Source organism: Monodelphis domestica, chromosome 2 (assembly GCF_027887165.1).
Source record: "Monodelphis domestica isolate mMonDom1 chromosome 2, mMonDom1.pri, whole genome shotgun sequence".
NCBI classification, from domain to species: Eukaryota; Metazoa; Chordata; class Mammalia; order Didelphimorphia; family Didelphidae; genus Monodelphis; species Monodelphis domestica.
The window spans coordinates 293,311,565-293,455,743 of record NC_077228.1 but is presented as its reverse complement, the minus strand read 5'-3'; the positions used below and the strand labels follow the sequence as shown (position 1 = coordinate 293,455,743).

General features: G+C 36.8%; 1 protein-coding gene, 1 long non-coding RNA gene and 1 pseudogene across 2 annotated transcripts; 2 read left to right on the top strand and 1 right to left on the bottom strand.

The window, feature by feature from the left end:
* Window positions 1–31,915: 31,915 nt before the first annotated feature.
* OPN5 (opsin 5) lies at window positions 31,916–79,158 on the bottom strand. The gene is made up of 6 exons (XM_007484056.3): window positions 78,928–79,158; window positions 72,728–72,847; window positions 63,035–63,205; window positions 58,148–58,482; window positions 47,373–47,614; window positions 31,916–33,129 (listed from the first exon to the last, which is right to left on the bottom strand). Exons 1-6 carry the CDS (start codon window positions 79,055–79,057, stop codon window positions 33,066–33,068), a joined length of 1,062 nt encoding a protein of 353 aa, XP_007484118.2. The 5' UTR covers window positions 79,058–79,158; the 3' UTR covers window positions 31,916–33,065.
* On the top strand, window positions 71,181–104,231 carry LOC103105079 (uncharacterized). Its single transcript, XR_462565.2, has 3 exons — window positions 71,181–71,402; window positions 72,950–73,054; window positions 103,467–104,231. It is a non-coding gene; the product is annotated as an uncharacterized LOC103105079 (long non-coding RNA).
* Window positions 104,232–111,728: 7,497 nt separating this feature from the next.
* LOC100618646 (V-type proton ATPase subunit C 1-like) lies at window positions 111,729–118,248 on the top strand (annotated as a pseudogene).
* The last annotated feature ends 25,931 nt before the right edge of the window (window positions 118,249–144,179 follow it).

Below are 144,179 nucleotides of genomic sequence, written 5' to 3'. Positions count from 1 at the left end.
TAGCCCTTACCATTCTTCTGCCTTGGAGCCAATACATAGTATTGATTCTAAGACAGAAGGTAAGGGTTTTTTTTAAGTTATTAAAGAGATCCCAGATAGGAAGAATGCACTATTTTCCAAAGCAACCAATTATACTTTGGATCAGTTCCAATAGTTAAGTTTTCCTCTATATTAAGCCAAAATCCAAGACCCAAAGAACATTTAGTGAGGGGAAGCCTAATACTTCCTAAATAAATCTACTGTAATTTTGGTTAGCTTTACTAGGTAAGAAGTTTTTCCTTACCTCCAGGCTAAATTACCTCCTTGCAACTTCTACCTATTGCTTCCATTTCTGTCCTCTGAGGCCAAACAGTAATTCTAATCTATCTTTCATATTACTGGCCTTCAAATATATGATGATAACTATCTCTTTGTTAAGCTAAATGTCCCCTCTTCTTTCAGGCAATCTTCGCATGGTGCTAGGGGAGGGCCTGACTTATGATGGCAACCTATTCGTTAGAATGAAATAAGACACTTGAAGTTCATTCTACAGTTACTAAAAAGGGTTTTACTTGACCATAGCATAGAAAATACATTCAACAATGATACTTCAGCACTTAACTTTAGCAGATTCAGCCTCCTTCCTCTCCACATAGAAACCATCTAGTTAGTAAGGCAGAATATAGTGATTTGAAGGGTCTTGGAATTTCAACCAAGTCTAAAGGGCCCCAAATCCATTTGAATGTTTTTAAGTGACCAGGAAACCGTGTCAATACAGTCAAAACTAGCAAAAGATGCATCAAAAGAGACACAGTTTAAATCTGAGTACTGAAAAAATCCAGTGAAAGTAATTTTAATTTCAGAGAAACCTGACAATCATATTATTTGGAAAAAGTCTTTCACCATACAATTACCCTCAGCTAAATATGGTGCCACTTGAAATTTAGTTTCAAACTGAAATTACTCTCTTCAAAGTTATTAATGATTCTCTAGTTAGCAATCCAATGGCTTTTCTCAATATTCATTCTCCTTGATACTTAGTGTCTCTCTCTCTCTCTCTCTCTCTCTCTCTATCTCTCTCTCTCTCTCTCTCTCTCTCTCTCTCTCTCTCTCTCTCTCTCTCTCTCTCTCTCTCTCTCTCTCCCACACATGCACACACCTTATCTAGATTTCCAGGACACTGATTTTTTTCTTATTGTCCTCCTATCTAACTACTCCCTCTCTTGTCTCCTTTGATCCTCTTCCAGATCACAGCCTCTAACCATAAGTATCTCCCAGAGTTCTGTCCTGGGTCTTCTTCTCTACTGCCCTTGGTGATCTATCTCATCAGCACCAGTGAATTTAGTTAACATCTTTATCTTGATGAGTTTAAGTTCTACCTATCCTACTTCAAACTTTCTCCTGACCTCCTATCTCACATCTCCAACTGCCTTTTGGATACCTAGAATTACATATCCCATAGAGCTAAAGATTTTATAAAATATTTTTACTAAAATTTAGATAAAAATCATGGTCCTGCCAAACACTATGAAATAGCTTTCCTTTCTATTAATAGATGGGTAAAGAAATGAATGGCATGGAGAAGATGGTGAAGAAACCATGAGTGGCAAAGTCATTAGTGTCTGCCTTAGACTCAGAATGCTATGGAGTCTACCTTCCCAGGATTGTTGGGAAGATCAAATGAGCTAGTATCTATAGAGTACTTGTGTTTGTCATAGTGCTTAGTACATAGTAATCATTAAATGAATGTTTGTTTCCTTGCTTACAAAGGATGAGCCAAAATCCTAAAGAAATACTTTTAGAAGGACAGACTCTGGTACCCAAGCAAATACAGATGGAAGACAGACATCTGGACCACCAGCCAAGTGGGTAGGAAAGAGGGAGGAAGTCTTCTAGAGGATCATTTCTTCTGATATCATTTGTAGGGTTCTTTTTTTAGGGTCTTTTTCTTGTGGGGCAGTGAGAGACCGCAAAGCATTGAGCCCAGAAACAGGCAGGAACAGGGATGGAAAACACAGTACTACATATAGCATAGTATATTAACATAGGAGTTAAAAGTTGAACTTAACATGTAAAATAACATGGCATAATTATTATAACATAATAAATATGATATATGTAATATAATGTGACATAATGTCATATTATGTAATATACAATTATTATATAATAGCAAAATAAACATAACCATGTATACTAATGTAGGTTTAAAAATTAAAAAGAGAATCATCTGTATAGCATTCAGGACTATCCAGGGTTTCAATCATCCATGGTAGGTCCTGGAAGTATCATCCATAGACATAGGCCTCTACTGTATTTACTATCAATAGGTAAACACCATTGTATGAATTCAACCCACAAAATGTTGACAAAATCAAATGGCGACATCATGTGAATTTGCTTTTGGAAACTAAAGAAAGGTTATCTTTAAATATCCTGGACTTAGTGATCAATGTAGATGATGCAAGGAAATAATATCAACTATGCAATACATCACAGCAACTTGGAAAAATTAAATACCTAGTAGTACTCAAATCATGGTGGGGGGCTAGAATTACCATTAGAAGCTTCTTATCTTTCTCATTTGGTCCTTACAACAACCCTGGAAGGGAGGTGCTATTATCCCCATTTTACTGGCAGACAGAGATTAAGCAATTTGTCCTGGATTACAGAGCTAGTGAGAATCTGAGGTTGGATTTGAACTCTGATCTTCTCGATTCCAGAGCTAGTGCTCTATCCACAGTACCATCTAGCTGCTTCAAGACATACTCTAAGAATATCTGGTAATCTTCTTCCTCCTTTTTGGAGTGGAAGTATTCATCTTAATTTCCTCATCTCTGAAAAGGGGAAAATAACAATTCAACAGATATTGTTAATCCATGTATAGTCATTGTGAGTCTCAAAAGGAATAATATGTAAAATGCTTGTAATAATAAACTAACATGTAAATATGAGTTATCATCATTTTAAAAATCCTTATTGATTTTTTCAATCACTTTCATTTACCAAAATAGTCTTCTCCCTTTCCCCAATCAGAGAGTCATCTCTTATCACAAAGAATAAAAAAAAGTAGAGCAACATGACAAACCAAACCATAAACCTTATCTGACATGATATGTAATGTTGTACTCCCATAATCGACCACTCCTGAAAATAAGGAAGAGAGATGGGTTTTTGTACCTCTTCTTCAAGGCCACATTCAATCAACATAATTGCGGAATTGCATTTTTTCCATTTTGAAAAATTATTATATTATTATCATTATTACAACATTTCTAGAAATTTTAAATTTGGCCTGTATGAGATTAAAATGTAATTGAGAAAGATGTAAGAAAATAAATAAAAATTTAATACAACATAAAAAAAGATGATCTGACATTCCCACCTCTTGGAGGACTTTTCAAAGGCTTTAGTATAGTCAAGAAACTGAAGTTTTTCTGGAACTCTCTTTCTCTGGATTTCAATTTGAATTTAGTTTTTTGTTCTTCTGCCTCTTTGAAAACCAGCCTTTACTTCTGGTAATGCTTGGTTTACATGTTGCTGAAACCTAGATGGAAGACTCTTAAGCCTAACCTTGAGTGCAATTGTTTGGTAATTTGAACATTCTTTGGCATCACTCTTCTTTGGTAGTAAGACATAAAAATGATCTTTTCCAATTCAGTGACCACTGTTGAGTTTTCCAAATTTTCTGGCATATTGTATACAACATTTTAGCAGCAGCATCTTTTAGTGTGTTTTTTTTTTACAGCTCAACTGGGATTGTCACCCCCAGTAATGTCTTGCTCTAGATCAGTATACCATCATGATTATGAATGATGTTAAGATCTTTCTTGCACAGTTTTTTCTACATATTCTTGCCACCTCTTCTTAATCTCTTTTTACTTCAATTAAGTCCCTGCCATGTTTGGCTTTTATTTTAGCCATTTTTCTCTGAAACATTCCACTGATATCTCTAATTTTCTTGAAGAGATCATTTGTCTTTCTCATTCTATAATTTTCTTCTATTTCTTTGCATTGCTCATTTAAGAAAACCCCTGCTGTTCTCTGGAATTCTGCATTCAGTTGTATATAGCTTTCCCCTTCTCCTTTACCTTCTGCTTTTTTTTTCTCAGCTATTTGTAAAACCTCATCAAACATTCATTTTTTTGCTGTTGCTCTTCTTTTTCTTTGGAATATTTTTTGTTGTATCCTTCTATACCATACTGCAAACTTCTGTCCATAAATTTTTAGGCACTTTACCAGGTCTAATCCCTTGAATCTATTCATCAATTCCACTTCATATTGCATATGTATTCATAAAATATAGGTATGACCTAAATAACATCCCTTATATTCATACCTCTATGGTCTGATGGTTTACCCTACTTTCTTCAATATAAGTCTGAATTCTGCAAAAGAAAGCTCATGATCTGAGCCACAATCAGTTCTGGGTTTTGTTTTAACTGGCTATATAGAGCTTTTCCACCTTTGACTACAAATTATATAAGCAATCTGATTTCACTATTGACCATCTGGAGATGTTATCTTGACAAAACTCTATGAGTCTCTGCCCTGCTTCATTTTATACCCTAAAGCCAAACTTGCTTGTTATTCCAATTATCTTTTGATTTCCTATTTTAGTATTCTAATCCCCTATGATGAATGTGATGTCTTTTTTTTGAGTTATTTATAGAAAATGTTGTTGGTGTCCATACTTTGGCCTCTTTGGCATCAGGGAGTGGAGCATAGATAGACTTGTATTACTGTGGCATTGAACAGTTTGCCTAGGATTCAAGCAGTTATCATTCTGTCATTTTCAAGATTATACCCCAATAAAACTTTTCCCATCCTTTTATTGACTATGAGAGCTATTTTATGTCTTCTAAGGGGTTCTTGTCCATGATAGAATATGTATTGATCACCTTGCACTCCTCAACTGAACTTGATAATTTAACCACATTGTTAAAAATACTGTGCTAAGTACTAGGGTCGGAGAAAAAAATAAAGCTATCCCTTGTAAGCTGTGTGAGACCAGGACGGTGTTTTGTCTTTTTTGTATTTCCAGAGCTTAGCACAGTGTTTGGCACATATAATAAATAGGTATTGTCTAAACTAATTGACAGTCTAATGGGCGCAGTGATGCAACATATATAAATTAATTACAAGAAAAAATTGAAAGTACTGACAATGTGGAGCATTCAATTATCTACCTGAGCTATCTTGTCATCTGTTTTATAGCTGTCACTCTTCCTCTTCTCCCAAACTGGAGAAGCACCCACACTGGTGGACCTCCATAAATCATGATTCCACTCTGTGGGAGGATTAGTCTGCTCATATTTGGAACTTCTATCCTGTCTGGTTGGTGAATGAGTGAGTACATACCCACCAGATCTCTGGCTATCTCCATCCAGTCTTCGATCAGAATAGGCTTCACCATCTATTCAGTAGCTGAACCCTGTCTTCTTGTCATTTTCCCTGCCCCTATGCCTATTTCTTCTTTCCCTCTTGCCTCTAGACCCCTTAACAGAATCAATTATGCCCTTAATTCTGGAAAGGATATGACAATGGCTCAAATCCTCATCCATGATTCCCCAGGTCAAAACTCTTCTCCTGAGCCATTCCTCCCTTATATATGTTAGAATGCAAATTCCTTGAGGTCAAGAATGCTCTGTAGTGCATATAGTAATGCCTTACATACAATATGTGTGCAATTTTTTCCATTTGTTTAGATAAGGCTTCAGATTGGAGATGGCACCTGAGCTGAGCCTTGAAGGAAAACAAAGGTTTTGAGAGATGAGATTTTAAGATATGAGAAGGGAATGCATTATGGGCTTTTACAAATCAACAGAGGTAGGATATGAAGCATTGAGTTCAGAGAACTGCATATTATTCATTGTTGGAACAGAGTTTATAAAGGACCTCAGCACCAGATTATTAGAGGATCTTAAATGCCAGGCTACACCAGTTCTGATTTTATCTCCTAGACAATGGGAAACCAATGGGGAAGGAAAACAGGAGAAGAACAAGTTGTTTTAATTATTATACACCATTTATACACCATTATACACCATCACTAAGTGCTAGGCATTATGCAGAGTGCTTTATAATATCTCATTTGATCCTCACAAGAACCCTTCAAGGTGTCGTTCTTATTCCCATTTTATAATTAAGAAGACTGAGGCAAACAAAGGCTAAATGACTTGCATAACACAGCTAGTATCTGAGGCTGGATTTGAACTCCCATCTTCCTGAATCTAAACCCGGAGCTTTATCCACTGTGCCACCTTGCACTAAATGTTTTTGATCAGGGAAGTGACATCAGAATAGCTGGCATTTATGTGATGTTTAAAAAGTTTTTAAAGACCTTCTCCATCTGTTGTGTCATTGAATCTCACAGCAACTCAGTGAGTTGTTTCACGCCCCTAAGTTTCCAGCTTTTCAGGAAATGGAAGTGCATTTTCTCATCTCTTTTTCAAGGACAAGTTTGGTCATCATGACACACACCATCCAAGTGAGTTTTGTTGTTCTTTCCATTTACATATTGGTATTCATTGTGCATAATGTTTTCATACTTCTGCTTATTTCATTTATCATAAGTTCATATAAGTATTCCCATTGTACAATGCCCTGCTAAAAAGAAAGTAGGGGAGCAATGTGAGTTGGCATGGGGGTTCATCAAAAAGGCTTCGTACCAGACTGACTTCATTTCCTGTCTGCTAGAAGTTACTGTACCATTGTTTTCCTTGCTTTTTAAATGGGAAGGACATAATGAATCATTATCACAAAAAGATAAAATTTAATTCTAATTTAGTAACATCTGTAGTAATAAATACCATAGATAGACCAAAATACTTTTATTTCAGGAAAGCATTTGGCAAAGTTTCTTCCCATTTTCTAGTGGACAAAATGGATAGAAATAAGCAAGCTATGTTAGAGTAATTATGAGATAGATTCAGAATGAGGAGGATTAAAAATTTAATTAATTATTCATATCAAACCAGAGTTTCGGGAAACTAGTGAAGTGCCATTGGACTTGGCTCTTGATGCTGTACTGTTTAATGTTTTTATCAATAGCTTGAATGAAAACAGCTGTCACACATCAGATTTATGGATGATAGAAGCTAGGAAAGATAGCTAACATATTCAGTGGATGATAGAATCAGGATCCAAAAAGAGTTCAACAGACAAGAATGCTTATCTCAAACCCAATTAGAAGTCCTACATTGAATTTAAAAGATGATTGGAAGAGGGAACGAAGACTAAGGCTTTTAGTGAATTGTAGGCTTGAGAGGAGTCAATAATGTGGCCTGGCAGCCAATAAAAAAGGTAGTGTAATCTTGATACTTACTTTATTTTAGAAGCAGAGTATACTGAATAAGGAATGTAATAGTACTACTATACTCCACCTACCTGCCTGGATCAAATTAAAACAACCATGCTCAGTTATGGGCACTAAACTTTAGGAAGGACATTGACAAGCTATACATACAACAAGGATAACCAAGATGCTGAAGAAACTCAAAAATTATGCCACTAAAAGATTGCTCTCTCTGCCTCTCCATCTGTCTCTTTCCATTTCTCTCCGTCTTATTCTGTCTCTCTCTCTCTATCTCTTTCATTCTCTCTCTCTACCTTTTTCATTTTGTTTCTGTCTCTCTCCATCTGTCTCTATCTCTGTTTCTGCCATTCTCTGTCTGTCTCTCCATCTGACTCTCACTCTGACTCTCTTTCCATGTATCTCTCTATTTCTCTTAATCTTGTCTCTTTCAGCCTCTCACTCCATCTGTCTCATTCTCACTTTTTGTCTCTCTCCATCTATTTCTCTCACTCTGTCTCTATCTCTCACTCTGAATCTATCTCTTTCTCACTCTGTCTCTGCTTCTGTCTCTTTCTGTGTATGTCTCTCTTATTCTGTCTCTGTCTCTCTTGTCTCTGTATTTCCATGTCTCAGACTGTCTTTGTCCTCTCTTTCCATCTGTTTCTATTTCTACATACCTTTTTCTATTTCTTACACTGTTTTGCTCTCTCTCTCTGTCTCTCTCTGTGTCTCTCTCTGTGTCTCTCTCTCTCTCTCTCTCTCTCTCTCTCTCTCTCTCTCTTCTCTCTCTCTCTCTCTCTCTCTCTCTCTCCTCCCCCACCTCTATCCCTTCATTTCTTTTTTTATATCCTTTCTGCATCCCTCACTCTATATATTTTATCTTAACTTGCTATTCTACATTTGAAATATATTTTTAATGATGTTTTTATTTGTTGAATTGCTTGTGTTCCTATGCCTAATTTAAAACTAGATGAGTGGAGTATATCATATTTTTCTCTAAAGAAAACTAATCAAGTTGCTTTTTACTTATGTGTACCCTGAAGGAAGTTTTGTTCTGTGGATCAGTAGTTACAGCAAAAAGTTCCCCACCTCTAAGCTATAAGTTCTAAGTTATCAACAGAGGCTTCTCTTGTTACCAAATTATATTCCCTCTTCAGGAAAAAAAATACTAAGACATACAAAATGGAGAAATTAATAATGTTCGTGGTTGGGTTGTTTATCTACTTCTTTTAGAAAGGGTGCTTAGGGAAGGCTTGTGGGTTTGCCCAGCTGACACCAGACATTTGTGTACTGGAGGCAAGGTTTAAAAAATGTGGCCCTGTTGTGCATTTTCTAAAGGCAATGATAAAGAGTCCTTTGTTATACATTTCTATGCCTTGTGCCCTAGGCAACTGCCTGCATTGCCCACCCTTAGTCCCACTTATGCCTGTTTGTTTCTCTTTTGCCACTAAAAATAAATTGTATAAATAACAGCTATATACCATGTTGCTAGGCAAGCCCCCAGTGCTGCCACATGCTTAAAAATATACTCAACACTGAGCATTTTACCTAAGCCCTTTGATTCTAGAAGCTCCATTTAAATCATTTTAATGGGAAAACAGAAAACTGTTGATTTGTGCCAGTTTATTAATAAGGGGTAGCCCAACTCTTATTCTTCCATTTGTAACACTCCATGTGCTGGGACTTTGGGTCTGATGGGAGCATGCCTGAACAAAATCCAAATGACTCACAATGTCAGTATTATATATTCACTTTATTCCAAAGTACACTTGGATAACATAGCTGTGACTTCACACAGAAAAGAGGAAAAGTCTTTTGATATACAGAAAGGAATGGACAAAGAAGAATTAATCATTTTTTAAAATTCCAAGCACAGTAAGCAAATATGTCCCTACATGCTGCCATATTACATATGCAATTGATTATGAGCAAGAAACTGAAAGTATCTTCTATACATTCTCATGGGAAATACAGAGAAGCACATGATGCAAGCTAAGTTGACTGAATATATTCCCAGTTATCTGATAATTCAACTCTCTAAATATCTGCAGACAGTAATAGATGGTTTCCCAGGACATTCCCAGCATTATGAAGACATCAAAATGCTCAAAGAAGATTTTAATAAATCACAGATATAAGTCTTTTGTTGTGTCCTGGGCAATTGGGGTCAAGACACATTCAGGTTTATTTCCTTAGCTTCTTTATTCATTCATCCATTCACCTTAAAACATCTGTTCTAAATTGTATGAGAACTAATACACATATTACAAGTTGACACCAGTATTTTAATAACAAAGTTTCAACAGAGAGAAGTTAGTTAATATACAGAGCATGTAATATTTTTACAATTAAAAATAGAAATTACACACCAAGAAATTATTTCAGGTCTCCATGATCTAGAATTTTTACCAAACACCTCCCTTGATGCTGCATCTTAGGGTGAATGGCAGGGACCACAGGTTCTCAGAGGCCCTAGCTGGTCCTATCACATGGCAAAGGCTCCTGGTAGAAACCCTGTGATAAGTCCATTATCCGAGGATCAGTCTATCTAAGCTCATCATGGAAGGGTTTGCCAGCAAGTGATCAATTTCTTGAGTTACAACAACTCACAAAGAAGAATTATCTAAATCAGTAGTAGGAGTACTCACATTGATAAAATTATAAAATTTCTAAATACCAGAGTAGACAAGAGAATAGAAGCTACCAGACATTTCTAACTACTGAAGTTGCAATAAGAAGGTGCAAAGTATCTGGGTAGCAAATATTTTAATTTGTTCTCCTTGCTATTTCTCTTGCAACCACCAGCACTATGATGATCCCCACCAGGGATTCATGTGGACATCACCTACTTTCCATCTGTTAGGTTTTATGGATATAGCAAAAATGCCTTCTAGATGTAATATCCATCACCCACAACTTCCCATCTATTTAGGTGCTGCCTACAACTATTAGACATAACACAACATGGATGCTATTATCAACCCAGGAGTCAGTGGAAACCCAACATTTATTTCTGCATGCACATGACAACTACTAAAAAATCTATCAGAGATACTATTCACTTTCTCACAGAGCATCAACTTTTAAATTTATTCTAGATTACTCAATATATAAAATCATAGACTCAGGGTTGGAAGAGATCTTCAGAGACCATCTAGTCTAACCTCCCAACACATACTCTTCTTTTTATAGATGAGAAAACAGAGACCTAGGAATATTAAGTAATTGTCCCAAGTTTCTACAGTTAATTTGTGTCAGAGAAAGGATTTGAACCCAGGTCTTCTGATTCCAAAGCCAGTTCTCTTTGCCTCAAAAAAGCTGAATGTGAAATTAAGAAAACAATTAGTAAGTTCCAAGTGTGATATTGAATCCAACAATCAAACCCAATCAAACAATTATTTGTATCAACCTGTTGGACTTATAACCAGGATAGTTTATTGCCCCCAGAAGAACTTATGGTCTACTAACCTTTTATAAGAAATGTTCATTTCAACAACAGAAACAAAGAACTAAGCATATACAGTTATCCCGTCTACATCATGACTTTCCCCAATGTGATTTCACTGTATTGTGGATCAGTATAAGAAATTAAATGGAAATTTGGGGGGAGTTTTGTGGAACCTGTAGACAACATGTAAAGGCCATCAGATGGCACAGGAAAAGTTTAGAAACTCAGAAATTCATATTAATTGGAAATTTACATTAAGATTCTATAAACACCTATAAAAGAAAAAGAAAAAATCAGACTTCTTCTCTGGTATGAATAGAAAGCCAAAAAAAATTTTATGTGGATTTTCAGATCATGGGCAGTGAAACAAAACCCTTTGATGTGGAGGAGATAACTTTACATTTTAAAAAAAGCATAAAAAATTACCCCTTCTAATCGAGCTCATGTTCTTTTAAGAAGTATGGAGTCTAAATATAGATTTGTTTCATCTAATAATAGTCTATGTTTATAAATCACTTTGCATTTTTTTCTTCATTTTGACCCTTACAACATCCCCATGAGGAAGCTTGGGAAAGCATTAAGATTCACATTTGACAAATGAGGAAAAGGAGTATTATAAATGTTAAGTAATTTGCCCAGGGTCACAGAATTAGTCAGTGGTGATTAAGCCTCAAATCTTGGAATTCTGGATTCCATTATTCCATGCTTTCTCCAGTAAAATGGCCATGACCCCCACTTCCCCAACAAAGGAGTGGTCACATAAAAACCTGTGGATAGGAAGGGAATTCATTTCTTCAGAACTGAGTCAAATATTCAGACTATTGCTCTGGCATTATTCCCTGTTGAAGGGACTTGGTTCACTTTTTGCCTGGGGGAAAATCATATTCTCTCTCTCTCTCTCTCTCTCTCTCTCTCTCTCTCTCTCTCTCTCTCTCTCTCTCTCTCTCTCTGTCTCTCTCTCTCTCTCTCTCCCTCTCTTCCTTTCTCCCCTTCTCTCTTTCCCTCCCTCCTTCTCCCTTTCCCTCTCCCATTCCCTAGATGGCCAGCAAAAAGAATGAGGATAATTGGAAAAAAGAAGGTAATTCTCCCCAGGGATATAAAGTAAAAAGTTTTCCCTTAATAACAGTGCCTCTCTCAGTTGATATTAAGCATTTTCAATACATTCTGTATCTTGATGTATATCATTGTTTTCATGTTGTCTCTCCAATTAGACTGTGAGTTCCTTGAAAGCAGGGCCTGATTTTTTTTTACCTTTCCTTGTGACCCCAACACTTAGTACAGTGCCTGGCATACAGTAAATGCTTAATAAATGCTTGTTGACTTGACTTGAGACCCTCCAGTCATTACCCCATAGAATATAAAATATGTATGGCAGGAATATGTTACTGAATAAGTGTTCAGTATGGCACCATGCTTCTAAAATATCTGCCTGTGCCACCGAGGTCTGACTAAGAATGGATTCCATAAGAAAAAAGCTTTATTTTCTTAATGGCTCAGAAAGTATTACATTCAATATCATATTTAAGTTATTTATTGAAAAACTGGAGGTTCATTTGATTCAGGTTTGGAGCTTGAAAGAATCATGGAAAACAGCTAGTCCAACTCTATTTTTTGATAGAGAAGGAAAACGAGAAGAAGGGAAATAACTTGGCTAAGGTCTCTAAGATACTAAGTAAACGTTGCCTTTTTAAAACGATTTATAAGATCTCCAACATCTGTTCCATAGATGTAAAACAGTCATTGGCTCCATCTAACAACAAATTACTTTCTCTGTGACTTAGAGTCAAGAATAAAGGGAATGGGGATGATGAGTTCTTTATAGTTTGGGATTATATTCCATGCACTAGGGTACCTTCTTAGCCAGGAAACTTTCTCATCTTTATTTCACTTGAAATTCTTTCTACACCAGCCTATGACCCTGTTTAATGGTATCCTAGATCTGGAGCCACTTGTTTTACAGATGAGGAGATTCAGGCCAAGAAAGGTTAATTGAGTGTTCTAATAAGGTCTTTGTTTGGATAAACATGTGGCTATAATACCACAGTCAAAGCAGGCTGTTCAAGTTGTCGTGGGTCAAAATGGCAGCCTATTCAACCTAAAGTATAGAAAGGTGTGACCTCTTTTATCAATACCAGAATAGTATCAGGAGCACTAGATTTAGAGTTAAAAGGCCTGGTTTTGAATCTTAATTCTTCTATTTGCCATCTAAGTGACTCTTTCCCCCACCATCTCCTACACCCTCTAACTAAATCACTTTACCTGTCAGCCTTAAAATACTCACCTAGGAAATAATGATTTGAGCTAAATTAATGGTAAGGCCTCTTATATTTTAAAATCCATAGTTCTATATCTTGAGACTCTTTGGAAAGTATCAAAGTCTGCCTTTGGGAAGTCATTCATAGCTTAAAGTACATTTTCCTTGATAGTCCCTTTGTCAGTCCCAATAACAATTCCAAAACTAATCTGATGAGTTCTTTTTCTTTGGTTATAAATAGAATTTTCCTTGTGTTTGTTTGGGTGCTTTGTATGTGTGTGTGTGTTTTGCTTTTTTTTTACAACTTTAGGAAAAAAATCCCTTCATTGATGCTAATTGGCATCTCTTCTGAACCATAAAATCCTAGACAGTTGCTCAGGGCACTAAGAAGTTAAAAGATTTGCTCATGTTCACACATCTATTAATCAAAAACAAGAGTTAAACCAAAGTCTTCCTGACAAGGGCAGCCCTCTATGCACTACACTATTTGTTGACAGTCCTTTCAGTCATGTCTGAGCCTTCTTAAGCACTTGTACTCATGTATTAGTTATAGTGTATTATAGCCCTTTCAGTTCCTGTGAAGAGTTTTCTGAGAAATATATCATTTTCTTGTTGTTTAATGGTTTCAGTCATGTCTGACTCTTTGTGACCCCATTTGGAGTTTTCTCATCAAAGATACTGAAGTAGTTTTCCATTTCCTTCTTCACCTCATTTTACAAATGAAGAAACTGAGGCAAACAGGGTTAAGTGACTTGACAGAGTTGCCCAGCTAGTAAGTGTCTAAGGTCAGATTTGAACTCAGGGAGAGGAGGTCCAGCACTCTATCCACTGCACCACCTATACTCTACTGTCCCTCTGACAAGAAAATTAGCAAATAAACTAAGTGAGTAAACAGAATAGTGAAAACAACACTAAGGTGAGAATCAAGAGTGCTGTATTTTATATCCTTTATAGTATATATATAGTATCTTACAGTTATAATGTTCTCTTCCATATAACTTCACCAAAAGGTGCAGCAGTTGCCCAAAAGGGTAGTCATAGACTATTCCAGAACCACCAACTTATACTAACATTGTGTATTGTGCCTTCTAATATATCTTTGGATTACCTGTAACTACAATAATAGGATATTTTCCCTATCTATCACTTCCTTTTCCTTCTTAGGCTTTCAAATTGTAGGATTTTTTTCTTATTTTTAGAGATTACTATCCCTAAAAAGAATCATCATTTACTGGGAGAGTTGGTCATCTTCTCTTGTAGATGATAAACTAACAAATTTCTATGAGGATAAATGAAACTGGGCAATATACATTGCAGGGAAGAAAGGAGGGAAGGGGAAGAGGAAAAAATAAAAAATAAAGTAAGGAAGGATGGAAGAAAGAAAGAAAGAAAGAAAGAAAGACAGAAAGAAAGAAAGAAAGAAAGAAAGAAAGAAAGAAAGAAAGAAAGAAAGAAAGAAAGAAAGAAAGAAAGAAAGAAAGAAAGAAAGAAAGAAAGAAAGAGAGAGAGAAGAGAGAAAGAGAGAAAGAGAGAGAGAGAGAGAGAGAGAGAGAGAGAGAGAGAGAGAGAGAGAAAGAGAGAGGGAGGGAGGGAGGGAGGGAAGAGAGGGAGGGAGGGAGGGAGGGAGGAAGGAAGGGAGGAAGGAAGGAAGGAAGGAAGGAAGGAAGGAAGGAAGGAAGGAAGGAAGGAAGGAAGGAAGGAAGGAAGGAAGGAAGGGAACGAGGGAAGGAAAGAAGGAAGGAGGGAAGGAGAGAAAGAGAGAGAGAAAGATTAAGAACTTATTGATATTTTCCAAATCAAGGTCATATGAATTTTGAAATGGCAACTTCTTTGAGAAGATAGTCACAGGGGAAGTGGTGAAAACTATATTGGAAAAAAAGTTCAAGTTCAGTATATTATCTCTGTTCTGATTTGTTCATGATTTCTCCTTTTATGTCTAGGTCATATATCCACCTTGATCTTACCTTAGTAAAAGGTGTAAGATTAAGAATTGATCAATACAAGCAAGACATTTTTATATGTACATCTATCTTTTTGACAGATCTTGCCTTCTCTAGTGTGGGGAGATGAGGGAGGGACATGCCTAGAACTTTCATATAACAAATTAATTAACTAATTAATTTAAAAGGTAAGGTAATGTGAAAGGATAAAAACAGATCAATTGCACAGAATCAAAATGTCATGAATCTTTAGAGTTCTAAAGGACTTCAGTGGAAATATACTTATTTATTTAAACCTATACTTTAAAAAAAAAGACTCCTTTTTACAAGATACCTGAGAAGAGATCATCCAACATGTGATCAAAGACATCTAATCATAGATAGCCTGTTCTATTTTTGGAGAGGGGTAATTATTGGGAATTGTTTTTATCCTTTCTTTAAACCAAAAGTTGTCTCTGTAACACCCCCACATCATTCCTATTCTTTAACTATGGGATCAAATAGAACAAGTCAAATTCCTTTTCTATATGACAACCCTTTGAAAACTGAAAGATACCTATTATGTCCAGAGGCAGCAAGATAGCACAATGGATAGCATGCTAGGTTTGGAATGAAGAAGGCATGCCTTCAAATCTGACCTCAGACACTTCCTAGCTATATGACTAGTCAAATTGCTCAGCCTCTGTCTTAGTTTTTTCATCTGAAAAATGGGGATAATAATAACACCTACCTCTCAGGATTTCTGTATCAAGTGAGCTAATGCTTGTAAAGTGTTCTACAGAATTTAAAATTATATATATATATATATATGTAGAAATATATATATATAAGGTTACCTATTATTATTGGGCCCCTTGGGTCCCTCAGTCTTCTTGTCTCCAGATTAAATATTTAGATTAAATATTAAATATTCTTCAACTAGTCTTGCATGGCATTAACATAAAGTCTTCCACCACCCAAGATACCTTCCTCTGAACACCATGAATATTTTCTTGGGAAATGAATCAGAATGAACAAATGTCAAACAACATAGTAAAAAAAAAAAGTTGAAATTGGCATTACCTAAAGGGACTATAGATAAAGCAATCATTTGATCAAGTTGTCTATGCACAGTATGATACAGAGAAAGAGAATTCTAATTTTTGGAGTTGGAAAAGCTGGGACCAAGTCCTATCTGTCACAGAATACCTATCCCCCAATCAGATTGTACTGGAGAACTTGAGTCAGACTTTCAGTGATCCCAAACTACTTTCTGCAGCAAACATTCATCTCTTTGAAAGGAGTATTCTCCCATGAATGTAGTGCAGCTATAGATCATTGAGTACAATGATCTTAGAAAAACTAAACTTACAAACAATCCAAAGGATAACAGAAAAATGTCCAATGGGAAATAAGTTGGTAACTGCATGGCACCAATGGCAACTTACATATAATAAATAGTACAGAAGATATTGTCAAGGAAGAATGTGACAAGAAAGGGAGATGGATAAGTCATGTGATAAAAATAACAGATAATGTTTAAGCCAAGTGTTATATGGCACCCTTGAGTTATTGAAAAATAAAAATGCCTTGAAGAGACTGAGTAAATTTTCTTTTGAAGATTTACAGGAAAACAGAGATAAGAAGCATAGCTAATAAGAAATTTGGGAATGGGAGGTGATGGGTTTAAATCTGACTTCAGATGTTTCCTAGCTGCATGCCCCTGGGCAAATCACTTAACCTCAATTTCCTAGTCCTTACCACTCTTCTCCCTTGGAACCAATTCACAGTATTGATTCAAAGACAGAAGATAAGGTTTTTTTTTTAAATTATGGAGTGGAAATTTGCCTAGGTTAATGGAAAGTGTCCACTAAAATTAAAGTGGGGGCCTTTGCGTGTATTGGTATAAAGTATATAACTCTCCTGGTTGAAACCTTTGTTGCTGAGGCAATTTTAATCTCTGACAGTCTTTTTGCACATTGCTTTTCCTCACTCACTGATAGGCTTTGCATCATTTATCATGTCTTTAATCTCCCTTTCCCTCACCAATACTGTTTTCTTTACACCAGTGACCCCAGTTCAGTACAATTCAACCCAATTCAACAAACCTTTATGAAGCACCTACCATGTGCTTGACATTATACAAACACTTTCTACATCACAGAAATAGATACAATATCTATTGGAAGAGCCCAGAATCCAAACAGAAGACACATGCACAATATCCTCTCTCGTTCCCCTCTGTTGTTAGTTTGCTGTGCATCTATGGACAGCTCTCCAAACTGTGTCTCCAGCAGTGAAATATAGATACAGTATCTCATTACCACAAGAGTTATTAGAAACTGAGTTGATCTGAAGTTTTAAGTAAAACAGAGTTCCTTAGGAACCTAGAAGGGATGTTAGTGTCATTTGGTTTTTGCTGCTGCCACTGTTGTTGTCTTTTAATGGCTAATCAGAGCCTAAGGAAACCAAAACATAATAAGCAATTACACCTTTGGACACCTCAACTGCAGCAGTACATGCTATTTATCCCTCGGAAGATGAAATCACCCACTTAGGTGGCAGTGCTGAAAATTATTTGATTCTCTTGTCTTAGCATCACTGCGCTCTGATATTTAGCTGATATTTAGTGTGCAACCCACCATTTCCCCTTTGGTTTTTCCTCAGGCTCATTGCTCTTTGAATGGCTCTCCCTCTACTCATCTGTGCATTGTTTATTTCTCTTCCCTAGACAAGCTGTTGGCTTCTCTTCCACAGAGCAGAGCCATATATCCTTGGACCTCATTGACCAATCAAATTTTTCCCAGTTTATACAAGCTGCATTTCTCCTCCAGGCCAATTACATTAAAAAAAAAAAAACATTCATTAAATACCTACTATTCATAATTCCTACTACTATTCATAGTTCCTAGGACTTCAAAATTTCAGACTAGAGCTTATCTCATAGAGCCTCCTCATTTTGCAAAGGAGAAAACATGACCTTTACAGAAAAGTAAAGTGATTTGCCCAATATATTTCAGAGAACAAGTAGCAGAATCAAGACTTGAACTCAGGACCCTGGACTCCAAGCCAGTATTCTTGCCCCTATCCCCTGAGTTATAATGACTTCTCCCACTTAAATGGAGCCTGGCCCCTGGATCATGTGGCTTGAATATGCTCTTTACTCTAATATAACAATGAGCAAAGTAAATAATAACCTCACAGCACCACACTCTTCATCTCCTAAATTCTACTCTTTGCTGTGGCATTTTCTTAATCAATTGCAATTTGTATTAACTCAGGCCCCTATTAGTTAGCCCAGACATCTACATGACTAAAACCTATTGAATTACTCCCTTATAATTACTGTAGGTGGAATAAGGCTATTAAATGTGTTTGCTTTGATCTGTTTTAATGAAGTGGCATTGTTTGTTATTAGAGGCCACTCATCCAAAAACTGTATTCACTTTACAATTGCTCTGGGGGTGCTAGCAAGCAACAAATAGTCAATGAAAGTGAGTCATATTTTAGTTGGCCTTACTAAAGCTTAAGCAACAGTAACATTTGAATTTTGGTTGTTAGACCTGCTTGTCATTCTCTATCCATGACATTCTACCTCTTTTTCCATGTTTGAACACAGATTACAAAAGCTTCTGAGAACCCCCAGCTTCAATCAGGGCTCGACTGATTGCTACCTCTAATCTCTCTAGTTATCAGGCCCTCCTTACTCATTGGCAGTCCTTTTTCAGTTGTGTCCAATTCTTTGTGATCCCATTTGATCACAGAAAGTGGAGCGGTTGCTAACTCCTTCTCCAACTCATTTTATAGATGAAGAAACTGAAGCAAACTGTAGTAAATGACTTGCTCAGGGTCACACAGCTAATAAGTGTCTAAGCCTAGATTTGAACTCAAGGATAATTCTATCCACCATGCCACCTAGATGCCCCTTCCTTACTCATAGTACTTTACATTTATTTCATACATTTAAAATTTTTATTTATCTGTACACAGTAGTTTCCCCACCTCAGTAGATTATAAACTCTGAAAATAGAGATCATTTTGCTTTTGTCTTCATATTCTCCATTGCCATGAGAGGCAATGTGATATATAGTAAGCACAAAGTTGACTTCAAAGGTAGGAAGACCTAGGTTTAAGTTTCATCTCTGGAATATTCTGGCTATATGACTCTGGACAAGTCTTCTGTCTTCTCAACAATCTAAGATATTCTCTAAGTTTATAAATTGCAGATAATATGCTGACCTTCATTGGCAGGATGTATCTTCCTCTTCCATGTATGCCTTATGTCAATAAAATCACAAATCTACAGGTATTTGTTGAATGAATCAATCATTGGGCAAAGCTGCTGCCTCTGTGAACTATTCAAGGTGGATGGAGGGCAGCAGATCCATGGAGACCAACTGGATTGCTGACCCTTTGTTCCTCCTTTGCTTTTACAAGGTTTTAGACAAGTACTGTATTTGTGGAACTGCCTACTCTGGATTTGCCTCTTTTTGTCTATATGTGAACAACCAAACTTGCCATAATTTTACAGGTTAAAGATTTCTTATTGCCTTCATCAAAGAAGTCTTTGAGCTATTTATTTATTTGTGTATAATCTTGAGGAAGTCTTTTCTTCTAAAAAGCTTTCTCTATGCCTATAAAATAAGGAGCCTGGCCTCAGGGAAGCTTACTTTCCCTCTCAAAACTAAATTTATGATTCTATACTCCTATGACAAGTTTCCTTAAAGCTACTGGATAATGCATGTGTATATTACTGAAACTTTCCATGATGGGTGTGAAAAGATCATCAATATGAGAAAGAAGAATAGACCAAACAGTTTTACACTCAGGCGAGTGTGTTACCTAGACTTGACTAATTTTCTGTGACTCAAATATGCCTTGAAGGTAAAGCATTGGGGCAAATCAAACAGAAAGGCAGTCATTAAAAATAGCTTTCATTGTCATGTGTAATCTGATTTCAAATTCAGCTAGACAAACAGCTGCTTCACATCTCCTCTTCCTCTCTCCAAGAAGCTGGGTTGGCCCCAGGATGACAAAAGAGAGGACAGAATTAGGTCCAAAGGACTGCAGATCTCAGGTAAAAAAGGAGGAGAATTGAGAGGAGAATGTTATTCCCTGGTCTGAAGAATCAAGAGGCTTAGTTCTATTTTTCTCTTGACTTCCTTTTCCTTCCTCTCTACAATATTCCCCAGACACATTTGAGAGTTCTCAAATGTCAGTCCCAGAAATGACTCAGCCACCTTATGGTCTTCTGTCTGAAGATAAATGTTATTAGGCTGCCCATTCCTAAGTTGTTGCCCCACAGGACCATCCAGCTTGGCACGCCCACATCAAAGAAGGTGCTGTGCTCTATGAGTAAAGCATAATTGCAGTAGCTCAAAAGAAATGTGAGATGTTCAAATTTAGAGGCATCTCCATTCCAAATGTCCATATGGTCTATTTGTACCCAGCCTGTGGTAGAGCCTTCCTAGCACAGATTGGTCTGATCAGTCACAGTGGGAACCTGTACACTGACCCCAACATCATGATGTCATTTTGGTTTCTTTGAGTACAAAGAACAACAACAAATGTTTATATTAACCTAGATTCACCAGGAGTCTATGGGAATCTCAGAAACCAAAGTATATTTGAGTGTAATACTGATATCAATTCCCCTAAACCTAAGACTAACCCTGGAACTATTAAGAGTTAACTCTGTAGTCACAAGGAAGCCAAATAATTTCTCTGGACCTCAGTTTCTCTGTCAAACAGGAACATGAATTTATAGGATTATTGTGAAATGCAAATGGGATCAGAGGAATTTAGAGCTAGATGGAATTTAGCTATCATGAAGCCCAACCTTCTCATAAATTAACAACTGAAAGTTATACAAGTCTTTAAAGTACATGAAAATATACCCTTACCAAATGTTGTGAAATGGGTAGTATGAGCACTATTATTCTACAGTTAAGGAAATAGAAGTGAAGTGGCTTGCCTGGGGTCACAACAGCTAACAAAGGCAAAACCAAGATCTTAATTCATCATTTCTGACTCTAAATTCAATACTCTTTCCAGGAAATCATGCTATGAATCCTGCCTCTGACACTATTTGTGAGACCTTGGGCAATTCATTCCATTTGGGGGAGTTTCAGGTCTTCATTTGTAAAATGAATAGATTAGACTAGATTGCAGTGAGGTTTCATTTAACTCAGTCTGTGATACTATTTCTTCTCTAGGTGACATATGAAAAATTTTTTAAAATACAAGCACTCACAAATATAGACTACTAAGTATTATTATGATACCTAGGTGTGTGTTTGTAAATATAAATATAAACATATTTATAGACAGAGTATATTGTACATATCTAAACTTTATACTTTTCTACATCTTGGATCTGTGCTTCCTTCCTACACTACGAGAAACCAGTAGTATGCCAGTAACTACCCAATGTCTGACTCATCAAAAATAGTTATGAATGGAAAAGTCCAGAACCATAAGCTCAAACTCTAAATCCAGTACTTTCTACTAGAATATATAACCCTGGGATAAAAACCCATAATAAAAAATCTACTGAGATTTATACATACTTATTTCAGTGCTAAAATGGATCCCTGATCCCTTTGATCTAGATGTTTCCTCCAATGGTAAATACCACTATCCATCCACTCATGTCTTTCAAACTGTATTTTATCCCTGTTATGCATAGACAAAATTAGATTCTGTTTATGGTATTAATCTGAAAATGAGGTTCTCAATATATCCAAAGAAACTAGGATATAGAATGTCAAGTATTTGTATAACTGAGAAAAGAGGGGGGTTAGTACATAATGTCTGGAGACAAACTAAAGAAACCTTATGAAACCTTTTCTCCCATTACACCTTTCCAATAAAACTAATAATGAGATAATATTTGATAGTTGAATTTTCAGCAACTTTCCTTTCCTTCCCCCTGCTTGCCCTGCTAATGAGCAGTGAAATGACTCAGAGATAGACAGAACCATAGAATCTTAAATCTAGGGCTAGAAGGACATCATCAGCCATTTAGTTCAACCACTCTATTTTACAGATGAGAAAATTGAGGTGAAAAACAGTTCACTGTCTTGTCCAAGGCTATCCAGGAAACATTAATTAATGCTTATTAATTAATGTGGGATTAATTAAGGATCCCTTGACAACAGAGAGGAAATTGAACCAAGCATTCAGTTGTCTTCATGTAACTATAGATGATTCTTAATAATTATGCCATGATACATATTTGAAGGATTGCCTCACATTTTTCTATTTTATTGTTACTGTATTGTGGGAGTTCCAAAGTTTCTAGATACCAGGGAATCCAGAGAAGCTAGAGGTTCTATTGGCCTATAACTCATTTCACATGTTCAAATGACCAATTCATTACATGAAAAGTATTGCCTCTTCTAATGACAAGGAAACCACCAGGCACCTATCACTTCGAGCTTTCTAGACCACTTCTCCCTAACTGTTATTTTGTTCTTCACTGCCATTATTTTAAACATATCTCATTATTTTTAATCATATCCAATTAAAGACACTTATATATTCATATCATGTATTTAATAGCTGAAACTCACTTTGGGGGCATTCATAAAATGCTGTTATCACTTATTTAACCTTTAGAAAGTTCGCAGATCTCTAACTTTGCCTGCCTCTAAGATTTGCGTTCATGCATTAGTCATTTCCCAACTGGGTCATTTTAACAGCCTCTTGGCAAGCCCATCTCATTCATCTATTATGTGTTTACAATCTATTCAAAATTTACAAGCTACTTGGGTTTTTTCCATCCTCCAAAGATCCTGTTTTACTTCTCTGTTCTGCCAGTCTCATTGACTTTACTATTTACCTGAGAATAACTTTTGGAACTTTCCTAAGGCTACTTCTCCTTTATTTCCCCTGCAGAGCAAAAGTAAGCATTGTTAGAAAATACAGGGGGCAGTGTGAGAGAATGGAAAGGCCACCTAGCCAAGCATTGTAGAATTCTTGGTTTTAGTCCCAATTTGGTCATTACCTAAGTCATTTCCATGTGTGGACCTTGACTCCTTCACCTATAAAACAAGAAAGTTAGATTTTATAATCTTAGAATCCTTCCTCTGCTAATGCCTCTATGTTGGAGGCAAAGAGAATCCTTGAGAATTCTTGTAAATCAATGATTCCAATTAATGAATACTTAATTCATGTTGCTCCAGTCAGTGTCCTGCTTAACCTCATAAAACCTCTAAGTGAATAAATTCTCTTGAGACTGAAGGCTTCAAAGAGTGGGAACAAAGAAACTTCAATTCCAATAATCAGGCAGTTTCTGCTGAGTTGAGATCAATGTGACTTATACTTAAGGAGAAATTTGAGTTTATATCACCATAAGGTGTAGTCTTCTGCCCCTTCCTTAACCAGCCATCTTAATGGAATAGAAAAGAGCATTTGGACTTGAAATCAGAAGGACAGGTATGCAGAGTCTGTCTCCAACAATTTGTTGATTGACCATGGGCAAGTCAGCTTGCCCATGACCTTCAGTTTCTGCGTCTGTAAAATGGAATTGAAAATTCTTTCATTGTCTACATTTCTGGGTTTTAGTAAAGAAAATGTTTTGTGTCTTAAAGTGCTATAAAAATATGAACTATTTTTAAATTTTGTTTTTAAAATAAAATTATTAATGACATCCACAAAGTCTACTTCTCCACCGGTCTACTATTATAATAGTAAAAACTTAGCTTGTCTCCAGCACTTTAAGGTCAGCAAAACCCTTTACTTATATGATCTCATTCAATTCTCACAATAATCTTGTGATATAGGAGTTATTTTTTCCATTTTACAGATGAAGAAACTGAGACAGAAATGGATTAAGCACATGATTTAACATATGATATAAAGACTTGCCTCTCTATTGAGTGGAGTTAAACTCTGGTCTTTTTAATGCTAAGTACAGTTCTCTATATACTTTACTCTCTAGTTGCCCCATTATAATTGTATTCCTGTCCTAACATCATCAATAGTAATACATTTCATTTTGAGGTCCTATTTATAATCTCTGGGCCTACTCTTCTTGTAATTTGATGCGACATCTTCCTCATCAAATCCAGTTCTCTTTCCATCGGATCATGAATTTAGATTCAAGTCAATTTACCAAACACGTTTAAGACCTTATTTGACTGTAGTAAAGGTCACAGTTATCAGGGTTTATCTTAATTTCATAGAATAATAACTTTATAGAATTAAAGAATCCATGAATATAGAATCTTAGAGTTGGAGAGTTGGAAAGAACTTAAGAATTCATTTAAATTAGTCTATTCTTTTTTGCAAAAGATAAAATCAAGATGAAGCTATACAGTTTCAAAATTGGAGTGTACCATAGTTGTTTAACTAGTCTAACCCTTTCATTTAATGCATTAGAGAATTGAGGTCCAGGGAGGTAAAACACCTTGTGTAAGATCATACAGCTAGTTATTATCAATAATTTATTGTTAATTTATTAGAAATGGGAATGAATAAATAATAAAGCATTAAAAAAAGCCCTTACCTTCCATCTTATAATCAATCTTAAGTAATGGTTCCAAGGCAGAAGGGCAGTAAAGGTTAGGCAATGGAGGTTAAATGACAATTAGGAAGTATCTGACGCCACATTTGAATCTGAGACCTCCTGTCTCAGACCTGATTCTCAATTCACTGAGCCACCTTGCTACCCCAATAATAAAGCATTATTAAGTATTTACTGTGTTCCACACAAAGTAGAAATAAATACATATACAAAAAGACACCCCATTCCCTTATGAGCTTTCATTTTATAAGGAAAGACAATACATGGTTCAGAAATGGCATGAGCCTAGCTATAGGGAAAAGAAGTAACAGCTCAGTCCAGGATCCCAAGGACAGAGCTACAGTATCCAATGTCCTTGTAGGAGAGGGATGAGGAGGATAGCCAGAATATAGCATTGTTGGGCAATGTCAGGGAAATCTCCTAACCCAAGTTCAAAACTCTTTCCACTAATCCTCTAATGCCTCTAAGTGACATGTCTGTGATATTTCTCTCATAAGAGCTCATTAAATTATGCAGCAGCTAGGGGGCAGATATTGGGGTGTCTATGTGGTTGTGATGCCACCCATTTTCTCTAACTAAATTCACATATTTTTTCACTTGAAAACATATAAATAAACTGCCCACATTTGGTCTCTTACTTGTAAACAAGAGATATAACATTTTAGAATAATGGATCTGGCAAAGGCTGTCAGGACCAGCCAGTCCAATCTCTTAATTTTCCATATAAGGAGTTTGAGGCTGAGAAATTAAAGGGGGTTGAAGTTTCCTAGCTACCAAATGACAGAAATATAACTAGAACCTGGGACTACTGACTTTTAGTCTGATTTTTTTTCCATTGTTCTACACTGTCTCTATTGGGAAATCTAATAAACATGGTCTTATCAAAGTCAGTAATCACCTAAGCAAAATAGATGTCGATAAGTCCACTGTCTTGGGATGACATTGAGATGTACTTTACATGTATCCTACTGTCCTGTGTTGACTAGCAGCCAAAAAAATCTAACTTATGCATAGGCTAGGTATAGAAATTATGCAAAATAACTTAAAGAAATGGCCTCTAACAGATTTAATTGGAAGCAAAGTGGATATACTCCCTTAAGATAGAAAGAAAATTCTAGAACAAAGCATCATATTTTAAATGCATAAATTAAATAATGAAGTGCCTGGAGGTGGTGCTAACTGAACTGAATGGGCAAGTTAAGTTGGTTTAGCTATTTAGTGCAAGTTCCACACATACACCACATCTCTCCACTCCTGCCTCCTTTTCTATAGCTATGAATTTGTGCCATGGTCCATAACCTTCAAGAAAGAGGAACAATAAAATAATAGAATTTTTCAAATGAGATAATGTATTTAATAATATACTTTACAAATGCAAAGAACCATGTAAATATAACCTATAGTTAATAAAATTAAAAGGGTGGTCTCCCAAGCACCTAACATGATGCCCTCTTCTTTGTTTTGTTTTGTTTTGTTTTTTATTGTTATTTTTTTGTTTTTTGTTTTGGTTCATTGAGGTATGGACATCTGAGAATGGAAGCTTTTTTCGCTTGTACAAGTCAACAACTTATGCAACTCACCTCTTAGAACATTAACTGTGGCACTGAGAGGTAAAGTCACTTACCCAAGTTCACACAATTAATATAAAGGTAGGACCTGAACCTAAGTTTTCCTGTCTCTAAATCTGGTCCTTTCTCTTCTATCTACTATCTACATGCTGCTTTAGCAGTCAGTAGGTGCATATAAATATTTGTCAAATTCAATTGAATTTAGAGATCACCTCGTCACTAGATGTGAGAATTATAAAGGACTTTAGAGATGGCCTAGAACAACCTTACTCTAGCAGTAGAACAAAATGAGTCCCAGACAAATTGAACTGACTGGGATTGTTTGAGAACTGAGAGTGAAGTTCAGTTTTCAGACCATCTATTGCAGTTCTTGTAAGATCCTATGAAAGTTTTATTCTGTATGAAACAAGTTTTCCATTTTTCAATAATCTAGAAGACTATAATTTCACTCAAATGAAAGGAAATTGGTCTCCAAAGCTCATGAATCAAGAAATCAATTAGCTTCTCATATTTTCTAGATTGCCCAAACCAGCTACTAGGAACCTCTTGATCTGAGGCAGACATATATCAATCTGGAATCATTAGCCAAATGTAGACTTTCTTGCATACTTTGTATATTTCTCAATGACTCTACTGATTGATGGAGCTCACTAATGGCTCTTTGGATGAAATGATCTGATTCAATAAGCCAAAGGTAGCCATCAATATGACCCTAGAAATCTACTACCATCATGACACCTGCCCCATGTTGTCTTTATGTGCTCTGGCATGACCAGAACTTTAATTAAATATGTGTATTATTGTGCTTATTTCTTGGCACCATGTCTTAAAGAGAGGCACTGGAAAATTGGAATATGTCTAGCTGGAAGATGACCAAGATGGTGATAGAATGGACTGATGCCAAGTCACAATGAAATGGCCAAAAGAGTTGGAAATATTTATATAAAAGGAAAAGAGACCATCATTTGAAGGAATGTCATGTTGAAGATGGAATAAAAATAGTCTGATCCCAAAGGTCAGGACTAGGAAAAAAATATAGGCAGGAAGATTTTGGTTAGATATAAAGAATAACATGCTGGAAGTGGAATAGACTGCCTTGAAACTTAATGATAATGACAGCTTACATTTCTCCAAAGCTGTAATATTTATAATCTTTTTTTAAAAAATAGCCCTATGAGGCAAGTATTTTTCATGGGATGATCTAAAAACAGAAGGGACCCCAGAAACTATCAAAGTTCAGCCTTCTCATTTTACAGAAGAGGAAACTGAGGCCCAAGGAATTGAATTGACTTGCCCAAGGTCACACAAGTAGCCAGAAGCAGATGAACCAGATCCTCTAATTCCAAAGATCTATTGCTCTTTCCAATATACCATTTCTCATATCCATTTAACCAATCAAAACCCTGATGCTCAGAGATGTAAAGTGATTGCTCAAAGTCAGAAATGTCAGAGACAGGACTTGAAAATAAGCCTTCTCTTTTGAAATCCTATATTCTCTCTTTGATGGCTGACTGAGAGAATAAGGTTCATAACTTTGTGTAACTTTGCCTCACTTCAAACCAATTTATACAAAAGTCAAGATACCACTCTCATGATGTCACTGGTACTCTTCAAAAATGAAGGATAAACAGCAACAATATTCTCCCTCCCACCCGGTTTTTATGATTAATGGGGAAAGAAAAGGAAAGGGGAAGGGAATAAACATTGATGAGAAACACTATGTGCCAGCCACCATGCTAAGAGTTATATAAATATTATTTCATTTGATCATTGAACCCAAATGCTACACAACCTCATTTGCCTTTGGAGGCTCTATAAAGCTAAAAAAACAAGATTTGTATCAGTGAACTGGCCAGGACAATTCCTTTAAGGGAGCTTCCCCTCTTCCCTAACAATTCCAGCAAAATCACAATTTAATTCATGTCTATTTCTTTCTTCACAACAGACATCGCTTACTTGGAAGTTTCACAAAGTTGACTGCTCCATTATTTATCTGCTACATGTCTTATCTAAACAAGCCCTTTTCACTTTGGAAGTATGTTTTGATCAGTTGCTTTTGTTATTTGAGGGTCATAGCATCACAGATTTGGAATTGCAAGGGACCTCAGAGGCCAAACAGTCCAAATTATAGATGAGAAAAATAAGGCTTAGGGAAGATAAATGACTTTTCCAAATTCGTACATCCGAACTCAGGTTCTCTAACTCTAGAGCAAGGGTATTATATTTTCTTCTTCTGCAGTGGAAGTGTCTGGTTAACTGGAATGAGATAAAATAAGCTTTGACCAAACAAAACTTGCTAATAGAATAAGAACTTCTGAAATTATCATCAAGAGGTTTATTCCTGGATGATTTTCCATCAGGATCTTAAAATATCTTTTTTCCCCACTACCTTCCACACTTAAAGAAGTTAGACTGAGAGTATCCTTCAAAGCAAACAAACTATCCCTTCAATAATAGTAATAGTTAACATCTGTAGATTCTAAGGTTGCCAAGTGGTTTACATCAATTATCTCATTTGATAATAATAGCTAAGAGCTAGGTGCTATTATTAATCCTATTTTATAGAGGAGGAAATTGTGCCTGGTTAAGTGATTTGCCCAGGTGACCCAATTTGCAAGTATCTGAGGTTGAATTCAATTTAATGTCTTCCTTATTCCTCAATACAGCACTCTCCCTTCTATACCAACTAACTGTCCACACATCTGAACACATGATGCTCAAGCTTATCATTTAACAGATAGCAGGACTCTCCCCAACTCTTAAAAAACCTGCACTCAATTTCTGGCCAGACTCTATCTATGATCAAATTAGACCCACATACTCAGGCTAAAGCTAAAGATCTGAAGAGTTAGATTCAGTCAAGAAAAGCACAGTCTGAAAGTGTGGCATCTGGGTAAGAGAAATAGGAAAGCATTTGGATGCCTTCTGGGAACCATCATTTCTCCAAAGACAAAATTGAATCATCCTTTCCAGCTGGTAAAGTAGGTACCTTCATCATTCATTCTATTTAAGGACCTGGAAAAAATGTCTTTATTTTGTTGAGTTCCATGTAACATGGCTTGACCTGGGAGAGGAAGAGGTTCCCATCCAGGACTCTGAGTCACCAGGAAAGGTCTCCATTTTCTAGCCAAGATAAAGTTCAAGTAAAGAAGCAAAGGTATATAACAGTAGTCAGCATTTTATGGTACTTCTAAAGTTTGCAAAAATTTATAAATATTATCCCATTTGATGCTCACAACAACTCTATAAAGTAGGTGCTATTATTATTATTACCTTATTTACAGATGAGGAAATGGACATAACTTAAATATCTAGGTTAACACAACTAAGTAAGTGCCAAAGGCAACATTTGAATTCAGGTCTTCCTGACTGCAAATCCAGCGTTCTAATTACTACACCCATTCAGTTATGAACAGGAGGGAGAGCTTCCAGTTGTTCCAGACAACTACCAGTTGTCCCTGGAGTACATCTTCAGGGTATTAAAAGGTTGTTATTAAATACTGAGGGCTTCTTCCACTTACTCCATATTTATTCCTATAGTTAATATTGCCCTCAAAGATGGACTTCCCCTCATTCAAAGATAATGGATTCAAATAGGACAGATCTGAGACCAATTTGAGATTTATAACTTTGTAGGTTTCTCCACCTATCCTCACTAATTCAGGTCTTCCACTTCACCTTTGTCACTGCAAGTAAAGCAGAAATAAAATTCTGTAAAGTGATAAAATTTTTACTTGAACATCTATCACTTCAAACCACAGAACTCAACTGAAGAAAGCTCAGAAGACAATATCAAATCAAATCTGCCCTTGGAGTCGCAGTTTGCTTGGTGTTAATAGTTTTTGTTTTCATTGAAAATCATTAGTGTTAAATGATAAACTGTGTTAATTAATAGTCATGTTAAATGCAACCAAAAAGCTCTCCAAGGAAACTAAGACCATAAACTGCTGAATATGTAAAAATGATTTCTCTTTTTTTCTCCTCTCTCTCACCAGAGTCATACTTCACACCTCCCATGGCCAAATGCATTCCTCACTTTCACAATTTTTATTCAAATATTTCTGCATGGCAAGTCCCAGCATGAAGCTGATGCCTAAGAACTTCAAGGTGACTTAGAGGCAAAGCCAGAGGTTTTGTGTGATTGGCTTAGGCTTGTTTAAACACTGCTGGCATCTTCCTCTGACAACAAGAAAATACTTACACACACTTGCCTTTTTTGTATATTTTAAAGGAGAAAAAAAAGCAATTTTTTGGACAAGCCTTATATCAAGGTTTACCTGCCAATAGCTGCGGCTCCTCATCTGTCCACACACTTTCAACTTTAGTCAAGTGTTTCTCATTGCTTGTTCCTACCTGCAGGGACCAAAGAAGCTGGAATTGGCTCCAGACATGCACCAAATAGAAGCCTGGGATTCTGGGATGATGAACTGATGATATTTTTGATCCTGGACTGTTTCCAGGATTGCTGGCTTTCTCCTATCAACTCCTATACAATCTCTGGCTCTTGACTACCTGCTTTGGTTTTTGACCCCTCTTTGACTTTGATTCTTGCCTGTGTAGATGTCCTTCTGTTCTTCTCTTGTACCCATCTGGCTCTACTTGAATAAATCCAATTCAGTTTTATTCTGCTAACACCTAACAAGCATCTGCTATGTCCTAGGCATTGAGAATACTTAGATGAAATCAGAAATGGCCCCTTCCCTCAAGGAGTTTACAATCTATTCAATTTACAGGCAATTTACAGCTGTCCCTAGGAGTGCCATTGCTTTCTCTCAGAAGGACTAGAATCCTGACCTGGACCTGCTGCCTGGTCTCTTGTACTTTCTCCCTCTTCAACTTGCCCTAGCTACTAAAATCACATGGTTTCCTTGAAACTGGAATGCATTGAACTCCTCTGGCACTAGTCCCTCTCCCTGATCATTGATCCCTAAAGCACCTACCCTGATGCCTTGTCTATTTTGCTGTATTAGAATACTGCAAAGGACTCATTGGCAAGGATTAATATTCCTTTCTATGCTACCTTTCATTTAGTTCAGTAGAATTCTTCACTTTAAATATTGTTCATCAAAAAACAATGCTCTCCCTTTTCCCATACTCATGGCCCTCTCCCAGGACTGATCTGCTCTATTTAACCTGGTCTGTTTTTATGACCTGAGCTAGTTTACCCCTACTTAGGCAGCCTGGTAGCTTTCCTCTTCCCCTAAGGGTTCACCATCTTGGTACTAGATTTAGCAAAGACATCTGATTGGCTTTAGTGCCACAACATCTCACAATTCTTAAAGTCAGACAATTCACAGTCTTTGCCTCTGCAGTAGCAAGTATTAAAGGTAAACATGCCCAGGTGAATTCCATGAGTGGAAGAATAGCATTATTAAACAGAAAATAAAAGTTGAATTCTAGGTTCTCTCAGAGCTTTAAGCATTTACATAAGTGCTTTTAAGGGGATTTTTGTTTGTTTCCAAATGCCACATTCTAGTTAAAGATTTTGCTCTTGAGTTTAACCAAAAGAAATTAGTTTGGGTGTCAAGAAGAGGTGGAGGGACACATTCCACCTACATCAGCTTCTGTGCAATTTCAGTGCTAAAGTATTAACTTTTAGCCTAATCTATACTGAAATTTTAGGATTCAGAGCAGGAAGGTACCATGAGACTCATCTAATTTAAATATTTCATTTTGCAAAGAAAGAAAATGAGCAAGATTCAAACTTCTATCTCCTGACTCTTGACCTTTCTATCTCCCTGTATCCTTTCTTGAAATGTTTTTTTCTATTCCTTGTGTTTCTAGCATTCCCATTCTACCCATTTTTTAAAATCTTTTTTTCTTCTTTTTTTATACCAAGTCCAATACATCCTTTTCTCTTTGATTCCTATTTTTCATCTTACCAAGTAGTCCACTGGAATACAATTGGGGTGACAAGAAGGGTAATTGATCCTAATAATTACAATGTTTATTTTGTTCATCTAACCCAAGGTACAGCTTGTGTTACCTGTTGTTTTCATTTCAAAATAAGAAGAGGAAACAGAGACAGAGACAAAGAAAAACAGAGTGATAGTTAGGCAGAGAGAAAGACAGGGAGGACAATAATACCTACAATGATGGCAGGTAGGATTTAATGAGAAAAATCCACTAGATTGAAAATAACTTCAGTAAGGATTGTCCTTGTCATCAGATTCTGGGATGAAAAAGTCTCCAATGGCAAAGTTAAGACAGAACTCATTTTCCTTGAGAACTACTGAATGCTTTAAAGAATAATTGCCACTTGACTATAGTCCTCCCTATTGGCATGAATAAAGTATTAGCTTTTAATGGATTTTAAAAGTATGTAGAGAATGCAAAGATGAATGCTCCAAATATTTCATCCCATAGGCACTTTCTTACCTCCCACTACATAAATAAATAAGATACCAAAAACTGTAAATATGAGTCTAACCTAGATCCCCTGTGGCCTAATACTATGTAATTGATATTTTCTTTAAAATAGTACAACTTAAACTAAGCTTATTAATTGAGATTCTCCTGAGAATCAGGGAGGGGGGAATCTGGGAACATTGATATTTACCCATGTTTGGGAAATGCAAAAAGAAGAGATCTGTGAGGACTGGGTCCCTCCATGGTATCACAAAAATGTGATTCTCAGTGGTTGAGGCTACCTAAAGAAGTTTTAGGGCACAACTTTCTCATGGAAAAGCTGTATATCAGCAATGAGCATTGAACTAGCCTCTAACATCCCTTCAAGTTTTAGATCCTACCACCCTTTGATCTTAAAGTGTGAGGGAAAGGAAATATAAAGAAAAAGGCCAAGACAGTAAGTGATTGTCCTAAAATTATAACCCATCACAAAGTTCCATGATTCTTATCACCATACTCCATTGAAGCATACCAGCACCCTACGATTTGAGGAACCACTGAGCTATATAAGAACTTGTGTTCTTATGCAGAACATGAGATAAAAAAGAAATACTTAAAGACAAAGAAAAATCTGTTCACAACTGAAAATATTTGTGATAATGGATCAAAGAAGTAAATGAATGTCCATAGGGATACTTTTTCATGTTGTGTGTACATCCATCTTCATACCTCTTGATGGGTTTCAGACACCGCTGATGATTTCCTAATGGTAGCCACAGTATGCCTCCTGTAATGGGGGAGAAAAATGAAGTGGTCTCTCATGAAATAGCTTAACATGAAAACTCTCACATTGGAATAGATAGCCATGCAGTATGAAAATTAATCAATAAATCAATAAACACTTATTAAGCACCTACTATTTGCTAGGCACTATGCGGTATATATAACCTGAGGTTTTAAAGACAAAAACTAAAAAAGTCTCTGCTCCCACAGAGTTCTCATTCTAATATAATAGTTATAATAAAGCCTACAAATATAGGTAAGCCCTTAGACAAGCCTCATGAAAGACAGGTAGTTGTTACTGCTGGGATGTGAATATCATAGAATTTCTGGGATTGGAAGGATCCTCAGAGGCCATTTAATCCATCTCATAACTGAATAAAAATCTCTAGTGCAATATACCTGGCCAGTTGACACCCAGTCTATTTTTGTGTAATAATGTATAATAAATTACAATGATACCTTTTAGTCACCAGTCAATCATCCACTTCTACTTCAGAAAGGTTAAGAACTAAGCTGTGGTTATTGTATTAATGAAAAATAACAGTAACAATTATGGTTAATTATTAATGCTATTATATGTGATCTTGTGCAGTATTTTCCCCTCACTTTTTACTCACAGATCATTTTCCTACTGGACACTGTCTCCTCTATGTTTTCAAGATCCTACTCTCTCCTGGTTCTCTTTTATCTGATCACTTTACTGTTGACTTCATCCATTTCATGACCAATAACAATGGATCCTTTTCTCTTCTATCTTTATATTATCTTATTTAGTAATTTGGTCAGCTCCTATGAATCAATTATCATTGTGCATATAGTCCCTAGATCTTTATGTCCCAGTCTCTGTCCTGAATTCCAGATTTACAACAGCAGCAGCCTTTTGTTAATCTTGAACTGAATGTCCTATAGGCATTTCAAACTTAACACGTCCAAAAACAGAATTCTTTTGCTCCAAACTCTAACCTCTTTTAAAATTTGCTATTATTGCCATCCTCCTAATTACTCTGACTCATAATCTTGTGTCATCCTCATCCTTCTCATCCACTTTGCAATTCCAATCATTGCCACATCTTATCATTTCTGCCTTCACATCTGTGTGAATGTGTTCTTTCCTGGCCCCTTCCTACCTCTCCAGTCTTCTAAAACTTTATTCCCTGCCAGAAATTCTGCATTCTAGATACACTAACCTACCTTCTGATTCTCAAATGTGATGCTCCATTCTCCTCTCCCTCTTTCCATTGGCTATTCTTTTTTTTAATTGAAAAAATTTATTTAATTAATTAATTTTGAATATTTTCCATGGTTACATGATTCCTATTCTTTCCCTCCTCTCCCCAAATCCCTCTCTTATAGCCAACAAACAATTCCACTGGGTTTTATGTGTGTCATTGATCAGAACCTATTTCCATATTATTGATAATTGCACTTCCACTGGCTATCCTTTTTGCCTAGAATGTTCTCCTTCTTTATTCCCACTTCATAGTTTCCACGGCTTCCATCAAGATAGCTTAAATTCCACATTGTAATGAAGGCTTTTCCTACCTCAGTCTGCCATTGGGTAATGCCACATATTGCCCTTCCCATTAGAATTCCTCTTTTTTTTTGGGGGGGGGCGGGGTATTTATAGCACTTTACAGTATGCCTGCTATGTTTTTGTTGAGTCATTTAAGTCATGTCCAATTCTTTATGTTCTCATTTGGGGTTTTCCTGGCAAAAACACAGGAATACTTTGCCATTTCCTTCTCCAGCCCATTTTACAGATGAGGAAATTGAAGCAAGCAAGGTTAAGTGACTTGGCCAGGGTCACACAATTAGTAAGTGTCTCAACCTGCATTTGAACTCCAGAAGATGAGGCTTCCTGACTCCAGGCCTCTTGCTCTAATGACTGTTCCATCTAACTGCTTCTGGCATGTTAAACTCTTAATAAATGATGATTTGCTGATTTATTGACCCTTCATTTTACATCTCTTGTATGTATGGAACAATTGTTTCACACTGGTCAAAAATATGACTATTTGAATCCACACATTTGTCAGGGATACGTGGTGATACATCATTCTCCTTGGATACCAAGTCCAAGGGGCTTCTATCAATCTTTAAAGTGGTCATTGATGACCTTCTGCTTTCCCAGTGGAACAGGTAATCTGATGCTCCTGCTCCTTCTTTGGGCAGTCTCAGAAGCTTAGAATATCTGCTTGAGAGAATGAAGTTAATGAATGAGGGGCCTGTGCCCCTAGCAGCTCCTTCCTCTTTTACATTTCCCAAACTTGGAAAGATGTCAGTGATCCCAACTTTTGCAGTCTTTCAGGAAAATCTCATTTTATAAACTTCATACACATTTTATTGCTTTTTAAAAAACCCATTAATTACATAGTTCCAGGGTTAGTCTCAGAATTCACTTAGCAATGATTTAACACCTATTAAGCACCTACTATCCTACTATATAATTGGTGCTGAAGCAGGTACAAAGATAAAATCAGAGAGGGGCTTTGCCTTATTCAGGGGACCATCTTATTGACCCATTTTACATGTTAAATTGTTATTGGATGGGCAGTTGAGTGGCTTAGTGGATTGAGAGTCAGGTCTAGAGATGGGAGGTACTGGATTCAAATCCTCAGACATTTCCTAGCTGTGTGACCCAGGGCAAGTCACTTAACCTCCATTGTCCAGCCCTTCCTACTCTTCTGCCTTAGAACCAGTGCACAGCATTGATTCTAATTGGAAGATAAGTGTTTAAAAAAATCTTTATTAGAGTTCAAAGTACTTACCAAAATGCTTTCTGATTTTAATAAAATAAAGATAAAAAACATAAAACTGTGGCAAAAAAGATAACAAATTATGCTTCATGCTTTGGCTCCTGTTCTTCCTTCCGAAATATCCTTCTGTCTTAATTTACTGGATTAAATTACTGGATTCCAGGAATAATGGTCGGCATTGAGAATACTAGGACAAAATGTAGTAATCTCCACCCTCAAAAAATCGACAGTTTCACATGAAGATATGTATACATATATGTAAATACATCTTTACATAATACATGCAAGAAAATTTGGAGAGAAAGGCACTTAAAACTGAGGGATGAGGTTCAGCTATGGAACCAGCCAATAAAAAGGAAGGGATATCAGGTATGAAGAACAGTAAAAGGGTCATTTTAACTAGATATGTATGTATATGCTATATTAAAAGCTACTTTTACATGTAAAGAGGAGAAAATTAATAATAGCAGCTTAAATTTCCCCTTACAAGGAATGAAGCTGTCAAAGGAGAATGCATATACAAGTTATGGTATATGATTATAATGAAATATGACTATGTTATAGGAAATGATAAATAGAATGATTTAAAAAAAAAAACCTGGACTTACACGAACTGATGCAAAGTGAAGAGAACAGAACCAGAGAACATTAGACCCAGTGAACAGCTGTGAAGAACTTAGCTATTCTCAGCAATGCAATGATCCAAGAGAATTCCAAATGAAATGATGAAACATGTCATCCACCGACAGAGAAAGAACTGATAGAGTGTGAATGCAAATCAAAGCAAATTCTTTTTCACTTTTTTATTTTTTACTTGAAGCCAACCAATAAGTGTGGTGTCTACAGATAATGGAGGAAAGAGTATTCAATAAAAGCTACAGGATCAATAGTGTCAAAGGTAGTGGGAAAGTCAGAGAAGATGAAGAGGGAGAAAGTCATTGGATTTAACAATAAGGAGATCATAGGTGTCCTTTGAGAGAGGATTTTCAGCAAAAGCCAAATTAAAAGGGATTCAGGAGAGAATGAGTTGCAAGTTAGTACAGGGAGGTGATAATGATGGCTGGTTCGAGAAGTTTAGCAGTGAAGGAGAAAAAAGAAATCAAGCAAAAACTGGAAAGGGAAGAAACATTAAGACTTTTTTTTTTTTAAAAAAGGACAGTAGAAACTAAAATGAGTCTGTTAATAGATGCGAAAGAGCCAAATGGAAAGGAAAGACTGGAGAAGCACAAGAGACAGAGTTATTGTTGAAGCAGGGAAAACAAGATCACAGAAATATAGAGGTATAGTGTCTCCTTCACCCAAATTGCCCTGTAATGGACAGCTAGGTGGCAAAGTAGTTACAGTTCAGGTTTTAATGTTGGGAAGACCTGGGTTCAGGTCCCAGACATTTACTGTTATGTGTGACTCTAGTTAAGTCATTTGAACTTTCTGTGCTTTGGTTTCCTCATAGGTAAAATGGGAGTAATAAAGCTAGCATCTACCATCTACCTCATAGGACTGATAAGGTTGTTCTGAGGTTGTTCTAATGAGTAAAATATGTAAAGCAATTTGCAAACATTAAAGTGGTATAGAAATACTATTGTTATTATTAATGTGAATAAGTATCACACACACCCTTTTGTGTGTGTGTGTGTGTGTGTGTGTGTGTGTGTGTGTGTGTGCGATTTTATTTGTCTCTCCAGGAGAATAAAAGCTCCTTGAGGTCAGGGGAAATTTTTATTTTTGCCTCTTTAGTTCCTGGCACACAATAATTACTTGGTAAATGCCTAGTGTTTGATTAATTCATTAGTTGGCAGAAGAATTAGCCTTGGTGAGAAATAGAAAAACTTCTCCCAATGGCAGGAAGAGGCACAGAGTGAGTAATGATGCTAAAAGGTATAGAGGAGAAGGGAGAATACTGATCTCACTGCTTTTGTTGTTCAGTCACTTTGAACTCTTATAACACTTTTTGGAATTTAGAGTGATTTACCACTTCCTTCTCCAACTCATTTTACAGCTGAGGAAACTGAGGCAAAAAATGTTAAGTGACTTGTCCAAGGACACACTGCTAGAAAGTGGCTGAGGTCCAATTTGAATTAAAGTCTTCCTGATTCCTGACCCAATGCTTTATCCAATGAGCCACCTAGCCACCTTCTTTCCTCTTTTTACCTATCTAAAATCTAAAATAGCATTGTCATTTCTTATCAAACTACCCTAATTGTCTCTTCTACACTATCCACTGTACCATCTAACTGTCCTGTTTTCTCAATGAAGTAGAAGGATGATGGAGGGGACTCTTTAGAGTACTTATAGATCATAGGATCACAGATTCAGAGCTGGAACAGGTCCAAGACTTTATGTAATCCAGTCCTTTCATTTTATAGATGAGGAAACTGAGGTTGGTCAAGGTCACACTGTTAGGAAATAAGAGACAGGATCTGAACCAAAGTATTATAATACCAAATCTAGGAATTTTACCCAAAAAAGGAAATAAAATTAAGCCACTGTCAAGAATAGGGGAAGGAATTGATATGGGTCTAGTGGTAGGATTGTTGAACAGTGAGGAACCCTCTAAGTATATACCATAAATATATAGTAAGCAAAATATGGATACCATTTCATTATGCCCTCTTGGCCACTAAGAAAATTAAGTCTCGGTGAAGTTCATGCAACTTGTCTAAGGCTCTACAGGCATTAAGAGATAGAATCAAAGTTCAAGTCGTCTAACTATGCCCACTCTCCTGAGCTACTTCAAAAAACAATACAATTTTTATAGTAGCTAACTGGAGTGTATACTAGCCATCAAATTGGTAGTGTTAGAGAAAATGAAGAAAGTAGTTTCCCATTACTGTTAGGCTCCAGTCAGTTCTAAAAAGACCAGACTACAACTCAGTCCTGCCCTCCCATCAAATACTAACTATTTAAAGGTCTTCTGAGACTTCACCAGAAGATGAACACATGACAGAGCTAAAGAAAACAGAGCCAGAGCCTTCTGTTCCCTCCACTAAGTCTATCTTATCTTAATAAATCAAAAACCAAAGCAGTCAGGGGATAGTTAACAGAACTGCTTGGGTAAAAAGTCACCCGGACTAGCCTAGACAAGTAAGTGCTGTAGAAAGAAGCTAGGAAGATATGAATTCAAATCCAGCCTCAAGAACTTACTAGCTTTGTGACCCTGGGCAAGTCACTTAACCCATATTTACCTCATCTGCAAAATGGGGGCACATTGGAGATGTAAATGAAATGGCACACCAATCCAGTATCTTTACCAAGAAAACCCCAAAAAGTCATATACATAAGGTTGGATGTGGCTGAATGACTGAATAACAACAAAGACAAGTGAGTAGTCCAACGAAGAAGAAAACCACCATGTTTCCACCAGTATGGGGGGCTGGAATAGCTCTATGGTGGCTGCTCAAGAAAGAAAAAAAAAAAGATTTATGAGGACCCAAGTTATCTGGGATCAGAAATTCAAGGTTACTCCTCCTTTCTCCACTCTCCCCCAAAAAACCAACATCACCTAGAACAAGCATGAACAAATGCAGATGAGCTTGATTTAATGCTGTTCAGTAAGTAGTAAGCTATGCACTTCTATCTGTAGGACATTTTGCAAATGTTAGAATACTGAGGACATTGCCTAGTCCACAGTAGGTGTTTTAAAAAGGCTTGTTTACTTAGAGGCAGAAGACAAAAATGGATAGAGTCCTGGATTTAGGTGACTTTGAAAGATCTAGGTTCCAATCCTGTCTCAAATATTTATTAGCTAACTGATTGTAGACAAATAATTTAACCTCTAAGAGTCTCATTTTATTAATCTCTTATAAAAGAGGAAGAGTAGGGTAGCTCAGTGGATTGAAAGCCAAGCCTAGAGATGGGAGATCCTAGGTTCAAATATGGCCTCAGACATTTCCCAGCTGTATGACCCTGAGGAAGTCACTTAACCTCCGTTGCCAACCATAACCATTCGTCTCTCTTGGCACCAATATACAGTACTTTTTCTAAAAGTGAAGTAAAGGTTAAAAAGTGAGAGAGGCGGAGTCAAGATGGCAGCGTAGAAGCAGCAAAAGTTCAGACCTCTGAATACCCTTCTTTATCAATTACAAACTAAATGCTCCTAGGGGACTGAAAATCAAAACTAACAAGAAGTCAAAGCCAAGGAGCCCTTCTGCTGGACTCAATTCAAAAGGTATGCCCCCCAAAAGCCGGAATTCAAGAACACTTCGGTTTAAGGGGAAGGGAGAAGGAAGGTCCTAGGACCCCTCCACCCCAACTAAAGCACTAAGCCTCCAGCAGAAGCAGAAACCTCTGGGCAGGCGAAGGCGCTGGTTTGGACGGTGTATATTGTAGGCAGGGCTGTGCCAGGCTCAGAGCATAGAACATAGGTGGTGGGGAAGGAGCTGGAGAGGGAATGCAGAGTGGGCAACCTGGTCACAGCGGTGGAGATCCTCCATATTGCTCCAGCCTTCCAGGAGGTCTTGGCCTCAGAGTACATCCAGCCCAACCCAGCTGAACTTAATCCCATCAAAAGTCTTCAGAGGTCAAGGAAGCCCAGGCTCCAACATCACTCCCTCACAGTCTGCTGGACTTTAATCCAATCAATAGCCTCCAGAGGACAGGGAAGCTCAAACTCCAACACTCCTCCCCCACAGACTGTACCTAGAGATATCCTGGCAAAGCTCCAAGAGGGGAGTCTGTCAGAAAAATCCAAAACCAAAAAAAGGAGAAAGAGAACAGACAAATATGGGGAGCAAAGAAGGGATAATTATGAGCAAACAACAGAAAAAGACAAAAAGAAATTACAATTGACAGCTTCTATACAGGCAATGAACAAAGAGCAAATGGAACAGAAGAGGAGGGATCATCAAGCAATAAATCAGAAATCCCACCAAATTGGATACAGGCTTTGGAAAAACTCAAAATGCAATTCAAAACACAATTAAGAGAGGCTGAAGACAATTGGGAAAAGAAATTAAAAACTAAGATAAGTCATCTGGAAACAGAAAATAGTGTCTTGAAAGCCAAAATTAACCAGCTTGAAAATGAGGCAAAGGAGGTGAAAGATGAGGCAAAGAAGATGAAAGATGAGGCAAAGGAGATGAGAGATGAGGTAAAGAGAATGAAAGATGATTTCCAAAGAAAATCAGACCAGAAGGAGAAGGATGACCAAAAATCCAGGGATGAAATCCAGTCTTTAAGAACCAGAATACAACAACTAGATAAGTGACCTCACAAGGCAGCAGGACACTATAAAACAAAACCAAAAGTATGAAAAAATTGAAGAAAATATGAAGAATCTCATTCACAAAACAGAAGATTTAGAAAATCATTCCAGGAGAGACAATTTAAGAATCATTGGTCTACCAGAAGACCATGACAAAAGAAAAAGCCTAGACATAATAGTAGAGGAAATTATCCAAGAAAACTGCCCTGATATTCTAGAACAAGAAGGAAAAGTGGAGATTGACAGAATCCACAGATTACCTCCTGTACTTAATCTCCAACTGACAACACCCAGGAATATTATAGTCAAATTCAAGAATGCACTAGAACAAAGAAAAAATATTATAAGCTGCCAAGAAGAAGTCATTCAGATACCATGGAACCACAGGGAGGATAACACAGGATCTGGCTGCATCTACACTGAAGGACCAAAAGGCATGGAATATGATACTCTGGAAAGCAAGGTAACTAGGTCTACAACCAAGAATCAACTACCCAGCAAAACTGACTATGTTGTTACAGGGGAAAGTATGGTCATTCAACAAAATAGAAGAATTCCAAGAATTTGTAAAGAAAAGATCACACCTGAACAGAAAATTTGATGCCCAAGTGCAGAACTCAAGAGAATCATCAAAATGTAATTTAAAAAGAGGGAAAAAAAAACTTTTTTTAAAAGAGACTTAAGGAAGTTAAAATGACATGTATCCCTATAAGAAAAGAGGTCATTGGTAACTCTTAAAACTTGTTATCACCTGGGCAGCTAGAATAATTACACTTAGAGGAAACAATGGCAAACTGTATAGGATGAAATGACAAGACATAAATAGGTATATAGATATATATATATGCATGAATACATATACAAGTGTGTATATATATATATATATATATATATATACAACTAGAGCTAAAAAAGAGATTAATACTAAAAGAAATAGGAAAAGAAACAAGAGGGGGAAAATTTATATGTCACAAAGAAGCTTAGGGTGGGAGGGGAAGAACATCAATACATTGGAAGGGTAAGGAGGTTGGAGATAAGAAATACTCAACTCTTAAATGCATTGAAATTGACCCAAAGAGGGACGAACAATCTAATCCATTGGGGCAGAGAATAGATTTGCGCCCTATAGGGGAGTAGAAGGGTAACAAATGGACTGGTGGGGAGGGAAGCAGTACAAGGGAGGGAGAGGGTAGGGAGGGTAGTTTTAAAAAGACTGCAAAGAAAATAAGGGGGGAAATAAGAAGGGATGGGGTAGAAAAGGAAGTAAAATAAGGGTGGGAACTAGGGGGACTGATTAAAAACAAACATTGGGGTAGAAGGAAATAATGAAAGAAGAAAAGGCAGGACCAGAAGTAGAAATCAAAATGCTGGGAAATATACTGGTAATCATACACTGGTAATCATAACTCTGAATATGAATTGAATGAACTCATCCATAAAACGCAAGTAAATAGCAGAGTGGATTAGAATCCAAAACCCTACCATATGCTGTCTACAAGAAACACACATGAGGAAGGTAGATACACATAGGGTGAAAGTAAGAGGTTGGAGCCAAATCTATTGGGCATCAACTGTAAAAGGAAGGCAGGAGTCACAATCATGATATCTGACAAAGCCAAAGTAAAAATAAATCTAGTTAAAAGAGATAGGGAAGGTAATTACATCCTGATAAAAGGCAGTATAGACAATGAGGAAAATATCAGTACTCAACATGTATGCACCAAATGGCATAGCATCCAGATTTCTAAAGGAGAAACTTGTGGAGCTCAAGGATGAAGTAGATAGAAAAACTATACTAGTGGGAGACCTGAACCTTCCTCTATCCAAACTAGATAAATCAAACCAAAAAATAAATAAGAAAGAGGTAAGAGAAGTGAATGAAATCTTGGAAAAATTAGAGTTAGTAGATATATGGAGAAAAATAAATAGGGACAAAAAGGAATACACCTTTTCAGTAACAAATGGTACATTCACAAAAATTGACCATGTATTGGGGCATAAAAACATTACAAACAAGTGCAAAGGAGCAGGTTATTATTATATATTATTATAATATATAATAATATATTATTATAAATGCAACTTTCTCAGATCACAATGCAATGAAAATAATAATTAGTAAGGGTACATGGAGAGGTAAATAAAAAATTAAATGGAAACTAAACAATATGATTCTCCAAAATCAATTAAAGAACAAATCATAGAAAGAATAATTTAATTGAAGAAAATGACAATGATGAGACATTCTTTCAAAACCTATGGGATGCAGCCAAAGCAGTACTCAGGGGGAAATATATATCCTTGAGTTCATATATTAACAAATTAGGGAGGGCAGAGGTCAATGATTTGGGCATGCAAATTAAAAAAACTAGAAAGTGAACAAATTAAAAATCTTCTGATGAAGTAGTCTTCATCAGAATTAGAGATCCTAAAATCAAAGGAGAAATTAATAAAATTAATAAAATTGAAAGTCAAAGAACTATTGATTTAATAAATAAGACTAGAAGCTGGCACTTTGAAAAAAACAAATAAAATAGACAAAGTACTGGTCAGTCTAATTTAAAAAAGAGAAGAAGAAAACCAAATTTACAAATTAATGAAGAGGAAATTAAGGCAATCATTAAAAACTCTTATGCCCAATTATATGGCAACAAATATGGCAATCTAGATGATATGGATGAATACTTACAAAAATATAAATTGCCTAGACTAACAGAGGAAGAAATAGATTACCTAAACAACCCCATATCAGAAAAAGAAATTGAACAAACCATCAAAGAATTCCCTAAGAAAAAATCCCCAGGTCCAAATGGATTCACAAATGAATTGTATCAAACATTCAAAGAACAGCTAACCCCAATACTATACAAACTATTTGACAGAATAAGCAAAGAAGGAGTTCTACCAAATTTTTTTACAACACAAATATGGTACTGATTCCAAAGTCAGGCAGATCAAAAACAGAGAAAGAAAACTATAGACCAATCTCCTTAATGAATATAGATGCAAAAATCTTAAATAGGATACTAGCAAAAAGACTCCAGCAAGTCTTCACAAGGGTTATTCACTATGACAAGGTAGGATTCATACCAGGAATGCAAGGATGGTTCGATATTAGGAAAACCATCCACATAATTGACCATATTAACAAGCAAACTGACAAAAATCACATGATTATCTCAATAGATGCAGAAAAGGCCTTTGATAAAATATAACACCCATTCCTATTGAAAACACTAGAAAGTATAGGAATACAAGGGTCTTTCCTAAAAATATTAAACAGTATATATCTAAAGCCATCAGCAAACATCATCTGCAATGGGGAAAAACTCAAAGCCTTCCCAATAAGATCAGGAGTAAAACAAGGATGCTCATTATCACCTCTATTATTTAACATTGTACTAGAACACTAGCAGTAGCAATTAGATAAGAAAAAGAAATTGAAGGTACTAAACTTGGCAATGAGGAGACCATGCTATCACTCTTTGCAGATGATATGATAGTCTACTTAAAGAATCCTAGAATCAACCAAAAAGCTAGTTGAAATAATCAACAACTTTAGCAAAGTTGCAGGATACAAAATAAACCCGCATAAGTCATCAGCATTTCTATATATCTTCGACCCATTTCAGCAGCAAGAATTAGAAAGAAATTCCATTCAAAATCACCCTAGGCAATATAAAATACTTAGGAATCTATCTGGCAAGGCAAACACAGGAACTATATGAACACAACTACAAAACACTCTCCACACAATTAAAACTAGATCTAAACAACTGGAAAAACATTGATTGTTCATGGGTAAGACAAGCTAACATAATAAAAATTACAACCCTGCCCAAATTAATTTACTTATTTAGTACCATACCCATTGAACTACCAAAAAAACACTTTTTTACTGAATTAGAAAAACCCCTAACAAAGTTCATTTGGAAGAACAAAAGATCAAAGATATCCAGGGAAATCATGAAAAAAAAAATACAACGGAAGGAGAACTTGCAGTCCCAGATCTCAAACTATACTATAAAGCAGTGGTCACCAAAATATTTGGTACTGGCTAAGAGACAGAAAGGAGGATCAGTGGAATAGACTTGGGGTAAATGACCTAAGCAAGACAGTCTATGATAAGCCCAAAGATCCTAGTTTTGGGGACCAAAACCCACTATTTGATTAAAAACTGCTGGGAAAATTAGAAGACAGAATGAAAGAGATTTGGTTTGGATCAACATCTCACACCCTACACCATGGTAAACTCAGAATGGGTAAATGACCTGAATATAAAGAAGGAAAGTATAAGCAAAATAGGCGAACATAGAATAGTATACTTGTCAGATATTTGGAAAGGAAAGACTTTAAAACCAAGCAAGAGCTAGAAAAAAAATCACAAAATATAAAATCAATAATTTTGATTACATCAAATTAAAAAGGTTTTGTACCAACAAAACTAATGCATCCTAAATTAGAAGGGAAGCAACAAATTGGGAAACGATCTTCATTAAAAAAACAAAGGTCTAATTACTCAAATTTATAGAGCTAAACCAATTGTACAAAATATCAAGCCGTTCTCCAATTGATAAATGGACAAGAGACATGAATAGGCAATTTTTAGTTAAAGAAATCAAAACTGTTAATAAGCACATGAAAAAGTGTTCTAAATCTCTTATAATCAGAGAAATGCAAATCAAAATAACTCTGAGGTATCACCTCACACCTAGCAGGCTAACATGACAGGAAAGAAAGTAATGAATGCTGATGGGTATGTGGCAAAGTCAGGATATTAATCCATTGCTGGTAGAGTTGTGAATTGATCCAACCATTCTGGAGGACAATTTGGAACTATACCCAAAGGGCGCTAAAAGACTGTCTGCCCTTTGATCCAGCCATAGCACTGCCGGGTTTGTACCCCAAAGAGATAATAAGGAAAAAGACTTGTACAAAAATATTTATAGTTGAGCTGTTTGTGGTGGCAAAAAAATTGGAAAATGAGGGGATGCCCTTCAATTGGGGAATGGCTGAACAAATTGTGGTATATGTTGGTGATGGAATACTATTTTGCTCAAAGGAATAATAAAGTGGAGGAATTCCATGGGAACTGAAACAACTTCCAGGAATTGATGCAGAATGAGAGTAGCAGAACCAGGAAAACATTGTACACAGAGACTGATACACTGTGGTACAATCGAATGTAATTGACTTCCATTAGTGGCAATGCAGTGATCCTGAACAACCCCGGGGGATGGGGGGAATCTATGAGAAAGAGCACTATCCACATTCAGAGGAAAAACAATGGGAGTAGAAACACAGAAGAAAAACAACTACTTGAATACATGGGATGAGGGGTTATAGCTGGGGATGTAGACTCTAAATGAACATCCTAGTGCAAACATCAAAAACATGGAAATGGGCTCTGATCAAGGACACAAGTAATACCCAGTGAAAATGCCAGTCGGCTGTGGAAAGGGTGGGTGGAGGGGAGGAAGGGGAATAATGTGATCATTGTAACCAAGGAAATGTTCTAAATTGACTAAATAAACTAATTCAAATGGAAAAAAAAGATAAAAAAAGAAAGAGAGAATAGTAACTTCTTCTGCCTCAGATTATTATGTACTTCAAAGAAAATAATGGATAAAGCATTGTAAATGCCTTAGAGAACCATATAAAAATGAAAGCTATTATTTTTTTCAGTAACTAGGTAGTACAGTGGATAGAGCACTGGGCCCAAAGTCAGGAAGACTCATATTTCTGAATTCAAATCTAGCCTCAGGAACTTACTGGCTATGAAACCCTGGACAAGTCACATAACCATGTTTGCCTCAGTTTCCTCAACTGTAAGATGAGCTGGAGAAGGAAATGACAAACCACTGCAGGATCTTTTCCATGAAAACCCCAAGTGGGGTCAGCAAGAGTTGGGCCATCCTGAAATGACTGAATAACAGCAATCATTATCTCTTTTGTGCCTCACAGTTACTTTGTCAAATTTGTAAGATAGATAATATCTCTCCATTTTACAAATGAAGAAACCAAATCTCAGAAAAAATGGTCAATCTCACTCTGCTTCTCAGTGGCAAAGCCGGGATTAAAAGGCAGGTCTTCTAGTCCCCAGTTCAATATCTTATTCACTATACATATAGAACACACTATCCTTTTTAGTTTTCAGCTTGGCTTTGTCACTCCACCAAAAGACACCAGCCCTGAATGATCTAATCCTATCTATTGGTTTCTGAACAAAAATTATTATCTTTGACTCAAGAGAATATAATGTAAACATTGTCAGTGCTTTATAAAAATTACCTGTAAGTCCTCAAAGATTCCTTCTTGGCTGCTTTCTGCCCACCAGATTGGCAACAGGCAAATTTGCAGTCAATGACCTGGTAAATAATCGGGTTGTACATAGCTGCTGACTTTGCAAGCAAGGTTGGCACCACTGAAAACTGAACTGGGATGGAATCAGGCTGTCCAAAAGCTGACCACACTGACACCACAGCATAGGGGATCCAGGCAATAAGGAACCCTGCACAGATCAACATTGCCACCTGGTGAGAAAAGATAACAAATGAGAAAATCAGTTGGCAGATGTGTAGAACTGTATGAAGGACAAGAACCCAAAATATGCAGAACTATAAAGTGAAAACAAAAAACAGTCACCATGTACAACCTGACAGGTCCACCTAATACCTTCTTCCCAACCCTCCATATAATTGGGCTTTATTATGCATATACCTATATAGGGCATTAGCCTTTAATATTTCATAACAGCAAAGACTTAGAGTTGGAAGGAATATCTTAAGCCATGAAGAAATTTAAACCTAGAGACATGAAAAGATTTGCCAAGGTAACATATAGTAAATAGCAGAGCCCAGATTGAAAACCATGTCATTAGATCATAGCTTTGTAGCCAGAAGGAACTTCAATGGCCATCTGGTCCAATATTTTCATTTTACAAAGGAGGAAACTGAGACCCAAGGAGGTTAAGTGGTTTATCTCCAAGACAGGTAGTATCAGAGACCAGTTTTGAAGTCAGTAATCTTTCCCCTATACCCTGCTACCATATTCTTTAAGGATCCATGATTGTGTAATTAAGAGTAGAGGGCAGAAATCGTATGAAATTTTTCTACAGCTTATAGATAATCTTAAAGTATTCTTGAAGGTAGAATACTGATTGCCCTGACACCCAGATCATTTATTAAATTTATTTTTATTTTATTATATATAAACATTTATCAAATACTTACAAAGTATCAGATACTCTTCTAAGTGATAGGAATACAAAGAAAAGCAAACATATGATAAAAGAACTCTCTACATATAGTTACATTTATACTCCATAAAGCAAGTAGGTGGCACAGTAGAGAAAGTGCTGGGATTGGAGGCAGGAAGACCTGAGTTCAAATCTAGTTTCAGGCAAGTACTAGCTTTGTAGCACTGGGCAAGCTATTTCACCTTGTTCATCTCAGTTTCCTTATCTATCAAAAGAACTGGAGAAGGAAATGGCAAATCACTCCAGTATCTTTGCTAAGACCCCAAATGGGGTCATGAAGAGTTAGACATGACTGGAAACAAATAAACGTAACAACCAACCTCCATACTCTTTTAGTTTGATAAGATACATTAGAACCTACATCCCACTATCATAGCCTTTGAAAATTCAAAGTTACCTACAAGGGGTAACTAGATGGCTCAGAGATTAGAGAACCAGACCTGGAGATGGGAGAGCCTATAATCAAATATGGTCTCAGACATTTCCTAGTTGTGTGACCCTAGGTAAGTCACTTAACCCTAATTCACTAGCCTTTACTGCTCTTCCACCTTGCAACTGATTTTTAGTATTGATTCTGTGAGAAGGTTTTATTTTGTTTTGTTTCATTTTGTTTTTTAATAAAATTAATTTTTTTAAAAGTTACCCCCATGATACCATTTGGTGGGAGTTAGCCAAGATATTCTTAAATCTTTATCCTAATTGCCATAAGTTTCTGCCTTGGCCATTTTGCATTCATTTAAGGACATGAATCCACCTAGAGTCTAAAATAAACTGATATGTGCTCAATTTGGGGGAAAAGAAACCATGCCAAAGAGCTCACGTCTGCCTGAGTCTGTCCTGATTACTCAGCCCACATCCACTTAAAACCTACTTGGGGGATTTGTTCACCTTGATGAAACTCAGTGACCCAGATTTGTCATCAGGGAAAACTTTGCCCTCATTGAAATTTTAATATGAATCTTCTTCAGGGATACATGTTAATTGGTGATTGTATCATAGAATTTAGAGCTGAAATGAGGGAGTTGGACTCCATGGCCTCTGAACCCTTTCCAGCTCTTTCACAATATCTCAAATTTAGATTTGGAAGAGACCTTGGAGGCCACTGAGCTGAATCCTCGATTTTATAGATGAGAAAACCAAGGCCCAGAAAGGTTAAAATACTTTCCCAGATTCACCCAAGTCATAATACCTGAGGCAGAATTTAAAATGAGGTCTTCCTCACTCTAAGCCCAGCACTCTGTCCACTGTGCCACCAAAATGCCTCAACAGTCACTTACTTTCAGAGATGAAGGTATGAAAGTAGGCTGTTCAAGGTCACACAGGTGGTGGGGTAGTAGAGCTGAGAATCAAATTTAAGTCTTCTTACTCTAAAACCAATGTAAATTCTCCTTTCTGAAGCTGCTTTAAAATTAAGGGCTAGGGAATTTAAGGAACTTGGCCAGGGTCTCAGAGTATTCCACATAGAGCCAGTCATTACTGCCCCACATTCTAGCACCCTTAATGTACATATATGCTTCACCAAGAATTAAAACAAGCCTAATAATCACATGCAAATTTCCTGCTGGGCTTTGCTTGCCATCTTTCTCCAGAGACCCTTTGGACTGAAATTTTACTCTGTTTGATCTGGGATGATTTTTTTTCATTTTGTTTTCATATAGAATGGTTGCCTAAAGGCCCTACAGTGAACGCCTTTTTTCAAAATTCTCAAATAAATAATAAATATATAAATAAACATTGCTTTAGCAGATGTCTGGGGGCTTAACATTACTCTCATCCATTCTCCATTGGTGACTCATGTGCTGATTTCACAATATCTCAAAAGCCATTTTCTATGCCATGTACTTGTACACTCTTGCCAAAGTCATTGACAGAAAATACTTGGAAAACAATATTTCCTACATTTTATGTATTTTTTCTTTTATGGGAGTTCACATTGGAGTTCAAGAATTACTTAAAACATTTGTACTATCTGCCCCAGCTTTGGAAAAGACACAATTAGAGAGATAACTATACTACGGATCCCAGATAGAACCAATGAAGTAATTCTGAGATATACTCTTCCTTCCAGACTTAGATAAAAGCCAATAATACAAAGCATATTTGATTGACTATAATGTGACTCTGAGAGAAAGAGAAGGATAAAAGATGGTGGTCAAACCATATTGAATATGAGAACATGTATGTGAACACACACATACACACATTTTCTTGTTCATACATGAAGGGGTAGCTAGGTGATGTCATGGATAGAGTGCCCAGCCTGGAGTCAGGAAGACTCTTCTTGAGTTTAAATCTGGCCTCAGATACTTATCAACTGTGTTGCCCTAAGTAAGTTATTTAACCATTTACCTCAGTTTCTTCATCTGTAAAATGAGCTGGAGAAGGAAATGGCAAGCCACTATAGTATCTTTGCCAAGAAAATCCCAAATGAGGTCACAAAAAAGTTGAACATGACTAAAAATAGCCCAACAACATATACATGCACACATAAATATACACATACATGTATCTATGTACCTATTCATATGTTGTATTGTATAGACATATAAATGCATGTATGTGCTTATAAAATATGTATTTGTATATGTGTAAATGTATATACTGTTGAATTTGGAGTCTAAAAAGACATGAGTATGAATCCTATCTCTGACCCTTACTAGTTAAGTGACCTTGGGCCAGTCACTTCTATAATGCATGTCAGCCAAAGATAATCAATTGACTTTTCCACACTCTTTCAAAAGGGAAAAATTAGTTACTGAGATACTGAGACAATGGGTCATATATTTAGAACTGAGAGTGATCTCAGAAATCATCTGTTCTTGAATGCAAAGCAGAAACAGTGCTTAGCAAGGAGTGTATGTGGATTATTACATTAAGACAAAGGAATGACCCTAATGATGTCCATTTTAGATACTCTACATCTGGAAAATACAGATTAGGGACCAAGAATGTCCTGGGAGTATTTGAAGGATCAAAGTGAAAGGAATTTCAGTGAGCCCAATCCCTCATTTTACAGATAAGGAAACTGAGGTCTAGGGAGAAGTGACTTCACAAATGTCATACCAGATAAGATCATTGACCTATAGCAGGAAGGGATCTTAAGAGTCCAAGAGAAATTAAGTGACTTCTCCATCTGTAAAAGGAAAATTTTGGTTCTCTTTGTCTATTCTAGTTTACACTTGTAAAAAGGGAATCCTTTATTCTCTTTGCCTAGTTGGAGTTAACACTTTGTTTAATAACTTAAGTACCCTTACTTAGTACCTCACTAGATTGTGAAAACAGGATTAACCCTCCTTTGTTTTCCTTTTGATTGAATCAACAAAAGCTTGAACTAGGTGGAGGAGCTTGCAAACCACTTAAGAGAATTCACATGCTCAGAAACTCAATCAGCCAGGAATCTGTGAACCCTTTTGATGAGAATTTACCCCTCAAGAAGGTGAGAAGTCAATCTCACAGACACTGCTCACCAGTGTCTGGGCAATTTGGAAACTGTGATTGGCCCCTGTGAAGAGGGGAAAGGACAAGAAGCCACCATAAAAGAGCCTGAATTTCTGGGGCTGGGGGAGTGAACTTCAAGAAGGAGGTCAGCTTCAAGAAGAAAGTTGTTAAACTGCAGATGGAAGATTTAAACCCCAGACCTCTGATTCCAACTCTGTCTATCCAGGTGTTTATTTGCCCTGGAAATGGTCCAAGTGGAGAATGTTGATTTTACTTTAAAAAATAATACAATAATAATAATAAAAGTCTCTTTGGCAGTTAAATTTTAGTTGCAGTTTTCTTTACACTGAAATAGCAAAAACAGGTTAAAACGATAGCTGAATAGCTGAAGAGAGGATGCAAATCAGGTCAGGCCTCTCCATGCATCTGTGTTTTTCAGTTTAGGTCAAGAATGAGCACAAAATAACCCCAATGGGCAGGAATTGGCTTAAGGCACAGGAGCTCCATCTTAAATATCTAGGACAGTGTTCCCCACCATGTTACAGGGGAACCCTGGCCATCCGTTGCAGTCCAATGAAGGCCCCCAGGCTCTGGCCAGGCTCTGAACAGAAGAGACCAGATAATAAGCAGAGGGGAGAGCAAGGCATAGTGCCAAGAAATATTTAACAGGGCCAACCCAAAGTAGTCATATACACATATGGCTCTGTTCCAATCACCTGCTATAAATAGCATTTAGGGGGAGAACTCATTAGAGGAGAAAGCATGACTATGATGTTCAAACCTTGAATAACCACAAAGGGGAGGAACAAAATCAAGAAAACAAAATAAAACCTTCTGTAGGTAATGAATGTAGAGTGTCTGTGTGGAATGGAATTTTTATTCTTTACAGCACCAGAAGATCATGGAAGCCAGAAGCTAAGAATCAAAGGGTCACAAAGTATCTAAAACCCAACAATGAGAAGGAAAATGGCTTTCCACAGAAGCCATGGTACTAGGGCATGAGCACTGCTTTGGTATTCCAAGGACCTGGGTTACAATGTTGTTTTCTTTGTAGAACATAAACTTGTTGAGGCCAGGGTCTGTTTCACTTAGGTCTTTGTGGCTCCAGTGTCTAGCATGGTGTTGGGTACATAGAAGAGCTTTATTAAATGGTTTTTGATTATGCAATCTTGGGTTTGTCATTTCTGATCCCTGGGCCTCAATTTCTTCAATGAAGTGAATGAAATGGCCTTTAGGGTCACTTCCATCTCTTCGTCAATGATCCTAAGGTAGACGTAAGATCCTCTAAGAACCTGGCCAGCACTGACAGTTGATTCAAAATCCTCACTTACATAGGGGAAGCCCAGTCTGAATTTGTAAAGAAAAAGAGTTTTAATATTTCTGAGTTTGGAAAGTAACAAGAATGAAGTAGAACAAATACTTTCTAGTAGTCCTTTGGTACTTCATGTATCCATAACAATTGTACATAGTGTATCCATTGCCTTAGGAAGCATATGAAATAGTGACAAAGGGCTGCCCTCAACTTCAGAGAAGGTTGGGTTCAAATACCTTCCCTAACACATACTGCCTTCAAAACCCAGGGCAAGGCACCATGCTTCTGTGTATGTGTCTGTATAGAGTTATAGAGTTGCATCTCTATGGAGAGACAGACAGACAGAAAGAAAGAAAGAAAAAAGATAGAGAGAGAGATAGAGGGAGGGAGAGAAACACAGAGAGAGAGAGAGACAGATGGAGAGAGAGGGAGAGGGAGAATACAATATACACATATATATGAAGTTAGTGTATACATACATGTATACACATATGCATATAGATATAGATATGTAAAAGTATACTAAGTATGTGTATGTATTTCAATATTGTTTAGACAGGTCCAACTCTCTGTGACCCCATTTGGGTTTTCTTGGCAAAGATACTGCTATTTCCTTCTCCAGCTCATTTTGCAGATGAGGAAACTGAGGCCAGCTGGGTTAAACTATTTTGCCAGGGTCACACAGCTAGTAAGTATCTGACATTGGATATGAACTCAGGTCTTCCTGACTCCAGGCCTGGTGCTGTATCCACTGTGCCAATTTAGCAGCTGTGTGTATCTATCTATCTATCTATCTATCTATCTATCTATCTATCTATCTATCTATCTATCTATCTAGAATAAGTATATATCTATGAAATTAGTATATATAAATACATAAAATCTTTAAACACACACATATATGAGATCAGAAGAACTCAGGACAATGTGTTATCCTGATTCCCAATCAGGATACCAACTGCCTCATTTTTTGTCCTATACCTGATTTTATTAGTATAAGAAATTCTTTATATATGTAGCTATAAATATAGATGCAAATCCATTGTATACCTTTAAAGACCTTAAAGGTTTTATGGAATCATTTGTACTCTTAGGTAGTCAAATATTCTCCCAGTCAAACTTGTGTACACTATTAATTTGTTTAGCAAACCATTTTTTTCTATGTATAGTCAAAGATCAAATTCAGCCTAGTTTCTGTCTAAATCATCTCAGCTTTCTAATTAGTGGTATCTGAATTAATGAGGTTTAACTCTACTATCCTGGACAGATGCCCAGAAAAGGGCTGTTGTTTAAGGTAACCAACCATAAAAGAGCTGGTTTGGATAGTGTGCTCTTTGCCTTCATCAGCCCAAATTACAAGATCCTTCAAGGAAGCAACAGTGAAGGATCTTGGCTAAAAGAATATAGGATTTTTTGCTGGGAAGAACCTTAAGTATCATCAAGTGAAAGTGTACCACCATCATTTCACAGAGAGGAAAGAAAACAAAGGCTAGAGACATGGGATGACCTACTAAAGGACCCACCGCTAATAAGCTGGAGGCTCAGGAACCAAACCCTGGTGTTATGATTCCTAAACTTGCCACTACATAACTCTAATGCCTAATGACCCTTTCCTGGGCACTATTAAGGATGAAATGAATCTGGAGAACCATGGCATTAACTGTTTAAAAATCATGCTTTGTCAAAATTATTTAAAATACAAAGAAGGAGAAAAGTTAAGAATTTAATGCCAGGAAGACAAGTCCAAATAGACACCTGCAGAAGCTGAAACACTTAGTGTAAAATGGGGAATGCTAAAGGCAACATTATTTGGAATCGATAAGATGGAGTCATCATTGCCAAGGCCTGTTTTTTGTTATTGGGAAGAGCTTCTCTGCAGGTTTACTCCAACTCAGAGAATCCCCCTGTGGCTTCATATTTCTCTTTCTCTCTGCTTTACTATGAGGGCAAGAATAATCCAAAAAGGATGAATGGAATAAATTTGCCAACCTGAGGACTTTGTATGCAGTTTGGAGCCTGAATTTCCCCTTGAAAAAACAAGATTAGCAAGATGCAGGTGGAGATCAGGTCTTAATGGTGGTTGTAGTAAGCACAATCAAATGCTTCAGACACATGAATCAGAGCAAAGTGGCTGAAGAATGATGCCAAGTCATGACAGAGCATGGAAACACCAAAGTGAAGCAGCCCAATACGAAGGAGCTTAGTTTCATTCAGAATTAATAACTTGAAGGCTTCTGGCCCTAAGAAAAGGAAAGATCTAACATAATTTTATCTTCATCTTAGCACAGGTAGGGTAAATTAAGGTTATTTAATGATGAAAAATAATGGCAGTTGAATCACTGAAGTAGTACATTTAAGTGTCTGTAGGAAAGGGATAAAGCAACTAGATGGCACAATGGATAGAGTGCTAAACCTGAAATCAGGAAGAATCATCTTCCTGAGTTCAAATCAGACCTCAGACACTTACTGGGTGATCCTGGGCAAGTCACTCTTATGCCTCAGTTTCCTCACCTGGCAAGGGAACTGGAGAAGGAAATAGCAAACTACTCTAATACCTTTGTCAAGAAAACCTAAATGGGATCACAAAGAGTGGTTAACTGAAGGACAGGGATGGGGAATAGACCTGTAAGAAAGAACTCCAAGATAAGGAAATCCCTTCTACCAATGCATTTGGGTACATTCACTGCAATTTGTAGTTTTATTATTGAGTTGGCTTGAGCACTGAGAGATTTAGTGCCTCATCCAGAGTCACACGACAAATTTGTGTCAGAGACAGGACTTCTTAATATCAAGGGCAGCCCTTCATCCACAATGCCACATTCATTTTCTCTTATCCAGTGTATCAGGACTCTGATATAGCACTAAAATTGTTTGTTCATTTTGAAAGATTTAAGAATGTTTATCAATGTAAGGAAAAACCATGAATTCAGAGATCTAAAGATGAAACATGCTACCTATCCCCTGAGGTGGTGAACTTAAAAATACAGAATGGTAGATATATATGTGTTGTTTTGACATGGCTAATATGGGAATTTGTTTTACTGGACTATACATGTTTTTCATGAGGATTTGCTTTTTATTATTATTATCCAGTCAGGAGAGAAAGATAATAAATTCCTAGACAAAAAGATGATAGACAACTAGATACATAGTAGATATGCAGACAGATAAATAGATAGTTTTTTAAAAAAATCAAAAAAGATAATGCAAACAAAGATAATGCACACTACTGTATTAAAAGCAATAGATCTCTTTGCATTGTTTAACAAATAGTAAATATTGAAACTTTATGGAAATTTAAATATTAAATACTTATTTGCTTCACTTTATTATTCAAATATCAGTCATTAGAAATCAATAAGTGCATTCTGTTATTTTTAAAGAAGAAATATTTTATGAGAGAGAAAGAAACAGAAACAGACAGAGACAGAGAATCCAGTCAATATGGCATAGCAAAAAGCTCTCTGGACAAGTCAGGAAGCCTTGGATTCAAATTCTGGCCCAAATATTTACAAGTTGTGTGGTCTTTTAAAAGTCCCGTAACTTCTTTGAGCCTCAGTTTATTCATCTGTGAAATGGGGATAATATCTGTAGCACCTATCACATGCTTATTCTGATGATCAAAAGGTTCATTGCAAAGTATAATTGCTATCTTTTTGCCAGTAATCAGCATAACCTAGCTGAAGCCCAAGAATCTAGATATAAGGAATTTAAAGGTATTGTGCCTAGGAGGAAATAATCATCCTCAAAAGAATTTCAAGACTACAGGACCACAGCATGACAGAACTGATAGAAACCTTAGAGATCATTGAATCTAACACCATCATTTTATGCTAGCTAACCTCATAAACCAAAACTGAGGGTGACAGTAAACTAGTTAAAAGAACTGGGGATATTTAGCTGCAAGAAAAGATGGAGGTTAGAAATTGAGGGGAAAGAGGAGATATGTGCCTTCAAGTATTTGAAGACTCATCATGGGGAAGATTATATCTGGTTCTAAGGAAGCAGGACCAAGACCAACAAGTAAAAGTTCAAGCATTCATATTTTGCTCAATATAATTAGAAATGTCTAAAATCACATTGAGTTTCTAAAGGAGCAATATTTATATATTTAGAAGAGAAAGACAGACAGACAGACAGACAGACAGACAGAGACAATCATAGTGAAAAAAACAGTGGATTTGGAGTCAGATGACCTGAGCACATAGCCTGTCTCTAACAATTACTACCTGTACAACCTTGTGCAAATCACGAAACCTCTCCTTTCAGTTTCTTCATCTGTAAAATGAAGGGGTTGGACTAAATGATCTTTGAGTTCCCTTCCTGTTCTAAACCTATGATCCAATTAAAGGGGTTAAATTCAATCATGTTGAAGGTTTAGTCTTAGTAATATAGTGGATTGAGCATTGATCATGGAGCCAGAAAGATCTGAATTTAAACATGATCTCAGACACTTATTAGCTATGTGACTCTGGGCAATTCACTTAATCTCTGTTTGCCTCAGTTTTCTCAAATGTAGAAAGGGATAATAGCACCTATTTTACAGAGCTGTTTTGAGGATTTAATGAGATATTTATAAAAAGTGCTTAAAACAATGACAATGTCTGATACAAAGTAGGCACTATATAAATGATTATTCCCTTCCCTTCCATCTTGATGATTCTGTATTCAAATTGAGTACAATAGAGATGTGTAGAGAAATGTAAATTAAATGGTAACAAAACAATGTGACAGAGGAGAGTCAAGCATCTTCACCACTTTTTTACAATCAATATTAGGTATTGGTTCTAATGCAGAAGAATTATAAAGACTAGGAAAGTGGAGTTGGGTGACTTACCCAGGGTCACACAACTAGGAAGTATTTGTAGTCAGATTTTAATCCAGGACCTCCCATCGCCAGATCTGGCTCTCTATCCACTGAGCCACCTCCTTGCCCCTTTTCAATCTATTTTTGCTGCTTCCCTGCCCCTTCTTTTTCCTCACTCCTTTCTCTTTTATGTCCCAACTAAGTTTTTAGAGCCAGAAATATATATTTCCTTCAATATATCACTCCAGTACCTTAGTCAGTTTCATTTCCAGCACATGACTGCTCTGGATCCGGCTGTCAAAATGGGCCACTTCTTTGGTAGAGGACTTGACCTTAGCAATGATCTTCACATAGGAGAACACAATCACAGCAGTTGGGAGTAAGAGACAGAAGAAGAGGATGTTCAGGATGAAAGTTTGTCCCGTCACAGAGGCCTGAGCTAGCCACCAGTCAAGTGTGCAGGATGTTCCAAAGGGCTCAGGGGCATAGTTCCCCAGACCTGCCAAGGGCATGGTTGCCCAGAAGGTCGCATAGGCCCAGATGATTACCAGACAGATGTAGGCATGGTGTCTCTTCAGCCAAGTCCCTGGGTGGGAGGGGAAAAAAAAACATTACCTAGAAGCTCTGAGAATCAGCCTTACGTATAAGGAGCCACCTATTTCCGGAGCATGGGAGACTCCCTGCAAAGGTTTTCCGAACACCCCCATTGGGGCATCCTCCCCAGGAGGTACCCTATACTCTTTAGATTTCCCAGCTCTCTCCCTCAAATACAACTTATCCAGGGGCCCCTCTCAGCTAGCTTATCCTATAAAAATAATCTCATATATAAATTCACTGGCAATAGCTCTAAATAAGATATTAAGGGCTAATGACACTCAATACAATACCTTTTCCAGAGATCTATTTTAATAAGGGTTTCTAAAAGACATAAAGCTTTAATACAAAAGAATGGCTCCCTAACAGTGGAATTTCATGTACCCAGGGGATTCACCATGGTGCCACAGAAAGCACACTGAATTAGGAGTCAAGAGACGTGGCTTCAAATCCCACCTCTGCCACTGATGGATTGTATTGACTGACCTCCAATAAGTAGCCTCTCTAGACCTCAATCTCTTCAGAAAATGAGGGGGTTAAACTAGAGTTTCTAACAGAGGAACCTTATAGGGGCTCCTCAAATTTTCTACTCCACTAGGCACCCAAATGCGCTCAAAGACAAATTCATATCAGGCGAGGAAAAAAGAATAAATCATACCTTGTATTTATTGAACACCTTTCTTCCAAAAAGCTTTTTCACCTTCTTATCTCATTTGACCTCAATGTCCTTGTCAGGAAATGTGTATGTATGTACAGGAGGAGATGATGATGATTACTATATGTTATAGCACTAAAACAATTGTCTCTGTGTGGCAACTGGCAGTGCAGCCTCCTTGTTTTTATTAGCATAATCATCTCTCTCTGATAGCAGTCATGAGAGAGCCAGAGCATCTTAAAGGGAAGCTCAGAAAGCACTGCAAATGGAATTCTCTGTAAATATCCCTCTGTTCACTTGGGAAACGAAGAGCAATGTCCTTTGGAGCTAACTTCCATTAACCAAAATAGAATCCCCCAAAAGGTTACATCCTGCCATCCTAAAAGAGCAACAATGATACTCAAGGGAACACTCTTAGGAGTTCAAGTTCACTGCCTCAGAATAAGGAGAAGCTTCAGCTATACCTTTAAACAGGAAAAATGCTACTATGAGCCACACACACACACACTCACACACACACTCACACAAAAACACATCCCTTAGTTGTACGGTCAAGAAAGTGGAATTCTGGATATTTTATCTGTCTAGTCTAAAGTATCAGAAACTAAACACAAAGATAAATTTCAAAGAAGCTTGATGTATTCATCCTCAGACTCAGAGGTTCCTTTCTCTCATTCCTTATATCCAATCATCCAATTTGATCTAGCCATTGTATTGCCATAATATTACCAGACTGGAAGCTCCATGCCACATTTCAGCTAAACTGTGTATCTCCCTTAGGGTCTAACAGAGGATTCTGCAGGGTGGATATGTAATAAATATTTTTTTAATTAAAATAAATTGGTTTTCTCAATCTATCTTCTCTATTCCCATAGCTAAAACTAATTGAAGTCTTCATTATTTCTTACCTAGATTATTCTAAAAGCCTTCTGACTGGTACTCCTGCCACCAGTCTCACTTCTCCCTCCACTTTATCTAGCACAATACTGCCAAATGTAGGACTCTGATTACAACTTCCCCTGCTCTGATGTCTCTGTCTGCCAAATGAAGGATAAACTCTATTAACTGGCATTCAAGTATTTCCATGTTCTACCTACAACCTACCTTTGCAATCTTCTTTCATGCTTTCCTTCACATACTCTGTGATTCAGCACTCAATCGTCTCCCCCAATGGGCTACTTTCCCATCCCACAAATCTCTTCCTAGCAGCTAAAAGTCATCTAGATTTGGAAGTGGATTTGGAGTCAGAAAGATCTGAGTTCAAATCCAATCCAGATATGTAGTAGCTATGTGAGCCTCAGCAAGTCACTTAATCCTTTTTGCTTCAGTTTCCCCATCTAAAATGAGGGGATTAGGCTTCATGGTTTCTAAAGTTCTCTCCAGTTCTAGAACTATGATCCTATCACCCCCCCCCCAAGAACCCAAACTCTCATGTCATTTATTCCACAAAACTTTACCTGATTCTTGGCTCCTCCAACCCCACCTAGAAGTAACCTCCAGCCTGAAATTTCTAACAGCACTCTATAGACCCTCTCTTTTGTACCTACAGTCTAATTTACATTATAGTTAATGTCCATGTCTTATGTTCTCTAATTTAACTATAAACTCCTTTAAGCTGGACCTAGGTCTTATTTCTCTGGGTAACCCCAGCACCTAGCATGGGGCCTTGCATATATCATATAATGAGTGTTTGTTAAATTGATTTGAATTCTGAAAGAATAGGAAAAGAACTTGCACATTTCGCTCCACTCTGGTACCTTGTCTAGTGACTAGAGTCTATATTGCATTTACACAATTGTTGCCATTTTAAAATCTTCATTTATCAAACTGAATCACACTGTGAGTTGGATCAAAGGTTTTAAAATTCACAATCTAGGAACAGAGTGGTGTGCAGTTCACTCTCAATTATCCACCCTAGTGGAAGGGAGCATTGGCACAGATCATCCAAAACAGATAATTAAAAAAAAACATATATAAGTGACTTTGTGAGGTGTTTTGTACTTACATTTGGATATCGTGTAAAGTTGTCATATACAGGAGGGAGTAGATTTGTTCTGTGATGCTCCAGAGGGAACTAGGACCAATGGGTGGAAGTTACAGGGAGGCAGATTTTGGCTCAACAATAGAAATTACCGTTTAACAACAATGGAACCAGGCTGCCTCGTGAGGTAGTAAGTTTCCCATCACGGGAGGCATTCAAACAGGATCGCTGGATGTCCTGCGATCGGGGATGCTATAAAAAGGAATCCTGTCTTGGATAGGCAGTTGGACCAATTAACCTCTGTGATCCCTTCCACTCTTAAGATTCTATGATTCTGTGATGCTATGAGTGCTTCAGATGTTCTGGGATGTCCAAACAACTTCAAACAAAACAGTGAAGCCAGACTATAAAGAAAACTGCAAAACTAGCCAGTGTCCATACCATTCCTTTGCTCAGTGCCTCCCCTCTTCCCAGCTGTTTTCTGGGAATCAATAGCATCATCCCTTAGACTGAGGCAAAGCCACAGCCTAAAGCAGAATCTTTAGAGAAGAGAGAAGCTAATGTTTAGAGTCCCCTAAACTTGTTTGGTCATACCTTCCCTGGGAAATAGAAGGTATTGTTTTGGCCTAAAAGCCTTCCTTCTCTTCCAGAGTAAACAAGAGCCTGTTTACATCCATAGAATTATTAATTGCCCAAATTTTGACACTAACTATAAAATTTGAAAGCAATGTCCCTCCATTCAAACTGAAATGACCCAAAACAATGATCACTGATCAGTAAATGATTGTCAACCAATTGTATTTGACATCTTGGCTCATGTTAGATCTATTAACAACTCCAAAAATGCTTGAGGGGATAGGGTTGCAGGAATGATCAAACAAGTAATCTAGTGCTCATTAAAACACTGTGATGAAATCATAGGTCCAAATTCCACCCCTTGCAGATTAATGTAAAAAGATAAGATTCTATCACATTAAGATAGACAAAACTAACAACCCATTTTTCTCCCTTGTCTAAGGTCTCAAAGCTTTAGCTGATGGTTAAAGGCTAAAATTAATTGACAAGTGAATCAAAGATTAGTCTTGCTAAATATCACTGTAAACATTGTACTTACCCTGAGCATTCCATGAATACCTAAACTTTAGCCTTTGGGGTTAATTAAACTTGAGCCTAAATGCTTAAACTTAAACCAGCTGCTCCTCTGATTCCCCAAGTCCTCAGAGTCCAAAGAGGAAAAACCATTTACTCAAATATTTTCAGCATAGTGAAGGGTTAACTTGAAAAAAAGTTTATAAATCCCTGAAAACTTTTATCAATGTTATCATTTTTTTCCCTACTGATTCAATATCTACAACCCCCAACCCATTCCACTCTGATGAGGGGGGAAAATATTTTGACTAAAATATTTTATTCATGACTCCACATAGACTTGGCCTGGGATACAGAGGGGTTCAAAAATCTGTAGCCTGTTTCCTTGACAAGGTCTTCCATTTTGGAGTCCCCTTGGACTCAACGATGGAGTGAACCTGATCCTAAGGGGTGAATTAAGGCCACTTTAAATTATAGTTACATTTTTCTCTAAAGTGGATGGACTGAGGATCTATTATGTAAGGATTCCAATCATTGATTGTGCTCCTTCCCTTCACATAAGGAAGAACTGAAGATGCAACCTGTATGAAGAAAAATGAAATACTTTCTCCAGGATGGAGGTCAAGTACTAAAAAGGATTTTGAGATAATGTTAAAAAAAATAAAAAAACCCGGACTATGTTGGGCTATGGGAATCTATGTGGGATTACACAGATGCCATTTCAAGGTCTATGTATCTGACTTTATCCTCCCAAACCAATCTTCAGCCCTGCCTATCAAGAAAGGAGAATGACACTTCTTCAGGAGCCTTCCAACTTACCGTAAGACAAGTGGCAGATTTTCAAGTATCTGTCCAGGCTGACAGCAGTCATGGTGATAAGGCTCCCACAGCCAAAGAAAAAACCGGCCCATCCGTACCAGCGGCAGCCAACCCAGCCAAACACCCAGCGGTGAGAGAAGCAAGAAATGATTGTGAAAGGCTTGCCTACAACTAGAAAAGAAAAAAAAGCAGTTTACCATGGGAAATGTTGGTGTCAAAGCAATCATTTACTCCTCCCTTGGCAGCATCCCCTTCCCCATTTTTGTTAGATTTTTTAGAAGAGAGATAACTTCAGGAACAAAAACTAAGCAGTATTGTAGTCGGCACTATGCACTTGAGTTAGATTATGATCTTATTCACTACCCATATGAATTTGAACATTTTCACTGAACGTTAATTCCTTCTTCTGTAAAAGGAGAGGATTGGAAATAAGGCGTCTTTCCAACCTTAAGTCCCATAATTCTAATTCTTGTCTTGCAAATGGCTTACAATCATCTTCAATCATGTTCCTTTCTAAGTGACTGGGAGAACAAGGGCAACATCTTGGAAAATATAGTAAGATTTAAATATGTGAACAAAATTTCATAGAATCAGAATTCATTCAGGTCTGAATTTCTCCTCTCTAACCCATTAAATATGTTGACCTTATGGGGTAGAGATAAAAGAGAAGAGTGAAAGAAGGGGTCTAGAGAAGCTGCTCTTTGCTTCCATAGGCATCAGGGACAAGAGACTGATATTTTTTTTTAATTCATAGATATTAGAAATACTGTATAGCATAGTGGATGGAGAGACAGACTTAAGAGTGTGATCTCAATTGAAATCTCATCACTGACATATACTGGATAGGTAACCCAGGAAAAAGCCACTAAATAACAAGCAACCTTCTAAGAGTAGAAATTGCCAAGAAAGGTACTAATCTGCATTGATAGAGAGTTCTCTAAATATATGAAATTACAGGTCTAGCCCCTGCCTCCATATACATTTTAGAGCTAGAAGGATAGTAAGGACATAAACTATTCCAGTCTCTTGTCTTCAGGCAATTAGAATATTCCCATCCATGTTTTAGGCAATTAAAAGCAAGAGAGATCAAATTACACAGTAAGCAGTGGCAAAGGGAGAATGGAAACTCAGAGCTCCTAACTCCTGTTACAATATTTTTTTTCCACCTTTTTATGTCTGTTTTTCAAACTTGAGTTTGTGTGAACATCCAGATAACTAGGCTATGGAGTTGCAAAGGTGGCCTGGGCCAATAGTTTCCATCAATGGTATCATGATAAAAATTCTTTAATGACACTGTAAGCAGTAAATAGTTTCAGAATATTAGAAGAATTGTGTAAATTTATCTTGGGACAATACATCTTTTGACAGTTATTGAATAATTTACACATCAAAAAAAACAACAACAACAAACGAAAAATTGTGAACAACTCACTGTTGAGACAAAATACCGAAGAATGTTTTTCTTCAAGGTTATATCTTTCTCCTCTTCTTCAGATGCTCCAGACACAAATAATCTCTGTGTAAAATCCTAAAACTGAGCACTTGCTCTGCAGTGTGCAGGGGCCATGGCCAACAAAGAGGCATAATACATAGTTGCATTTGCGGTGATCTCCAAGCCTACTGCATACCTAATAATACCCTTGCCCTGTCTTTGTAATTGCCTTCCCAGTCAATGATTTTGATACAAATTGTGACACTGGATTAGATAAAGATCCCCCAGCAGTCTAGGATGAGCAGTGCCCTACAGATACCTGGTGGGATGCACCACTGTTGCTTATATTCTCACCCACCAAAACTCTCTTCTCACAAGAAAATTTGATCCATTTATTCTGGCTAAGCTGATTAATGATCCCCTCTTTACTCAGAGGATCTGGTTTGAAATTATGTCTCTGATATTTACTTCCCATAATGGCCTAAGAAAATCACCCTCTAAGGACTTCAATCACTCAGTCAGTAACTAAGCCTTTAGTAAGTACCTACTGTATCCCAGGATGTATTACACATGGGGAATACAAAGAAAGAAAAAAGACAATTTCCTCATCTGAAAAATAAGGATATTGAACTAGATAAAGGCAGCCAGGTGGAACAGTGGTCAGAGCAGCGGGTCTGGAATCAGGAATATCTGAGGTAGGGCTATCACTGGGAACTAGATTTAAACCCTGACTTTTCCATTTGATAAAAATGTATTTTATTTTGCTATGCTCATATCTCCATGAAATAAAGGAAAGCAATTTCAGTAAGTGCTAGACTCAAGCTCTTTGCCTCTGTCCTTGGACCTTGGGGACTCATTATTTATTTATCAGAGCTCTATATTTTTCTCTGACTCTCTAGAAAGCATGTTTCTGCTTAGATTCATCCAGGCTTTCCTGTTCAGTCACTGTATTAAATTTAGTGGCCTACTCCCTCCCTAAAGGGAACATAGATATTGGAAGGGAAAAAATGGTTTTATATAATCTGCTTGTCTAAAGAAGTTGCTTTAGCTGATTAGATGGATAGCGCCTAGAGATAGGAGACTTGGGTACAAATTCAGAGCCTATTATTAAGAATCATGTGACCTGGGCAAGTGACTCATCTTTATTGGGCCTCAGCTTCCTCATTTGTAAAATGGGCATAATATTTGTATGCCTACCTTACAACATATGGTGGAATATGATTAATATGGAATTATATTTTATATAACACATGTAAAAATTGCTTACATATTCAGGAAAGAAGGAAGAGAGGGAAACAATTTCCAAATGTTTAGAAAATGTTAGAAACTCCAAATGTTAGAAAATGAATCTTTAAACTTAAAAAAAAAAATCCAACTGGTAAAAGAGAAAAAATTACTAAATAAAATTAATAAAATTATTTTTAAATTTATAAAATAGTTGTAGAGGAAAAGACTACATTAGTGTGTTATTGTTGTAATAGAAATGTCCCATAACTTAGACTGAAAAACTACTAAATTTTGCGGGTGAATGAACTGAGGCAAGGAGAGGTAACAGAGTAACTATTATCTGAGAGTACCCTCCCTAAACCAATTATGTTGTCCTCTGTGTGCAAAATTCACAGCTACTGATTCCCCATCCATACAGCAAGTTGATTTTTTTCAGTCTTGAATATGAATTCCTACTAATTCATCTGAACTCTTCTTCATTAGCTTTCCAGTGTGCTCAATACAAAAGACTTGCAGGATGCCTCACTGGAGATTGGGGGTACTGCCTATGGCTTCATCTGCACCACATCGTGGCCAAACGAGCTAATAGGAGTGTTGCCAATTAATCAGTAAACACTTACTAGGTTCCTGCTTTGTGCCAGGAATTATGCTATGCTCTGGACACAAAACCAAAAATAAAACAGTTCCTGCCTTCAAGGAGCCTACCTTCTATTAGAAAACAACATATACATTAGCAAGTAAATACAAACAATTTTAATGCAAAGTAAAAATCAGGCAATTTCAGGAGAGAAGATACCAGCAGCTGGAATCAGGAAAGGTCTCATGTAGAAACTGATGCTTTGAAAAAACAAGGGATTTTAAGATGTGGTGGTAAGGAGGGGGAATATTGGGGGGAAGGACAAGGGAGAACAGTCTTCATTAACAGCAATACTAATCCCCATTTGGAGAAATTTGGCTAAACTTTGTAGCTCCTCCAGTGCCTAGGAGTGTTCTGCACATGGTAGCTGATTAATATATGTTATTTGAATTGAATTAAATTGACAGAGGCAACCAAACACCTATTGAACAGTGACAGCTGAAATTTCTTGTTATGTTAAAAAGAATGAATTAGAACTGAAAAGTAACTAGCTCCATGGTCAGTGAGGAAGCAATCTGAAAGATGGTCATGTTATTTATTGCTGCAGCACTCTCTTTAGTCAACATTCTTCTCAATATTTTCCCAAACTAGGGCTTATAAGGAGAAGACCTGGAATGCTCCAATACATCAAGGACTTGTCATTTCACTACAATGGGTACTCTTTCTGTTAATATTATCTTTAAGTATCAGTAAATGGATGGACTGAAACAAAAATAAGTATAATTAATTTGGAGGAACAAAAGGTCTAAAATATTAAGGGAAACAATGAAGAAAAGAAGCAATTGAAAGGAAATAGCACTTCTAGATCTCAGGTTATTTTATAAAGCAGTAATCATAAAACAATATTTTATTGTGGTTAAGAAAGAGAGAAGCAGACCAATGTAAGAGACAAGATATGTAAGAATATAATAATAGCTAAGTTATATAACCCGATGTTCAACAAACCCATATATATAAAGTATTCGGGAAAGAATTCCCTATTTGGTGAGAATTGATGGGGGAACTAGAAGACAATTTGGGCAGAAATTAAGTTTAGATGGATGTCTTTAAATGTATTGTATAATAAACTAAAAATGGATATTCAAAATTGAAAAATAAATCTCACACTATGAAAAAAATTAGAAGAAAATGAAAGTATATACCATTCACAGCTTTGGCTAGAGGGATAGTGCTTAACAAAACAAGGAATAGAAGTGATCAGAAAAAAAACCATAAAAGATCATTTCAATTAAATAAAATTGAAAGCTAATACACAAAAAAATCCATGCAGCTAGGATAAACTAATGAATGGGTGGGGAAAGTTAATATTGCCAATAAGAATCTGACAGTAAAAATATAGAGAGAAGAAATGCAAATATTTAAGACCAAGAATCATTTTCCACTGGATAAGTTCACAAAGTTTATGAACAAATTATTCTCAAAAAAAGTGAAAACCATTAAGGAGCATATGAAAGATTGCTCAAAATGATGAAGAAAAAAATAATAACCCTAAAGTTTCACCTCATACACAGCAGATTGGGGGAAATGGCAATAGATGTTTATGTTAGAGGAATTTGAAAATTGGTCCATTCATTATGGAAATAATTTTGAATATATGCTTAAAAGTAACTAAGTTCCATTTCCATTAACCAAGAAATCCTACTGATATATAAAGATATATATATATATTATATGTATACACATGCATCAAGAGGTAAAGATAGAATGGTTTCTATATATAGAAAGATATTCAGAGGAGCAACCTTTTTTTTTTTTGCAGTAGCAAAGAATTAAAAACAAAAAATGCTCATGAATTGGGGAATGCCTGAACAAATTATGGGACCTGAATGTAATGAAATATTACTGTGTGTAAAAACTGATTTGATGAATTCTGAGGAGCATAGGAAGGCTTGCATCACAAACTGATATACAGTGAAGTGAGTATAACCAAGAAAAAATATACCAGTGACTACAGCCTTGAAAATGGAAAGAAGAAAAAAAAACTGAACACTGTAATTAAAATGACCAATTTTGGCTCTGGAGAAGAGATGAGAAAATCCATCTCCTTTCCTTCATTGCAGAAGTTGGGGACCATAGATCTGAAACATTGCATAGACTGCCAGGCTATATTGATGTGCTGGTTAATTTTATTGAACTGCTATTTTTCCTTTCTTTTCAATTCTTCATTATAAGGGATAGATTGCTGCATATAGAAAGAAATATGTTTGGGGGGAAAGGTTGTTAAAATTTATTGTTCTGTCATTTTTCAGTGATATCTGACTTTTCATGACTACATTTAGGGTTTTCTTGGTTAAGATACTGTAATGGTCTGCCATTTCCTTCTCCAGCTCATTTTATAGATGAGGAAATTGAGGCAAAAACAGAATTAGTGAATTTCCCAGAGTCACACAAATAGTATCAAAGGCTCAATTTGAACTCAAGGAGATGAGTTTTTCTGACTTCAGCCCTGACACTCTATCCATTGCACTACCTTGGTGACCATATATGTGTGCATTTTAATTTTCTTTTAATTGAGAGAGAAAATATATAAACATATTTAGAGAGAATATATTTTTCTATAAACATATTTAGACAATATATTTATATATATATAGAGAGAGACAATATATTTTTCTATATATACATATATATATATGCATATATATATATATATATATACACATTGTACATTGTCAGTAGTAGATATTTGATATAGCTAGTAGTCTTTAAGAATTGCTGTGGCCACAAATTTCATTACCCTGAGAACAACCTAGTGATCAGGTTCAGCAAACTGAGGACCACAAACATACACTATATTACCAGACTCAATATTGAAGCAAAGTGCTCAAATCTTCCCTAGCTTGCCCTCCCCTGGCCCAGCTTAAGAACCCAGAACCACCTGCACATCAAGATGTGGAATCAGGATAAGACTGAATCTATCACACCTCTTCACAAGTGGTGTACATGTCCTTGGAGGCTGACAGTCTAAAGGGGACAAGTAAAAGGACTGTGTAGCTGCCGATTTATAAATGTGTGCTGAGGAAAAACGTGAAGTGGAGAATAGGCTAGGTAAGCCTGAGAACTCTGTCATTGAGAAGGGAAACGGTTTTTTGTGAGTCATTACCAAGCTAATGAAGCAGATGCTTGTCTAAATCTGGAGCAAGTTCTCTTAGGTGAAGCCATTTTCAATGAATCAGATCAACTAGGGGCCCATTTTTTAGTTAGGCTTCATCTAATTCTTAGGAGCCCATAATTATTCACTAGTGAAAGATAGCTGATGTGACAGGTTTTGGTTACAGACAATAACCTCCACATTCAGTGTGAAATAAAAGGTTTCACATCTTTTCTGCCACTTATGGCTTCCCCTCTGGAATTGGCTGTTAGTTAATGGAACTATTTACTTACATGTTGTCTACCCCCATTAGACTGTGAGCTCCTGGAGAACAAGGATGGTTTTTGTCTTCCTTTGTAGCCTTAAGGTTTAGCACAAACCTGACACGTGGTTAGGAATTAACGTGTTTTGAGTAGCATTTAGAGGAATCATAGGATCATGGAAGTAGAACTAGAAAGAATCTCAAATATTAGACAAATATGTTGTCTGACCCTCTCGTTTAACAAATGAGGAAACTGAGGACGAAAGGTTAAACAGCTTAACAAGGTCACACGTGTAATACGTAGCAGAGGAGGGATTTGAATCCAAGTACTATAATTGCAAATCCAGTTCTTGCTCAACTAAACCGCATCGCCTCCCAATAGAGGTCGGCATTGATAGGGGTCATTCATGCTACAACACCGCCACCGTGTGGTCATTCATAGTAATAGCAAGCCTGCAGTCAAATGATTCCCTTTACTTTGCCAGGGAATATTTTCACAGCTGAGAACACAGCTTTTGATTCTTTTCCTGTGTTTCCGTAATTCCCAGAAGGACTAATGTGATTTACATCCACCCACTGAGGGAGGACTACACAAAGAATTCTGGGCAGCCAAGTTCTCAATAAGAGTTCAACTAATCTACTGTTGAGCAATAAATAGACTCAATAGGGACGTTTTGATCCTATTCTTAAGAGATTGGCAGTCAAAAAAGCAGAGAGAAGGAAGAAAAGCTGATACCACAAAGCATCATTAAAGGGTGTCTTTAGTCAGGGAAAGAATGATTAAAAATTTTCCGACAGTACTGGGTGTTCATGTCTCCTGTTCAATGAGTAGACAGAAATGAACATAACCAGAATGATTTGATAGTAAATGAAACTGGCTCAGAGATAAGCCAGTGAGTGTATGAAGCAGGATTCAAATTCAAATCTTCTCAACTCCAAATCCAGAATGTTAATCTTAGAATGGCAGAGCCAAATGGATTGACCCTTAGATATCATTAATTATTATTTTTAAATGTATTTTGTTATTATTTTTATAATTACAAATATTAATTAATATTTCATTTTCTACAGGAAGAAAATGAGATCCAAAGAAGTGACTCAATATGACAGAACTATCCCAATGCATACTCAAAGATTGGACAGTTTTGGAGCTTATGGTTATGCATTAGTCCTTCCTCTCTTGTCCTTGTTATCTCTCTATGCACATACATTTCAGATGAGAATTTTGCATTATTGGGATAATTATGTATATTATAGGAATTAGGGGTGAATTATTTACTGATTTTGTTTATATGTTATTTATGAGTTTCCATTATAAATATATATGTACATATACATCACCAGCTGGACAAAGAGAATATCTTAGAGCAAACCTCCTTAACCTAGATTTCAAGCTGGTCACTAAACTCAAATGAGAAAAAAAAATCATATTTACTTACCTTTTGTTTCCTTTGTAATCTGATATTTTATTCATTTAAAATCATTATTCTGAGAAAGGGTTGATGAACCATTATCTTAGGACTTGGGTTAAAATCCCCACTCCTATCTTGTTTTTTCTCCAATTGTTTTGTCATGCTTATGACTTCACTCTCCTTTGCCTAGGCCAGTGATGGTGAACCTTTTAGAGACTCAGTGCTCCAACTGCCACATATGAGCCCCCACCATCTTACCCCAGAGAGGAGAGGGAGAAATTCTCCCATTGGGCTGCTGGGCAGAGGGGTGAGTCATGTGAGAAATGTCCTCAGGCACACATGAAGAGGGGGAAGGGAGCAGACCCCCTCCAGCTCATGCACCATAGATTAATCAACACAGATCTAAACTATTCCAGCAGTTATCTGACCACCTGCCCTTCCTGAACTTTCTCCCTTCAATTGACCCTTCTCATAGTAGCCAAAGTCATCTACCTAATGAACATCTAACCAAGTTACCCCTCTGCCCAAAAGTGTTCAGGGTTAAGTCTGATTTGGGGTTTGTGCCTATGTCTCTTATATTTGAATGCTTCCCTTGCTTTCCCAAAATAATCAGTACCATGGAGACCTAGATAAATATAAATAAAGCATGTTATTCTACTCAGCTAAGAGAAATAAAGGGGATTGAGGGTAGCAGGAAGTGAAGTGGCATGTAATAAATGACAAATAAATGATAGCGACAGTAAGAGCTCCAAGTTGAGTGGAAAGGATAATCTGATTTTATGCTTATTTTGTATCCCCTACAATGCCTAGAATAGTGCTGATCATGCAATGGGAGCTTAACTTATGGAATTTGGCATGAGACCCTGTTATTCTGGAAAATGTGATTAATTTGGATATATAGAACTTGGATTCAAATGCCAATTCTGCTACTTACTGTTTGACCTATGTGACCTTGGCCAAGTCACTTAATTCTAAACCTCCATTTGAAGATGAATCTCAGTTTATACATCTCATTTCTTAGCTGGCTATATTACTTTTGGATTTCTTTGATCTTTACCATACCCCCCCATCCCTTTTCAGCCTTTTATGTATTGTCCCCTCCTCCCTCCTCATTAGATTGTGAGCTCTTTGAGGGTAGGAACTCTTACTTCTTTTCATATTTGTTTCACCAACAATAGCACAGTGCCTAGTATATAGTAGGCTCTTAATAAATGTCTATTGACTATCGACTTAACCTACCACAGCTTCAATTCTGTCATCTACAGATTGAGGGAGCAGGATTAGATGACTTCTAAATCAATAATGCTAGAGTGGTTCTTACTCTCCTGCACACATCTTATATTGTTATGTGGCCAGTTTGTCGTGGATTTCTTGGGTGCTCATTTTATACTTGTTTCTAAATTAATATAAAATTATTGGGATACAAGGAAAAGAAGGTGTCACATATGTCATTTTTTCCTGACTCCAAACCCCAGCAGATACCTTTCTCTCTCTTTCTTAACCAGGCAGTTCCCTTTAACTTCAAGGGAGGATTTTTTTTTTTATGGACAAAACTAAAGCAAGAGTGTAGGCTCAATGGTCAATAGGAATTTTGAAAAGCAATAAGAAGAAATTATATTATTGCTGTGTTACCTGAAATCCCCAGATCACAGACTGCTAAATTAACTGTCATTATTTCAGCAGGTCTCAGCTTCTTCTTCCTCTTTGAAGACATATAAATCACATAGCCATTTCCCAAGGTGGATAACACACCTAGAGGAAGAATACAAAGTCAAAGAATTGAATGTCCAAGACAGCAGGGAATTAGAACCACTGAAAAGTCAAACCAAGTCATGAAAACATTCTTTATTTCAGGTCTATACAACACAGTGATAGTGAAGAAGTCAGCTTGTTAAAGGTGCCTCCAACTGAATGATGACAGGAACAGGGACAGGATACAAGGAGCTTGTTTGTTTCAAGGTTTGCAAAGTGCTTTACATATATTAACTCTTTATTAACTTAATATCATTTAGTACTCAAGTTCACAACCACCCAGTGATGTAGGTGCTGTTATTGTCCCCATTTCAGATTCAGTTTTCTTGCCCACAGTAACATATATTTAGCATCTGAAATCCAGGGGGTCCTGACTCCTAATCTAGCATACCAGCTGCTATACCATAATGCCTCTCTCAGCAGTGAATGAGAAATGTGTTCAGCTAGGCTACATGACCAATGACATAGGAATGGATATATTTGCATCACTATGATGAACAAGGGAAAGCAGCGGGGTCCAGGCTACCTTCTGGAGGGCAGAAAGCCAATGGGATTCAATCTGAAGTCACATATACTCCTCAGTCTCCTTCCTGAGATCATTATCTATATCCTGTCCCCTATCTGTGAGTGTATCTCAAGACTCTACCTCAAGCCCTCCTCTCCACACAGTCTGTCAGGGACCTCCTTAGTTTCAGTTTAATTATCATGTCTAGGCTGTTGAGTCTGAGATCTACCTAATCCTAAGGGAAATGCGCTGATTTTGTTATGGGAGAAACAGAAATTTCTGTTTTGTCTTAACATATTCTCCACCACCAAAATTTTGAAGGGGAAACAAGTTTCAAAGGCTGTGAAACTCCCAGGAACCCCCATGTGCTGTTAGGAAATTCCAAATCCTTGGAGTCAGGGTTGCCTGAATGGCTCATTAAAACTAACAACTCTCTGAGCTTAGAAAAAGAAAAAAACAAAGATGATTATAAACCCTCAAGTTGCCCAACTCAAATGAAACCTAGACCTCATTAAAGAAATCCTATAAGAAAACCAAAAGGGAGAAAGTGAAGACTCAGAGCCAGACTCTAAAAAATGATCAACAAAATGCACTTTTTTTTCCTTTTCCTCTCTGAGGAAACACTCAAAGCTATAAGAATAAGAAACAAAAACACCCGTTAAAAACAAACTTCTTCCATATACTCCATGAAGGTCAAAACCAGAAAAGTTCTAACAAGAATTTTTTTTTAATGTTTTTTGGTAATAGTAAAGATTTGGAAACCTACCAGTTATCCTTCAAGAGGGTAATAGCTTAACAAACTAGAGAGAGACAGAGAGAGAGAGAGAGAAGGGAGGGAAGGAAGGAAGGAAGGAAGGAAGGAAGGAAGGAAGGAAGGAAGGAAGGAAGGAAGGAAGGAAGGAAGGAAGGAAGGAAGGAAGGAAGGAAGGAAGGAAGGAAGGAAGGAAGGAAGGAAGGAAGGAAGGAACGGAGGGAGGGAGGAAGGGAGGGAGGAAGGGAGGGAGGAAGGGAGGGAGTGAGGGAGGAAGGGAGGGAGCGAGGGAGGAAGGGAGGGAGGTAGGAAGGAAGGAAGGAAGGAAGGAAGGAAGGAAGGAAGGAAGGAAGGAAGGAAGGAACGGAGGGAGGGAGGAAGGGAGGGAGGAAGGAAGGGAGGAAGGGAGGGAGGAAGGGAGGGAGTGAGGGAGGAAGGGAGGGAGCGAGGGAGGAAGGGAGGGAGGTAGGAAGGAAGGAAGGAAGGAAGGAAGGAAGGAAGGAAGGAAGGAAGGATATAAGTATGAACAATACAAAAAAATCCGTATCAACTAATGTCAAGTAAAATAAGAACAAAAAGCCAAAGCACATAATGACTACAACAATGTAAGAAGAAAGAACAAACCAAAGTAATTGAACATGCATGATATGAAATTATAATGATTAAGTTTGACCCTGAAGAAAAGTTATTAGCATTTATCTCCTTCCCATCTTTGAAGAGTAAGGGGATTATGGGAATGTAATGCTGCCTTTCACATTGACCTGGGTTGATGTATTAGTTAATTGGCTTCATTATAATTTTTTTCTCTTTTTTAATTCTTGGTTATAAGAAATGGTTCTCTGGATAGGATGCAGGAGGGATACATTGGGAAATAAAGGGGAAGTAAAAATAAAAAAGATATAAATAACTTTTTTAATAGAAAAAGGAATAGACCCTCTTATCTTCAGAGAGCTGATTGAAGCACAATAAGCATTTGTTAAGCACCTAGAATAGAAAAAGGGACAAAAGGCAGTCCCCAAGTCAAGGAGATAACAATGTAAGGGGGGGGGGGGGAGTGGAACAAGCAAATAAATATGTAAAAATAAACTTACATAGGGAAGGATAGGAAATAATCGAAAGAGAGGAGACATTAGAATTAGGAGGGGCGAGGAACTGTTTCCTGTCAAAATATTTTGAGAAATAGTACAGTACAATTAATAGGTTGCTGGACTTGAAATCAATACACACTGGGTTCAAATTCTACCTCAGACCCTTTTTAATTTTGTTAAGGTTAGGCAAATCATGTAACCCTTCTATGTCTCAGTTTTCTCATCTTAAAATGAGGAAGAGCAGATTAGACAACCTCTGACATCTCTTTTGTATTGAAATATCTGATTCTGTTATGCTTTTTAGGGGATGCTGAGACTGGAATCATAATGCATGACTAAGAAATTATCGTTCTAGAATATGTTCTTTTAAATGATCTTCTTTAACTGAAGATTCCTTGTATAAATCATTAATTTTCTCTTTTCTGGATGTAGACAATAGAGATTTTGTGAACCAGCATCAGCATATCAATCTGGCTTCCCACCTTGCTTAATATCACAAATATCAGCTGAGGAGAATCAAAGAAATACAAGCTAGTTTTTCATATTATCCTAAGGATAATGAGTCTAGGAACGTATCTTATCTAAAGAAAAAATAAAGAAAGAAAGCTTTTCAAAGATCAATATAAACTAATTGTTTATCACCATTCCTGCTCCCTTTCATAAATGTAGATATTTGAAAATCAATTGCATTCATCCTTAATAATACTAATGGTCATTTGGGAGAGAGACAGAAGATGGACTTAGGCTAATTTTTCTTTTTCTGTTTATCTCATAATAAGCTCATTTAGATGCCTTTATAATCACCTTCTTTCTTTCTACTACTACTTAATCTAGCATCCCTATTGACTTCTATTCCAAATCAACATCTAAAAATATGGAAACTTATTTTTAACCTTGTGGGACTTTTATTTGACCATAGCCTTAGTCTCCATAAGAGAAATGAAAAAGATAAAGCTAGACATATGGACACCTGGCCACAAAGAATTGAAGTATATTATATCATCACTTGACCTGGTCCACTATGTTCAATCACTGTCTCAGAATTCCTTAAATGATAAGTTGATTATCATAAAGCTATGAAATAATAATAATAATCACTTCAAATTCTTTGAGTTCAGAGGAACTGGGTTCAAATTCCAGCTTCCATTTACTACCCATATGAACTTTGGCAAGTCATTTAACTATTCTACTTTGTGACCTTGAGTAGAACCTAAACTTCTTTTCCTCTTACTTTGAGCAGTTCATCTAATGTCTCTCCTTGTATGAACTTGGGTGGGTCATTTAACTTCTATACCTGTGTAACCTTGGGTAGGTCACTATTTCCTCTCTGCATGATATTAGTCAGGCAATCTCTCTATTATAAATTAAAGTTTCTTCATCTGTAAAGGGTTAGTCAGTTGTGTAATTTTTAGTCATGTTTGATTCTTCATAATTCTCATTTGGGGTTTTCTTGGCAAAGAGACCAAAGTGGTTTTTCATTTCCTTCTCCAGCTCATTTTACAGATTAGGAAACTGAGGCAAGCAACATTAAGTGACTTGTTGAAGGTCTCATAACTAGTAAGTGTCTGAGGATAGATTTGGACTCAAGGAGTTCTAACTCCAGGCTCATTACTTTCTGCACTGCACCAGCTAGCTGGTCTAGATGACCTCTGACTTCATCTATAAAAGGAGGGTGTTGCACTAAATGGCCTCTGAGGTCTCTTCAAACCTAATTCAAGAATCTCATGATTCTCTAAAGTGCATTTTAACTCTCAGACTGTAATACTGTGAATTTGACATCTAAATAGCATTTTACATATTTCAAATTAATTTAAATATATTACCTCACTTGACCATCATAACAACCCTCTGGCTAGGTAGAAAGGGCAGAAATTATAGGTGAGGTTTGGTGATTGTCAGCCTTTTCAGTTATTGGACATTCTTAGGCATCTCAAATGCCCAGGGTGCTCTTGGGACTGGGGAACTCTCATGCTGACTCTTAGTCATGAATACCATGGGGATGATGGAACCAGGACGCCAAAGTCCCTCCAGTTTCAATAGTCAGTATTTTCTAGATCACCTATTTAACATATTTTTATCATAAGCTCTTCCCTCCTGATTTGCTTCACCCAGCCTTCAGGGAGGTACTTTGGCAGAGCTATTCTGACCCTTTTAAGCTTCCTTTTATGTCACCATCTTCCCCTATTAAAATATAAGCTGCCTGAGGGCAGGTATAATCTTTCTGCTTTTTTTGTATTTGTACTCTCAGAGCAAGTGTTTAGCAGAGTGTATTGCACATAATGAATGATTAACTAATGATTAAGTAATGACTAATGAGTTGTTGACTCTAAAACTGATCACAAATCTATAGCAACAATTCTATAAAAGTAGAAGTTTGTTTTTTTAATTCAGATTCAAGAACCACTTTCTGTTTTGTTCTTGAAGCATAAAAGATCCTGAAAGCACTTTTTTGTGATTCTTTTATGAACTCAAGGACCTGGAAAAGTGCCAAGTGGCTGGGGGGGGGGGGGGCTAGAAACCTTGAATATACCTCTTGGCACCTTTGACAAAATCCCAGGAGGATAAACCTACTGGGCACTGCCTACCCTTTCATTGTCCCCTAAACTTCTAAATAATGATAGTAATTCTGAGAGATCTGTGTGATCAGCTATACGTGATCTAAGTGCAGAATATGTACTTTGCAGATTATCCATGGCAAGTCTTCAACCCCTGGGGGCCCTCTGCTCATTTCCTATTGTGCTTTTGGTTCAACTATCATTTAGTACATCCTCAGAATGCCAACCTATCATTAGTCTAAGCGAAAGCAAATGCACTCTACTACAAGTTAACTGTGTGACCTTCACCAAAATACTTTCCTTCAGTTTTTAGCCCTTTAAGGGACATGTGTGTGTGTGTGTGTGTGTAATATGTATACATATTATATATAAGTATGTAATAACATATAAAAAAGGGCTATGCCTTACATGTATATACAATATATGATAAATATATATTACATAAGATAAGGAAATTAGATGATCTCTAAGTTCTCTTTTAAGCATTAATGTCCTACGATTCTTTATCACTATGTGAAGATCCTTGTATAAAAATTATTGTTGTTAAGTCTTTTTGGTTGTGTCTGAGTCTTCATGACCCCCATTTGATGGTTTCTTGGCAAAGATGGAGTGGTTTACCATTTCCTTTCCAGACAGAGAAGGAAATCAAGGCAAACAGAGTTGAGTGACTTGCTCAGGGTCCCATAGCTAGTAAATGTCTGAGGCTAGATTTGAACTCAGGAAGATGATGAATCTACCCAACTTCAGCCCTGGCACTCCATGCACTGTGGTGCCACCCAGCAGCCAAAGTTATCAGTACTCTAAGAAGTTAATTGTATTACTGCTATTGATAGTGTTTGCATTCTGTCAGCCCACAAGCATTTATTAAGCACTTATTGTATCAGTCACTGTGCTGGGACCCAGGCATAAAAAGACAAGTAATAAACCAGCTTCTGCCCTAAAGGAGCTTATGGTCTATTGAGGAAAATATATAAGCATATTTTCTTTTTCTTCTCCTTTTTCTAACCTATTACCCAAAACACACACACATATACACAAACCCTTTCCCCAAAAATTCCAATATATAACATTATAATGGAGTCTCTGTAAAAAAAAATCTTTTGATTTGTCCCCTGAGTCTTCTTATGATCTATTTATTGACTTAACTGCATTTTTTTCATAAAAGAATCAAGGTAGCTTACCAATTATGGTTAAGTAGAAACCAGCTACTAAGTCAGCTTCCCAGGAGAGTTTGGATGCAAAAGGGTCTCCATCCCGGAGATAGTGTGGAATGTAGTCATCTTGAGGTGATACACTGTGGTTTAATGCCATGATGATCTAGTATCAATAGTATCTATCTGAAAAGCAAATCAAGACAGCTCTCAGCATATGAGTATAAGCCAATCTGAAATATCCAATAAACTCATGCTTCTTAGACTAGAAGCATAGATCATAAGAAAAAAAAGTTCTGGAAGTTTTGTTGGTTAAATGACTAATAGGAAACTCAGATGAGTCGATGTAACTTTCTTTTTTCTTTAAATGTGATTCTTGTTACATTAAAGTTCTGAGGTATCTCTCTCCCTCCCTCCAATGTATCTTTTTTATAAAATAGATCATCAAATTAGTAAGTGACCATTTCATAATTCCAATCCACATAGCAACAATAATAGCTATAAAATAGAAAGCATGATGGGGTAGAAAGAATAATGACCTAGAAACAAAGATACATGTCATCCAATCATAGTAGTAAGGATGGAAGGAGACCTTCAAAGAAATCCAAGTCCAAACACCTCATTTAAAAGATGAGTGAAGTGGGGGGAAAGAGGTGAAGGGGACAGTGGAGTTATGTGCTCTGTTTAATGCCACAAAAGCAGAAAGTAGAAGAGAGAAAATTTGAAGTCAGATTTTCTGACTCTAAATCCAGCATTCTTTCCAATGGATCATCCCTTACCACATATTCTATTCTGATTTCCTTTGCCTCTTGTCCAAATCATACTTTCCTTTGTATACTGAGATTTATCTTACCTCACTGAGATAATGGGATGATAAACACAACTTTTCTAGGCATCTTTCAAGGCATTTTTTTCTATCGATCTTTTCCCCTTGGGATTCTAAAGGCCTTGTAAGTTTGGTAGGCTACAGTACCCTTGGCCTAGGTCAGTCTTGAACTTTTTGAGTTTGAGTGCCCATAGGGCAAATTCAAACTCTGTGAACTCCCCTCAACTCCATTATCTGAGAGAGCTGAGGAAGGAAATGCTCACTTTGGGCAGCTGGACAGAGGGACAGGGCATGCAAAAAAATGTCCTCAGGCAATGGAAAGAGGGAGACCGGAGCAGCTCCCCATGTGCCAGTTGGGCAATCCTACCAATATTTTACCAATGCTGTCCTAGGTGGTAGCAATTATTAAAGGATGCTCCATTGCCATCAGTTTGCCACTGTATATGAAGTACCAATGGATGCTTCCATCTCACTTTCAGCTAAAACTTTCCATATGTGTTTTCTCCCCCACAGAGTGCATGTGCTCCTTGAGAGCAATGATTATCTTTTCTGTCTGCATGCCCAGAGCATAGCACAGTGTTTGGTATATAACAAACACTTAATAAATATTTTCTCCTTTATCCTTGGGAAAATTACACTTCTACTTAGGTTCTTCCTGAAAATGCCACACTAATAGATAGTGATATGCTTTTCTAGGGGACAAAAAAGAATCCTAAGTATGGCTTCTTTCCCAAATCTCTTTGTGAAAATCTATATAAAAGTAAGTTGTTGTTATCATTATTACAATTATTATTATCATAACTTCCATTTGAAGTGGTGAGATTTAAAGGAATTTTTCTAACCATTCAAAAAATTGGGGAAAAAAGCACAAGTTCTTTGGTTACATTATGAAAAGATTGAGAATCAGCTCATGAATAGAATAGCCCCTTTTTATTTAACAACCCCAAAGACAACAATCTTCAGCTATCCAGGTTATAAATTTTCCAAATTTCCCACCTGCTTCAGAGGTTAGGGCACTTCTCCATCAGAAGGTAGTCAGGAAAAGAAAGGGATAATAAAGCCATAACTCATCTTTTCTACTTTTGTTTGCAAATTTTAGAAAAGCTTGGAGGGGGTAGAGTAGGAATGAAGATAAAGATAATAATTAGAAGAGAAGGGTGAGAAAGGGAATTTGAAAAAAATGCTGAGAGAGAGAAGAGAGAGTGAGAGAGAGAGAGAGAGAGAGAGAGAGAGAGAGAGAGAGAGAGAGACTTGTCCAAGATCATATATCTGGTATGGACCTAAGGTGGAATTTGAACCCCAAATCACCAACTCTAGCACTCTATCCAATACACCATATTGGTCTTGTTTTGTTATAAGTAAACCCTCACCTTCCACCTTAGAATCAATACTGTGTATTGGTTCCAAGGCAGGAGAGTGGTAAGGGCTAGGCAATGAATGCGTTACTTGCCCAGGGTCACACAGCTAGGAAATGTCTGAGGTCACATTTGAAACCAGGACCTCCATCTCTGAACCTGACTCTCAACCCACTGAGCCACCAGCTGCCTCCTCCATCATATTGATCTAATTGAATGGCTAATGATTTTTAAGTTGAGAGAAAAAGAGAGAAAGAAGAGGAAAAGAAGAAAAAATAATAGGGAGAAAAAGAAAGGAAGAGGAAAAAGTGTAGGGGGGGGGTGAGAAGAAATGGGCAATGATCTCCTTTCCTCCAATCTCCACTACTCCAATCTACATTCATGCTAGCCGCCAAAGTGGTATTCCTAAAATATAGGGCTGACCACAAAATGTCCTTGTTTAAAAAAGTTCTGGGGATCTCCTATGTACTCTAGTATCACACGTACACTCCTCAATTGGAATTTAAAATCATTGACTATCTGACTCTAGCCTACCTTTCTAGAAGTATTGTACATTATTTTCCTTCACTTGAGCAGCTAGGTGGCACAGTGGATAGAACACTGGGCTTAGAATCAGGCAGCTTATCTTTATGAGTTTAAATCCAATCTTGGACACTTATTAGCTGTGAAACCCTGGTCAAGTCACCTAACCCTGTTTGCCTCCATTTCCTCAACTGTAAATGAGCTAGAGAAGGAATGGCAAAGCACTGCAGTATCTTTACCAAAAACCCCCCAAATGGGGCTCATGAAGAGTGAAACATGACTGAAATGACTCAACAACGACAATAAAATTTCCCTTCACAGACTCCTGGCCCAGAAAACTGGCTAATTTTCCCGGGCTGCACCTTTTCCATCCCTGAAATCCATTACCATCTCACCTCTGCCTCTCTGAGCCTTGATAGCCTTCTTCAAAGTTCAGCATGAGTCATTCACATAACACTTTTCTTGATTATCCCCTAGCTCCTAGTGCCTCCTCCTACATAGAAATCACCTTATATATAATTTGAACATATTAAGTATCTAATATTAGTATAGTTAAGATTATTATTTTATTTAATATATTTAGTATCTATTATTTCATATTACATATAAACATGATTTTCCCCCTAACAGAATGGAAGCTCTTTGAAGGCAGTGTGACTATTTTTGTCTTTGTGTCTACAGTGTAAACACAACAAATGTTTGTTGAAGAAGACTAAGGATCAATAGATTGAGGAAGAGGGGGAAGGAGAATGAGAAAAAGAAGAAGAATAGCAGGAGAAAGAGGAGAATGAGAAAAAGAGAAAAGAAAGAATGAGGGGGCAGCTAGTTGATATAGTGATTAGAGAGCCAGGACTGGAAACAGGAAGTCCTGTGTTCAAGTGTGATCTCAGATATTTTCTAGCTGTGTGACCCTGGGCAAATCACTAGCCCCAAATGCCTAACCCTTAGCACTCTTCTGCCTTGGAATTAATATTTAGTATTATTCAAAGACAGAAGGTAAGGGTTTAAAATTTAAAAAAAGAACAAATGAGGACAAGAAGAAGGCTGAAAGGTGAGTAAGCAGGTAATCTATCTGCTAGGACTGAAATGTTTGTAGCTGTACAAAAAAAAAAAACAAAAAAAATGGTGTGTGTTTAAATCCTGGGATTCCCTTAATCTATTTTTTAAGAATAATGAGATTTGCCCCAAAGAAGAACCCTTCCTTTGTTGGGTTGGTCCCTGATGCAGGAGCTGCTTAGAAAGGTCAAAACACAAACGATAACTAACTTTTAATCCTCTTTTTGACTGAGACTGCAGTGCAGTAAGTCAGGAAAGACAATTATGTTCCTGTTGTTCTTAACCAAGGCCAATTGTGTTGTTGCAAAATTAATGTGATGGCTGCATTCTGAATCTCCTTAATTGCAGGTTCAGTCAACTTGCCCTAAATAATCCTGGTTCTAAGTAAAACCAAGAAATGCTGCCTGAAAAAGAGAAGGGGATGGGGTGGAGAAATGGATTCAGAATTCGAACACAGGCTACATATGATTCCTTTGAGGAACAGTACCTTAGTGGAAAGGGCCTCCATGCCTGGATCAAGGAAGGAAGCAGGAAAATGATGTCACACCTTAGGAGCAGGAGTTGAGGGAATTGCTCAAAAATATTTCCCTTACAAGTCTACCAAGGAGCTTTTCCTTCTACCTGGCCAAAATTCCTAATATTCAAATTAGTAAAAAGTTAGGCAATAAAATCATGGGTGCTGTTTCTAGAAGGTCCCTGTTAAAATACACCTTTGCCTCCTACAAGTCCTAAAGCCCTCCTTTACTAGTCATATTTACTAGTCCATATTTAATTTGTCTCATTCACATTTGTCATTTTTACATGGCTTGGGAGTCTAGATCCTTCCTAAAAGGTGGCACCCAGACATAGACTAGACCTATGATTTAATTGGTATAAGAAATAGCTAGATGAAAAAACTTTCTCTACAAATACAAATCAACACCTTCTCTTCAATTTATAATATCAGAGAGCTTTCTGGAGGTTAGCACCTCATTTTGTAAAAATGAAAGTGTTTGGACAAATGATTTGGATGATTTCCAAGTCACCGCTAGATCTATGGTCTGTGAACTTAGGATCCTGTGGTGTATAATTCAATCAATCGTTCAATTAACAAACATGAATAAAACACTCTATCTCAGACACTGTGCTAGGTACTAGAGATTAAAAAGACAAAATGAAATAGACTCTGTCCCCAAGGAGTCTGTCTTTCTCCAAGCATCCTATAATCTCAAACAAGAAAATTTGACTAAGTGCTAATTGAACTAAATTGATTAGCAACATAGAAGAGAAGAGAATAACCCTCGCCACAAGGAGCTCACACTCTAAACAAGGAAAGCAAAAACATACACAAGGAAAAAATACAGTGCTCTCTTATAAGACGTTCAAAGAAATTAAAAATGAACTAGGACATGGTAGTGAAGAGGGGAAAATGAGCCTTAAATCAGGAGACCTGGTCTTCACCATAAACTTCACGTTCAGCCTTGAACTCATAACTTCAATCTTCTGAATCTCAGTTCTCTCCCTATAAAATGAAGTAGATGCTTAGAGAGGAAATGTGATGTAGTGGAAAAAGTATGCTTATAGAGGGCTTTGCTGTGAAGACTGGCTCTGCTACTCTCTATATGACCTTGATTAAGTTATTGAAACCTCTCTAAACACCAAATTTCTCATCTTCAAATGGAAGTCAGAATTGGAGACCTCTAAAGGACTAAGTCATTTCTAAAATTTCTTCCAATTCTATGATTCTATGAGCACAAAAATGGTACCGATATGTTGGGGATACATGTCAAATTGGAAAAACGTGGGAAGATCCCAGGTGCAATATGAAGCTCTCATAGACTCTCAATTTGCCTCCCACGTTTCTTTGGAGGTTTAATTGTAAAGCAAAACACTATAGAAAAGAAGTCACAAAATATATCCTAATGCAAAATTTAGTGTATTGTGTTAGGATGGTGAGAAAGAACTCTGCTAGGATAATGGTATGCTTTGAGAAAATCCATATAGGTAGGCAGGGAAAGGGAGAAACACAGTTGGAGAAACATTTGACACTTAAATTTCCTTAATTTAAAAGACATCACAAGATGAAGCTGCCTAAGCCTTTCTGAGACAAATAAGATGTGGCCTATGATTCTGACAGCAGATGGAACCATTGAGTTTTGTAAAAAAGAATTTTTTTTAATTAATTAATTTAGCAATTGATAATGGTTAGGTAACTAAATGCCTTTTACTGAAAGAGACTTTGAACTCTAAATAGAACCACTGACTCAGAGAATGTTTGAATTAAAAGTTTTTACTGTCAACTTATATAGAAGTCAAAATCATGATTTTCTCAGTCACTGTTAAAAATGGTCTCCCCCAGTCAGTGAGGCATGTTTAGTCTGGATGAGACAGGAATATAGCTGTGGGAGCTGCAAGTCAATGGGAAATCACAGTTTAAGGAAATTTTACATATATCTCTTTCACAATGTAAATTCTTCAATATATATATTAAAAGTATAAGGGAGAAATTAGGTGGCTCAGTGGATTGAGAGCCAGGTCTAGAGACTGTAAGTCCTGGGTTCAAATCTGGCCTCAGATACTTCCTAGTTATGTGATAACCCTGGGCAAGTCACTTAACCCCCATTGCCTAGCCCTTACAGTTTTCTGCTTTGGAACCAATCCACAATGTTGATTCTAAGATGGATAGTGAGGGTTAAAAAAAAAAAAGGATAAGACATAATTCTTACCAAACTTTCCAGGGAAATTGAACTTAGAAGATTAGAAAATTAAAAACTAGAAGAGGAGGGGCCAGATTAGAACCCTGTTCTCCTTTTCCACTAGCACACTCTGAAATTAAATAGTATATCATATAATGGAATTCTGAGTTATACAGTAAAGACAGCAAGTGTTTCCCCAAACACTAGGGAAAACACATGAGTCTCTGTCCCACTTGAAGGCGGCAGATAGAGGGAGGGTGAGTCTGAATCTTTAGACCGGTTATTATATGGGAACAAAGCTATGCTTAAAAGGCAGAAAAGCAAGGGAGCCAAATGAAACCTCTTATGACAGAGCAATGTGGCCTCGTTGGGGGTTGGGGGCATGAAAGGGAGCTTTACTCTGTGCTGTGTGTCCTTAGGTAAAGTTTTTATCATCGTGCCTCAGAAAGTATATCACACATTCTTTAAAATCCTTACTTTCCATCTTAAAATTGATACCAAATATCAGTTCCAAGTCAGAAGAGTGCTAAGGATTGCCCAGAGTCACACAGTTAGGAAGTATTTGAGGTCAGATTTTAACCCAAGACCTCCCATCTCCAAGCGTGGCTCTTTATTTACTGAGCCTCCTAGTTTCCCATGTCATACAGTTTAGATCTAGAAAGGGTATTAGATATTATCTAGCCTACCCACATCATTTTACAGCTGAGTACACTGAGGTCCAGAGAAGCTTAAGGACTTGCCCAAAGCAAGGATTTTAACCCAGCTCCTCTGATACAACAGCAAGAAGCACTGAATAAGCTACATGAGAATCACTGTGCTAGGACTGGTGAATATCAAGAGTAAAACAGAATAGCATGGACTCTCAAGGAGCTTACATTTTATTAGGGATTAATGATATGTCCTTAGATAATTAAATATAAAATATACACAAAGTTTGGGGAAAGGGTAGTACTAAATGAAGAGATTATGATTCAGGGCTTTTCCTATCACTTGTTACTGTTTTCTGCTAGATTCTAAACTTTTAGAAGGTGTTGAACATAATAGACGTATAATGGATAGTGGGTTGAATAAAAGATCTGAGTTCATATTCCATCTAGTCAGTTATTGACTGTGTGACCCTGGGAAAATCACTTAACTTTTCTCTGCCTCAATTTCCCCATATGTAATATGCAGATAATAATAACACCTATCTCAGAGAGTTGTGAGGATCAAAGGAGATAAAATATGTTAAGTGTTTGGAAATCTTATAAAATCTTGCAATTAGTAGTAGATCATACATCAAAAAGCTAGAACAAATTTGATTGTCACTGGGTTCAACCTGGGCTCTTGACAACATCTTTTGAGTTCTCTACTACAGGAGATCCATTTTCCCAGAAGCCAGTCGATGTAGAATATTGTTGTTGAGTCATTTTAGTTGTGACAGACTCTTCATTGACCCCATTTGGGATTTTCTTGGCAAAGCTACTGGAATGGATTGCATTTTCTTTTCCAGCTCGTTTTACACACGAGGAAACTGAAACCAACACAGTTAAGTGACTTACTCATGGTCACATAGCTAGTGTCTGGGGCCACATTTGAAATCAGGAAGATGAGTCTTCCTGACTCTAGGTTTGGCTTTCCATCCACTGCACCACCTAGCTGCCCTAAATGTAGGATATTGACACTCAAAAGCACCTACATTTTAAACTCAATTTCTAACTTAAAAAAAATTATCATTTGCAGAGGAATTTCAAGAGATAGGGGAGAACTTTTTTAGCAGGTCTTTTCTAGCATTACAATCCAGTTCATTAAGTATTTATTAAGTGCCTACTATGTGCAAACATATGTCTAGGCATTGGGGAGAGAAAGTTAAAAATCAAAGCAATCTCCACCTTTAAGGATTCTGTTGGAGACACCTACTGCTTACACTATCTATGGATAAAACTACCCTTGACTTGCTTCCCATATATTGAACTCTTTCAAACATTGTGGCTCAAGACCGCACCATAAATCCAGGGCCCCAGTGCTACAAGTCTTTTATAAGCCCTTTTAGAAAATCACCAAATGCTCCCATTTTTTTTCCAAAGGGCCTTACAAATACTGATTAAAATCATCTAGCTAGCTGCCCTGGGGGGAAAATGTTACTATGGACAGAGTTGTCTTTGAAAAGCTTCTTTTGAATTATGGTGTTGTATTGAAGACTGTTTTTATTTTTCCCAATAGAAAGGATAAATTCTTCTTTATGTCAACATAAACCTGAGGGAAGACTTACTTGTGGGGAAGCTAGATTTGTACCTTCAATGTTGCAGCCCTCACTAAAATAAAAGTCAATTCCCATATAACAAGATTTGCATTTAATCTTGCTATCTATCTTACTATTTATAGGAATATTATTGCTCATGAATAAACCATCAGATGTAGAGGATAGAAGGATTTTAAAGGATCTGAAATTAACATGGCACTCTGGGTCACTTGGAAATTCTAGCTTCCTGTTATAGCAGGATATTTAGTTATAAATTAAAATAATCTCTTTAGCTCCTTTCTTCCCTTCCTTCTTCCTTTCTTCTTTTTTTCCTTCCTTTGAATTAATATTAATGGAATATCTAATTATTAAATCTCTTATTGGATGGATGGTTTAATAAGAGATTGTCCCTATCCTCATTGGATCATACAACATATACAGAATACATATGTGGTTCAGCAATTTCGTTGTAACTGACTTTTCATGACCCATCGGGGTTTTCTTGGCAAAAATGCTGCAATGATTTGCCATTTCCATCTCCAGTTCATTTTACAGATGAGGCAGAGTTAAGTGACTTGAACAGAGTCACAAAGCAAGTAAGTGTCAGAGGTCAGATGAATCTTCCTGACCTCAGACCTAGCACTCCTGTGTCACTTAACTGACCCAGGGAATAACTATAAAGAGCAATCAAACATTGAGGCATAAAAGAGGTACAAGTACTAGTGAAGTCAGGAAAAGGGGAAGATCATTATTGACTTGTAGGATCAGTCACAGAAGAGATATTTTTTGAATTGAACTTTAAAGAATAGATGGGTTTCAACCATTTGGACTAAGGCAGGAAATATCCCAGAAACAAGAAACAAAGGTACATGTGAGAAAGAATAAGACGAGGAACAGTGAGAATTCCAATTTGGTGGGAGTGTAGAGAATATGAAGAGTAGTATGAGTAAAGACTGGAAAGATAGAATGATACCATATTCTAGAGGATCTCAAATGCCAATTGGAGGACCTTCAACCTTGTATTTAGATGCAATAGGAAACCATCAAGTTTTGAGCAGTGGCATTACTAGATTCAAGAATAAGGAAGATTAAACTGACAACAATACAAAGGATGGATTAGATTGGAGACATAGAAATTCCCAAATAGGTTAAGAGATAGATTATTGCAATAGCACATGTAGAAGCTGATGAAGGCTTGTCCTCCATTGCCAGCATTTGGAATAATGGGAAGACAGATGAAGGAGAATATATAGGTGGAATCAATAGGATATGGCAAAGTGACTAGAAATGAGAAAAGGACAATCAGCTCTAAAAGACCTGAGAACTCTAATCAATATACAATGACCAACCACATTTTCAAAGGAAACATGATAAAATATGTGATTCCCCTCATAACAGAGAAGAGATAGTCCCCCAGTACAGATCAAGGCATATTTTCTTTTCTTTCTTTTTGGTAGGGGGGATGTGATTAATGTGAGAATTTGTTTTGCACGATTATACATATTTGCATAGGGTTTGTTTTTCTTAAATTCTAAGTGGATGGGAGAAGGAGAGATAGAAATAATTTGGAAATTAAAAATAAAACTAAGCTAATTTTTTTAAAAGAAGTGAGGGGAAAAGGAAGAAACAAAGAGAACACCTAAATTTCAAGTTAAGAGACTGAGAAAGGATTGATGACACTGACAATACCCTTACATTCTAAACTATTAGAGGAATGATATTTTTTTTCTGAAATGCAGTTGAATCATGTATTTGAAGCTGGTCACTGAATACAATGTGCCCCCCCCCCCATTTTCCAGGTGAGGAAATTAAGGTCCAGAGAAGAGAAGTGATTTGCCCAGGGTCATACAGAGAATGTCTGAGTCAGGATTCAAATATAAATCTTCCTGGCTCCAAGTCTATCATTATATTGATTATACTACCCACCTGCATTAGATGACTTTTCAAAAATTCCTATGATTTTGTGATGTGAGCTATAGTGTGTCTCAAAAGTAATTTCCATGGGAACCACACTGAGTGAGCCTCCAGATCTCCTAATGTTTGTCTAGTGTTCAGAATGAGGGATGCATTTATATTCTAATCAGAACCCTAATCAGGATACATCTGGAATCCATATTTTAGAAAGGAAATTGGAGGGTTTGAAGGCAACCAGCATGGTAAAGTGTCTATTAGATATGTCAGATTAGCATTAGTTGAAGGAACTAAAGATATGTAGCCTAGAGAAAAAAAAAACTCAGTGGGGGTATAGGATAATCTCTCCAAGTATTTGCAAGATTGTCAGGTGAATGAGGAATTAGATTTCTTCTGCTTATTCTTGCTAGTCCCCACACTACCTTCCCTCATCAGATGTCTGCTAAACTCCCTACAAATCTATGATCTTATTATTTATCCCTATTAAACTTAATTTTATTAGGTTTGATCCAGTGTTTTAGCCTGAGGATATTTCAGGATCCTCATCTACCCAAAATGTTAGCTCTCTCTCCCAAGCAAATGGGGAAAAGCTATATCCCTGAACAACAGGAGAATGTCTTCTTGGTGGGGGAAAAATCTTTATCAGGAATCAAAGAGAGAAGAAATATCAGGGTCTTCTGTACCTTAAGTTATATCTTGGGGACTTTTACAAGACTCTCAAGAGAGATAAGAGCTTCAGTGAAGAGCTCCAAAGATAGAAGCCATGATGTAAATCCAGATTTAATAAATATTTACCATGTTCTAGGCACTGTGGTAGGTTCTGGGAATATGAAAACTAAAGTAAGACATTCCCTTCCCTCAAGAAACAAGTAAATACAAAGCAGATGTAAGGTAATGTAGGGGAAAGACTTGCACCTGGGAAGATGAGGAAAGTAATGGATGGGTTTTGAGCTGAGTCTTAAAATAAGGTAAATATTGTCATCTTAAATAAAATCAAGGTTTCTGAGATACAGAGGTGAGGAGGATCATCCCAGACATGGAGAACAGTCAGGCAATCAACAAGTATAGCATCAGTCAATAAATATTTGTTAAGTGCCTTCTACCTGCCAGATACTGTGCTATACCTTGGGGGTTACAAAGAAAGTCAAGACAATCCTGGATCTCACAAAGCTTATAGTCTAAGAAGAGAGATAACATATAAACAACTATGCACAACTGAGATATATACAGGACAAAACGGCAATGCCAGTTGAGAAAAAATGCTAACATTAAGAGGATTGATAAAGGCTTCTTGCAGAAGGTGAAACTTTACCTGAGATATGAAGGGAGCCAGGAAAGCTAGAAGGCAGAGATGAGGAGGGAGGGAGTTCCAGGCATGGGAGACATCCAGGGAAAAGTGATAGACAGTGAAAAGACATGAAGAAAGGAGGTGGAGTGTCACCTGGACTGAACAGGCCAGGATGTCAACCTTAGAGATAGTATAATGCTTAGGGCAGAAAGGAGAGAGCTTTTAAATACTGTCTTCAAGTGAAAGAATTTGTTTGATTCTCAAGGTAAGAGGGAGCACTGGAGTTTAGGATGGGAACTACAAAAATGGAGCATCAGGGAGCCAGAATGTCATAGAAAATGTTAATATGCAGCCAATTTAGAATATATACATATATATACTATTATCATGGCCAATTATGGTTTTGTTTGTTTAGAAGATTTTTAAGCCTTTTTCTAGCACTATTGAACAAGGAAGTATTTGTGAAAGTGACTAGGTTCATAAAATGAGAATATTTCCTATTTAGCATAACTTAATTTACTGTGCCGGATTTTTTTTTGAGGGGGGGACTTCCCTTTATCTCAAAAAAAATAAGCTTTTTACTTGATGCCTTTGTCTTTATTTCATGGACATTTCTAGAAAATGCCTCCTATTACTACCTTCACCAACCCCTCCCAGTATCATTAAACCATCCCTTTGAGTGAAAGGCATAAAAATTAATAAAAATATACAAAACAATGATGACATCTGATAAGCTATACAGAATGCTGCCCTAGTTGTACTCCTACGCTCTGAAGGGAAAAGTATGTTTCTTAATTCATTCTCCAAAATATTCAATAGTTTTTTGAATCTTCACTCTGACTTTCTTCTAAGAATCTATTTTACATTGCTTTAATCATTTTAATATGTATATATGTAGATTTTGCATATTAATAATATGTACACATTTAAAATTAATATATGAACATTGTCCAGCTGTTTCAGTAATGTCCAACTCTTCATAACTCCATTTGGGATTTTCTTTTTTTTTTTTAACCTTTAACCCTTATCTTCTGCTATGTATTGGTTCCAAGGCAGAAGAGCAATAAGGGCTAGGCAATGGGGGTTAAGTGACTTGCCCAGGGTCACACAGATGGGAAGTGCCTGAGGCCAGATTTGAACCTAGGACCTCCTATCTCTAGGTTTGGCTCTCAATTCACTGAGCTACCCAGCTGCCTCCATTTGGGATTTTCTTACCAAAGTTACAGAAATGGTTTGCCATTTCCTTCTCCATCTGGTTTTATAAAAGAAGAAACAGAGGCAGACAGTGTTAAGTGACTTGCCTAGGGTCACAAAACTAGTTAATGTCTAAGGCTGATTTAGCAGTTAGGTCCTCCTGACTCCCTAGCCAATGTACCACCTAACTGACCATGCATACATAGATATACATGTATGTTGTTTGGGAATCTGATCACTTTCTACAAATCTCATATTTCTCAGAATTCCTCATATTTAACCTTTTACAGTGCAATAATATTCCATAGCATTCTTATGCTCCAGTTTATTCAGTCACTTATTAATTGATAAGCAACTACTTTGTTTCCAGTTTTTTGCTACCACAAAGAGTGTATAATACACTCATTAATCATCCAACTTGCGGCTCCAGAATTCTTTTCATTTGACCAGAGATGTCAAACACATGGCCCCATGCCACATTCAGCCTACAACCCTCTCAGGTGAAGAAGCTTAAATTTTAAGCTTTAAGATTAAAGATTAAAATTTAATTGGGTAGTATTTAACAAAAATAAATAAAATACAATAAAATATAGATAATTGTCATATGTGGTTTTCTAAGTCAATATATGCTCAAAGCGATCCTTCTGCACAGTTTAGTAGTCCTGAGTTTCTATTTGAGTTTATCTCTTCACTAGAAAACACTATTTTCTCTGGGCAAAACTTTCTTCCATATATTATAAACAATATACTTGGAAGTTTGGAATTTGCCCCATTACACTAAGCTAGCCATTTAAGACCTTTCCACAGTTTTTCTGTGTGGAGCAATATGTCAATATGTCACCTCCTTACATTAACCCTGGTCCTTTATGCCAAAGGCACCTCTGCCAATAGTGTTACAGAAATCAATGGAATGGAAAAATCCTTATATTTGAAGTCAGAGGACCTGGATGTAACTCCCTACTTACTTTACTTGTATGATCCTAAGCAAATTACTTCTCTTTGGTTTCACTTTCCTCATCTATAAAAGGAGAGTGTTGAACTAAATTATTTTTGAGGTCCTTTCCAGCTCTAACTCCATAGGGATCCTATGATCCCTAAAATTCATCATCAGAAAATAAATTCATTGTGAAATTCTTTAAAGCTGACTAAAAACTATCTTAAAATTATTTTTGGATACAAGATATTTTGAACCAGGACTCTGATGAGGTTGAATGGCTTTTATCTCTCATTTTATAACAATGAAGAAAAATGTCACTCTGGGTGAAGAGTACCCATCCACACTATATGTTGAAATGAATATATTGCCCTCAGTTTGATGAGTGACTTTGGGTACAGTGAAGGCAGTATCATTTCCCCTCAAAAAAACTAAACCAATAAGACAACTCCAAACTAAATTTTCCCAAATTTCCCAAACCATGAATGTGGAGGGCAAAGCCATCAGTGAGAGAAATATACAGTGCCAATATGGAGATCGTAGATGCTGCATAAAATAAAGTGGGAGATTAGAACATGACAAACTTAGCAACAAGGCTTTGATATCCTTGAGGTTGTTGTTTTTAAGTTATGGATAATGTAGCTCACTACTCTGCCAAATCTTATTTATCCTCTCAGGAACTGCCAACAGAATATTTCTAAATTAAATCCCTTCTCTCCCCGACTTACTTCTCCAGATAGAAGGAAAGCCTGCTCTCTTAATGGCAGCCTTCAGGAAAGGAATATACTTATCCCTTACAGTGTACATAAATACAAAGCAACGGTTGAAGAATTGAATCATAGATTTAGGAAAGATCTTTGAGTTTATTCAATCTAAACCCTTCATTTCATGGATAAGAAAACTGAAGTCAAAAAGGGGAAAGGATTTACCCCAAATCTTGCTATTCTTTAGATTCATCCATCTTATCTACCTCTTTTTCTTCTTCTCTTCTATTATCACTACTATTACAACTTCTATTAATAATAATACTAGTAATAATGGCCATTGATGTTAATAATGAATAATAGCTAATTAGAGGGAGCGAGCACAACTATGTTTGCTAAGCATTTTTACATAGATTATTTCAAATGCCAGGACAGATAACCAAGTGACAGGAAGCCCCAGAATTAAAACCAAGACTCTAGAATTCCTTGTTGCTCTGTAAAATAGCAACCATATTAATATTTTTTAATGTTTAAGCTTATAGTCTTTGGTTGAGCATATGATATGGTAATTGCTCCTTATATATTATATAGTTACTATATATCTAGCTACTCCATTTTACACATGAGGAAACTGAAGTACTGAGAGATAAGTGTTTTGGCTAAAGTCATACAGATAGAGCAACAGCATGCTATACTGGATTGAGCTGACCCTGGTGCCAAAGAGACCTTGGGTTCAAGGCTCACTTCTGACTTCTGCTGTCTGACTCAGAACATCCTTTCACCTCTTGATGTTCTAGGCAATTCACTAAGTCTATAAGTGGCAAATAAAATGCCAACTAGCATGTATCAGTAAAGGAAATTACTAAAAGCACTCAAAGCCAATAAAATTATATGTACCATTCTTGTCTCTATTCATATAAAATGGTGGACATGATTTGAACCCAGCTTCTCTGACTCCAGAGCCAACCACTTTTTCCATTGTCCCATACTGCCCTGATCAATAGATAGGGATAAAAATGATGCTAACCCCTATAAAAGTATAAAAGTATTATTCAACAATAATGGCTGTTTCTATGAACATCAGAGAAGTTCCTTTGCTTCACTCATTCCAGATTTGAGTAAGCAGGTTCTGAATTATACCCTCTAGCATATCAGTTTTCACTGCTGATTAGAATGATGATAATAATGAACAATGTGAAATACTTTGAAGGATTTGAAGACACTGAGATTCCTTGTTTCTTCTCATTAAGAATAATAACAATCTTTCTCCACAAAAACGAAATAAGTTATTGAACCAGGAACAAACTGCCTGCAGAAGCCTGAGAAATGTACTTTGGCAGGAAAAAGGAAACCTTTCGGGAAAATCATTTCTGACATTTTTACAGCCTGTCACTAGTATTGCTAAGTGCCTCACCTTATTCTAAATTTGAAAATGGAAAAATAAAAGTTATCACTGCCTTAAAGTTGCTTGTTAGAAGTACACCCATACCAAAGCCAGCACTCAGGAAAAATCAGGCATTGGGAAAAATATCTCATTCTTTGATCAGTTGCACACTGATCTTTTGAATGACAATCCATAAAAACTATATTGAGATATGATCATAACTTTAGAGCTAGGAAGGATCTTAGAGGGCACCAAACCCAACTCCATCATTTTATAGATGATCAAAAAAGTTAAGTGTAGCACAAAGAATTTGAACCCAGATGCCCCAATCTTAAAGTTACTGCTCCTGGACCTTAGACATGTTTCCTATCTATTCCCCAATGATTGGCCCTCTACAAAAATAATCTTTACAAAATTCTAAATCTAAGCACTATTCAGTTTTTTTCCTTTCCCCAGTTTAAACTTACCAGTTTGAGGGACTTTCAAAACTGAAGTTTCTTTCTCTGGGTTTCTGATCGCATTTGCTCAAGGATCACCAGGGTTGTTTTATTGGGTCTTCATTTCACAGATCAATGTCTGAAGTTGTCTGAGCATTGGCTGGTTTTAGACTTTATCACACCAAAGATTTTCATTTTCTCATCTTCTTTTCTCTCTCCTCCCTTCCCCCAGCAGACTTATGAACAACCAATCACATCTTCAGGGGGAAAAAATCTAATCTTGATGAATTATGGAAAGGGATACAATTTTTGGAAGCTGAAGTAATCAATGATAAACACACACATGCACACATACAACCATGTATTCATTTCAGCCATCAGAAAATATGTGTAATGCTGCCTATCTGGGCAAAAAAAAAAGAAAGAAAAAGAAAAGAAAAACCACTAAATATGCTTCTGACTCAACATGCAGGCTTTTTTTTCAACCATGAATTTAAATAATTGAGATTTGAAGCCTAATAGTTTTTGTGGAGATTTTTACTTTTTCTTGAGGTTTTGTTAAAGTTACATTCTTCAATTAGTCAACTCAAAGGCTTTTTGAAGACTCACTTTCAATATGGAAAAAGACACAAGGAATTTTTTTAAGTTTCCAATCAAATGTCCATTTGTGTTGTACCCAACCCTATTTCACAGAATCCATTATAAGCTGCTGCTTCTCTCCTCAGACCAAGTATTATTCCATAGCCTTCAGAGGTGAAGTTATCAGGGATAAGAGAGAGAAAAGTGGGAAGTGAAATGGGTTTTGTAACATTTCTTTAAAAAGAGTGGTCTTTTTTTCCTTTAATTAGTACTATTTATCAGTATATTTAGGAAGATGAATCAAACATTAACTGAGTTATTCCAGGCCTTCATGAAAATAATTCATTCCAACTTATGTCTTCTAATCTATACTCAAATCCTATCCAAGAATAAGCCTAAATGTCCAAATGTTTCAAAGCAGGCAAGAGAAATGCCTTTATTCTGGTATTTGAAATTAATTCTTTTCTATCAACAGATGTTAAAAGTTCTAGAATGAAGCAAGAAATGAGAAAATAGAGAAAATAAGATGGAATATCTACTTCTTTAACTTACTCCAAAGTGAAAAATGTGACTTCTGTCAATTCTCCATGATACATAAACACAGCTGAGTGTAGTAGAAAGATTAGGATTCATAAGTTCTGGGTTCCAATCTTTCTGCCACCACTTACTAGACATGTGAACTCAACAAGTCAATCCATCTCTCTGTTCCTCAGTGAACATCTATAAACTAGGGTCAGCAGTGAAGACAGTGTTGATATAGTGCTAAACTTGAATTTGGGAGGACCTGAGTTCAAATCCTCTCTCTGTTAGTCACTCCAGTAATGAAAATTTCTTGAGAGTTGCTATCTCACTTTTCTATGAATAGAACTAGTGTACATAGCCTGACATATAATAAGAACTTAATGACTGCTTAATGATTAACTAACTAGTAGTTATGTGACCTAGGCAAATAACTTGATGTTTATGAGCCTCAAGTATGAACTTGAGATCTTTTTAAACCCTTACCTTCTGCCTCAGGATCAATTATAAGATCGAAAAGCAGCAAGGGCTAGGCAATTGAGGTCAAGTCACTTTCCCAGGTCAGGGTCATCTCCTTAGGATTATTCACTAAGCCATAGGTTGGCATCTACATTAGTGGAAAGAATTCTCACAACCAAAACTCTCCTGAAACCCTAGGTCTTTTGTACATTTAAAATACTAACAACTTTACAGTACTGTTGATAAATTCAAATATGGGTCTAAGTCCTTTATAAATTTTAAAGACTTATAGAAAAATGAGGTTCCAATTTGTCCAATTAAATTCATCTCAAAAGTTTTTAATTTTGATCCTGAGACCTAATTATACTTCTAAAGTCAGCACAGGACTGGACCTAGTGAGGTGGGGAAAAATCACCTGCTGACTTGTGCAATAAACAGATTTTGAAGACTATCTAGCTAAAGAAATAGCATGACTCAATAGGACAGAAATTCTCTCTCTTTCTTTCTCTCTCTTTCTCTCTCTCTCTCCCTTCCTCTTTCTCCCATCCATCTGTCTATCTATCTTTCTATCTATCTATTTATCTAATCTCTCCATATCTCTGTCTGAATGGAAATAAAGTCAAGCCATCCTGGGCATTTAGGTCTTTATCTTATCTCTGTGTACCTATTACTTTGAAGTAAAAAAAAAAATTGATAAATATAACCATTCTGAAGATTCCAGGAATCCTCTGTTGAGTTGGCACCCTACCCTCCTTCCAAAGATCAAGCTCATAAACTCTGAGTCTATTATTGGATTCGATAAACCTTCATTGCTTTTCACAAAGAAAGGAAATAAGAGCAAAAGTGAATGCACCATTCATTCATTTAGCAATACTACATGAAGAGTTCTATGATGACTCCAATAGCCATCAGAGAGAAATAATAATAGCTGATGATATATGATACATTCAGTTCTTGTGATTGACATGATTGTGGACTCAGTGTTTCTCAACTCAGGGCATGGCTTGGAATATCAGGGACAGAGTATCATTTCTATGCTAGACACCAGGTGGCACTAAAAGTTTGAGCTACACCCGCTCACTCAAAGCTGAATATTCACTGATGTTTCTCTCCTTTGATGTATCTATATATTCCCTATATATTTCCTGGTTTTACATCTAAATCTAAGCAAATGAAGTAATTTTCTAAAATATTCTGTTGTAATGCAACCCCTACTCATTTGGGATCCCTGATTTTGCTTCCCTTTTCAGCATAACTATCTGTTATAGTAAGGATTACTTTCCTGGTTGGGTCTTCTGAAGTCAGTTCAGTCATTTCTGGAAAGAATGAGAATTCCTAGCCCTTTGACTGTTTAAAAATATGAACCCAGTTGAATTAGATTCAATCAGTATCTAGTAAAATGAAATGATTAATCTGGGATAATGATTGAGTAGTGATTAATGAATTATAGTAACTTTATCTCATAAGGTTATTAAGCAAACTGAATATAATATATTTAGCCACTTTTCTCTGTAAATTCATATTAACTATTTTGCTGTTTCTGTAATTTCCTATATTCCAGCAAGTTAGAATTTTGCAACAGGGGGTAGCTCAGAAAGCCTGTAAGCAGAAGGCTTGACCATATCTGGCACCTGGAGATATCTGGGACAGAAAGATATCTTGATGGAAGGATTTCTAAAAGAGATCTCTCTCATTTTTCAACTACCCTAAGATTGGTAGTTGACTTTTGGGATGGGATCTTGAATGATGTAATGTTAGGATATTAAAAAAGGAAAAAACTCTCATTCAATTGTCTTTCCGTGAGAGGAAACCTAATGACCCAGCTTCCCTGAGAGACACTGGTTTCTCTCAATAAACCTTTGAGCTTTGCCTCATTGTTTTCTTTCAAACTGGTTGAAAAATATTCATCACACTTCCAACTCTCAGATTCTATGATTCTCTGGTTATAATTTTGTGATAACCCCAAAGAATTTATTTGTTCAGTATTTAGTGTACAGAATTTACTCAAGCAAAACCAAAAGTTAATTATAACCAAACATTCAAATCTAAATCAACTTTAGTAACCACTATGGTAGAGTCAGATTTTCTAATTCATCCACCCTGTCTTCTGTATCTTATCCCTTGTCCTTTCAGTGAAGAAAGCTAAACACTAGAGGAAGATGTGTTTCTTGAAAAGGGTTGTCTATCATTCTTAGTCTCAGAAATCAAGGAAGGAACTAAAATGTCAGTTTACCACAATCAGTTTACATCTCAACAACCAATCCACCCTTACTGGTTGAATCCAACTGATACATTACCAGGGAAGCTTTCTGAAGCACTTAGTAAGCCAATCAATCTCTCTCTCTCTCTCTCTCTCTCTCTCTCTCTCTCTCTCTCTCTCTCTCACTCTCTCTCTCTCTCTCTCTCTCTCTCTCTCTTTCTATCTCTTTCACACACACACACTTCTGATTTAAAAAAATACAAATGCACTCTAGAAAACAGTGAAAGCAAGATAAAGAATAAAAAAAAAAGAGTAAGAACTGACCCAACTATTTTGGAGAGCAATCTATAATTATGTTCAAAAATTTCAAAAACTGTGTATGCCTTTTGACCTAGCCATACCATTATTAAATTTATTTCCTAAGGTGATCAAAGAAAATTGAGAATAATTTATATATTCTGAAATATTTATTACTGATAATACATGTAAAATCCAGTGGAATTGCATGTTGGCTATGGGGGAGGAGAGGGAAAGAACATGAATCATGGAATCATGGAAAAATATTCTAAATTAATTAATTAAGGAAAAAATTTTAATTAAAAAATAAAATAAAATATTTATTGCTATAAATTGAAAGGATTCCCTTCAACTGGTGAATGGCTAAACAGGTTATTGTGATTTAATACTACCACATCATAAGAAATTACCAACAGGTTAATTTTGGAAAAACATGGAAAGACTACATGAAATTATGTAGTATGAAACAAGCTGAACCAAGAGAACATTATATAAACTGGACAGAAATATTGTTTGCAGAATGACTTGCATCTATCCTCCTCTAGAGAAAGAACTGATAAATAGAAATAAGTACATCATAGTTTTATGTATACATATATATATATATATTTTTAAATGATGCCTCCTCTTATGGAGAACGGGAGGAAGGGAGAGAATTAACTGAGAATTTTAATGTAACAAACTAATTGATTAATTAGTTTTTAAAACTCAAATAGAAATAGTGGCCACTATTCATAAGAATCTTAGCAGACACATTTTGACTTAAGAAAAACACATGTTGGGGGCAGCTGGATGGCTCAGTGGATTGATAGTCAGGTCCAGATACGGGAGGTCCTAGATTTAAAACTGTCCTCAGACACTTCCCAGCTATGTGACCCTGGACAGGTCACTTAACCCGCATTGCTTAACCCATACTGTTCTTCTGCCTTAGAACCAATGCATAGTATTGATTTTAAGATGGAAGGTAAAGGTTTAAAAAAATGCATATTAAGTAACATCTACATTTTATTGTATTTTTGCTTATTTTGCTAAATATTTCCCAGTTCTATTTTAATCTGATTCAGACCATATCTCAAAATATTATGAGTTACTTCTGGACTGTAAGTTGAATGTTTGATATCTCTGCTCTGTGGAGCTATCCTAAAGGTTCACAGATTAAGATTTTTTTAAGCAATTTTATGTAAAGATATTGTCAGTGATCTGGACCAGGAAAGCAGATCTTCCAGAGGAAATGTTCTAAGGACCATTATGATCCAGAAGGACTAAAAAGAAGACAGCAATAGAAGATGCCCTCAGAAATCAGACACTACATCAGGACACTCTGAGTGAGCCTTTGGATATAATGATCTGAACTATGGGGGTTGGGTCATTTATCCCCTTCAGGCCTCCCCATCCTCCAATATTTTTATTTTGATTGTAAAACCCCTGTGCCAAAAAGGGGGAATGGTCCCTATGAGATCCTTGTCAATGTGTCTATCAATCATTTTTAATATGTTAAGAAATATCCAAGTATAATTATACCTTCCATGAAATGTATAATACTTTTGGGTCCTGATGTCTCCTGGTAAGATAATCCTGAAATATGTAGATATTTTATGTGAAATAATTTGCTGATGAGACTGATGTTTCTCCCAATTAATCAGATAGTTGATTGCCTTAAAGTGTGAAAAGTACTTTACCTAATAATAATAATAATAACTGATATTTACATAATGCTTAGTCATGTTACTAAGTCATCATGTCATTGATAATTATCTCATTTTATCCTCACTATCCTGGGAGGTAGATTTTATTATTATCTCCATTTTAGAGATGAGGAAACTAGGGCAGAAAGAGGTTAAGTGACTTGACCAGGATCACACTGCTTGTAAGTGTCTGAGGCCATATATGAACTCAGATCTTCTTAACTCTAGGCCCAGTATTCTATTTGAACCTCCTCAGCAAATTGGGAAGATCCTTATCTAAGCAAAGCTTATAAGCCATTCTGTAGACTATCCAAGTATTCTTCATCTCTTATCTCAAAGAATCAGTGTTAGGATCATAAATTCTTAGATTTCACAATGGAAGAGGCTTCATGAAGATATCAGGACTGGAGATATAAGTAACCATTATGAAATTAGTAAGATATTTTTGGTAGCAGAGGAGACCATCGAGTAGTTCTACTCTGACCTGAGTGCCGTCCTACATTCAGTGCCCACAAATGACAAGCTAATACTACTGGGAGACTTCAACGCCCGCGTTGGCCAGGACCATGAAAGATGAAAAGGAGTGCTCGGCAAACAGGGCATGGGCAAAATGAACAACAACGGCCTACTGCTACTCAGCAAATGCTCAGAGTTCGAACTCACCATCACGAACACTGATTCAGAATGGCAAACAAATATAAAACAACGTGGATGCACCCATGATCAAAACAGTGGCATCTCATTGACTACATCATTGTACACCAGCGAGACATCCAGGATTTACAGATCACCAGAGCTAGGAGAGGAGCTGAATGCTGGACAGACCAAAGATTGGTTAGAGAGACTCTTCAAATGCGCATTGCGCCTTGCCATACTCACGCATTTTACAACGCGAGTCATCTTAGAGATCCATCTTATTTGCAAACATTCCAGTCCTGCCTGGACAACAAGCTGTCTGTCAAGGGACCACTCACTGGAAGCTCAACCCAGAAATGGAACCAGTTCAGAGACGCAGTGAAGGAAACATCAAAGGCAGTCCTAGGCCCCAAACAACACAACCACCAGGACTGGTTCAACGAGAACAACAATGCTATTGAAGACCTTTTGAGCAAAAAGAACAAAGCCTTTATGGAGTGGCAAAATAACCCAAACTCTGCTCCTAAAAGGGACAGATTCAAGTTTCTCCAAGCCATGGCGCAGTGTGAGATCAGGAAAATGCAAGACCAATGGTGGGGAAAAAAAGGCAGAAGAAATCCAGCGCTTTGCTGATATGAAAAACTACAAAGAATTTTTTAGTGCCCTCAAGACTGTCTATGGGCCATTAAAATCCTCCACTGCCCCCTTGCTATCCTCTGACAGGGACACTCTCATAAAAGATAAAAAAGGCATCAGCAACAGGTAGAAAGAACACTTCAGTCAGCTTCTCAACCAACCTTCTTCAGTCGACCAAAGCACCCTTGACCAGATCCCCCAAAACCGCACCATTGAACAACTTGACTTCCCTCCTTCAATGGAGGAAGTCCAAAAAGCCATTAAACAAATGAGTATAGGCAAGGCACCCGATAAAGACAGGATCCCAACTGAGGTGTACAAGGCCTTAAATGGAAAGGCACTCCAGGCATTCCACATAGTGCTGACCAGCATATGGGAAGAGGAAGACATGCCCCCAGAACTCAGAGATGCCTCCATTGTAGCTCTATACAAGAACAAAGGCGCACGAGCAGCCTGTGACAACTACGAGAGCCATCTCACTACTCTCCACTGTGGGAAAGATCCTCGCCCGTGGCTTACAGTGATACAGAGAGACTATTCAACACCACATTTTAAATGTTTTTTTCTCTTTCATAATTCTTGTGAGGACACAAAAGACTGAAGATAGGGTCTGGAAGTGATTTCATTGGTATAATTAACTCTCCAGCAAAAAATATCCTTAATAATGTAGAATAGCACCTTCTCTAAAATATTAAAGAGTGGCCTAGATCATTGAAAGTTACTACTTTCCCAGGGTCACACAGACAAATGTCAGAGATGAGACTCAAAGTCATGTTTTTCTGGTTCTCTATCCACCACACCATGATTCCTCTTATGAGGGCACATATATTCCCAAATTTGACTACTTCTTTTGCCACTTCATCCCAAAGATCATGCATCTTCCAATCCATATCTCACATCCTCCAAACACATACCTGATATGAACTGAACAGCAATATCATAGTCCTTCAGTTCATAGCCTACTGTTCTATGGCTTCACAATGTAATTCATCCAAATTATCATTGGTAAAATCCAAATCAATTAATTTGTTTTTGTGTTTTATTGTTCCAGGTTTAAAAGCACGAACAATAATGATAACAAACATAAGCCCATCAAGAGAAAATTGAGAAAGAAGGAAGAATGTTTGTGGCTGTGAGATCTGTGACTGTCATGGAATATAATATATTTTAATATGAACTCTCATTCTCCAGATGGACACACAAAGTAATAAGCTTAGAGATGAACATTTGACAACTTGAAACAGGAAAAATGAAGAAACCACTTCCAAATGCTTCTAAAGGGTAACAATGCTAAATTCTGGTCAAACCATTGACCTCATAAAGAATAAGGATTCAGCAGCCTGAGCTGAAATGTCTTCAGATTTCAGGTAGTGTCCTTAATGAACCACAGAAGAATAATACAGCTCCATCATCTAAACTCAAGTGAGGTCATAGTTCCACCCCTGCCAATAATCACACCCAGATCCAGTTGAAGTACCATCAGGGTCCATGGAGCTTGATAATCAAGACAAAATAGTCAGCAATCTTACTTAGGGGCTAGAGACTACTTGCATGTTCCAGAGTAGAAAACTTAGTAATAAATGGTTTCTTGTCACTGAATTGACCCCCCACCCCCAAACACTATGCTTCTATAGGAGGAAAGAGTGTGGCTTATGTGGCTTATGAGTATGAAAAATAGAAGTATAGATTTAGAATTAGAAGAAATTTCAAAGGTCTTGAAAAATGAAGTGATTTATCCAAGGTCACAAAAATAGTAGGTGGCAGAGCCAAGAATGAAATCAATATCTTCATCTACACCAAGTCTAGGCTTTCCAATGCATTCGGAAGGAAGGAAGGAAGGAAGGAAGGAAGGAAGGAAGGAAGGAAGGGAGGGAGGGAGGGAAGAAGGTAGAGAACAAGAACTTATTATGTGATTACTGTTTTAGATACTGTAAATCCAATATCATTTGAGCCTTACAACATTTCTGGAAGGGAAATCCATCCCCTTGTGGAAGAAGTGAAGTAATTCACATAATTATTAGCTAACAAGGTAAAGCCCCTCAACCATATGAAGTCAGAACATTATGTCTCCAAAGGAGTTCCTTCTTCCAAGTCAATGATGGCAAACCTATGGCACAGGTGCCAAAGATGGGATGCAGAGCACTCTCTGTGGGCATGCCCCCCCCAGTTTATTATTAAAAAGGAAGAGAGACTTGAGTGGAGTTTCTCCCCTCCCCCTCTCCACTGTGCCTGGCTACATTTTTTCTCTCTCCCCTATGTGGGGTAAGGGGGGGACAAGGTGTGCCTAACACTCAGTGGAGGGGAATATGTCATGTGGTTTCTGGGGCAGGCAGGGGGCAGGGCACAGCACACAGTCTCTAAAAGGTTTACTATCACTGTTCTAGGCCAACACATATGTTGTCGCCTATAAATATATTCATACATTACTACAGGTTAATGTTTCTTGGTATTCATTCAAGTGACTTCTTGAAGAAAATGTTATCACCTGTAAATATGTAAAAATCCATGAGGATTACTGAGGGTTAATATTTCCTGTTAGTCAAGTGACTTCTTGATATTCAGTCAAGCAACATAAACTGAAGCACCCTGAAGCTACTCAAGGGAGAAAATGTCACTGGCAGTACATTTGCTGCTGATCTTCCACTTGGAGACATTTCATGCCCAAATGAGGCAATGTGGAAGAGTCTGATGAGGAGAGTCCAAAGCAGCTGAAGTGTTACCAGACTCTTACACTAGTTGGAGAGCAATCCCCTGGAAAATTAGCAAATTCTGCATTTCATGGTTAACTGAAAAACAAATCATGTGGGAGCAGAGAAATGGAATAAGAAAATGCTGTGTTTACATCCACTTTGAGGAGAATTTCAGAAGGATTTTCACAGAAGCTGGCTCCCTGAGGATTTACAAGGAATGAGGTGATAGAATACTTTCATGCACCAAGGGTTTCTCTAAAAGCACAGATGAGTGAAGGACAGGAAATCATATTTGAGACTTGGTTCTTTTGGTAACAAAGGTAGTTCTTTTGGGGGCATCTGGGTAGCTCAGTGGATTGAGAAGCAGGTCTCAAAACGGGAGGTCCTGGGTTCAAATTTGACCTCAGACACTTCCCAGCTGTGTGACCCTGGGCAAGTCACTTAACCCCCATTGCCTAGCCCTTGCCACTCTGCTGCCTTAGAATCAATACACAGTATTGATTCCAAGAGGGAAGGTAATGGCTGAAGAAGAAGAAGAAGAAGAAGAAGAAGAAGAAGAAGAAGAAGGAGAAGGAGGAGGAGGAGGAGGAGGAGAAGGAGGAGGTGGAGGAGGAGGAGGAGGAGAAGGAGAAGAAGATTAGAACCTTTTGAAAGTTTTGAGGAATTTCCTTACTCACCTCTTAATTTAGCCAAGATGAGGAATCAAGAATATGAGGAGTCAGTGGTATACAGTGGAAAGAGTATTAGAACTAGAGCCAGAGGACCCAGATTCAAATTCCACCTTGTCATTATATATCATAATCAATCAATAGACATTTATTAAATATTCATTATTTGTGAGAGATAGCCAAGCCCTTTTCAGGACTGCTCATCCACCTTAAATATCCACCTTTCACCAAACTCTCACCTGGTGGCTCCAAGAAGTTATAGCATGCAGAGTGGCCAGATCCTGGAAAACTGCATTGATAGATGAACTAAACCAGGTCAAGGTTAAGTGACAGGCCTCAAACCCATTAGGGGAGATTCCCCCCCCCCAGGAAGAATGGGTGAATTTGTTCCAATGGCCATGAAAGTGGCTGATGCAGACAAAGTATAGAACCTAAAGCTTGGTCAGATGGCAGACACCAATCTCATCCACTGCATCCCAGGTCATCACCAGTTGTCCTAGGTTTTGTTTTGCCACTGGACTTTTAATTTATTATTTTATTTAGTTAGTTAGCTAATGATTTCAATTACTTGGAACTAGGCAGGAAACCAAAAGAGAAACCTCTGAGAAACTAAAATTTGTCACACATGAAAAAAATCATGCACTTAAGTTCATGCATTTTACTTAGAAGAAAGACTTTCTAGACCTCACTCAAATACAAAGCCTTTTTTTTTTTATCTCCAGCAGATAGTGTGTGATAACAACAAATGCCAATGAATTCAAGATTCTGATTGGTGAGATGCTCATTAATCCAGCTTTTACTATAATTGTACTTTCCCAATCAATAATTACAGCGGGAAACAATAAAATCATCCAACTAATGGACCCCTCCTTGCTCACTGAAAATTCCTAGAGGCCACTGACCTATGAGCATAATCTCATGGAAATGAAATTCTTAGAAATTACTATTACTCATGCTCATTAGCACTCTACATGGAAAGGTCAAAGTAAAACTCATCTTCTTTCAGGGAGACAATAACCCTGAGGGGAATGTCACCTCAGAATGGGAAGGATGTCAGTATCCTCCATCCCTAGGGAGACCTTCATAAGATTCTAGAAGCAATTAAGGTCACTTAAAGTTCAATAATGAATCAGTACTTTTAAAAATATTTATGGGGAATGATGAGATATGAGGACTTCATATTTCCTATCTAAGCTTGTGTAAAGGCTTGTTCATTAAATTTAAGTTTTAAGCCAGGCTTTCAAATCCTCTTTTCATTATTTTCTTCTCCAGGTAAGTTGGTAAAATATCAAGGAATATATGTCATAGACACTGTAGGGTGGTGAAGGGAGTTTTCAGGAAGTCACTGAACTGCTCTAAGACTCAATTTCCTTATCTGTAAAATTGATATAATAACAGCTGTCTCAAAGAGGTCTTACTAGGTTTCCCTTTGCAATTGTACTTCCTACTATTGTTACTGTATACTAGCTACTTAAAAACTTACTATAGTAGCCAAAAGGAATTGGGGTGGGGGGCAGGGGGAAGAGAGAAAAGATAAAACTTTAACACAGGATACAAATTGTTTTTAAAATATAATCCTTGCCCTCAAGAAGCTTATAATCTTTTGGGGAAAACAATATAGAAATGGAAGTTAAAAAGTGAGGAGTTACAATGGTCAGAAGATACATAGCAATAGTGGAGTCACAACCAGGATAGCTATTGTTTGAAATAAGATTCAAACTCAGTTCTTTCTGACTCCAAGTCTAGTCCCTCTATCCACTAGACTACTTAATTATCTTCAGTAATCTTATGATGCTCAGAATGGAAAATAAATTTTCAAAGATCAGAGTATAATGGCACTGTCACCTTTTTATAATACTTTTGAGGTTTGCAAGCCACTTGTTTATTCTTCATAACAACATTCATGTTGTAGGTACCACAGGTATTTTCACCCAGTTTTAGAGATGAAGAAAAAGCTGAAGTTCAAATACTAAGTTCTATCTTACTTTTATATTGCTATAAATGATGTGTAGAGATGGGATTTGAACTCACATCTTCCTGATTCCAAGTTTAACATACTCGAAGAGGAGGCAGCCCCAAGTGTAACTAGACAAAACTACATGTGGAGTAAATCATTTGGAAGAGGATATGAAGCAGCAGGAAGGATACTGCCAACAAAAGGACTAGGTGGGGAGTCAAAAGTTCTAGAATCAGCTCCCACTTCTGCTACTTCTAGATTTGTGCCCTTAGGAAAGTCTTTTAACCTCTCTAAGCCTTATTTTCTTCATCTGTAAAGCACAATGTCCTATCTCATAGCTATTGTGCAAAAAGGGTTTTGTGAACCCCAGAGTACTTGGAGAAAATAAGGAAGCCTTTGAATTCAAGGGGACACTTTAATGAACTGTTTATATTTATTCTCCTTTTCCAATATATTCTGATTACCATTGTTCCTTCTCAGTGTGAACACTGCTGTAAGATGTCGTGAAACTATATCTGAGAGCTTCATCCTCTGTCCAAATCCTTCCTTAAATGGAATACTGTTTCTCTTGAATTTAGTCATTGTTCTGATCAAGCCTAATTGCCCTTGAGTTGGCTTCTTCATTTTATGCTTTTTAAATACTAGATATGATTGCTTGAAATTCAGGACTGTCAGAAAGAAACAGCCAGACAATGATTCTCCCTAAAATCGTTTGCCATATACTAGAAGTCTCTACACTTCAATGTTCAGTTGTTTCGGTCTTGTCTGACTCTTTATGACCCCATTTGGGGTTTTCTTGGCAGAGATACTGGTGTATTTTGCCATGTCCTTTTTCAGATCATTTTACAGATGAGGAACCTGGATTAAGTAACTTGCTCAATATCACACAATTCATAAGTGTCTGAGGGCACATTTGAACTCAGGTCTTCCTGACTACAGACCCTATACTCTATCTACTACACCACCTAGCTGCCCTGTCCCCGCATAGTTTGGTTATTATAACCAATAAAATACAATAAATACAATAAAGCTTGTTCTTTCCACAGAAAATTTGAAATGATATTATTTTCTGGAAAAAAGTTATCAGACTCCCCCCTCTCACTGCAATATTGTAGATAAGCATAGACTCACAGAAGGGACCCTAGGCAACTGCTAGTTCTGGGGTTCTTAATCTAGGATCTGTGAACTTGGTTTCTTATTCATACTTACATACATACAAATCTACACATATGCCATATTTTCATATGTATACATATATGGTAAACCTATAAATAGAAATGCTATGTATGCATGCATGTAGTCATTCCATTTGTACACTATATATACATATGTTTGTAGAAATATATGATGTACCTATAAATATACACATGTGTACATATGTACATGCTATACACATATTTATACTTCTAAATTAATTCATGAAATTTTATTTTTATAATAAAATTTATATAAAATTATATTTTAATATGTGGATAGCTATAGAGATGGAGATATCTCTATATAGATGTATCTATCTACATTTAAGTATTTATATCTCTATATTTAAATATAAATATCTCTATATAGAGATATAAACACCTTTATGGGGAGATATAAATAATTTATACAAGCATGTATTTTAATAGATTATGTGTATATATCGAGAGAGAATGTGTGTGTGTGAGAGAGAGAGAGAGAGAGAGCTGTAGACATAACTACAGAGATGATTTCGAGATATATCTATATCTATATAGGTATCTATATTGTTATATTTAAATATAGGTAGATATGTATATATAATGAAATAAATATAGATATGTATATGTATGTCTATCTCTCTATATAAAATGTATATATACTTACATATATATATAAACTTCATCTTAGAGATATAAAAACTCTGGCTCAAAGAAAAGTAACGACTGTGCCCATGTCATATAACATATTGCTTCAATAGAAAGAGCACTGGATTTAGGCAGGGGACCTCATTAACCATATGCTAATTGTGTGACCTTGGGCAAGTCACATTAATCTTTCTGGCTCTCAGTTCCCTTATCTGTAAAATGAGGAGGTTGAATGAAATGACCTCTGAGGTATCTTCAAGCGCCTGTGGGTAGTATGTACTACTCTCTTTGTGTATCAGGTAAGAAAGAAAGAAGATCTTTGCCACTCACCCCATCCTTTAGAAACACTTGAAGAAAGCAACGTACTAAATATAACTGATCAATAAGCAGACAGGAAATCATTTTGCTTATTTATTTTAACCACTGTAGTAAGTAGCGCCTGTGGAGAGAGATTTGGTGGAAAAAATAAAATAGAAGCTACTTTTAAAAATATATTAACCTTTAGCTCAGCTCACAGGTTCATTCAGGTTCAATACACACAGAGGTAGCATTGGAAAAAAGCCATTACAGAAAATGACATTTTCCATTATATTTACTCTTTCAGTAACTGTCTAGCAAAGAGCAAGAATGTGTGAATGTGGTTCTCCAGTTGACTGATTTATAAAAACTGCCTTTTTTCAAGGTCATAAGCAGCCTAAACTTTTAATTGGGCAGACAGCTTAAGAAATCAAGTTCCTAGCAATTTAAAAAAAAACAACTTCAATATAAAAATTAAAAGGAGGAGCAGTTTGAGAGACCTACATTCATTTCAGGAGCATGTGCTCAAGTTGGTGTGGATGGGAAAATAAATTACTGGTAAATCCTTTTAGACTGTATCCTCAGCCCATCCTCAAATCCTCCACTCCTCCCCTTCAATAATAATAATAATAATAATAATAATAATAATAATAGTAGTAGTAGTAGTAGTGGTGGTGGTGGTGGTGGTTGTGGTAATGCATAAAAAGACATAGATTGCCAAATTGGGAGAATCAATTTAGAGGTAGGAAGTGCTTCAAAGTTCACTAGAACAATCTCTTCATTTACTATTATTATTAGCATTAGCATTTATGCAGTGTTTTAAGCAGGGGTATGCTGAAACCTTCTCAGACTGCCTTGCAGCTTACTAGAACCAATTGTTAAATATTCAGTTTGAGTATTAATACCTAAGAAATGGGCAAATGTTGGACATCAGGGAAGACTTTATTGTTTTATTGATTGCCTAGACTTAAGAAAGTGAGGGAGAAAATGTTAATCCAGATTCACTTTTAAGTTGTGGGAATTTGGAGGAGAGGTAGAGAGTCAATTGTTTAATAGTTATCAGCACACCCCTTATTTTAAGGTATGTGGGTGGTGTAATGGATAGATCACTGGTCCTAGAGGCAGGAAGACCTGAGTTCAAATGTGACCTCAGACACTTATTAGCTGTGGGGTCACCCTGAGCAAGTCACTTAACCCTGTTTGCTTCAGTTTCTTCATCTATAAAATGAACTGGAGAAGGAAATGGCAAACCACTCCAGTGTCTTTGCAGAAAAAACCCCAAAAGGGTTTTTGCAAAGAATCATACACTTTATGTCTAATGACTAAAAAATGACAACAAAAATCATTTTACAAATATCATCTCATTTATTACTTCCCACAACCCTGGGAGACTGGTACTGTTCTTATCCATAATTTTACAGATGAGGCAGAGATGAAGTGAATGCCTCAGCATCAAGCTCCTCATAAGAGCCTGGAATCATATTTGAACCAAGTTCTTCCCAATTCCAGTTCCAGTGCTCTCATCATTGTGCCACCAAACTTTCTTTCATTTTACAGACTTATAAACTGAGGACCAGAGAATTTAGGTGACATCAAAGGCCACACAAGTAGTGACAAAACTAAACTAGATGGCACAGCCAGAGTTCAAACTCAAGTCTACTGACCAAAAGCCAAGGCATATTCTACTCCCTATGGAAGAATTCATTAGTAGAACCATGAAAGGATTGAATTCTCCCAATCTTTGCCCTGTTTCCTCATGCATACTAAGTCCATGCCTAACACTTCTTACTAGATCGACCTAATTTTGGCCATTTCACAGCTTCTTGCTATTAAATCAACTCTTGGCTTTAGGTTAAGTACTCAACACTTCTTGTAATTATGACTGACCCTCTCCATCCTTTCTCTGCTAAATCTCTTCATTCTGGAAGCTCCTATCCTGGCACAGAGGCAGCAGGTGTCAAGGTAAATAGAGTACTGGGCCTGGAGTCAGAAAGACTCCTTTTCCTGAGTTCAAATCCAGCCTTGGGCACTTACTAGCTGTGTGACTCTGGGCAAATCACTTAACCTTATTTGTCTAACTTCCTCATCTATAAAATGATCAGGAGAAGGAAATGGAGTGGTTACTCCAATTTCTTTGACAAGAAAACCCCAAATATAATCATGAAGAATTGGACAAGACTGAACAACAATAGTACCCTTCTCTCCTAGGACTTCTATTGACATAATAGCTCCTCTTAGAACCTCCATTTAAGGACTGCACCCAGATCAGCTTCATTCCTCCCTAGGCTACACTAGATTTTCTCCATCATTATAGGCTTGCACAAAATAAGGGCTTAATAAATATTTGTTGATTGACTACATAATTGCTAACCTTTCTAATCTTTCTCTTTCCAGTCATCCAAGGTAACTTAATAAAAGCTTTTCTGATCAATAGGTAGCAGGATTTAAAGACTAGTTTTCTATTAGTCAGCACTATATAGTCCAATTTAAGTCAGGAAGACAAATCACTGTTTATATTTTCTCTCAATTCTCCCTTTAACGAGTTTGCAGTTACCTGATCTCCTCTCCCCATCATACCCTCTTCAACATGAGTTTTGAAACTGAATTCAATTTGTCCCTCCTGTAGTTTGTGAATACAAAGAAAAGAAAAAAGACATATTTATAGAAGTAACAAGACACTACCCTACCTATGCAAAAATGTTACTACTATCCCTAGTTCAAGGAATGTATTTCAGAAGCTTGAGAGGTGATCTGTCTCTACCTTTCCATTTCATAACATTTAGCAGCAAATGCTTTCCAAAAAGCTAGTTTTACATTAAGAATTAACAACACAATTAAAGAAAGAAAGCAGGGTCCAATAAATAAATTATGCATATAACAGTTTCCACTGAAGAAAAAAACAAATTCAGCTAAATTGCAAGATGATGAAAAAAAGATGCTGAAATGGACCTGCTATCAGCTGTCATATATCCATGGTGATAATAAGCTCCCACTTCTGTAGAGGGCAAGTAGTGGTGCATTTTCAGCAGCAGTATTTTATCAGTAACAGTACATTTTGAGTCTGGATTATTCTTGCTTAGAATCTTCAGAGAAAGCCTCAATGCTCAAATGCTCAACAACAAAGTCTCACTTTTCATAATGCCTTTGTTGTAGAGGGGAGAGAGGAGAAGTTGAGAGGGTACAAGTGGACAGATATAGACAATTCTTCCAAATTCGTGATTCCATCATTTCCATAGCTAGACCTTGGCATATATTCAACTATTTGGGGAAGCCAACAATTAATTCAGAGTGGGCAGCCTACTTGTGGTATATACTAATTAGTATTCTAAGAATCACCTGATCAAGAATTATGATCAAAACACTGACCAACTATGTCTTCAGAGGAACTCTGATGAAGCATGTCACCTGCCTCTTGACCAAAAGGTAATGAACTCAAGCTGGACATACACATATTATAATATATGTTGATTATAGTGTATCATATCCCTTTTGTCTTCTGGGATGAATAGTTCTCTGAGAAGCATACCATTTTGTTAAGTCATTTCAGTTGTATCTAACTCTTTGTGAACTCCTTTAGAATTTTCTTGGCAAAGATACTGGAGTGGCTTGCCATTTCCTTCTCTAGCTCATTTTACAGATGAGGAAACAGAGGTAAACAGGGTCAAGTGATTTGCCCAGGGTCACACAGCTAGTAAATGTCTGGGGCCATATTTGAACTCATGAAAATGAGTCTTCCTGACTTCAAGCCCAGTCCTCTATTTACAGCACTTCCTCGCTGCCTGAAGTATACCATAACACCAATAATCTCTTAATTTTTCTATTAAAAGTTCAAGTGGGGGGTTTTTGTTTTTGTTTGCCCCTTTTGTAACATTGTTAAGAATCTATACAAGGAATTCTTTGCCCCTGATTCTAAGGTAATAGTGAGTTAATAAGAATATTCCATTAAATTCATGTAAAGTAATTCAGTCACTTATTCAGTCACCCAATTGACTAAGAGGCAATCTACAGCTGCTTCTTAGATTCTAGCTTTTGCATTTTTCCTCTTTTAAGTACCCGATCAGGATCAGAAAGTTTGTTTTGTTTGTGACTGTTCCCATCCTGTTCTTATCCTCTTCCTAATTAATTGCCCCCATCCTATATATAGTCCCTTATTTTCTCTGTTCTCTTTTTCCTCTCATTTACCCCAAGTATGAGAAGTAGCAAGATCTGCCCCTTTCTTCTGTCTTTCTACAGTGATATGTTCCTCCTTTTGACTTTCCTTTTTCTCTCCCCAATTTGAACCCTTAGAAGAGATCCAATCTGCCTGCTAACTAGGTCCTCTGCTTTTTCATAACTCCTTCAAAACCTGTGAAGACATGAAGGTTCTAAAGGCATAAATTTCTTCTCCCACTATTAAGATGTTAACCCTGAAACATCATACAGTTCCTTCTAATTACTCAAATAAACTTAACTTTTTAGGTTTCTCTGCACTCCTGTGTATATACTTCAAAGATCTTACTCAGCTCTGGAATTCATCAGGAATTTTTGAAAGTCTCCTATTTCATTAATTTTTTTCTAGCTAATGGATTATATTCAGTTTTTTTTTAGATTTTTTTAGATACTTTCTTTTTTCCTCAATTACATGTACAAATAAAATTTAAGCTTATTGAGTAGTTTACATGTAAATACTTAATTCCTTTTAAATTTTAGAAATTTATTTATTTATTTATTTATTCAACCTTTCCCTCCTCTTCCCACACCACAGAAGGCAACATCCAGAAAAATATATAGATTATGTCTTTCCAGTTTCCATTTCTCAATTTATTCTCTGGAGGTGAATATTCACAAGTTATTCTTCAATTATTAAATCTGTAGGAGTATATAATGTTCTCTTGGTTCATTTCACTCTTCATTATCTCATGTAGTTCTTTACAGGTTTTTAAAAAAAATTAATCTGCTCATTGTTTTTATGGCACAGTAGTATTCCATTACAATCATATACCACAATTGTTTAGCCATTCTCCAATGGATGGACATCCCTTCAATTTCCAGTTCTAAGCCACCACAAAGAGAGTTGCTCTAAATATTTTGGACCATATAGGTTCTATTCCATTTTCCCTGATCTCCCTGGGAAACAGACCCAGCAATGATTTTGCTAGATTTAAGGATATATGCAATTTTATAGCTCTCTTGTAATCTTAGGGTTTTTTTAAATTTAAATCTCCTTTTTTTCTCTTCCCCCTTCCCTGAAATGGCAAGCAATCTGATATATATTTTACATGTACAACAATGTAAAACATTTTTTTCATATCAATAATTTTTAGAAGAGAGTTTTATCAAAAAAAAGTAGAAATATGAATAAAGTGAAACAAAGTATGCTTTGTTCTGAATTCAGACTCCATCAGTTTTTTTTTTCTCTGAAGGTGGATGGCATTTTTCATTATGATTCTTGGGGATTGTCTTTTATGACTGTTCTCCAAAAAATAGCTAGGCTAAGCACAATTGTTCATCATATAATAATGCTGTTATTGCAAATAATGTTCTCCTGATTCTGTTCTCTTTTCTCTGCATCAGTTAATATGTCTTTCTAGATTTTTCTGAAATCTTGTTCATCATTTCTTATAGCACAGTAGTATTCTATTGCAAGTATATACCACAACTTGTTCAGCCATTCCCCAACTGATGGTCATCTCCTCAGTTTCCAATTCTTTGACAGTACAAAAAGATCTGCTATAAATACTTTTGTATAAATAGGTCTTTTTGCCATCTTATAAAATTTGGGGGGATAGAGAATCTCTTTTTGATACAGACATCATTAGTGGTATTCTGGGTCAAAGAGTATGCACAGTTTTAAAGCCCTTTAGACATAATTCCAAATTGTTCTCCAGATTGGTTAGATCTGTATTCAGTTTTTTGGTTGGTTGGTTGGTTGGTTTTATAACCCTTATTTCTATCTTAGAATCAGTACTCTATATTGGTTCCAAGGCAGAAAAGTGGTAATGCCTAGGCAATGGGGGTTAAGTGACTTTCCCAGGGTGACAGAGCTAGGAAGCATCTGAGGTCATATTTGAACTTGGGACATCCCTTCTCTAGGCCTGGTTTTAATGGATAAATTATGCTTAGCTGTAAACCTATATATTTAGCCTTTGGAAATATTGTGCTCCTCTTGTTTTAGAAGCTGACAAGTCTTGTGTTACATTGACTATAGTACCTTAATGCATGAATGTCTTCTTTCTGGATGGTTGAATGATTTTCTTTGACATAGGAGCTCTGGATTTGAGTTATGGCATTCCTAGGACCTTTTCCCCTTTGGTATTTATTTTAGGAGATAATTTGGTAGATTCTTTCATCTTCATTTTGTCTTATGAATCTAGTAGATCTGAACAATTTTTACTTATGAATTTTTTGAAATACTGTGGATTTATTTTATCATAAGTTCAAATATGACCACACAAGTTATTAGCTCTCCTCATGATCTCTGAGCCCATGACAGGACTCCAAATGCAATTCTAGGCAGCCACAGAGCATGGGTGGAGCAGAAGCAGCCAGGGGAGGGAAGGGGTCAGCTAACCTACTTGGACTTGGCACATGAGTCACATTAGTGGGTGCCTGAGTTGAGAGAATGGTGAGGAGGAAAATGGAGTGTTGAGCTGCTAAAGCTGCTATGTCCTTCCAGTTTTCCTACTTTTATCACATCTTTTCTTTTTCTTGCCAACACCGTACTAACAATATTATTTTAGAAAAAATCCCTTGAATTTTTAGAATGAACACACAGGATTGATTCTAAGATGGAAGGTAAAGGATTAAAAAAAATTTTGGCCAATGGAGTTGATGTTGTTTAATAAATAAATATATGTGTGTGTGTGTGTGTGTGTGTGTGTGTATAACAAAGGTCTAAGGAGATATATGTGTATATATATGTACATACATATATATATGTATATATAAAACAAAGATCTAAAGTTATTAACAAATAAATTGGGAAGCAATTATCTGAGCCAAATTGACATTTATGGTGGAAAGTTGCAAATTACAAAATGTCAGGGTCCATGCTTAATCCAGTTCCATCAAAACTTTCAGCTGGTATATATATTCAGATTACATAGATCATTCACCCACCCCTTTTGAAAGGTTAATGATCTTCTGAAAATCTCTTCCCAAAAGGAGTAACCAGAGAAGGTCTCTTTTCTAGAAAGTTTATATTTCACATGAATCTATGCTATGAAAGCTTCACTGAAATTCACTTTCAGCTGCCCAACTAGTGGTGGTCCATATATGGTAAAATTCAAGATCACTCTTATAGCTTCATAATGTCTGGACACATTCTAGGATACTGAAGGCATGCACAGATCTCCCCTTGGCAAAGATATCTTGCTAAGACATTTCAAAGAATTTTCCTTATTATTTTACTCACAATATGATTATTTATTTTCATATACAATTATATAATCAATAATAATTAGGATTATTCCTTACATTTTATCACTAAAATACTGAATGTCTAATAGGACTACATTCAGGGAATATAGAAACAAAATTCAGAATTCAGAAACAAAAATATTGAATATAAACTGAAATTGCTTAATTAGATTATTTTTTACAGTTCAATGGGATAAGGCCAAGTATTCAGTCAAGCAGTCCCTGAAAAATATTTCTGAAATAAATGGCAAGGGAGTAAATCAAACTGACAATGACTTGAAAGTCCAGGCACCTGCATAGTACATATATATGTACATATAATCCAAAAGTCAGTCTTAGGAATTTGAAAAGAAAGAATAAGAGAAGTTTATTCACTAGAAACCTATCAAAAATCATAAAGAAACATGGATGTCCCATCACATTATCGGTGGTAATTCCAAACAAACCAAAATGATTGAGATAAGCGATTTAAAACACTGACTGAAAAGGGAGTCCTAAGGTCTAAGCAAAGTTCTTTCAGAGAACCAAGATAGTTATGTGTACAATGTTAACCTTGTTTAGAAAAGCAGAGAGCAACTTCAGACATAAAGCCAGAGAAAACAAGATCATTGTCCATGATTTTCTATATAATGAAGAGGAGATGATCAGGCTTTCCACTGACAAGAAGAAGCAGTTTGGACCATTAGTTGGGGGGCTAAAAGTGAAATTCAGTGAAGCTTTCATAGCATAGATTCATTTGAAAGCATCAAGAGTTTTCATTAAGTCTGATTTAAGATATAAATTGCCAGAGAACTTCTAACCAATATTACTTCAACCCAAAAGGAAAACCATGAAGAAACTGATAAAAATATTGTACGATATATACAAACATCTGGACAGTAGGAAAGCAGCAGCTATTATTGATGCTTCTATGGATATTCCAGCCTTAAATCTCAGTCAACAGAAATATTATCCCAAGATGTAATGCAAGATTGAATGAAGTCCCTTGGTATTCAAGTAAAAATGATCCTCAATACTGACAATCCCATTCTAGTGTTGCTGTATATGAACAGAAATGAAATTAAAAGTATGCTTATACTTTTAACTATCTACTAATCTGGTGGTTGCTTTACTCCCTTTCCTTGGGTGAATTTTTTGCATAGTGGTCCATCTCTTGAAATTTTCTTTTTTTAAAAGAGGATAGATAGATAGATAGATAGATAGATAGATAGATAGACAGACAGACAGACAGACAGACAGACAGACAGCAGATAGACAGACAACAGACAGACAGACAGACAGACAGATAGATAGATAGATAGATAGATAGATAGATAGATAGATAGATAGATAGATAGATGGATGGATTTTATCGATCAGGTTTATAAATGTGTACTGAAAAAAATCAGAGTTTATAAATAGAATAATATATTTTTTGTAAAAATGGGGTTTTCTTCATTGATGAAGTTAGAATACATTCACTAAACTCATTACTATTGTTTAGAAAGACCTTGTTTACAAGGAAAAAATGTAAGCATTTGTATGACGTTGATTTCTGTATTTAGTAGCTATTACTGTCAGATGGTTATTGAATCATGATATAAAAAGTGGCAATATTCACATATATGTTTGCTAAATTTTTCCAACAGCAATCTGCTGTCAATATCCACAGACAAGAATAAAATTACCTGTGGGGGGAAAAAACACTTATTTCTGTGTGACTCTGGGCAAGTCACTTAACTTCATTTGCCTCAGTTTCCTCACCCATAAAACGAGCTGGAGAAGGAAATAGAAATCCATTCCGGGATCTTTCCCACAAAAATCACAAATGGTGTCACAAAACTTTGGACACATCTAAAACAACTAAACAGCAACAAAATTTCCATGGGCTGGAATGAATTACCCAATTTTATATAATTATAACTTCAAAGGGATTTGAATATATGCAACCATTCACTATTCAACCTAATCAGAATTTCTCATCTCTATAACTTTTCTGATTTATCTTTTCTATCTGCTTGGATAAAGGAATTTATTCATTATTCACTATATGTCATGGTCTTTTGTGTAACTAGCATTTGGTAGAAAGGGATTGAGCCTTACAATATAAGTTTAAGAAATCCCTTTCTCTATAAGAGATAGTGGTCAGGAAACAATTTTAAACTCAATAAAAAAACCCATCCCCTTAGAGTAATGATATTAAGGGGAAGAGGAGGCAAATGGATATCATTTTGTTTTGATACCCTTCTTTATCAAAGGAGAATAATATAGCCACTATCATGGCTCCTTCTACAGATCTCTACTAGTCAGGAGTCAGTTTTCTGTAGAGAGTGGTGAATAAAATTCAGACACTATCCATCAGAGCCCCCCAAGAGCTACATTTAGACAAATCCTTCAGGGCATACTTATAATTTACATGGGCAACACACATAACCTACACATATGTTACAATATTTGATCTTCACACCCAATCTGTAAGAGATAGTTAAGTGGTATTATTATTTCCATTTTAGAAATAAGGAAAGTCCTCCATAACTTTGCTTCTTTCTACCCTTCCAGTCTTCTTATATTTTGCTTGCTTTACCTACTCTGTGATCCAGAGCTAAATATCTTTACTTATTTCTTTGCTGTTCTTTGTTCATGGCACTCCATCCCCTAACTCCAAGGGTATTCATTGTCATCCTTCCATGCTCTCCTTCCTCATAACGTCTCTGGCTTCCTTCAAGCATCAGCTTAAGTCCCACCTTCAGTAAGAAACATTTCCCAGTGCTCTGAGATCACTTCTAATTAATCTTGGATATATCATTTTGTGCATAGTTGCTTACATGTTGTCTCCCCACTAGAGTGTGAGCTCCATGAGAGCAGGGACTATTTTTTGCTCCTCTTTGTATTCCCCAAACTTAGTACACAGTATGCAATTAATAAATACTCATTGAGCAGTGATCCTGAACAACTCAGAGAAATCTACGAGAAAGAACACTATCCACATTCAGAGGGAAAACTGGGAGTAGAAACACAGAAGTAAAACAACTGCTTGATTACATGGGTCGAGGGGGATATGACTGGGGATGAAGACTCTAAATGATCATCCTAGTGCAAACACCAACAACATGGAAATACGTTATGATCAAGGACACATGTAATACCCAGTGGAATTGCATGTCTTCTATGAGAAGGGTGGGGGGAGGGAGGGAGGGAGGGAAAGCATATGATTCTTGTAACCAAGGAATAATGTTCTAAATTGACTAAATAAAATTTTCAAATAAATAAATACATGCTCATTGACAAACTGAGACTTAGAGAAATCAAGTGACTTGCCCAGCATCACACAGTCAGTAAGCTTTCAAAGCAGGATTTGAACTGAGGTTTTCTTGACTATATCCAGCACTCTATCCACTGCACCACCTCACTGCTTCATTCAGAGGTATTGCCACTGCTTGACCAGACATCTTTCTACCATGGTAAATGTGAAGGCAGAAAGAAAAGAGTCTACTTCAATTATTAATTCCATGATTTTTAAATCTTTTATTGTGAGTAATTTTATTGTATTTTACAGTTCATAAATGTTTCATTTTGCTTCAATCCCTAGAGCTAGTCTGACTTGTGTAGTACAAAGGATGATTTCTAAAAGGGATAAAATTAACCCTCAACTATCTTTACTAATAACTCTTTATTTACAAAAAGATCTCAATGTTTACAACATGTATTCCTCGCAACATGTTTCACAAAGGTAGGTAGTACAAGTATTATTATTCTCGTTCTGCAAATGAGGAAACTAGAAAGGTAAGGGGATTTGTGCCTATGGCACATAGGTAGCAAATATTAGAACTGGAACTTGTATTCAGGGCTTCTGACTCCAAAGCAAATTGCCTCAGTACTATGCTGTGCTACCTTCCAAATTAAATGTAGACCCAAGTCATTTGGTTTTTAAATATACCTTAGTATGAAAAGTCTATATAGGATTAAAAGTCTAGGTATCTCAGTGGATTGAGCCAGGATGAAGGATGGGAAGTCTTGGGTTCAAATCTGGTTTCAGACACTTCTCAGCTGTGTGACCCTGGGCAAGTCACTTAACTCCCAATGCCCAGCACTTACCACTCTTCTGCCTTGGAAAGTGAAGTTTAAAAAAAAAAAAAAAGCTCTATATTGAAGAGCATCTAGGTATCACAGTAGTTAGAGAGCAAGACCTGGAGTGAACCTGGGTTCAAATCTGTCCTGAGAAACTTCCTAGCTGTGTGACCTTGGTCAAAGCACCTAACCCTGATTATCTAGCCCTCGCTGCTATTTTGAAATGATAGGAAGACAGAAGGTAAGGGTTTTTTAAGAAAATAAATTTTAAAAATTGTCTATATGGAGGTAGCAGCCAGAACCTCTTCACGATCTCACCCTCAGCGCCTGATGTTAAGATTCACCTTGCCTAGGATTAGCTGTCTACACATGAGAACACTACTGGAAGTAACTTATCCTACAATATGATGTGGACACAGCTAACTGATTTAAGACTGAGAGACCCTCTAATGTCATAAATTAATTAGTTGCATTTTAGACTGTCTCTTTTCCCCACTAGCTAGTAAGCTTGATGTGGGTGGGAACGATTTAATTTTTGTATTTGCATCCCAATGACTTATGACTTTGTACCAGGGTACCTGATAGACATTTCATAAATGATTTTTGAATTAATTTTCACTCCCATTGGTGCTTTATTTATTCTTTTTGGCCCCAGGATGCCCTCCCTAGTCCTTCTCCAAACATCCAGTAGAAGAATGGCTATAATTGTTAACTTCCATCTTTGTCTTTGGCTGTACCAGTTTACTTCCTTCTTCTGGGATGATGCATCCACTACTGAGCCGGAGGGTGAAAGGACCCAGTTCTGGGAAGAGTAGCAAGAAGAAAGAAGACACAAACCCTGCCGCCTTGGGCCCATTTAATTTGTACCCTCTGAGTCACCTTGGTTCACACAGGTAGAAATTCAAAGTTTTAAATTAGAAGAAATCCTGCTGGGCCTGATTTATTGCTCCTAAAATGGACTATGGCAAAGGGAGGTGTGAGAATCCTGTCAAATGACTCATTCTCAGCCACAATTGCTATTTTTCAATCACCTACCAGGTGGCTGATATTTTTTTTATCAGCCCTGAGCTTGGGTCTGTGCACCCTCTATTACAGGTTTGCTTGACTTCTGGTAATCTTCCTTAGTTACTGAAAACTATTGATCTTCCTTTCCACACATCTCAGTTTGTTAATAAGCTCCTCGTTATAAGTGTCCCCATGAGCATCAGAGATCAGCTTGACCTGTTAAATGAGCAAAGTTGGTCCCTATTAGTATGTTCTTCACTCTAAGTTGAACCCAGGAAACTACAAACGGAGCCAAGTCTGAAGTGTAACATCTCCAGAACAAAGTTTTTTGTTTTTTTTTTCCTCCCCCAGTGGTCAGTCTGCATGTACATGGTGGCCCATCTGCAATCTGCAGCAGGGAGGCACCTGGAGGGTGATAGCTTAGAACCAAGAAGAGACCAGCCAATGGTGGAAAGGAAAAGACCAGCAATCAATCAATCAATCAACAAAAATGTATTTATTTCATATCTGCTATGTGCCGGACAATCTGCTTGGCACTGGGCGAAGAAAGACAAAAGTGAAATAGCTTTGCCCTCAAAAAGCTTACATTCTGTTATGATATAGATTTCTTTTGGGAAAACCTAGGTGACTTAGTGGATAGAGCCCCAGATCTGGAAATGGGAATTTCTGGGTTCAAATCTGGCCTCAGACACTTCCTAGCTGTGTGACCCTGAGCAAGTCCCTTAACTCTCATTGCCTAGCCCTTACTGCTCTTCTACTTTGGAACCAATACTCTATTGAGTCTAAGATGGAAGGTAAGGGTAAAAAAAAAAACAACAACCTACAAAGCAATTTCAGAGAGAGGAAGGAAAAGTGGGAAGTCAGCATGGCCATTTGGTCCATGTTTGGAATATCCTGTAAAAGTGGAAGCATAAAATGCAAAGGATCAGCCACCAATCAGTCCATCAACTAGCATTTATTAAGCAGCGAGGTGGCTTGGGAGACAGAGGGCTGAGCTTAGCCAGGACCTTGTGGTTCCATCATTTCAGTCAGGTCAGACTCTTCATGATCCCATTTGGAGTTTTCTTGGCAAAGATGCTGGAGTAGATTTCTATTTCCTTTGCCAGGTCATTTTATAGATGAGGAAATTGAGACCAGCCAGATTAAGTGTCTTGCCCCATGTCACAGAGCTACTAAATGTTTGAGGTTGGATTTGATCTCTTCCTGACTCTAGACCCAACACTCTATACGCTGTGCCACCTAACTGCCCATAATCAAGAAGACCCAAGTTCAAATCTAGTTTCAGACATGTATTAACTGTGTGACCTGGGGCAGGTCACTTAACTTCTAATTGCTAAAGAACCACTAAAGAACCACTACAGTATGTATGCTAAGAAAACCTCCTGGTTGGTATGGCCCACTGGATCATGAAGATCTAAACCCCACTGAATGACTGAAAAACAAATATGACAGACACTGTGCTAAGCAAGAAAAAAAAAGTTATCCCTACTTGAGGGCTGTCCTGAGATAAAAGAACTATGATAATAATGACATTTCTCTAGCCTGTTAGCATTTGCAAAGCGCTATATAAATATCTCACTTGAGCTTCACAAAAGCTCTCTTAGGGAGATGTTATTATCAGTCCCATTTTACAGATGAGGAACTGAAGCAAAGAGGGTTAAGTGGCTTATCCAGGATCACACAGTAGTAAGTGTCTGAGGCTGGATTTGAATTTAGGAAGAGGAGTCTTGCTGACTCTAAAACACGTTATCCTCCAAACTCCTGGCTATTGGAGATGTTGGTGGAACCTTTGGCTCCTTCTTCCCTTTGCCTCCCAGATCACAAACCTTTGGAAAACTAGAACAAACTCTAGGACTTAATTAGTCCAGACCTTTCATTTTATTTGGATAGCATTTTTTAATCTCTCAAGCACAACGAATCATGGATCAAGAGTTGGAAGGGACCATTGGGGCCATGAAGTTTAACCTTGTTATTCTGAAGATGAAGCAATTGAGGTTACGAGGCTTTAAGTGACCTGTCCAAGAGCACCGAGCTAACAAGTATCTCCCTCCACCGGCACATATTTCAGCCTCACCATTTATTCTCATCCTTTGGAATTTTTATCTATATAGTCTTGGAATCAGAAAAATCTGAATTGTAGCCTTGCCTTCGACACTTACTAGTTGTGACCATAGACAAGATACTTAATCTTTCTGGAACTTGGTTTCCTCATCTGCAAAATAAGGATTATAATCATACCTAACTCACAGGATTATTTTAGAGAATATATGTAAAACTTGCAAATCTTAAAGTAAACACTATATAAATGTTAGTGATGATGATCACCAGCAGCCTCCCCTAGCCTTTTGTTACCTCAAAGAGCATGGCAATTTACCACCCTATGTGTCCACTTGGATTCTCTATGAATCTGAGGCTTAAACTTACTAGGACAAAGATGCTTTTGCTAACTGATCACTGTTGCTTCTCACTTATGTTTCCATGTCAGCCCAGTCCCTCCCCCTGACCCCCATCCCACTTATTGCATCCTCTGAAAACTTAGTCTATCGCCTTCAGAACAAGACCTGTGCCCTTTCCTAATAATTAGAGCTAGAAGAAGAAAATTCTGTTAAGAAACTTAAGAGCACAAACAAATGAATCATAATATAAAAGGGAAGATGCTAAGACCAGAAGGGAAGATGGGTAGCAAGACTTTTGAAAAACTCCAAATGTCTCTAAATAAGCATTTCAATAAAAAGCTAACCCTTGATGAAACATAGAACCTGACAAATTCCCCAAAAGGGCATTAAACCACAATAGGATATTCCAAAATAATAAAATAACCTTGAGAGAAGAATTTAGATGAGAAAAAATGCACAATGTATGGTCTTCATAGGAGAAATAATTAGCAAAATAGAAAATCTTTAATCCCCATGAGCAAGCTTTTCCAAATAAGTCAATGAACAACAGACTGAGAATACAAATATACTTAAGTAAAGGGCAGTCTGGACGAAGAGAAGCAAAAAGCAAGAGCATTAAAAGAACAAATGATCTCTATATAAGTAAAAATGCCCTGCTCTCAGAAGGCAGGATATGTAGAAACAATTTAAGGATCGTAGGTTTCCCAAATCATGACAGGAAAAACCTTTAGAAAGCTAAATGGAGAATGGTATAAGTGGATTAGGAACATGCAACATGGACTCATTGTGACTATTTCAATAGTTGAGGCAAAAGCAAAAGAGTTGCTTGCATTAAAGAAACATCAACTTGTCTAATGCCTCATAACATAAATCATTGGAGCTATGAGAGAAGAGAGAAAAGGATATATATAAAGTAGAAATTACAAGTTTGGGCAATGGTTAAATATATTTGAAATGAGGGAATATGAGGTGCCAAGAATGATATCAAATTTACAAACCTGGATGACTGGGAGAATGTTAGTCATTTTTACAGAAATAAAAAAGTTGAAAAGCGGAAATGATTTGAGGGGAAAAGATATTCAGCTCACTTTTGGATGTATTAAGTTTGAGATGCCTGTGGCCTCTGTAATCCTTTTCTTTATTTTGAAATCTCCTTTTAGAAAATTTCCATTTAATTCATGAGTGCCTTTTAAAAATTATATCAACTCCTCTGTGTATTCAGCCAGGTCTAGCCATTCTTCCTGCCTTCATCTTCTTGAGCACCACTACCATTTCCTTCACCTCAGGTACAGAGGTGGTAGTTGTTTACAATGTGGTCATCCTGCTAGTCTCACTGATGAGAATGAAAATAAGAACAATTGGAGCTGTGATTTCACTGGGATGAGAAACTCCTAAATAAGAAAACTTCCTGTCATTTGGGATCAGCACATTTTCTGTCACAAATATGAATTACAAAATTGCTGAGAGAAGTGACATCAAACTCAAATAGAAATGGGATCACTCATCCAACCACAAGGATCCTTGCAGACCACATAATGATACAGTTTTCAATTTTAATCTAACCTATATTTTGCTATATTTTAAATATTTTTAATGTTTCCTAATTATATTTTAATTAGGCTCAAGCCACATGCAGGAGTGGCTGTGCTTGACATCTCATGTCTAAACAATTAGGAAGTTTTTAAGTAACATACCTACAGGCATATAACCAACATGTTTCAGAGGTAGGACTTGAGCCTAGATCTGACCACTACTATTCTAGCCACTTATAGCCTCAATAATCCATAGAAATAGAAAACCATAAAAATTTCAACAGATCTTTCCCATTTCATATATCTTTTCCTCTTTCCAGGTTTATCTATACATGCATGTTGGATGATCTGACTTGGCTGTTCTCTGCCGAGCTTCTTCCAGGCTTGCTTTTCCCTTATTACTTATTCATTATCCTAGAGGCAGTTATGCAATTTGTTGTCTCAAAAAAGCAACTGAGCTCATAATCACTGAATCTCAGCTATGAAATGGGCTTTAGAGGTTATCTAGTCCAATTTCATCATTTTGTAGATGATGAAAGTGAAGTGAAAAAATAACTCATCCAAAACAAGTGACATGAATTGGATTTGAGCAGGGGTCATATGTCTCTCAATCCAGTTTTACTTCTACTACATGATATTCCCCATCCCTTATCCCATACTGCCCTTCACTTTAATCATTCTTCCTTTGCATTTTGTAAGCGAGACTGCATTTTAAACCAGTTAGACTATTATGTCTCTGTTTAGGAAATTAATATGCCACCTGAGGCTATTTCTGGTTTATAGGACTACCTTATTTTGACATCATTTTTGTATGAAACACTACAAAATAGGCATAGTCAATGTCTTTGCTTTTGTCCATTTCTCAGTTTTTTTGGAGATATTTTTGGAGATATACTTGTTTAAAAGGTTTACACAGGATCTATGATAATGAGATATGGCATCTTCCTCTTGTTTTTTGCTTTTTCTCTTAAGGTGATGAATTGAAACCTCTTTAAGAAGTTAATGTCAAAGAACAGACTTTTAATTTCTCAATGATAATTAAAATAAAGGAATGACAAACTCTTGACTAAGAGTTGAATCCACCTAACAAGGACTAGTAAAAACATATATTTTTTACCTGGAAATGCCTTCTGGATGAAAAGGTATTGGGAGAGTAAAAGCTACCTAAGATGATTTGCCACAATAAATAACAAGTATAGCATAGAAAAAAGGAAAGGGAAGAGGAATAAGCATTTATTAAGTACCTATTATTTGCCAGGCACTATGATAAGCCCTTTACAAATATTATCTTAATCAGAATACCAATAGAAAGAACTACCAAGTCACAGATAATAATATCCAAGGAAAAACTCCCAAATAAACACTATAGCATTAGATATTTCCACAAAAATGCATAAAATATAGATGAACTAGAAATCCTAAAGCAATAAATAGATAAATAAATTTGATTCCATAATTATTATTTAGACTTGGTGGAATGGGACTTATGACTAAAATATGATCATACAAAGGATATGTTTAAAAGGAACAGAATACATAAAAGGCCATAAAGATTTTCTATGTTAAAATGTTAATTCTTTATCTCTCTGATGTAATTTTTCTCTATAAATGTTTTGCCTGAACCTCAATCTTGATTCAAGATTATTTTTCTAAATCCTAACCTGTGCTTAAGCATATTAAAGAGTAGATTTTAACCTCTGGGTTTTCTCCACAGTTATAGAGCTATTTAGCAACAATTACCTCTTACATGAACTTAATGAGAAATATTTTCTCTTAACAAATTTGATGACCCACAAAAGTACAGGTAGTAAGATTAGAAAAATTGGGAATTTCACTTCAGAAGCATGAGGTTATATTACCTCAGAGGCTCTGAAGGGGAAGTCCCTACTGAATCACAAAGGGTACTATTCTGCTGGCATAAAAATTACAGTAAAAAAAGTAAATTTGTCTTCTATATTCATTGAGTGTACATCTGTGCCTTATTCTGTATTTTGTTTTTTTATTTTTGTCTCTTGCATTTGAATAATCAACATACTTTTATTGTGCTTAATCTAGTAACCACGAAGACAGTCTAATGAGTATGGTATTGGGATTCAGAATCTTAAAGCAAGGGTTAGAGTGAGAAACTTTGGGTTTTAAAATGCAGGACAAGGCATTGTACGTTTTTTCCCCTCCAAACCTTGTGCCCTTTTTCTCCCTTTTTTTTTTCCCCTATCGGTACATAAGCAAGAGACTTGTCTATGTATTGAGCCATTGTCTCTGAATCTCAGGTTGATCACTTGGAGATAGTTTATTAACACTTGGAGTTAGTCTAGACTGACAGTTTAGACATGGTCTAAGTTGACCACTTGGACATGATTCTAAGTTGGTCTCGAATTTTAGAAATTTTTTTGATTTTGATTTGTCCAATTATAGGCACTACAGTGGCTTAATTAGAGATTCCCTTTCTGGTCTGGTTATGTGAAGTTGTAAAAATACACTTCAGTCAAATTTCTCATATATCTCCATATCATACTGCCAATAGATCAAAAATCTCCTAAGGATCTCATTCTTTCTGTTTACTATCTCAACTATTTTATAGAATTGTTGTCATCTTGAATAATTATAAAGCTTTTCTTTGGGCTTCCTTGAAAATTTATTTGAAGGGATTCAGCAAACTGGTTTAAATGAATTGGTTTTAGAGATTCTGATGAGGTAAGAAAAATTTTTGTTCCAAAATAATTTTTCTTCTGAGTCCCTTAGATTCTGGCCCAAATATTTCTTTCTTTTTTTTTTAACATTATTTTATTTGGTCATTTTCACACATTGTTCATTGGAAACAGATCATTTTCTTTTCCTCCCCCACCAAACCCCCCCCCACCTTCCCTAGCCAACGGGCGATTTGTCTGGGTATCACATGTGTCCTTGCTCTGAACCCATTTCCTTATTGTTGGTATTCACATTAGGGCGCTCGTTTAGCGTTTCTCCTCGATCATGTCCCCTCAACCTTTGTAGTCAAGCAATTGCTTGTCCTCCGTGTTTTTCCTCCCTCAGTTTGTCCTCTGCTTGAAGATAGTTTTTTTGGTTTTTTTTTCCTCTCCTAGATCTCTGCAGGTTGTTCAGGGACATTGTAAAGCCATTACTGGAGAAGTCCATTAGGTTCTCTTGTACCACAATGTGTCAGTCTCTGTGTACAATGTTCTCCTGGTTCTGCTCCTCTCACTCTGCATCACTTCCTGGAGGTCGTTCCAGTCTCCATGGAATTCCTCCACTTTATTATTCCTTTTAGCACAATAGTATTCCATCACCAACATATACCACAATTTGTTCAGCCATTCCCCAATTGAAGGGCATCCCCTCGTTTTCCAATTTTTGGCTACCACAAAGAGCGCAGTTATGAATATTCTTGTACAAGTCTCTTTCCTTATTATCTCTTTGGGGAATAAACCCAGCAGTGCTATGGCTGGATTAAAGGGCAGACAGTCTTTTATCGCCCTTTGGGCATAGTTCCAAATTGCCCTCCAGAATGGTTGGATCAATTTACAACTCCACCAGCAATGCATTAATGTCCCTACTTTGCCACATCCCCTCCAGCATTCATTACTTTCCTTTGCTGTCATGTTGGACAATCGGCTAGGTGTGAGGTGATACCTCAAAGTTGTTTTGATTTTGTCTCTCTGATTATAAGAGATCTAGAACACTTTTTCATGTGCTTATTAATAGTCTTGATTTCTTTAACTGAAAATTGCCTATTCATGTCCCTTGACCATTTTTCAATTGGAGAATGGCATGATTTTTTGTACAACTGGTTTAGCTCTTTATAGATTTGAGTAATTAGACCTTTGTCAGAGGTTTTTGTTATGAAGATTGTTTCCCAATTTGTTGCTTTCCTTCTAATTTTAGTTACATTGGTTTTGTTTGTACAAAACCTTTTTAATTTGATGTAGTCAAAATTATTTATTTTGCATTTTGTGACTCTTTCTAAGTCTTGCTTGGTTTTAAAATCTTTCCCTTCCCAAAGTTCTGACATGTATACTATTCTGTGTTCACCTAATTTACTTATAGTTTCCTTCTTTATGTTCAAGTCATTCGTCCATTCTGAGTTTAACTTGGTGTAGGGTGTGAGGTGTTGATCCAAACCTAATTTCTCCCACACTGTCTTCCAATTTTCCCAGCAGTTTTTATCAAATACTGGATTTTTGTCCCAAAAGCTGGGGTCTTTGGATTTGTCAAAGACTGTCTTACTGAGGTCATTTACCCCAAGTCTATTCCACTGATCCTCCTTTCTGTCCCTTAGCCAGTACCAAATTGTTTTGATGACCGCTGCTTTGTAATATAGTTTGAGATCTGGGACTGTAAGGCTACCTTCCTTTGTTTTTTTTTTTCATTATTTCCCTGCATATCCTTGATCCTTTATTCTTCCAAATGAACTTTGTTATGGTTTTCTTTAATTCAGTAAAATAGTTTTTTGGTAGTTCAGTGGGTATGGCACTAAATAGATAGATAAGTTTGGGTAGGATGGTCATTTTTATTATGTTAGCTCGTCCCACCCATGAGCAATCAATGATTTTCTAATTGTTTAGATCTAGTTTTAATTGTGTGGAGAGTGTTTTATAGTTGTGTTCATATAGTTCCTGTGTTTGTCTCGGCAGATAGATTCTTTAAGTATTTTATATTGTCTCGGGTAACTTTAAATGGGATTTCTCTTTCTAGTTTTTGCTGCTGAGCTGTGTTGGAGCTATATAGAAATGCTGATGACTTATGTGGGTTTATTTTGTATCCTGCAACTTTGCTAAAGTTGTTGATTATTTCAATTAGCTTTTTGGTTGAATCTCTAGGATTCTTTAAGTAGACCATCATGTCATCTGCAAAGAATGATAACTTGGTCTCCTCCTTGCCTATTTTGATGCCTTCAATTTCTTTTTCTTCTCTAATTGCTACTGCTAGTGTTTCTAGTACAATGTCAAATAGTAGAGGTGATAATGGGCATCCTTGTTTCACTCCTGATCTTACTGGGAATGCATCTAATTTATCCCCATTGCAGATGATATTAGCTGATGGTTTAAGATATATACTGTTTATTATTTTTAGGAACGACCCTTCTATTCCTATGCTTTCTAGTGTTTTCAATAGGAATGGGTGTTGTATTTTATCAAAGGCTTTTTCTGCATCTATTGAGATAACCATGTGATTCTTGTCGGTTTGCTTGTTGATGTGGTCAATTATGTGGATGGTTTTCCTAATATTGAACCAGCCCTGCATCCCTGGGATAAATCCTACTTGATCATGGTGGATGACCCTTCTGATCACTTGCTGGAGTCTTTCTGCTAGTATCCTATTTAAGATTTTTGCATCTATATTCATTAGGGAGATTGGTCTATAGTTTTCTTTCTCTGTTTTTGACCTGCCTGGTTTTGGAATCAGCACCATGTTTGTGTCATAAAAGGAGTTTGGTAGAACTCCCTCTTTGCTTATTATGTCAAATAGTTTGTATAGTATTGGGATTAACTGTTCTCTGAATGTTTGATAGAATTCACTGGTGAATCCATCAGGCCCTGGGGATTTTTTCTTAGGAAGTTCTTTGATGGCCTGTTGGATTTCATTTTCTGATATGGAATTATTTAAGAATTCTATTTCTTCTTCTGTTAGTCTAGGCAGTTTGTATTTTTGTATATATTCATCCATATCACCTAAATTGGTGTATTTATTGCCATATAATTGGGAAAAGTAATTTTTATTGATTGCCTTAATTTCCTCTTCATCAGAGGTGATGTCCCCCTTTTCATCTTTGATGCTGTTAATTTGCTTTTCTTCTTTCCTTTTTTAAATTAGATTGACCAGTACTTTGTCTATTTTGTTTGTTTTTTCAAAGTACCAGCTTCTTGTCTTATTTATTAAATCAATAGTCCTATCACTTTTGATTTTGTTAATTTCTCCTTTAATTTTTAGGATTTCTAGTTTGGTTTTCTGCTGGGGGTTTTTAATTTGGTCACTTTTGAGTTTTTTTATTTGCATTTCCAATTGATTGATCTCTCCTCTCCCTAGTTTGTTAATATATGCACTCAGGGATATGAATTTACCTCTGATTACCGCTTTGGCTGCACCCCAAAAGGTTTGAAAGGATATCTCGCCATTGTCATTTTCCTTGATGAAATTATTGTTTCTATGATTTCTTTTCTAACTAAATGATTTTGGAGTATCATATTATTTAATTTCCAATTAGTTTTTATTTGGTTTTCCATTTAAAATTCCTGATCATTATTTTTATTGCCTTGTGGTCTAAAAAGGCTGCATTTATTATTTCTGCTTTTCTGCATTTGGGTGCCATGTTTCTGTGACCTAATGTATGGTCAATCTTTGTGAATGTGCCATGTGGTGCTGAGAAGAAGGTGTATTCCTTTTTATCCCTATTTATTTTTCTCCATATGTCTATTAATTATAATTTTTCTAAGATTTCATTCACTTCTTTTACCTCTTTCTTATTTATTTTTTGATTTGATTTATCTAAATTTGATAATGGTTGGTTCAAGTCTCCCACTAATATGGTTTTACTGTCTATTTCTTCCTTCAATTCTCCTAGTTGCTCCATTAGAAATTTGGGTGCTATATTATTTGGTGCATACATGTTGATTAGTGATATTTCCTCATTGTCTAGAGTCCCGTTTAACAAAATATAATTACCTTCCCTATCCCTTTTGATCAGGTCTATTTTTGCTTTGGCTTTATCAGATATCATGATTGCCACTCCTGCCTTCTTTCTGTCAGTTGAGGTCCAGAAGGTCTTACTCCATCCTTTAATTCTGACCTTGTGGGTGTCTACCCACCTCATGTGTGTTTCTTGGAGACAACATATGGTAGGGTTTTGGATTCTAATCCATTCTGCATTTCGTCTACGTTTTACGGGTGAGTTCATCCCATTCACGTTCAAAGTTATGACTGTCATTTGTGGACTCCCTGGCATTTTTATATCCTTCCCTAATTCTAACCTTTCTTCTTCAGCTCTACCTTTTAGTCCAGTGATTTACTTTAAATCAGTCCCCCTTGTACTTCCCTTTCTACCCCCCTCCCTTCTTATTCCCTCCCTTATTTTCCCCTGTAGTCTTTTTTAAATTTCCCCCCCACCCTCTCCCTCCCTTGTACTGCTTCCCTCCCCACCAGTCTGTTTTTTACCCTTCTACTGCCCTATAGGGCGCAAATCTATTCTCTTCCCCAATGGATTGGATTGTTCTTCCCTCTTTGGGTCAGTTTCAAAGTACGTAAGAGTTGAGTATTTCCTATCTCCAACCTCTTTACCCTTCCAGTGTATCAATGTTCTCTCCCCTCCCACCATGAGATTCTTTGTGACATATAAATTTACCCCCATTTGTTTCTTTTCCCATTTCTTTTGGTCATAACCTCTTTTCTTTTTTAGCTTTAGTTATGTGTGTGTATATATATATATATATATATATATATATATACATACACATGTATGTGTATTTATGCATGCATATATCTATATACCTATTTATGTCTTGTCCTTTCATCCTATACAGTTTGTCACCGTTCCCTCTGAGTATAGTTCTTCTAGCTGCTCAGGTGATAGCAACAGTTTTTAAGAGTTGCCAATGACCTCTTTTCTTATAGGGATACATATCATTTTAACTTATTGAGTCTCTTAAAAAATTTTTTGTTGTTGTTGTTGTTTTTTCCCCTCTTTTTTAATTACCTTTTGATGATTCTCTTGAGTTCTGTGGTTGGACTTCAAATTTTCTGTTCAGGTCTGGTCTTTTATTTATGAATGCTTGGAACTCTTCTGTTGTGTTAAATGACCATACTTCCCCTGTAAGAATATAGTCAGTTTTGATGGGTATTTTATTCTTGGCTATAGACCTAGTTCCCTTGCTTTCCGGAATATCATATTCCATGCCTTTCAGTCCTTCAGTGTGGATGCCGACAGATCCTGTGTTATCCTCACCATGTTTCCATGGTATCTGAATGGCTTCTTCTTGGCAGCTTGTAATATCTGTTCTTTCATCTGATTGTTTTTGAATTTGGCTATAACATTTCTTGGTGTGGTCAGTTGGGGATTAAATACAGGGGGTGATCTGTGGATTCTTTCAATCTCCACTTTCCCCTCTTATTCTAGGATCTCGGGACAGTTTTCCTGGATAATTTCCTCTAGTATTATGTCCAGGCTTTTTCTTTTGTTGTGGTCTTCTGGTAGTCCAATTATTCTTAAATTGTCTCTTCTTGAACAATTTTCTAAATTATCTGTTTTGTGAATGAGATGCTTCACATTTTCCTCAATTTTTTCATTCTTTTTGTTTTATTTTATAGTGTCCTGCTGCCTTGTGAGGTCACTTGATTCTAGTTGTTTTACTCTGGTTCTTAAAGATTGGATTTCATCTCTGGCTTTTTAGTCGTCTTTTTCCTTCTGGTCTGATTTTCTTTGAAGATCGTCTTTCATCCTCTTTACCTCATCTTTCATCTCCTTTGCCTCATTTTCCAGCTGGTTGATTTTGGCTTTCAGGACACTATTTTCTTGTTTTAGTTCAAATGCCTCTGTTTCCAGATGACTTATCTTAATTTTTAAGTTCTTTTCCCAGCTTGTTTGTACTGAATGAGCCCTATAGCAAAAAACCTCCTCCTCCACTATCTGTGTTGAATGCCTGGAGACTGGCCCAGGTTACTTTCAAGGTAAGCTCTTCGGAGCAACCCCTTTGCTGGCCCTAAGATTTCTCTCCTTTCAGTAGCTCTGAGGGCTCCTGATGGGATTGGGTTCAGCTGGTGCCCTAAAGCTGGGACCTCCCTTGAGACTCAGTTAGAAGGACCCAGCCAGGGGTTTACAGGCTTCCCCCTTCTCTCTATGTTTCCCTGCCGTCTGTGTTGGGCGTCCCGGAGACTGGCTCAGGTTGCTTTCAAGGTGAATCCTTCAAAATAGCCAGCCCTGCGGCCCTTTTGTCGACACTGAAGTTCCCGCTGCTGCCATGGGCTCAGCACTCTGGGTTGGGGGGGGATGGGTCCTGGGACCTTCCTTCTGCTTGCCCCTTAGATCCGAGTGATCTAGGGTTCTGGCTTTTGGGAGGGCCGTACTTTTTGATCCAGGTCTGGGATGAGGGTTCCCCGGGTCTGTCCTGTTGTTTAGCTTGAATTTTGGTGTCTTAGGAGCTCTCAGTTTGTGATCAGTAAGAAAGGGTTTCTGAGGTCTGAACTTTCACTGCTTCTAAGCTGCCATCTTGACTGGAAGGCCTCGATTCTCTAATATTATTGACCTGATAAAGAGCAATAGATTTGGATTCAGAGTTCCTGAGTTCCTGGCCCAAATATTTCTGGTAAAATATTATTCAAAAGTATAGTATGTAGGCATTCCATTTCTTCTAAAGATACTCCTTTGGGTTCTCTCTTGGCTAATTTGGACAAAATTTCCTTCTAGAAATCCAGATTGTCTACAGCTCAGTTTAAAAATCTTCGTGAAAACATTGGAACAATATTAATTTCAAGGGATAGAAGTCATTGGCCGCAAGAAGGATCCTTTGATTTTAATACCCTGAGGGTATTAAATTGGTTACAGAAAATCAATACCTTCATCAAATGGCTTATTGAAACACTTGGGCAGACCTTGAGAATCGAAAATTCCACCTTATAATTTAAAAACTGGCTGCTGGAGTATAAGCTTTGATATTCATCTCTAGATATGCCCACCAGCCTTGATAATAAAAAAAAATACCTCCTTACAAAGCCACAAGGAGGTAGGGTATGGCCCCCAACTCCTAGCACCATTCAATTTCCAAATTCTTCACAAGAAAAAAGCAATAAATTAGAGGAAATTTAGGGAGCTTAGAGCCAAGGTCCAAATGAACACCTTCTGGAATGGTGGGAAAGCCTATACTGATACAACTCATTTGGTATTATTCTCAACTCTTCTTCATCACTTATATCATAAGACATTGGAATTTAAAAAAAAACTTTTTGCATAAGATTGTTAACTAACGAAGATTGACATTTTGGTTAGACTTCTCAGTGGGAGATAAGATTTTAGCATTCATTGGAAAAATGGAGTATTCCAAGGCTTTCAAAAGACATATTCTCTTCTTTGTCTTCTTAATTCTAGCCAGATTAATATTAAAAAGATAAAAATAGATGAGAGAGGAAATCTTTTTCTCAGTTTGTAGAAATCTGTGGCATTGTCAACTAATTAGAAGCTAATTTTATAAGTGAAATGTAATTTTAAATTTCCAAACTATGACTGCAAAGTTTTTTATAGATGGTCAAATAAGGGGAAGCTGGGTGGCTCAGTAGATTGAGAGTCAGGTCCAGAGATAGGAAGTCCTCGGTTGAAATCTATCCTCAGACACTTCCTAGCTGTGACCCTAGTCAAGTCACTTAACCCCCCCAATGCCTAACCCTTACCACTCTTCTGCCTTAGAACCAATACACAGTATATATTCTAAGACAGGAGGTAATGGCCTTTAAAAATAAATAAAAATAAATAAAAAACAAATGGTCTAATATCCAATTGAGTTCTGTAAGAGTTTGCAGCCCCCAAGAGTAAAATTAGATGCAAATAGCACTTGGGAAACTTTTTAATCACTCTTTTCTCCCATCTCACCTATTCCCACATCCCCTCCAAAGAGTCATTTTTTTTTTGTTAATGAAAAAAGATGAAATATCTGAAATAGTATTAAGGAATGATAAGAAAGCTTTAAAGCAAAGGAGGAAAATATTTTCCATTCTTCAGCCTTTAAACCTTATCAAGTATTTAAGAATCACATATTATTAACTCTTTACTCCATGTAAGAGAAAAATGAGGCTTGTTTAACTCAAGAAAAAATGTGAAAATCATGTTTGGGTTAATTAAAAGTAAAGTAGCCTAGAAGACATTGGAATAGACTGTGCAACTAGAACTGTAAATGTTTTACAATTAATTAGTACAATATCAGAAAAAAATTGTAGAAGAGAGATTCAGTGGAGTGTTAGACTGGGATAGAATTGGGAAATAAAATGAATTTTTAAAATAGCAAAGGTAAATAAAGTATCAGATAAAAATATAAAAAAGTGATGAAGTTTGCAGTTTGTAGTCTGCAAAGAAGAGAGAAGAGAGGAGGTTTAGGCAAGTAGAAATCAGAGGAGAATGGATAAAAAGTTAAAGAAAGTTGGAGTCCATTTATATTTGACAGTGAATAGTTTGAAAATAAAGGCCAAAGCTATGGAAAGAGAGTCTTGAGGAGGGCTTTACTATCTCATTAGGATAAGGACATAAGAAATTTTCTATGTCTGTAAATCTGTGGACACTATTGAGAGAATATACTAGAATTCATTTTATTTCTCATGAACTCTGAGGATTATTTCACTAAATAGGATATTCTTTCTGAAATGTAAAAATATCTGGATTTGTGGAGTACATCTTAACATTGCTAGTGTTTTATCAAGTTACAACATTTACCCAGTGGAAAGTACAGAAATAAATTTGCAGCATAGAATAGCGCAAAATGTATTAAAATTCTGTCATTTAAGGAACATTAGAAGGGTATATTTGAATGGTTATGTGGGGGAATATACATTCATAATGTCAGTAGGTAACAGAGCAATTCCCATATTTCAGGAAAGCCTCGTGGTCCCCAAAAGAGGGAAATAAAAATCATCAATCCCACATGGATTGGTTTCATTTTGACCTGTGTGCTCTTTTTGGCACTTTTCAAGTTAAGTCTGTGCTCCTTGTTTTTTATCCCTTTTTCTGGAATCATACATAAACATTAATAATAGTCTCATAATATTTATCAATAAATGGTAGGTTCCCATAGTTTAAAGCTTTTGAGTATGCATTTGATATTATAGCAAGAATATATATATTAAACTTGTATTACTGCAAAAAATATCATATTAATTATGTGTACCTATAGTACAAGAAATGAGAAAAAGTCAAATATTCTAATCAAAATAAAAGAAAAGCAATAATAAAAATTAAGGGAAAAAATCAGGAATTCAATGTGTTCCTGAAAAAACAGCATCCACTTATTTCTGGATTGTTATCTCCAATGCATGTGATAGGATACAGTCAATCAGTCTCAACAGAAGATGTTTTCTTCACATGAAAGCAATGAATCCAAGAGTCCTTCTCTCCAACCTTTATAGATGTTGGAGTAATTAATAATATTTGGAATGGTCTTTCCCAGGAAGGCTGAGTTGCTCCAGTATGCTTGAAATTCTTAATATACCCTTTGTTTAGTGGTCCGGCTTGTACTGCAGCTCTGGATTCATGAAGTTCATGTAGTTTGTACTGTAATTCCTGTATATAGGAAGCAATAGTAGTATTTCCCCCTAAAAGTGATGTATATATGAATTTCAGGCCATTTTAAATGTGTCTCAGTACATAATTTTCCAATCATAGTTTTAAGTTCTTTGTTCATCCTCTCAACTTGGCCTGAGCTCTGAGGATGATATGGAAAATGGAATTTGGGAGTTATTCCCAAGCAAGAATATATCTGATTTAGGACAGAATCAGTAAAATGTCTTCCTCTATCTGAATCAATACGTGCTGGCAGTCCAAAGTGAGGAATAATTTCTTTTAAAAGTATCTTAGCAACAAAATCCGCTGTGGCTCAGGTCACAGGAAATGCTTCCAGTCATTTGGTTAGTTGATCTACAATGACTAGACAAAATTTATAACGTCTAGCCTTTGGCATTGTTATGAAATCTATCTATAGATGTTCAAAAGGTGTGTAAGCCAGAGGACGTCCACCAAAGGCTTTGCCACGAAATACATGCTGGTTATATGCTTGACATGTAGAGCAGGCTGAACACACTTTAGAGGCTATAGTAATATTTTATATATATATATATATATATATATATATATATATATATATAGTATATATAGTAGACTCTCTTAACAGAGTCCACAATGCCCTGGATGCCAAAGTGACCATTCTTATGAATAGTTTGGCAAATTTGGTGAAGGAAACTTCTAGGGAGCAGGGGTTTTCCTTCAGATGACACCCATACTCCATTAATCTGTTTTGCTTTAAAATTTTGTTTCCATTTTTCCACTTCCTTTTCATTATAGAAAAGTGACAAATTTAAATCATCAGTGGTTGTTAATGTTAAAATTAATTCAGGTCCTTCTATGGCTGCTAGCTTTGCAGCAGCATCTCCTCGATCATTTCCTCTAGAGACAGGGTCAGTGCCACCTGTATGGGCAGAGCAATGAACTACAGCTAGGGCTACAGGAAGCTGGGGAGCAGAACGAACTTCATTAATAATTTCTGCATTAGCTATAGATTTTCTAGCTGAGGTTAAAAATCCTCTTTGGAGCCATAGCATCCTGACTGAGTGACAAATGCCAAAAGCATATCTAGAATCCGTATAAATTGTTGCCTTTTTATCCTTGGCATGCTTCAGAGCAATGAGTTCTGCTCCTTGAGCGCTAATATTAGAGGACAGTGAAGCTGACCACTCAGTGGCAAATTCTGAGACTATGGCAGCTCCAGGGTAGCGTATGCCATTCCTCATAAAAGAGGAACCATCGGTAAATAAGATCAGATCTGCATTGTCTAAGGGAATGTCCAATAGATTATCTCGAGGCTTTTCTGCCATGGACACTAATGTTTCACACTTGTGTAATAGTTCTCCTGAAGTTGGTAAATCTGGAAGCAAGGTGGCAGGGTTAAGAGTTGTATAGCCTTTCAAGGTAATGTTTTCGCTATTTAACAATGTTATTTCATACCTTGTAATTCTCTGATCCAAGAATGCCTGTGTTCTATGCTTTAGAAATAATGGTTCTACCTCATGTGGGCATATAATTGTTAATGGGCATCCCAATACTAGATTGACAGTTTTTTTGTCACTAGTAAGGCTGTAGCAGCTACTCCTCTAAGACATGGAGGTGCTCCTGCTGCTACTGGGTCCAGTAGGGCAAAATAGTAAGCAATTGGACACTGAGAAGGTCCCAAAGTCTGAGTTAAAACACCAGAAGCTACTCCTCTTCGCTCATGTACATACAAAGTAAATGTCTTGTTGTAATCTGGGATGCCTAGAGCAGGGGCAGACAGGATATCCTTTTTTAGCTCTGATAGAGCTGACAAGTGTTCAGGTTCTAATTCACAGACTTGATTCTGTATTTAAGAATGATAAAGCTTAGTTTTTTTTATCTCTGGGATTTCTTTATTGGATAGTTATTTGGGAACAATTATCACATGAACTTGGTGAAAAACATTAATATTTTCCAATAACATAAGAGATTTGATCCATCTACTTGCTGGAGCTTTCTACCAAAAGCAGAGTAGTTGGTAAATTATCAATATGCTTTAATAATGACTATTTATAAGTGATTTTTGTGGTGGCAAAAAATTGGAAACTGTGGGGATGTCCCTTGACTGGGAAATGGCTGAACAAATTGTGGTATATGATGGTGATGGAATTCTATCATTCTCTAAGGAATGATGAACTGGATGATTTCAGAAAGAATTAGAATTCCTCCATGAACTGATGAGTAGTGAAACAAGGAGAACCAGGAGAACATTATACACATTAACTGAAACATTGTGGGATGATCAAATGTGGGACTTTGCTACTAACAGCAATACAATGATCCAGGGCAATTCTGAGGGACTTATGAAAAGGAATGTTATATTCATCTAAAGAAAGAACTATTGGAGTAGAAATGCAGAAGAAAACATATGATTTATCACTTGTTTATTTGGGTATATGATTTGGGGTTTTGGTCCTATAAGATTACTCTCTTACAAAAAGGGATAATATGGTAACAAGTTTTGAGTGATAATACATGTTTAGCTCAGTGGAATTGCTAGTCAGCTTTGGGAGGGAAGAGGAAGAGGGAAGGGAGAGAACATGAATCATGTAATTGTATGTGTAAATCTGTCACTGGAATAAAATAAAGGAAACAATTTTTTAAAGTCTTTCCAAAGGGAATGGGGGAAGATGAAAAGAAAAAGGCAAGGAAAAACTATACTTATGTACCTGATTCTGAATAGTAAGTGTAGAAGATGTGGATAAATTTATTTTTGTGGAGCTGTAGAAATATTACCTCCAGAAAAAGATGCCTTAAAGGCCAAAGACACAGAACTATTGTGTTATGTACATTTGGATCCTTGGGTTGCCAAGCCAGACTGGCTATCCTAAAGCATGCTTCTACCATCTTAAATGTTTCCCATCCACATTGAATATTCTGATAAGATTAACAATAGAGAAGATGTCATCCACTAGAACAAATTGATCTTTGGCAACCCTGAAAGCCCCAAGGTGAACTCATTCCCCCTACAAATTTCCCAATACCCTAGCTCCATTAATCAACCTTCCAAATAAGAGAAACTGAGCAACATCACCTCATGGACTTTTGTCATGTAATGTCACCCTCATATTGTGTCCAACTCTACTTGTGTGTGTGTCTCCCTTTTTGTTCAGACCTGTTGCTATCCACTTGTCCACTGCCTATCAGTTGAAGATAATGAAAAATGTTTACTTTCTAGCCCTGTCTCCTGATTTATTTGACCTCTAGTAAAATACATCTGATGCAAGTTAGAGTGGACAACTTCTGAGGTACTTTCAACTCTGTGATTCTGTGATACTGACTTCAACCTAAGGTCTAACCAGTCTACAATTTGACTGAGTCTGGGGATTCTGAAATGCCCGCCCTGTCTTTCAATAGTCCTTCTCTGCAAAAACTGAGTCAGTGTTATCTTTTTGATGTTGTTGTTACATCATTCAGACTTTGGTATATTTGGCTCCTTCCAACTAACTTCTTAAAGAAAGTACTCATGACACTGTAGCAAAAGGCACTGAGCAATCTCCAAGCCTTTGACTTCTTTCATTTCTTAACTCCAAACCATATTTTCCAACATAGCTTCTATTGCCCTGATTCTGTGTCCAACATCACATTTTATTTAAATGAATATCAAGATAAAATATGCAAGATATTTTGTAGGATCTTATTCATTTTTCCACAGAATCAGGATGCCTCTTCATCCTCTACAATCATAGGCTACTACATAAAATACACATTTTTTGACATTCTATTTGCTTAAGCACTGCAAAGCTAAGTGACCCCAAAATCACCCAAGAGATACAGGATAAAACCAATTTTGCCATCAAGGATAGTGCATGATATAGTGGCCAAATGCAGAACTCAGAGTAAGATACCTGGTTCAGTTCTTTGATCTACCCCTTACCCACGTCATGCACATCCCTCTCTGCACTTTAGTTTCTTCTTCTGTGAAAAGACCTCTAAAGTACTTTCCAGCTCTGAATCTCTCCCCTTTGATTCTCTCTAAGGAAAGCCTATGAGTAATCTTTTCTAATATTTGTCATCATTATATTTGTTTTCAGTTACAAAAAGAATATCGGTGAGGAAGGAGTCCAGTTCCTGCAATGAGTGTGTCATAATTGGATGAAGGTCATGCATTAAGCATGCTCATTATTAAACTAATGTTTGTAGACAAGCTAAAAATGGTGATATTTGTAACACTCTCTGAACCTTTTCTGGTAATTCTATGCATCTTTTTGGAAGCATTAGGAAGTCACAAAAAATGAAATGCAAAACAACTTGTTTAACCATTTCATGGATCACCTCTCAAGAGTTGTATGATCTCTTCAGAGTTCTTTTGAACTCTCCCTTTTAGTACTGCTGACAGTTAGTAAGATCTGAGTTCAAGTCTAGCTTCAGACACTAGCTGTGTGACCCTGGAAAAGTCCCTTAACCCTGTTTGCCTCAGTTTCTCCAACTGTAAATGCTGATGATAGATAGTAGCACCTACCTCCCGGGGTTGTTGTGAGGATAGAAGGAGATAATACTCTTAAAGCACTTAGCACAGTACCTGGTACATAGTAGACACTAAATAAGCATTTCCTTTCTTCCTTCCTCTTTCTACTACATTATATCAGTTCCCTATTCCTTGGTTGTCCTTACCACTTTATCCATGGTCTGTTGTTGTTGGACTTTCCAACAGATGAATCAAGTGCATGGAACACAGACTGCATTCTCCAGCCAACAATTTGCCCCAAAGTTCATTGGCATGATTAGATAGAAAGAACTAAATCTAAATTTGAACTTGCCTTTTCATCTCATGAGATAAGCATCAAGATGCTATCTTTTGACTCCTTCATTCTCATAGAAAGAATGATTTCATTAGCTCTCCGTGCAGTTAGGACCTACTTTTTTCCCATGGCATCAGCCAAATGTTTATGAAACACCTAGCATAATTTAATCATCCATCTTCCTACTGAAATACTGATCACATTAGTCAGCTGCTGCCCAGTTCCTGCTAGTATGGTGAGAAATTTTACCTTCCCAAGGTGTGCCAATGCTGTTTTCTAGCCACAGAGAGCAACTCCAGGAATTTGAAGACAGCTCACAAATTAAGCTTCATCCTCAGCTGGGAATATAAAGATGATTACCTTCATTTTTAAGCTGAAGTTCAGAGACAGGCAGATGGCACAATGGATAGAAGGCAGTTTGACATTAAAACAATTTGAGTTCAAATCTAACCTCAGACACTTACTAGCTATGTGACATCAGACAAATCACATTTCAAAGCCTCACATTCTCATCTATAAAATGGAATAATAGTACCCACTTCCCAGAGCCATAAGAATCAAATGAGATGATATTTGTAAAGTGCTTATCAAACTTTAATATGCTACATATGTTATCATTATTATATCACTATTATTAAAAGACACGGGCATCAAAGGTAGTCATGGCAATTCTCAGAACCATCCAATGCAAGACTTACTGATGGCTTGTTTCAGTGGATTTTGGGGATGGGGAATGAGCCTTCTTCTCCTGGTCCCTCCTATCAGTATACTCTCATGTTTCCCTTCATCAGATTAATTTATTTGCTCCACCTTCCACTCTAGTCAAGCCAGTCTTCTATCACCAGCAGCAAATTCCCATGCCAGCTCCCAATGCCAGCTCTCACCTCCATGAGAACTATGTTTTTGACCTTTTTTAAAAGTCTATCCCTTCCCCTGTTCAA

Bases quoted from the DNA above. Each gene is read 5' to 3' on its own strand.
- OPN5 (XM_007484056.3), bottom strand. From the start codon at position 79,057: ATGGCATTAAACCACAGTGTATCACCTCAAGATGACTACATTCCACAC. The intron at 58,483-63,034 runs GTAAGTTGGAAG...CCTCCCACCCAG, and splicing joins AATCTGCCACTTGTCTTACG to GGACTTGGCTGAAGAGACAC. The intron at 47,615-58,147 runs GTACTGGAGTGA...TTTTCTCACCAG, and splicing joins TGGAAATGAAACTGACTAAG to GTGGCAATGTTGATCTGTGC.